Source organism: Ceratotherium simum, chromosome 22, assembly GCF_057802395.1.
Source record: "Ceratotherium simum simum isolate JZ-2026a chromosome 22, ASM5780239v1, whole genome shotgun sequence".
Lineage (NCBI taxonomy): Eukaryota > Metazoa > Chordata > Mammalia > Perissodactyla > Rhinocerotidae > Ceratotherium > Ceratotherium simum.
In genome coordinates, this window is record NC_141921.1 from 29765875 (window position 1) to 29869148 (window position 103274).

General features: G+C 55.1%; 1 protein-coding gene and 1 long non-coding RNA gene across 4 annotated transcripts; both read left to right on the forward strand.

The window, feature by feature from the left end:
• Positions 1 to 6384: 6384 nt before the first annotated feature.
• Positions 6385 to 55484, forward strand: LOC147914117 (uncharacterized). Of its 2 annotated transcripts, none has more exons than XR_015555804.1 (4): positions 6385 to 6782; positions 7016 to 7113; positions 49813 to 49990; positions 55345 to 55484. It is a non-coding gene; the product is annotated as an uncharacterized LOC147914117 (long non-coding RNA). The 2 variants fall into 2 exon arrangements; XR_015555803.1 differs by having other exon boundaries at positions 7019 to 7113.
• Positions 55485 to 55708: 224 nt separating this feature from the next.
• AHDC1 (AT-hook DNA binding motif containing 1) lies at positions 55709 to 74921 on the forward strand. 2 transcript variants are annotated; one of them, XM_014784035.2, is made up of 3 exons: positions 55709 to 55743; positions 56380 to 61299; positions 72458 to 74921. In XM_014784035.2, exon 2 carries the CDS (start codon positions 56457 to 56459, stop codon positions 61254 to 61256), a length of 4800 nt encoding a protein of 1599 aa, XP_014639521.1. In that variant the 5' UTR covers positions 55709 to 55743; positions 56380 to 56456; the 3' UTR covers positions 61257 to 61299; positions 72458 to 74921. The 2 variants fall into 2 exon arrangements, with proteins under 2 accessions (XP_014639521.1, XP_014639519.1); XM_014784033.2 differs by having other exon boundaries at positions 56383 to 61299.
• Positions 74922 to 103274: the final 28353 nt, after the last annotated feature.

The following is a 103274-nucleotide window of genomic DNA, read 5'->3' on the forward strand; positions in this document are numbered from 1 at the left end:
AGAGCAGAGGCTTGAACCAGATCCTCTGACTCCAAAGTCAGTGCTCTTAGTCTCTATAGTCTTTTCCCAGGACCAGAATATTCTTGCCTGCCTGTCGGGGCTCTGCCTGATACCTAGCCGCCCATTTAGTTTAAATGAAGGCCCAGCAGAGCCATGAACCACCTGGAGTTCACCAGGCCCTCACTGCTCCTTGGCAGAGACCAGAGCCACCTGAGCCTGGAATCTATCTACTGGTTCCCTGTGCCTCCCTCTGGTGCAGCCGAATGAAGTCTCCCTTGCACCCGCTTTTCTGTGCATCCTTCTGTTCCCTTCAGATAGAGCACAATGCAATTGATTAGGCCTCTGTTTTTTCAATTTCAATCACATCCTTGCCCTGCTTCCCTAAGATTATAGGCGGGTCACCTTGATTGTGGTTTCCACCGTTCATAAAACTCTTCAGTCGTTTATAAAACCATCTCTCGCCTCATTCACTCCCCCTCCTGGCTCTTCTCCTCCATGATGCATGGATTTTACTGGCTTAAAACTCAGAGGGCAATTTTATTTTCAAGTTCATGGTGGGGGAGGAGGACAATTGACTAATGCTGGGTGTTTCACAGGCATTATCTAATTTGATCCTCACCGGGAGGCGGTGCAGAAGTGTGATTATTCCCGTTTTACAAAAGAGGAAACAAGACTCTGAGAGGCTACAACGCTTACCCAAGGTCATGCAGCTGGATAGTAGAGTCAGGATTTGAACCCAGGTTTGTGTGACTTCAAAGTCTCATGCTTCCCACTGTGTCGCATTCCCTTATTTGATGGAGAAGCATGGGAAAGCATAAAACTAACCAAGATTCAGCCCAGGGAGGGCATGGTGCAGCTAGCGGTCTGGGGTAGCCCCATATGTGCTGAGGATTGTAATCATAAAAGAACCAAGTCATTTATTAATTTCACACACATTTACTGATGTCTCCTGTAGGCTCTTAGACTAAGAGCACCTGTCCTCTCCAGGAGGCAAAATAGTAAACAATTACAACACTTAGGGGAAAGGTCAGTCTGGAGGCCAAGGAAGACTTCTTGGAGGATATGAAAGAAAAGTCTGCCTGATGAAGCAGCCAGAGGCTGAAATCATCTCCCACTGAGGCAACAGCATGTTTAAAGGCCCAGAGGTATGGTTGAGCAAGGTGGCCAAGTCAGACAAGTGCAAATAACTATGTATGGGAGGGTTGAGGGTGCAGATGAGGCATGGAAGAAGAAGGTTGGAAGGTCAGAGGCAAGAGGTAGGAGGGTCGGAAAACCAAGAGGAATGGCCCCTGAGTTGTGGAGAAAAGTCAGAGAGGGCCGGCTCCGTGGCTTAGCGGTTAGGTGCGTGCGCTCCGCTGCTGGCGGCCCGGGTTCGGATCCCGGGCGCACACCGACACGCCGCTTCTCCGGCCATGCTGAGGCCGCGTCCCACATACAGCAACTAGAAGGATGTGCAGCTGTGACATACAGCTATCTACTGGGGCTTTGGGGGGGGGGAATAAATTAATTAAATCTTAAAAAAAAAAGAAAAGTCAGAGAGAAGAAATCTGGACGGCCCAGGACTTATTGGGTGTGAGTCTATCCTGGATCCCACTGCTCCAGTACTGAGCTGAGTGGACCCACTATCTACTCCAGCAGTTCTCTCCCAGGTACGTTATCAAAGCCTTCCTCCCACCCAACCGTCTCATCCATGACACAGACACACACACACACACACACTCACACATCCCGCAGCTTGGATGGTCCTGCAATGATAGCCATACTCTCTCTAGTGGTCACTCTGGGTACTACATCCAAAACTGCTGGAAACTTTCCTCTAGGATGGGAGGACTTAGATCCCTTCAGAACCTTCCCATCCCACAAGATGGGAGATAAAGCATAGTTCCTGCTCTCAGAGAGCTCATAGTTTAATGATGATGAGAGTGGAGGGGACAGACACAGGCAGAAAATATGGGAGAACAAGGGAGGGTCCTAACTCAATTGGGCAGGGGGAAGTCTGAAAGGCTTCTCAGTGGAGAGCTCATAGTTTAATGATGATGAGAGTGGAGGGGACAGACACAGGCAGAAAATATGGGAGAACAAGGGAGGGTCCTAACTCAATTGGGCAGGGGGAAGTCTGAAAGGCTTCTCAGTGGAGGTGTTCCTTCACCAGAGACTTGAAAAAGGAGTAAAAGTTTGCTTGATAAAGAAGCAAGAGAAGGGCATTTCAGACTTGACCGAATTAAGTAAGCTCAGAGGCAGGAAATGGGACTGTGCAGGGAGTTACAATTAGGTAGGTGTGACTGGAGTGAAAAATTTACGGGGAGTTGGTAGCTAAAGATGAAGATGGCAAGGTAGGCAAGGGTCTTGTCTGCCATGCACTCGGGCTAGGATTCTAAGCCTTGGGCCATGGGAAGCCACTGAAAGGTTTTCAGCGGGGGAGTAACAGTCAGATTCACTTTCCAGAATGAAAACTCTGGTGACCAATGCGGAAGGATGAGAAGGAAAGAGGCAGGAGAGGGACATCCCTCTTGGACACAAAGAACCACACCAGGTCACACTCACAGGAGGACACATTGAGCAGGCCTGTGAACCAGACACATAATACACATGATGACACCTACAGACATGTCTGTGGGTGAGAACCCAGGCTGAGCACCCACAGACAAATAAACACGTACTTTCAGACACAGAACTCAGGTCCCTGAGCTGAAAGGAAACCGAGGACGCACATTACCCTCAGATACAGGCTGACAGTGAGAACCACGCACACCCTGATGGACACAGGAATTCACACACACGCAGTGTGGCTGTCAAGGGCCCTACCCTGCCCCCCTCCGTCTCCTCTGGGTCCCTCACCACCTCCGGCAGGAACAAAGCTGACCTTTGCCCTCTGGCCTCTGGCCTCTCCTCCCACACCCCCTGCCCAGAGGGAGGAGCTGTTTGAAGTCTGGGCTGCAGCTGGGGTTTCCTGTTGCCTGGAGGAATGTGGGAGGACTTGCAGGGAGGGGGGAGTGGAGAGGGGCCGGCACAGGAGGAGGGATAATGGGGGCCTGGGGGCCTTAGTTCTCATTGTACCACAATGAGGGGGGCTTCCTGCTTCCATGGTCTCTTGGGCCCCAGCTCTGAGCTGTTCCCATCCAGAGGAGGGGAAAACCAAGGCTATAACGCCTCCAGTCCAATGGGCTTCTTGTTCCTGGACCTGTAGCTCAGTGGCTGAGGACAGGCCCTCAAACTCTCTCGGCCTCAGTTTCTCCTTCTGTGGACTGCGCTGAACCTCTCTCTAGCAATCCACACCTTTCCTAGGGGAGCTCCAAGAGTGGGGCCAGCCCCGGAACTTCAGGGAGGACAGCGCCTGCCCGTCCGCAAGGCTCGCTTCACTCTGCCCTTTCCATGAGCCCCAGGCGCCCAGCTCACACTGCTGTGACCTCTCAGTTATCGCCGTTACAAGGATCATGGCTCAATAACCCCTCAGCACGCCCTTGCCGGCTTTCAAAGTGCTTTCACACCCGTGTGCTCATTACATCCTCTCAGCAGCCCCGTCTGTAACGCAGGGATGGGGTGACTCCATCTTACACTCGTGGAAACTGAGAGACTCAGAGAGGTTAAGGACACACACATAAAAGCAGAATCAGGAGCAAGTCTGTCTAACTCCTATTCCACATGGCCTCCAAACCCTTAGGCCGCACAATTTGATCTCTAGGCTCTCCCCTCTATTTCCTAGGGTCTAGCTAGACCACCTTCTACTTACATTGACACAAAAGTGTTCGGAGTGAGCTGAGCCCAGAAAAGGGTGATGCAGGCTCTTCCACACCCTAGGTCCCCCTTTTCAAGTCTGCTTTCTCAGGGAACCTACCGCTACCCTGCCCAGCCTGCGGTGACCTGGACACTATTTTTAAACACTGGGTATCCCCATCTTAGACTATTGCTGCCGAAGCAGATATAGAGATTGGACACTAGGTGGCAGCAGCAGCCCACAAGAAGACTCCGAGTGCGTTTGTGTGGGGAGACCCCCACCCAACACAATTTGGAGAGATTCCAAGAGAAAGACCAGCCCCCAAATGACTGGGAAATCCTGTAATGCTTGGTTTCCAGCAATGCCCAACACCTTGGAGGCTAATAGCACCCACCCTCTCTGGGGAGGGGGCAGCTGAAGCAGCCTGGGGTGGGAGGGGCATGCTTGGAAAATTACCTCTTATTCTCGTATCACCAGTGGAGCCATGGGCCCTACTAACCTTTCCCTCTGCACCTCGTCACTTAACCTCTCCCCTCTCATGCCTTTCCCAAACTCCTCTTCTGCCCCATGTATCTGGGGCTCTCTGTCTCCTCCTGTATTAGCCCACCCAAATCCCTCTCAAAACTTGATTCAGAAGGGGGTGGGGTCTTCACGCCCTGGGGCAGAGCCTAACCTGTAAGGGTGTGTGTGTTGGGGGCTGGGGGGTGAAAGAAAGGGGAACCTGGGCCTCTCCCACCCTCCTCAATGCTAAGGTCTCTCCCTCCCATGGGGACCAGCTAGGGCAAGATGCCAAAGCCTCATCTATTTGTGATAACTTTAGACTCCAGGCTTTGGAGCTGCAAAGGGCCCCTGATGACCTTAACCACTGCTTTCATTAATATCTGACCTTACAATACTTCCCATTCAATGAATAAATTTTTGAACCCAAGGCTTGCCTGCAAGAAGCTGCTCCCAAATGGGGGCCTCTCCAGCTGGCCATGCCAGCCCCATGATGCCAGATCAATAGGTGTACTACCTAGGGCCCTAGACCTCTCCCATTGCTGCTGCCCTCCCCCCCAAAAAAAGTCCAATAGAGAGTGTCCCCCCAGATCCCCTCTTTTGCCCTCTGGGAGTTCCAGACTGTCCTAGAGAAGGGGTTTGGGAGGGGTGGAGGTGTAGGGAAGGTGGTGACAGGGAGCTGCAGTTGGCAAAATGTCACCACCTGCCTTTGTCACATGCTGGCCATCACCCTCCACGGCCAAAGGAGGAGTCAGAAACAGGTGGGCCAAGGACAAAGGCACTGTTGGAGGAACTTCAGACATGGGGCAAGACAGACAAAGCCAGCAGACATAGGGCAAAGGAATGTCAGAAGTGGGACTAGTGCAGGACCAGTCAGGGCCGGTGTTGATAGACACGGAGGACAGGACAGCAACCATGCATTATTCATCTCCGTGTCCCCTGTGAGCCCTGCATACCTCAGTTAACCTTTGTCGAACTGAAGTGCCAAGGGAGGAGACACAGACACTGGGAGAGAAGGTCAGACAGAGCCCTGGGGAGTCACAACTCCTGCCATGGCCCGAAGGTTAAGCAGTGAGCTTTGGAATCAGCCAGACCCTGGTCCAGCTGGGTTCTACTACTTCTTAATTGGGGGGCCTGGGCCTCTGCGCCCTCATCACTAAAATGGAAATGATAACAGTACCATTTCACGGGTCTTTGCAGGACTCAGGGGGCCCATGGTGTCCAGTAAATGGCTGCAGCAGCAGTTGTGCATCCTGGGCTACCTCCCCTGGCAGTGCACATTTCCATCTGTGGGGATAGGCCAGGCAGGGGGCCCAGAGCTAGGGGCTGGATAACAGATGTGACCTGAAGAGGAGGTAGGTGAAAGTGCTGAGCCCAGCCCCTGGGCCGCAGCAGGAGCTCTGAACTGTTGAAGCTGAATCTTGCTTCCTGACACCATGAAAAGGCTCAGTCGAATTCAGGAAGGGGGTGGTGTGTGTGTGTGTGTGCTATCTGTGGATTTACCCAGGACTTTTGTGCCCTGCGCCCTTGGACTTCTAGGAAAACTAGGCGAAGAGGGGGCGGGGCTAAACCCACAGCTCAGGGCATGAGTCGGGGTTACCGAGTGAGGAGGAGGCGCTGGTGGGGCTTTGAGGTTTCTGGAGCAGCCCTCCGGCCAATAAGCCCTTGCGCTTTACTCAGTAGGAAACCTTTTCAGAGAGGGAGAACGTCCCCAAATTGAGAGAGCCGGTCCTCCCCTCTCTCCTCTTCCTCTCCCATTTAATTGGGACGCCCCAGAAAGTCGCAGGCCCTTTGGCTAATCCCTTGATTCCCTATTCGACTCTGATTCCATTCTCAGACCCCGCCCCTTCGCTCCCACCCGCAACCTCCGCTCGAGCCAGAGCACCCCGCGGAGGACAAGGGACGTGGGAAACATTCTCAATCCTTGGGGAGAACCAGCACCCCTTGGTAAACGAGGACACGCCCCCGCCAGAGGAGCCCGGGCGCAGCGTCCCCGCGGGCTCCGGGCCGCGCCGTCGGAGCAATCAGCGCGGCCCCGCCCGCCCCGCGCGCTGAGCGGCCGGGGCGGGGACTACAAGTCCCGGCGTGCGGCGCGCGCGCTCCCCCCTGGGGTTCCGGATGGTGAGCGGCGAAGGTAAGGCGAGCTCGCAGAGGCAGCGGCGGCGGCGGCGGAGACGGAGAGAGGCAGGCAGGCAGGGCGAGGGCGAGAGACGGAGGGAGGGAGCGAGCGAGGCAGACCAGACAGACAGACAGGCGGGCGGGCGGGCAGAGCGAGCCACCCGCCAGGCTGCGCTCAGCCCAGCTCGCAGCGGAGAGAGCAGAAGGCAGGAGGAGGGAGGGGAGGAGGAGGAGGGAGGGAGAGAGGGAATCCAGCTACCACCACCCAAAGCCAGCGTCTGCTTTCTGTCCTCATTTCCTTTTCCCACCCAGCTCTGAGAGCAGAGAAAGGCAGAGAGAGCGAGAGATAGACACAGTCAGAGAGACAGACAGACTGCCAGAGAGAGCGGGAGGGAGGAGGGCGGAGGAGGAGGAGCAGGAGGAGGACTACGCGGGGCGCGTTCCCTCCCAGGTTTGCAATTGGGGGGGTGGGGGCGGGGGTGTCCAGGGCTGTGAGAGTGTGTGCGCGGCGGGGGGAGCGAGGGGGGCGCAGAGAGAGCGAAGGAGTGATCGAGGTGGGGGGGCGCCGCGGGAGCGGGGGGCCGTGTCCAGCAGAGTTAGCGGCGGAGAATGTGAGCCGAGGCGCGAGCCATGCTGTCAGCAACGGCGGGCGGCTCAGGGCTCCTCCACGACTCCTCTCCCCAGCAGCCAGGCGCCCGCGTCGCTGCCGCCGCCGGAAGACAGACGCCCCCCAAAACCCCTCGCCTGGCTCGGACCCACGGAGCCGGCAGCCCAGCACTCCGGTGAGTGGCGCCTCTTCCCCAGCCCTAGACCCCCGCTGGGGACCGTCCGGCCGGGCTCTTTTGTGCAGCGCACCGGGGGGGCCCCGCGCCCCCTCCGCGCGCCCCGGTCCAGTCCGCCGGACCCGGTGGCTGCGGTGCCCGCGGTGCGATCGGTCTTTGTTTCCACCGGGGCCCGCGGCTCGGCTGGGCTCGGCTCGAAGCCTGGCAAGCAGCGCCGGGAAGGGGGAGGGGGAGGTGGACGAGAAGGGGGGGCGGGGAGGGGGGGTTCTCGGGTTTCCTGGCTGCCCCGCGGCTCCCCCGGCTCGGGGGCGAGGTGCGCGCCCAGCGCTGCCGCGCGCCCCCTCCTCCTTCCCCCTCCCTCCGTCTTTGGATTTAAAACTGCAATTTGCTCTCCAGCTTGCTGAGAATGTGAGGGGAGGGGTGAAGGGGGGGACCGTGGGAGCGGAGAACAAGGCTGGATTTTAGGAACGGCACTGGGAAAGGGGGAGACTGCGGAGGGAGGAGCCCCTCCTCTCCAACCCCCAAATCCCAAGGTTCCGCTGGTGCTCCGGGATTTGAGGGGCGGGGACCTAATGACCCGGAGGGGATGTGGGGCGGAGGAGGGATTTGGGGGCAGTCGGGGCCGGAGGCGTTGGGCCGCGTGCCCAGTTACCTGGCGAACAAAGTCGGCTCACTTTTGCATAAATAAATAAATAATCGCCTATCAATGCGTTTCCTTTGGGGTTCTGATTGAATCGGCCCCCTCTTCCCCAGGGGGTGGGGTGCTGAGTGACAGCTGTCAGCCCCCTGGGCCGGTAGCTGGGGGTGAATTGCTGAATCTTCTGCTTTCTGGCTGAGGGTGCCTTCCCCTGCTGGGTCCTGGTCCCCGGGCAGAGCCAGAGGGGCAGGGGACTGGCTCTGAGTCTAGGAAATAACCTTGTTTCCTGTTCTACAGGAAAAGGGACAGCAACCCAGAGTTTGGGGGCTGGGGACGAGGACTGATGGGAGCTGGAGGGGTTCCCCAGCAGCCTGACCCCCCAGCCTCCTGCCAGGCAAAGGGGCCAGCTGAGGGAGGAAGGATGTGGGCCTTGCTGGCCGGAGGCGGGAGCTGGGGCTGTCCCTGAGGCGGGCAGCGGGCACAGAGAGGGAGGAGGGAGAGAGAGAGAGAAGCGGGGGCGGGAATTCTCTACCGCAGACCCTGGGGGCCAGGGCCAGATGTGGAGGGGTGGGGAGTCCCCCCCTCCCTCCCAGCTTGGGGGCCCTGGGGCTGGGCTGGGAGGGGCTGAGCCTGGTGCCCTCCGTTCTGCACCAGTGCCTGACTGGCAGGGCCAGCTGAATTTGGGCCCAGGCGTCACCCTGGGAGGCAGGGCTGGGCTGCACCAGCCTGGTCCCTGAGCACAAGGAGGGACCCTTGGGGGGCCTGTGCTTGTCTGGCTGGGCAGGCGTTTCCCGCCGGACCAGTTGGTGTCAGGCGGGACTTGGCCCCAGCTCCCTGGGCAGAGCTCAGGGTGTGAGGACAAGCTTTGCCTCCGGGTCAGGGTGGCCACATTTTATCCGCTGCTGCTGCTGCCGCCGGCGGGGCGGGGGCATGTGCCTGGGCCTGGACAGAGTCCTGCTAGGAGCATTTGGGGTGTTTCTATTGTTGGCTTGTTCCTGTTCCGTGTGGCCCGGTGTATATAGCTGTGTGAGCTAGGGCTGTAAGTGAAAGATTACCAGTCTGTCCAACCCCCTTACCCCCCCACCGCTTGGGGGGGCAGGCTGGGTTGTGGTGGTGAGCTGTGGGGGGACCCCCCAGGTGGCATGTGCATGCTGCTTGCCATCTCCCTCCTTTGAGCAGATGTATATTTATTTTTATAGTAATGGAAAATCAAACTGGATAGTAAGTTGAATTCATTTTTTTCTCCTGCTGTGTGAATAGTTGGAATAACCCCCAGAGACTGGTGAACTTCTTGCCCCAGAGCTCCCACCTTTCAGAGGTTGCAAAGATCAGTGAGGGCATGAGCTTGTGGGGGACCAGTGGGCACCAGTCCAAACCAGTGACTCTTGTCCCTCTTGGTCTGGCATTGGGGCAGGTACCCAAGTGGGCAAGCATTGCCCCCTCCCCAGGCATCCCCCCACATCCCAGGGTGTAGTCTGGCCTCTCAGCCACCTCCTTGGTCAGTGCCTAAGCTGTGCCCAAGCCCTCAGGGACAGTCTCCTGGTGGGCTCTCTCCCCCTGCCTGGGCTTCCAGCCCACGTGCTGATATTTATTTTCTGTAGTAAAATCCATTTTTAATGCCGTTACTTTTGAAATAATATAGAGAGAAACAAATGTGATGTGTTTAAGTTGCCCTCTGTGAGTTTTTAATGTGATCTATGGCTGAGGAGGTGATGGAAGGAGCTGTTGGGCTTGGAGAAATTTGGTGTCATAAAGCAAAAGATCTTGCTGTTTATTATGGTTGCTAGGCTGGGGGGTCTGGAAGAGGGTCGTGGGGGCAGGGAGCCCCTGCATCCACAGGTGCTGTGGATGGACAGTATAGCTTCTCAGTTTAGGGGTATGAAGATTCTAGCATTATTTTGTGTTGCTTCCCAGCCCTTGACGGGGTCTTTGGTGAGGGGGCTTGGGAGTTGGGGGGTTTTGTTCCCTCCATTCCACCTGCTTAGATCTTGATGGCAGGGAGGCTTCTGGAACCTCCTACTGAGCTAAGTGAAGGTGTACTTTGCAGAGGTTGGACTTGGATCCTAAAGGAGATTAAAGGATGGGCTCTCCACCTGATTGTTGTGGCTGTGCTGGAGGCTTGAGGGGCAAACTGTCCCTGGCAGAAGACTGTTTTTTTTTTGGGGGGGGTGCTTGCTCTGGACTGGCAGAGCCCCAGAGGGACACGGCTTGTTCTCAGATCAGCCTGGAGCATTGACTTTGAGCCACTCTCTCCTCTTGCTTCTGTTCCCCTTTGGACCAGGGCTTCCTCCAGGCAAACCTGATCTCCCTCATTTCCCCTCTTCCCCCTCTGTCCCACCCCCAGGTCAACTTCTTTTTTTTGTTTGTGGAATACAGAGCTCTGTGTCTCATGCCAGCCACCCAAGACCAGGGGGTGCCGTGCCTTTGTACCAGATGCCCAGGCCCTTCTGGTCTGGTTGAGTGAGGTCAAACAGACTCGCTATTATGGGATGGAGCCCAGTTCTGTCTCTGGGTCTCCTGGGTCTCTTGGGACAGAGCAGGGAGAGGAAGCCAGGATAGGGTGGAGCTGGGGACTGCAAGGGGGAGCAAGGGTAACATTGTTGCTAATGCCAGCAGATGGGCCCCCCCAGGGAGAGAGCTGGGGGGAGAATGGAGGAGGTGGGGAGGAGAGAGACCCAGACAGCCACATGTGAGGTGGAGAGAGGGAAGATGGTGACAGAAGCCAGTGATGAGGCGGTGAGAGAGAAAACAGGCGAAGAGAAGAGCGAGGATCACAGCCCCTGGAGGTGGGGTCCAGGGGACCAAGAAGGCTTAGGCATGTGCCACTCCTCACCCCACAAGCCCTAGCGAGCACTATGGGCCTCTCACCAAGATCAAATGCTGGGATTGTTTTTGGAGGAGAGACAAGCAAATGTCTCTGGGAAGAGGGAGGAGGACAGGTGGGGGAGAGAGAGAGGGAAAGACTCCCACAAGAGGAGGGAGAATGGGGAGACAGGGGGATTCCAGGGGTCACTTGACTAATGCTCCTGCCCCCGGGGCAGTGTCTCCCCGCTGCCTTCTCCAAATGTCTGGGAACAGAGCCGAGCTCTTCTTTGGACCTGGGGGCGGGGCCTGAGGCAGGTACAGTGCCCCACAGGTTGTGGGTGCTCTGTGCCAAGAGGCACCGGGGTTTTAAAAGTGGGAACGTTAGAGTCCAAGAGATGCCAGGGGCATCATCCAGTTGGATCCCCACCCCCCTTGTTTGACAGCAGGAAACCAAGTCTAAAGAGGGGAGCCACTTGCCCAGGGTCACAGACACTTGGCAGAGCCAGGCCTGGGACCTAGGCTCTTTTCACCCACCTCTCTGTAGTTACAGAATTGGAACAGCTGCAGGGGGCCTCCTGGGTGCTGAGCAGGGCCAGAGCCTGGGGAGAGGAGCAGGCGGGCACCCTTGTGGCCGGAGTCCCCCCAGGGGAGGGGGAGGCGCCGCTGCCGGGAGAGAGAGGGAGGGAGGGGAGAGAGGAGGGGAAACAGTGAGTCAGGCTTCCAAGAGCTGAGGATGAGAGAGCCAGAGCAGGGAGGGAGAGGGCAGGGAGGGCTGCTCAGAAGCAAGGAGAGGGAGGGGGCCCAGCCAGGGGCAAGGAGAGCTCTAGAGGGACGAAGCCAGCCTCTGGCCCTGGCCCAGCGGTAGGGCTGTGGGGAGGGTGCAGCCAATATGGACTTTGCCCATGGTAGGTCAGGAAGGAGCCAGATTCTGCCCCTGCAGAGTCCCTTTCTTTCCCTATTCCTCATTTATGATCCCACTCCAGGGTCTCAGGAGGGATGACTGTGTCTTTCCATCTCTTCCTCAGTTTCCCCATCAATTGTGGGATTTGGGCTGTGAGCTACTCTTGGAGAGGGAGTGAGGGGAACAGAACAGCCTGGGAGGGTGTTGAGGGATGCCGTCTCTAGCTGCTGGCTTTGTGCTGGGGGCACTGTTAGAACCTGCCACCGGTGCAGGATAGGGTGCAGGTCTCTGGGAGCAGGGCTGCCTGTTGAACCTTCTGAGGTGCTGGGCGGGGGAGTAGGGGTGGTGGGCCGTGAGTGCTGAGGTGCTCTGTGTGTGTGTGTCTGTGTGTGAGGTGCTGGTCTGGCGATAGTAGGTGGGCTACCTGGGGCCTCTCAGGATGGTCAGTGCCTAGACAGGGCCAAAGTCCCCACATGTCCTGAACCAACCTCCACTTGGGGAGGGGGGAAACACTTGTGTGATCCCCACCCCCCCATATCCCTATGGGTCAGAGGCTCTGGGGAAGCTGGGAGGTGGGAATGGCCCCTGTGGGAGCTGGCAAGAACTGCCTGTGCGGCCCCTCATGCCTGGAGCTGGGACCACAACTGCAGGGATCCCCAGGGACTGCCTGGAAGGGAGGAGGGAAGGAGCCCCCGCTCCCACCCAGCTGACAGGAAGCTATGGTTCCCACCCCCTCCTTCCCCCAAGGCCTGGCATCCCCCCGCCCCTCCCTCCTGAATTGCCAGCGTCTCCTCCATTGGTTAGAGGGTAAGGAAGGTGGGCACTGAGGATCCCTTTCCTGCAGGGCCTGGCTTTGGGAGGAATGGTGAAGTGGGGTAAAGTGAGGCCCCCTAGTCCCCCCCTTATGCACACATACACCAACTCAGCTGCAGTGAGGCCCTGCTTTCTATCCTCTTTCTGCTCTGGGGTCCTTGGCCTGGGAGCCCAGGGGAGGGGCCGCTTCTGCAGCTGGCTGGCCCCGAACTCCCAGCTCAGCCCAGCTGCTACTGAAGCTTCCAGAAGCTGCAGCTCTGCACCCCCTCCCCACCCCCTGAGCCAGCAGAGGCCTTTGCTGACCTGGGGGAGGGTGCCTTGGGGAGCGAGTGGGCACCCTTAGAAGGACTAGCACAGACAACCAGACAGATGGGTGGTGGAACAGATGGACAGGGACACCCACGCACAGGCAGACGGAGAGAGACGGACAGATGGACCAGGACAGGGAGAGACGGACAGACAGAGGTGCTGGCAGAGAGAGGAGTCAGAAAAATGGAAAGGCCTGGGGAGAGAGAAACAGACAGGCAGAGGCTTGGAGACAGGGAGATCCAAGAAGAGAGACAAGGTGACAGAGATGGGGAGAGAGAGTGAGAGACAGGAAGAGATAAAGAAAGGGGGAAACCCAGACAGAGAGAAAGAGAGAGGAGAGACTTGAGGCTACAAACCACAAACAGGGATTTGATGAGAATCTGGAAGGTGTTTTCTTCTGCTTCCCTCCCCAAACCCCCAGGCCAGCCAAGTCTCCATTCCTTCCACCCCCGGCTCAGTTTCCAGCTGCTAAAGAGGTCAGAGAGAAAGAGAGAGAGAGAAGCGTCCCAGAGACCCCTCCTCCCTGCTCTTTTTGTCCGGGAGGGAGTCGCTGAGAGTGGCTCTCCTAGCCCTGACCCCTACTCTCAGAAAATATCCTGTCACACTCACCGGGTGTATGTCTCCTTGGATAAATGCACCCCCAGACTCACACCTGTCCACATTGGCCTTGTCTCACAGACACTGACAAACACACACACATTTTGTCATATACAGATCTCCACCCTCACACTCATCCTGCATCTCACAAACATAACTGGTGAACGCATCCCTATGCTTCCTTAGCTACACAGGCAGTGACACACAGACCTCGTCATGGGGTCTCAGGACATGTTGACACACACTGTCACACTCTCACATGTATACAGTGGCAGTCACACCAGAGCAGAGAGGGCTCTTCTCTCTGGAGCTGAAGATCAGGGTTCCCAGGGAGCAGTGGTGTCTAGGGTGAGGCTGGTGGAGGTGGTATGCCCCCCAACTCCGACCCAGCTGGCAGGAGGCCGTCTCAGCTGGTGGGAGCCCTCTTGGGAAGTTGCAGGGCCTGGCGTGGACACACATAAATTGGCTGATGGGTTGGGTGGTATGAAAGAGCTGCGAGTTGGTGAGGGTGTGTGTGTGTGTGTGTGTTGTGCACGTACAAACATGTACATGTATGTACAGATATAAAGGATGGTGAGTGTCTGTTGTGTGTGTGAAAGAGAGACTGGTGCATGTGAGATGGGATATGGGTGTGACAGGGAGATCCACGGTGTGTGGGTGTACGTGTGATAGCTACTTGTCAGGTATGTGTGTGTGGATGCATGTATATGTGACAGGTGTGTGTGTGACTGTACCTGGTTTTGCAGAGTGTGGGACTGTGTGTAATGGGTGTACATATGTGAGGGTATAGGGCCCTGGGGGTGAGGTGAGCTGCACGTGTGTGAGGGTGCAGTTATGCAGATGTGAAAGAGTGCGGGTGTTTGTGTGTGAGTGTTGGCAGTGTGCATGTAGGAGGGGGTAGCTGCCTGTGTGAGGCTGTGAGCTTGTAGCCTGGGTTGGAGGGCTGTTTTCCAAGGCCAGGATGCTGCTTGAACGGAGGCCATCCGCACAAACGCATGCGAAGGGCTCTAAGGCTCATAGTTGGGCACTGACCCACACAGATGCACAAGGACAGACAGACCCGCCCTGGGCCTCCCTCTTCCTCTCTCCTGGCGTCAGTGGTTTTCAAAGGAGCCTCCACGAGGACTATTTGCTGTGCATTCCTCCCCCCCCTCCCCCCCACCCCCAGCCCGTGCCTCTTCAAACGCAGTGATGCCCTCCAGGCAGCTTTGCGGCCTCGACCATCTGAAGACAGATGGGTGGGCTGGGATGCGCTGCCGCCCCCCAGGGAGTGAGGAGGAGGCTTTGCTTCTCGGGCCTGGGCACAGGCTGAGACAGATGGACTGACTGTCTTGACACCCCCTGCACAGGATCTGGGGTTGGGCAGGCACCCCCCAGCAGAGGGGTTCTAGTGGGCAGCCCCCCCAGTTGGGCCCCTGAGCAAAGGCTAGGACTCTGCCCTTCATCTCCCCAGAGGGGCACCCATGCTCACCTGCAGCCCCATCACCTTTCTAGGCACAGGGACTCAACTACAGCCCCTAACACCTCCTAAATATACAACTGCCCCCCATACCCTCACAGCTCCAACACTCCTAAACACACAACTGCTTCATCTACAAACACACAGCCCCAGCATCTCCACAAACATACAACCTCTCCACATACAAACGCTTCCTGACATCCAGCTGCCCCATATACACACCTAGTCCGGACACTCCCCCTAACACAACCACCACATGCCTACCCACATGAACACACATTTACAGACCTAGTGCTTAACCAAAACCCAGATTTTTATGATCCCCAATATACCTCCAAACACCCCAGCATACACACACAGCTTCTACCACATCCTCAAACACATCAACTGTCTCTCTATCCCCAGTACCTCCTCAGGTCCACTCAGGACCCTGCTGCAGGCTCCATACACCTTCCACATGCCTTCCACAACCTCAGACTCAGAGCCCCAGGACCTCGCCACACACACACACCAGCTCTCCCTACAGCCCCAGCATTTCCTCCAGCTGCAGCCCAGTGCTTCCCCAAACACACCGATAACAGCCCCGTCCACCTTTCCAAACACTCAGCTCCCCGCCACATGCACACAGACACACTGCCTCACACCCACTCAAACAAGAACACCCCTGTAGCCACACCGCTTACCTCAAACACACAGACATAGCTTCAGTTCTGGTATATCTCTAAACAGATAATGTCCCCCACAGCTTCTCATACCTCCCCAGGCATGCACGTGCATGTGCGCACATGCACACACAGGCACACACACACATTCCCCCATAGATCCAACACCTCCTCAAACAGGCAGTCCTCTGTATGTCCCCAACAAGCTCCAGCTCCAGTACTTTCCTCAGCCATCTAAGGACCCAGAACAAGACCCCACACTTCTCCAAACACCGACCACCGGCACTCACACACAGATACAGACTCAGCTCAGTCACAGCCCTGCAGCCATTCACCCCTTGGAGCTCTGCTGCTCTTCCCTGCTCTGCCTGCGCCCCCACCTCACCCTGTCACATACCCCGCCTCAATTCATCTGCAGCCCTCACTCCCACCAGCACACATTCCAGCACACCCTCCCTCCATAGCACTCTCCATCACAGCTCCCCCACCCCACCTTGTTCTCCCGAGTCCCCCTCCCCCAGTTGCCTGCCCAGACAGCCTCAGCCTTGCACGCACACTTGCTCACTCTTGTGTTCTCTCTTTCTCAGCTGCCCAGTCCTCCCCCACTGCCCAGCGCCTCCTCTGCCTGGGGAGGCATCTCTACCCCTCTCACTGCCCCAGGCCTTTCATTCCTGGACAGTAAGGCTGTACATCTGGTTCAAAGCTGCCCCACTCAAGACCCTGTGCTCTGGGCACCCTGGCCTGGGCTTTGGGGGTTTGGGGCCTCTTTGGGGGCTCTTGGCACCTGGTCACCCTGGTCTCTCAGCCAAGAACTCTGAGTACCCAGCCCTGCCCTGGCTCTGGCAGGTATGGGGGAGCAGGGGGTGTTACCCCCAGCCTGTGCTTTCTCAGGTGCTTGCCAGATACCCCTCCTCCTTGGCTCACCTGAGAGGGACATTGGGCCTGGGGCCTCGGGGAAAATGATGGGGAAGGTGCTGGCTTGACATGCTCCCCGCCCCGCCCCCCCCAGATCCAGGCTTCAGGGCTTGGTCTCCCTGGGAGTCAGTTCCGACAGTGAAGGTTACTTTACTAGATGCATGATTTTAAACGGAATCTCCACCATCTGTTCCACCCCCTAATTACAGATGCACAGAATCCGCCTCAGAGGGCAGCATGAGGGGAGTGATTTAGAGGCTGAGCTGCTTCTGCCTGCGTTAGGGCTGGGGAGATTGGGGAGGCCTCTGGGTATTGGTCACAGCCCCCCAATCCCATCTCTTTCCCAGGGGCCCCTCATGTCTCCTCTCTTGCTAAGGGAAGGCTTGTAGAAAGGTTCCCTTGACCCCCAAGATCTGAAAGAAGAAGCAACTGCAATGCTGAGGGAGGGGTCCCTGAGACATCGCCTGTGTCCCAGGCCCTAAGTCCTGGGATGCAGGCTCCATTAGAGCCTTAAAAAATTCAGTGGATCGATCTCCTGCCTGCCTCTTGTGCCCTGGGGAGCCACAGGCGCTGGCCTGGCCCAGCTGTCTGCCCACCCCAGGGGTAGCAGGGATTGGTGAGGTGGGGGGTGGTCAGAGCAGAGGTGGGGGCAGCCAGGTTCTGGCAGCAGAGGACATGGGCAGGCATGCCAAGATCCACCAGGTGTTTGCACATTTGTGCCCATCCGCCTTGGTGCAGCTGGCATGTCTGACCCCAGCTGGAGCCATACTCTGTAGGGTTGGACCTGCCCCAGGGGCCAGAGGGGATGGGCCAGGGCCCGGGCCTCGGAGGGTTCTGAGGGACATTGGGCTATACCCTGAGGATGGGTCCACCTTTGCCCGTGGGCGCCAGGGACCTGGGCCCCAGCCGGCTTGGTGGTGGTGGCGGCAGTGGCGGTCACACTGCGGTAGACACTGGAGCATTCACTGCGGGGAAGAAGGGAGCGAGGTTGGGCTGGAGGAATTTTAAAGATTGCTGCAGGCAGGAGGGTCTCTGGAACCCCGTGGAGCGGGCAGTCATGCAGAAGTAATCCTATCGCTGCCTGCCTGGAGGAGTGGAGAGGAGAGGGGGCGGGGAGGGAAGGATGGAGCTGCTGCCCCTTTCCACCTCAGCCCCTGCCCCAGCCAGCTGTGGAGGGAGCCAGGGACCCCAAGGGCCTTCCCTGAGGAGGCACCTTGTTTTCTCCATTCCACTGTGGCATGTGCCCCCTGGAGGGGCAGCGCCGCAGCTGTTGCTCAGCCCTGAGCTCTGAGTTTTATAAATAATGCAGCTCGGAGGTGGGGGCCAACTCAGCCCCCGGTCACCTTGGGTCACTCAGTGTGGTGTCTCCAGCTGGCAGTCCTTTGGCAGATCCCCCTCCCTTCCAGCCTGCTCTTCTTCCTTTGCTGTGTGAGCTTAGGCCAGAGGCCCAGCCTCTCTGGGCTGGGCCAGGGGCAAAGGAGTGTGGAATAACCCAGAAACCCCTGTCCTATTGTCCCACCCCCAGCCCTCACAGGTTCACTGGCAGCTGGCTCAGCCAATCCAGGCTGAAGAGGAATGGCCTGCCTACAGGGGTCTCACCCATTTGGGCCCCTCCATTTTGCAGATGGAGTAACCGAGTCCAGAGAGGGAAGGATGGCCAAGGCCAGCCAGCTGATGAACCCCCTCCTTCCTGCCCCATTCTGCTGTCACTCAGGCTCTTGTCAGCCTCAGCTCAGCTAAGAGCAGGGCCTGGGGGGGGCGGGGGATGTTTGGGAAAGTGGTTGCGGCTGAGAGGTTGCCATGGCGATGCTGCAGGATGCCGAGCTGAAGTGGGGGTCCTACAGGGTCTCTGGGGCCCCCAGCTCCACACCCCTGTGGTCTTCTCCTCCCCATCTCCTGTCCCCCACCCAGATGCCTGTCAGGCGGCTCTGGTGACAGGCTGGGTGGGTGACAGGTGGTGCAGGTGATGGGCTGGGTGGGTGACGAGCTGGGTGGGTGACAGGTGGTGCGGGTGCGAGGCAGGCAGGTGACAGGCTGGGTGGTGACGGGCCCCACTGATGACTGGCAGGGGGTGTGGTTGGCGAGGATGCTGTCTCCTGGCTGGTGGCCGGTTGCAGCCCCCCACCCTCATGTGTGTGCACAGGCATAGACTCTGGGCTCAGAGCTTGGGGCTAAGATACTAATGAGCCTTATTATGGGTGGAGGGGCAGGTGCCCAGGCTCACTAATGAGAGGCCTTTAACGAATAGGGGAGACAGCTGAGGGGCTTTGAGGAATTTGGCTGGCCCTCCTGGGCTAAGGCCTTGGGGTCCCGACCTGGCTGGACGATGAGCCAGGTCGGGACCCCTCCTTCCCTTCTCCCCGCCACTTGGGTTTCTGTTAATACCACCCATAATCATGATAGCTACCATTGTTCGAGCACTTGCTACGCTGTGCCAAGCCCCTCACATGCATTTTCTCATTTCAACTCAGTGGTTGTAGGAGGGAGGCGCTGCTACCCATTTTACAGATGAGGAGTCTGAGGCTGAGAGAAGGCAAGGGACTTCATAGAACCAGTTTCTGGTATGGCTGGGATTTTAATCCAGGTCTTTCTGTCCCCAGAGCCCGTGCTCTTGACCACCCCACCAGTAAAACTCAGGTCTTGGTGCAGACCCAAACCCTCTCTCAGGGCCTCAGTTTCACTCTTCTGGAAAATGGATGCGTGGTGGAGGGGGAATCACCATAGGCTCTTCAGCTCTGACTTGGGTGGCTTCAGGGACTCCCCAGGTAACTGCCACAGCCTCACCCCATCTGGCTCAGATTCTGGGTGACACCCCTAGACTGGAGAGAGGGCAAGGCTTAGTGCTAAGGGAGCTGAGCTGAAGGGGGGACACCTGGGATAGGTCAGCCACTTCCTGCATTGTGCGGTGGGGAGGCTAAGACCTGGAGAGGAGCAGCAACCGCCCAAGGTCACACACCCTGTGAGCTGTAGGGGCCCATGGGATCCCAGGTCTCCTGGCCTGTTCAAAGGGCGGGGCCGGGTGTGGTGACAGGGCTGGGAGGCCACCTCCTCCTGGGCCCCATTCACCAGCTTAGCTTCTTTCCTGGAGGTTGTGAGCCCCCAGCTCCTGGGAGGGTACAGGGGGCTGTTAGCTGCTTCTTTGGGGCCATGCCCCCTACCCCGATCAATCTGGGTCCCTAGTGTCAGTTCAGCCCTTCCCTTTGGAACCCGTTGGGGTGAAAACTCCCTGGCAACAGCTGATGGAGGGGCCTTGACATTGGCCTGGGGCCACAGCATGACCCTGGGTGGACCAAGCTAGAGCTGGGGGGCTTGGAGGGGAATTTAAGGGAGAAGAATTAGGCTCAGAAATCTTGGAGCATCTCAGTTCTCCTCCTCCTCAACCTTAATCCCTTACCAAACCTGCCCTCCAGCTGTTTATCCAAGGCTGGGGGTTGAGGGGTCCACCTGCCCGTTCCCCTCTCCTTCCAACTGATGCTCCCCCCCCTCCTGAAATTGAACCCGCTATGGGGAAGAAAGAGTTGCAGCTACTGCTGTTGGGGAGGATTAAGACCGTGTGTGTCCAGACTACTGGATTTGTCCTCTGAGTCATAGTGGTAGGTAGGGCAGAGGGCTTCAGTGCCTTAGTTTCCCCAGCCTTGGTTTTGAAATACTCTCCTGGTGCCTGTCCGCTTAGTCAGGAAGGAACGCTAAGACCAAGAGGGATTTTGCAGCTGCAGGACACATGGCCCTGTCCTCAGAAGCCCCAATCTGAGATGAGAAGCACAGCCCTGGCCTTGGGAGCCCTCAAACCCAGAGGTGAGCTCTAGAACCCAGGCTGGGCCTGTGCTGAGGTTCAGGCGGAGAGTGGGTGGTGCTTGGTGGCTGGCCTGCGATGGCTTTCTGAAGCAAAGGCTGAGGCTGGGGGGAGGCCAGAGGATGGGTGTTGGTTTGCCTGGGGGGCTATGGAGCCATCTTTGGTTGAGGAGCGGGAGCCTGGAAGAGTCTGGCTTTCCCACAAGCCCAGGCAGTAGTAGGCTGGAGTTCTGGGGCCCTCCTAGCTCCCCAGGGAACCCGCTGCTGCCTGGCCCTGGGGACCCAGGCGTCCTGGCGGGTGAGGGCGGGTCTCCAGCAGGCGCCCTGCCAAACCCTGCAGCCTGCTCACCAGGAATCTTGTTGCTGAGAGATGGAAAATCCCAGCCGGGCCTGCAGCTCATCCCTCCCCTCCGGGAGGAGGAGGGGCCCAAAGATTCCTTCCTGCACCCCCCCTCCCATCTGGGGGCAGGGCCCTCCTCAGCAGTGGGTGGGGCTGGGGGGGCCCAGGACAGGCTTCTAAGGCTCAGTCACATGTCCTGGAGCCCAGCCCAGCCCGCAGTGGGCACCAGGGCACTCTGGAGGCAGAATGGGCCTGGTGTGGTAGAGGAGGGGTAGGGGTGGGGTCCTAAGGCCAGAAAGGGGCTTGGATGGTGGCTCGTGCCTGGCCCTGGCCCCACTGGCTCCCCCAGGGCGGAGGGTGAAGAGTTGGTTCTCTCCTTGGACAGGAAGACGAATGATCCCATTATGGGAGCGTGATTTTATTCCACGTGTCACGGAGTCTGAGATTAACTTGCTCACCAGTCTGTGACAAACCCCTCACACCCCACACACACACACACACACACACACACACACAAAGGCACAGAGACACACACATCCTTGGTCTCACAAACGCACATCCCACAGACACAGATAAGCATTTCCATACTACAACACACAGCATAAGTCACATATAGAGATACAAGCAGACACTCACACTCAGACACACTGAGACCTAGACCCATGGCCTCAAAAGCACAACATTCCCTCACTCCCACAAGGCCCCATAGACCAGCTACAAACAGGCTGTCCAAGGGGGTGCTCGCAGCCCTACTTAGACACGCACAGATCGAGGACACACTGTGCCCCACAGACACAGATACACTGAGACACACACCAACCCAGACATAGTCATGTGGAGAGGCACACACCAACAGCCACACACACGGAGACAAAGGCCCAGATCCATCCAGAGACAAAGACAGGCACAGACACACAGCCGGCAGTGCACACACAAGCATAGGCGTGCACACCTGGACACAGACAAAGACAGAGAAATGCCCAGAGGTTTTGCTGTGGACAGATGTAAAGCGCACACATCTGGGCCTCCTCCTCGACCTCCCTGCCTGGAGACATGGTAATCTGGCGCCTGTGGCTCCAGGGAGAATTCCGAGGAATCTTCTGCTCAGTCAGAGCCCCCCACCCTGGGCCCAGGGCCAGCCCTCACCTCTGGCACCGGGCCTGTGGCCAAGGCCATGGCAGCCACACCCTTAGCAGAGCCAGAGCCCTGACATCTCTTACCTTACCCATTGGACACACTCACAGGCACACCATCTCCCCCTGCACGTGCTCACACCCCCACACCCCCACACTTACAGTTTCTCACTCATGCGCCCCCTCAGGTGTCCCCTTGTTTTTGTCTTTCCAGTCACTCCCCCCACAGCAGACATGTACAACCTACAGCACGTACACACAGCATGTACACAGCCGGCCTCACTTAACATACCCACAACCTTCGTGGCATACACCTGCACCTTCTCTCACAAGGACCCACACACAAATATAGCACACAGGCTCTCCTTCACATACACCCTCGCCTTCTCACACAGACCCCCCTACACACACATACATGCTCTCTCTTACATTCTTCCTCACCTTCTCGCTCTCAGACTAATTCACAAATGCAGCACACACATATATTCCCTCACAGACATCTGCACCACTTTCTCACACACGTGCGCACACACACACTTTCAGAGCCTCCCTCACACCATCACTTTCCTTCCTCCGTCTCTCACAAACACTCCCTCTGCCAAGAGTGTAGCTCTGCTGCAGAGCATCCCTGACAGTATTTGTCACTGCGCTCCACCGTGTCCTTGGCCTTCCTGGCCTCAGTCTCTTCCCCTCCACCTCCAGCCCTGCATACTGTGGCCTTGCATCCTTTTGTCATTTCTCTGTTTAGTCAGCAGTTATATACGGAGCATTCATTTCAGACTGAGCATTGATTATGGGTTAAGCATTGGGGATACTCTGGTGACACATGTCTTTCCCTCATAGAACTCTTAATTTTGTGACCAGTTTGTTTGTTTGTTGCTTGTCTCGTCTGACTAGCTTATAAGGTAACTCTTGATCTTGGATGTTGAGGGATGTGTAGGGATTCATAAGAGGAAAAATATGGGAAGGGTGTTCCAGGCATAGGGAACAGCATATGCAAAACCTGGAAGTGAATCAAGGTATGGTATGCTGGGAAAATGGGGTGATGTTCAGAGACTAGAGGAGAAGCTGCAAAGAGAGCAGAAGCTAGATGTCACAGAGTTTAGATGCCATGCTCAGAGGTTTGGATTTTGTCTAGTGGACCACAAAGACTCATGGGAAGTCTTTAGCGACAGGACAGGGTGGGGAGAGACTGGAGGCAGAGAAGCTAGTCAAGAGGCTTGAGTAGTACAGGTAGGAGATGATGGTGATCTGACCTAGAAGAGGTGAGCGGGATGGAGAGGAGATTCATTTAGGAGCAAGGACCAGTGGGGTTCCAGTACCAGAGCCGTGTGACCTCAGGAAAGTCACACGACCTCTATGAGCTGGGTCCATCATTGTAGTAAATGCTCAATAAATGATAGTCATTATTGTCAGTTATCAGTAGGTCATGGGGGGACATCAGATGAGGAGGAGATTTACTGAGTGCTGGGTACTGTGCCGGGGGCTGGGGCCCAGAGGTGAGGTGATCTGTGGCTCCAGGAAGCTCATGTACCTGATAACCTCAGCTTACACGGCAACAGAGAAAGCCAGGCATGGGAGTGGGGGCAAAGCACCCTAGGAGGTTAAAGGAGGATGAGGCAGCACCTGTCAGGGCTCTGGGTGGCTCACAGAGGAGCTGGCATTGAGCCAGCCAGAAGTTGGTCGATTTGGGGCAGGCAGAAATGGCGGAAGGAACTTCAGGTAGAGGGAACTCTGTGAAAACCAGCCCAAGGGCAGGTCAAGGAGTCTAATCCGGCTATTGTATGGGACACAAGAAGGGGGAGTCGTGGGATGGGATTATAGAGGCGAGGCCTTGGTGGCCAGGCCGAGAGCGAGGTCAGCGTGGAGCTGAGCTGCACTCTAGAGATCTGATGTTTTGGTGGTGACATGGAATGTGCCCATTTGAGACTGTGCTCCAGGCTCTGCCGCAACGTCATTGGGTGACTGCAAACAAATGCTTGGCCCTCCTCGGCCTCAGTTTCCCCATCCGTGCCATGAGGTGATTAGTCTTGTGTAGGAGGGAATTCTGGTATCATGCTCTAGGGTGGTCTAGCCGATTTTGTTGGGTGTCTTCTGGCAGGAGATTCTGGGCCTCAGCAGTGCTTTTTTCCTGAGCATTCTGAGCAAAAGAGAGGAGTAAAGTGAGGGGTTCGCCAGAGACAGATTTTGGGTGCTCCGAATGAAGGGCTAGAAGCTCCGCATGGAAGGGAGAGGTCTTTGCCAGGATCTGACTCTAAGCCCCAGAGGGGACCCAGAAGAGAAGGCCAAGGCCTCTCTTCCTCCCTGCCCTGACCTTTGTGGTGGTAGATGTGGGCCATGTGCCCAGGAGGGCACAGTGCCCAATCCCTGGCTGAGAGGGTGTCAGGACCCTTCCTGCCCACTGAGGGGGAGCAGGGCTTGGGTTCAGGAATGTGACCCAGGGCTTGCAGTCCCCTGGGAGTAAGGAGCGGGGAGGCCAGTCTTGGGGTGGCAGAGCCGGGTAAAGCCCCATGGGTAGCTAGGTTCTGTTACTGGTATTTGGGGTTGCCAGAACTTATAGTATAAGGCAGGTTCTGGTGACCCCCATGCTGCCCTGGATCCTGGGTGCAAGGAGCCCTTTAAGCTTCTCACCTGTGAGGTAGGGCTGGTAGGGAATTAATTTCCTGTGCTATTTTAATTTTGCTGTATTTAATTTGCTGTTTATTTTAATTAATTAACGGCGGGTAATCGTCTATCGTAACTTGCTGCTGCTGGCTCCTCTTCCTTTTCGGAGAGGTGGAAGGCCAGGCCAGGTGATTGCTGAGTTAGCTGTGGGGGAGAGGGAGGGCCTTGGGGGGAAGTCCCTCTTCCCTTTTGCCCCCCCTCAACCCAGGGGTCTTCTCCACTCTCCCTGGTTCTCCTCCAAAGGGGCCCTCTCCTCCCCACTCACTTGTGGTCCCTCCTACTCCTCCCTCTTCTCACCCCGGGTCTGCTTCAGGGCCTCAGACGCAGTAACTTGGTGAAGAGAGGCCTGACATGCGGCTCCTGCCAACCCTCTAATAAACAGTATTTGAATGTCATAGGGTAGTGGTTTAAAGGACAGGGAGCTTGGCTTGCAATCTAAGTGGTGCTTAGGGGCTGTTGGGGAAACTTTTAAAATAGGGGTCAGTTTTTTTTTTTTTATAATAATTTTATATATTTATTTTTTCCCCCAAAGCCCAGTAGATAGTTGTATGTCATAGCTGCACATCCCTCTAGCTGCTGTACGTGGGACACGGCCCCAGCATGGCCAGAGAAGCGGTGCGTTGGTGCGCGTCCGGGATCCGAACCTGGGCCGCCAGCACCGGAGCACACGCACCTAACCTCTAAGCCACGGGGCCGGCCCTGGGGGTCAGTTTTTAATGGCAGCCCCCTTCGCATTGCAGTGCTCAAACAGCACATCCATCCATGCGGTCAAGCCTGTGGGACGCTAGCATGTCCAGGCACCTGGGGAGAAATCTATGGGCATGATTTCAGTTATTAGTTAATCTCTAGGACAGATCTCCAGGGTGGATTATCCCCTGTGGAGATGAGGAAGCAAAGCGAGGCTCAGAGAGGCTATGTGACTTGCCCAAGGTCACACAGCAACTAAGAGAAGCAGGGCCTGGATTCTGGCCATAATCTGTCTGGCTGCTTGGAAAAAGTTAGCAGTTGGAGGGAGGGAAGGGGAAGTGGCTTGGGGATTAGGGTAGGGGGATTAGATCTGAAGACTGATAGGGCTAGGAAATGGGGTCCTCTGGCTCTGGAGGATGTGGGGGGAGAAGGAGTGGGTCTCTGCCACAAGGGGCTTCCCAAGGTGTGAGGTCTCTGCCACCTGTTTTCCTTTCCCTGTGTGTCTTCATTGTTTGGAACTCGGGCTTGCTTTGTCACTTGCACTGTACCCTATAGGGGGCCCCTTTCAGGGCTGGATGGAACCCTACTTTTACTTATTTAATAAACACTTACATAGCATTTACCATGTCCCAGACACTCTTCTTTTTTTTTTATTTTTTTTTATTTTTTTAAAGATTTTATTTATTCAGTTTTTCCCCCCAAAGCCCCAGTAGATAGTTGTATGTCATAGGTTCACATCCTTCTAGTTGCTGTACGTGGGACTCGGCCTCGCGTTGGACGGAGAAGTGGTGCCTCGGGGCGCGCCCGGGATCCGAACCGGGGCCGCCAGCATCAGAGCGCGCGCACTTAACCGCTAAGCCACGGAGCCGGCCCTCAGACACTCTTCTAACTTTATAAATAGATATTCACGTCATCATCATAGCAGCCCTATTATTATCTTCCTTATTTTACATATCAGAAAACTGAGGCTGAGAAAGGTTAAGCCTTGTGACTTGCCCAAGGTCACACAGCCACTACCTAGTGGAGCCAGCCTTTGAACTTGGAACACTGAGATCCAGAGTCCTTCTTCTGAATCACCACACTATCCTGCCCCCTTAATGCTCTAAGTGGGAGATGGGAGCCTTGAATTCCCGGGAGATATGGTATCTTTGGGGAGCCTCTAGTCTAGATTGAAGGGGGGATACGCCCCCGCCCTTGCCAACCCTGAGTTGGATAGGACGGACATAGCCCACAAATCAAGACCCGCACTGTGGGGGAAGCAGGCAGAGTGTTGGGGTGTGCCTGGCTGGGCAGCACAGATCAGCAGTTAGGAAGCCTCTGGGGAGCAGGGCCCACGCTGCCGTAGTGCTGGCCACGGGAGGGGTACATGGAAGGGTTGGCCTCACACTGTGCCCTCAGAGAGCTTGCCGTCTGACTGACTGGAAAAAAAAGGCAGATGTGTGTGAAGTTATCGACAGTTGTCTAAGACAATGGGAGAAAACCGCACAAAACAAGATGCAGTTGAAAGAGTTTGTGCTTCGAATCTTGTGTGACCTTAGTTACTTGAAGCCGCTCTGAGCCTTGGTTTCCTCATCTGTCAAGGGGAAATAATAATTGCACTGACTCCACAGGGTTTTGTGAGGCTCAAAGGAGATAAAATATGACGGGTTTGAGCTCTGGAGCAGGGGCTCAGTGAACATCCATCTAAGGCTGCTGTCCAACCTCTGGACCAAGAAAGGGTCCCGCCCCTGGGGCTGGCGTTGGAGCAGATCGGATGGTAATGGTGAGGATGAGGAGGGCAGTGCGAGTCTCAGCTTTGGAGTCAGGCTGCTTGGGTTTAAACCCCAACCATGAAGGGTTGCTTACCCTCTCTGGGGCTTGATTTCCCTGTCTGTAAAATGAGTATAATAATAGCCCCCCCCATAGGGTGTTGTGAGGATTAAACTAGTCAATTCATTTATTCAATAAGCAATATTGAGCACCAGCTGGGTGCCAGACATATTTCCAGTCACTACAGATAATAAGCGATCAATACATTATGGTAATCTTATTATTATCATCAGTCATATTCTGGAGGGGGCACTGTTCAGGGAGGAGGAAAGGGGAGGCTGAAGCTTTAGAACAGGGATGAGCGACGTGATAAAATGCTATAGAAGTAATAGCAAGCTGATACTTATTGAGTGTTTACTATGTGCCAGGCATATTAGCTCATGAGCCAGGTGCTCTTATTAGCCCCATTTTGCAGACAGGAAACAGGTTCAGAGAGGTGTAGTGACATGCCCAAAGAAATACAGCTAGTAGGGAGTGGAGCTGGAGTTTGAGAGACTCAAAAGCCAGGCTGTTGATCACAAAGCTTTAAACCTGATGAAGAGATGGCGTGGGGTGGGAGCAGTGATCCAGCAGAGGAAGGAGGGAGAGACCTGTCCAGGAGAAGGACAGAGGTGGACAAGGCCTCCAAATTCAGAAAACAATGAAGGAGTGGACCAAGTCAGCGTATGCTCCCCCAGGGGGTTTTCCCAGCAGTAAACAACAAGGCAGGAGCTCAGGGAAGGGAGGCAGTGAAGACTGGAGGGAAGGCTTCCTGGAAGAGGTGAGTCTTGAGAAACAGGCAAAGTCGAAAGAGATAGGGAGCTAGCACATTCCAGGCAGGGCACACAGCATCAGCAAAGGCCCTGAGGTGAGAATGAGCAGTGTGGCTTGCGGCTGAGAAGTGGGAGGAAATGGCTGAGAGAGGTCAGAATGAGGGTTGGGAGGGTGGTGGCCTCAGGGGCATAGGGAGAGTGACAGCCCCAGGGAGATAGGGAAGGTGACAGATTCAAAAGGCTTGACTAATGTAGAAATAGAAATAACTCGCCACCTGGATGGGAAGTAGAACACAGTGATCAAGAGGGTGGCCTCTGGAGTCAAGTCCCAGCCAGGCTGCTTCCTACCGTATGATCAGGGCAGGGCACTTGAGGTCTCATTTTCAGAATGAGGGGCAGTGAAAGTCTCCTGAGATGGGATGACCTGTGAGAAGCGCTCAGCCCAGTGTCTGGCACATAGTAAGCCCTTGACTCATTCATTCATGTCTCAACTACCAAGTGCACACCTAGTGTCATGCACTTTTCTGGGGCACACAGCAGTGAACAGAGTAGATAAAAATCCCTGCCCATTTAGAGGGCAAAACAGACAGTTAACACAAAAATAAGTAAAGCGTATGGTTTGTTAGATGCTGATAAGCTCAAGGAGAAAAAGGAAACCAGGAAAGGGCTCGGGCAGCGCCAAGGTTGCAGGGTTGTTGCAATTTTAAATAAACTTATAAATGGAGGCTATTGTTAGTATTATTTGTATAGCAGGTTTTAGTAGAAAAAGTACCTTCCAGTTTATAGGGCATTTATCCTTCATGAGAATCCTGTGAGGTGGAGGTATTGCTGTGCCCATTTTATAGATGAGGACATTGAGGCTCAAAGAGAAGAATCTGACCCAGGAGTCATGACTCTGAGCACAGTCCTATACTGGCTGACTCCCTATGACTCCCTATGACGAGAGGAATGTTGTTCCTGCAAATCTAGAGGACAGAAGGAGAGAGAGGTTAATTGGAGAGGATATGGGCAGTGGCTAAGGTGTGTCAGTGTCCAGGGATGGAGCCGAGCTGGAGAGCAGGGGCAGAGGCCTGCTTGCTGGAGTCAGAGCTGCAGTCAGCACACCTGATCAGGGTGAGTTCAGAGAGTGGCTGGACCCAGGGGCAACCCTGAGGGCAGAACGGGGGTAACAGGCTGGGCCTGAGACACTGTGTGATTGAGGAAAGGGGCAGCATCTGTCCAGAACTGAGTGAGTGTGTGGGTGGTATGGAGACTGTGGGGACAGGGAGAGAGGAAAGGAAGATGTCAGCTTCACTGACCAGACAAGAGGGAACAGCGAGGAGGATGGCAGGGGCCAGAGCTGGCTGTGAAGGCTCTTGAATGTCAGGCTAAAGACCGTGGCCTTGATGTCATCAGCAGTAGGGAGCTATTAAAGGTTTTGGAGCAGGGACAGTGTGTCATGAGAATGAGATTTGAGGAAGATGAATCTGGCACTAGGTGGAGGAGATTCAGTGGAGGCATTTGGAGGTGGGGAGCCCACTGGGGGCTGTCATAGCTGTGCAGGCGAGAAACGATGAGGCCAGATTAGAGAGACAGCCTGGACTAGTGGAAAGAGTGGGTCCTGGGAGACGGTACTCCTGGGTGCTAGTCTTGGCTCTGCCTCACATTTTCTGAGGGACCCTGGGCTAGTCCTTTCCCCTCTGTGTGCCTCTGTTTCCCCATTTAGATTGAACTAAAGCCCCCCCCCCCTTTTTTAACCACTTGGGCGAAGGATCCATTTTGAGAAGATGATGAGAGCCATGGGCCTTCTCTTCAGAAAAATACAAAAACAAGTTTGGGTTAAAATTTTGTGAGGTTTACAAAGCTGCCAGAGTCCATCCATGGAACCAAGCTAGATGATCAGTAGTAATAAAAATAGCAGCTAGCATCAAATGCTTATCACGGGCCAGGTGCTGGGGAAAGTGATATACGTCATGATCTTGTTAAGTCCATACAAGAACCCTGTGAGGTAGATACCGTGATGATGATGATGATGATGCTGATGATGCTGATGATTTCTGTTTTACAGATGAGGAAACTGAGGAAGGCTGGAGAGGTGAGGTGACTTGCTCAAAGTCAGAGCTTTGTCTCTGAAGTCTAGGTTTGTCAGCTCCAGAGTCAAGACCTTAACCTCTAAGATTAAGGCTAGGATTCTAGGATGGAGGAATGAGATGTGGCAGGGAGAAAGGCAGATGTGGAGGATTTTCAAGGAAAGCCATGGAGAAGCAGAGCTTGGGTGAACTGTGGGAAGGGGGATAGTGGTGCCAGCTCAGCCCTGAGGTGACAGGCATCAGGTGGTTGGAGGAGAACATGCCATTTGGAGCCCCCTGGTCTAGCTTCCAGGGGTTCGTATCTGTCCCACACTGACTCCAGCTGCTGGGAAGGGGTGGAGTATGGGGCTGCTCTGTCTTCTTGGCTGATTATGTTCTGCCCCCTTGGCAGGGAAGGGCTTACCCCTGACTCTTTGACTCAGCCTCCAGTGCTGGCTCTGGAATCTACTCTCCCTCCCCCTTCCCAAGGCCATTGAGAAGGGCCAATGGGCCTTGATCTCTCTAAGGGAGTTTGGAAGTGGAGACACCCTTTCCATCCCAGAGAAGAGTCCTAGGGCTCAGCTCCTGAGATCTGAGTGGAATCTGGAACCCAAGCAGCACAGGGTACATGTTAGGCTCTGGTTTAGATCCTGGGCAGCAGTACCATCTAGCAGGAGGTGATCTAGATTAGACTAGGCCATAGTCTCAGGCTGGAATCTAGATTTATGGGGGGTTGGACTGTTGGTCATCTAGAACAGGGGTTGGCAAACTTTCTGTAAAGAGTCAGATTGTAAAAATTTTAGGCTTTGTAGACCGTTCAGTCTCTGTCATGAGTACTCAACTCTGCCATTGTACCTTGGAAGTAGTCATAGACAATGCATAAATGAATGAGCATGGCTGTGTTCCAGTCAAACTTGAATTATAAAAACAGACAGGAGGCCAGATTTGGCCTTTGAGCCATAGTTTGCCAACACTTGATCTAGAACCTCATGCCTCCTGAGGGTGTCTAGATCTTAAATCTTACTAGACAGCGATATCAGCAAACAAGGTTGGGGTGTCAGGCTAGATAACATGGGAGGTGATCTAGAGCCACACTCTTGCTGAGATTTAGATATTGGGAAATGGTGAACAAATGTACTAGACAGTGGTTTAAAGCAGATTATTAAGCCAAAACGTCTGGTTGAGCCTAGATTCACAGAAAGCTTGGGCAGGGTGATGTGGGGTGGTCAGAGTCAGACCCACACATAAGGCTGTGTTCTGGATATGGGGAAGTGGGTGAGCTAAAGCCACACAGATACTGATCTAGAGCAGGCAAAGTCTTGATCCTAAGCCAGAGCACCATATGATCTAGAACAGCACTGTCTAATAGGAATGTAATGGGAGCCACATATGTAATCTAAATTTTCCAGTAGCCACCTTAAACAAAGTAAAAAGAAATAAGTCAGGGGGCTGGCCCTGTGGCTCAGCGGTTAAGTGCATGCACTCCACTACTGGCGGCCCGGGTTCGGATCCCAGCGTGCACTGACACACCGCTTATCCAGCCATGCTGAGGCGGTGTCCCACATACAGCAACTAGAAGGATGTGCAGCTATGACATACAACTATCTACTGGGACTTTGGGGAGAAAAAGGGAAAAAAAGGAGGAGGATTGGCAATAGATGTTAGCTCAGGGCTGATCTTCCTCACACAAAAAAAAAAGAAATAAGTGAATTAATGTTAATATATCTTATCTAACCCAATATATTCAAAATATTGTTATTTCAACATATAAGCATTATAAAAATTATGAATGAGATATTTTACTTTTTTTTTCATATTTAGACTTCAAAATCTGGTGTATATTTTATACTTACAGCATATCTCAGTTCCAATTAGCCACATTCCCAGTGCTCAAGAGCTAGTTTCTACCATATTGGGCAGCACAGGTTTAGAAGCAGGCTTTTCTTTGGGACCAGCGTCAAGAAGAGTCATGAGCCAGAATGATCTGGAATAAATAGAGTTGGACACACCAGAGTTTATGCTCCTAGCAGACTTGAACTGAGTATAGACTGGCTCACCCTGGGAGAGCATCTAGCCTCTGGGTTGGGAGGTGGGGGGGTTCCCTCCCTTGGAGTCCTGACCAACTGGCCTTCAGCTCCTCCCTCCCTCATCCCAATGTCACCTCTGACTCTGGAGTCTGGTGTGGCCTGGCAGGTGGGGGTGGGGCAGGGTAGCAGCTGGACCCTGGAGGGAGCAGGAGCTCCACCCCTCCAAGCCAGCTGCTGCCAGCCTTCCTGGACTGACTCTGTGGAAACAGGGGGCCCAGAGACAGAAATAAACTGCCAGGTTTCCGGGGCGGAGTGGGGGGGCCTGCCAGCCTTTGTGCTTCCTTGCTGGGGGGTGGGAGGGCAGGAAGCAACTCCAGGCCCTGTCCCAGGCTGTTACCCCTGCAGGCCATCTCCCCTCATCCTCAGATGCCCCCACCCCCATGGCTCTAAGGTTGGGCTAAGTCGAGAATTTGGTGGATCAGTGAACCCTGGGGGCCCAGAAGTCTGGGTCTGACCCTTGGGAGCAGAAGGTAATCTCCAGGGCCCTGGACACAGCTTGGTACCCATAGGGGTAGTGCCTCTGTGCCCATTTCTAGGACCCTATCCTGGATGCCACACTAGCTGCCCCAGGGCAGGAGCTGAACAGATTCAGAGGGCTGCTGTGGGCCTTAGACTAGGAGTTGGGAGGTCTGTGTTGAATGCTCGCCTCTGCCACTAGCTGGCCAAAGGCAACTTTGGGCAACTCACACTTGGAGCCTCAGTTTCCTCCTTTATAAAAAGGGGGCAGTGTTTGTCCTGCTTGTCTCAGGGCACTATGGTTCAATGGTTAACTTAGACTCTGGAGCCAGACTTTATCTGACTCTGGCCTCTGCCATTGTGTGACCTTTTGCAAGTCACTTAACCTTCCTGAGCCTCAGTTTCCTCATCAGCAAAAAGGAGATATTACCTACTTTACGGGAACCTTATAATCAAGTGAGTTAATGCATGCTAATCATGCAAGGCAAGTGCTCAGTGTTGGCTGTTACCACCGGGGGATCACTCAGCTCAAATGGATTGTAAGTGAAAAATGCGTTATTCAAATGTAAGGGATTCTTCCCTTGGAAAGAGTCCTTTCAGACCCCCTCATTTTCTAATAAAATGGAAAAACTGAGGCCCCCAAAAGGGAAGGCGTTTTGCCCAAGGAGAGGCACACAGCAAGCAAAACTTTTATTTGGTACCCACCGTATAAAGCCAGACAGCTCATCCCCAATTTACCCCAGTTTACAGGTAAGGAAATCGAGGCCAGTGATTGGCCACTGGTGCACAGTGGCGCTATCCAGTGAGGCCCGAGTCCGCCGCTGGGGAGGGAGTGCCCCGGCCGCCTGTGCTCACCGGAGGAGGGGCGTGCAGGTAGCGGGCGCCCTGGAGCCGCAGCCCGAGCCAGGCGCGCTATTAATAATCCCGCCGCTCGGCCTCGGGCGAGAGCGCAGGTCCGGACCGCCGCCGGGCGCCTCCCGGGCCTGGGCCGGAGCCCGAGCCCGAGCCGGATCGCGGCGGCCCTCCCCTTCCCCCCCCCGCCTCGTGACCCCCCCCCACTCCGCGGGCAGCCGAGGGCCCGGGCTGGCGGGCCGGGGGCCAGGAAAAAGCCGAAAACACCGAGGCTGGGCCGCTCCCCTCCCGCTCAAAATAGCCCCCGGTCGGGGCTGCCACGCATTCCGCCGGGCCCGGGGCGCGGGAAGGGGCGGCTGGCCGGGCCCCCGCCCGGCCCGACGTGGCTGCCCGGCCGGGTTGGAAGGGGGGGCGAGGGCGGGCCGCGCGGCCGGCCGGCATGTGGCTCTCCTTCGGGGAGCCTTGGCAGCCCGGGCTGCGCGCTGCGCCGGGATGATGGAGAGCTTCTGGAATTTCCTGCAGCTGGAGAGCGCGGCCTGCCGGGGGAGCGGGCTGAGCGTGCGGCTCGGGAAGGGGCGCCTCGCAGCCCGACCCTAGGGGGCGCCTCGGCGGCGAGGGTTGTCGGGGGAGACCCCACCCGCCCCCAGACTACGGGAGAGGAGGGCGGCCCACCTCCCCTCCCCCACCGCTCTCTTCGGGTCTGGCGGGGGTCCAGTCCCGCCCCTCCCGGCATGGACGGCGGAGAGGGGCCAGGTGCAGGCAACGCCCCTCCCCCAGCCGCCTGGTTTCCCTCTCGGCCCGTCACCTCCTCCAGGAGTTAGAAGCTCCGCGGCCTCATCTGGGAGGGGGGCGGGGGTGGCCTGCCAGGTAGCTCGGGAGGCGGCGGCGGGAAAACTTGGGGGCGGACCGTTCGGGCCCGTGAACGGCTGGGCCTGTGGACCACAGCCTCCTGGTCGAGCGTGAGGCGCCTAAGGGCTTCTAGGGGGGAGGCGAGGCAGTCTTCTCCCAACAGCCCCTTACCCCCACCCCCGCAACTGCTGAGCCCGTGGGGGGCAGACGCGCCGGAAAAATTCTGGACAATTTTTCCGACGGCGGCGGCAGCTTGCTTTGGGGGCGGCTTTGCACCTTGCAGGTCCCGAAGTCCAGAAAAGGGCTGCCGGGAGGGAGGGGCTTCCTTTTACAGGAGCCCTGAGATCCGGGGGAGTAGGTAAGTGACTCCTTAGGGCTCACTCTGGGCACTGTGGGTTGGGGGAGGGAAAGAGGTCTACCCTGCCCTTTGTGGGGGAGGGGAAGGGATGCTGTCCCACAGCTTTGGTAGTTCCACTACCATTTGGTGCTCTGCAAACTGATGAACCATTTGGCAACTCAGCAGGCACCTCCCCTGGGTCCTGGGGTGGACCCCCTCTCCCCTTGCCAATGGTCCCTGTTCAGCTTCATTTCCTGCCCCAACCCAGCACACCCTCACCATGTTAAACAAAAGCAGTGGGGAGAGATGCACTTTGAATCCTTTCTCTGCCACTCACTGGCTGTGTGACCTTGAGCAAGTCCCTTCACTCCTTAGTCCCTTTCCTCATCTGAAAAATTAGATAATAGTAGGTAGGTCATGGCCTTGTTGTGGGGCTTAAAGTTGCACAACAGTTAAAGCAATTAACATAGTGTATACAGGTAGTGAGGGCAGGAAGTAAAGGGCACCTGTGTAATATACAGCCCCATTCAGAGCCCTCAGAGTATTTGAATCCCCTTCCCCACCAACAACGCTGCGAAATGTGGCTTCCCAAACTAAGTAGTGCCTCTCACTCAGGCTGGGGAGAACAGAAAGACATTGGTTTTATTGAGTGTTCATTTATTCATCAAACACATATTTAATGTTGTTGTTCTCGTCTAGCTCCAGACTGGGAGAGAGACTTCTAAATTTGTGCTGGGGACTGAAAACTAGGACTGGGCACTGCACTATGTTAAACCTGGAAGAGCCCTTACAAGTCCTTCCTGCTAGGCTAGCTCTTAGTACAGATGGAGAAACTGAGGCCCAGGGAGGGGGACGGGTCTCCTCACAATACTCCTGCTGTTCAGGTAATAGTGGGGGCAGTGGCTGGCTGAGAGCTCCCCTTCTCCTGTTCTGGTGGGGGGTGGAGGTGGGGGCAGGGGCTGGCAGAGAGCTCTGGGCCCCGGGGAAGTTGGGGCAGCCCCTGGCCTGGCTCCCTGGGGTATGGCCCAGGCAGGCTGAGAGCTGATAGAATTCTACTTCCTCTCCCTCCCGTCTCCATGCTGACCTTTCACTCCACCACAGCTCGAGTGGGTGGGAGTAGAACCCAGATACCCAGATTCAAATTCAAATGCCTATTGGCTCCCCCTCAGCCCAGGATGTTGGGCCTGGGCCTGTGTCACCCCCCCCCCCCCCCCCCAGTTCTCCCTGTTTCCTGTTGGATTGGCCTTCCTTGTGTACTGGAAGGAACTCAAGGCTCCATTTGTTGTCTGTGTGAACTTGAGCAATCTACCCTACCTCTGTGAGCCTCAATTTGCTTTTCTGCAAAATGGAGTTGAAATAAAAACTACCTAGCAGAAAACCTCTTTCATTCACATCCCAGGGGCTTCCTGGCAGAGGTCTATTTAAATAATAAAAGGCAGGGATTTCCTAGAATTTACATTCAAGGCCAGGTATGGGGAACAGAGCAAACCTTCCTTTACCTTTGGTTTGGGGAGGCAGCTCTCTGGGGCCCTGGGATAGGAAGTGGGGTGGGATGAGTATCCATCAGAACATTTTGGCAAAGTCCAGATTCAAGCAAAGTTATGTGGCCCAGATTCCAGGCTGCCAGGGGCCTGTGTCTCTGAATGCACTGCTGGGCACTTCTCATAAACTCCTCTCTAGGATTACGGACTCTCCGTCTCCCAGCTAATCCAGTCCCACCTTCCTCTACCTCAGGGAAGCCTTTCTGGGCTGACTAACCCACCCCCCCTAGTTTGTCTTCAACCCATAGAGGGCTGTTAGTGAGGGACGGTAGAAGAGAAAGAGACGGAAGCAGCACTTGGGCTGTGTGACTTTGGGCAGACTGCTTCTCCTCTCTGGGCCCTGGTTTTCTCCTGCTGAGGGGAGGAGGCTGGATTAGCGACTCCCTAAGGCACCTTCCAGCTCTGACAGGCTCCGAGCCTGTGTTGACTGATGTATCCTAGGAGATGGGAGGACACAGAACCAAGTCAGCTGGGAGATTCCTGTCGAGGTATCCCCCACTCCAGAAGGCTGGAGTGCCTCCCTTCCCAAGACACACCCTTCAGGGATACTGGCTGAAGTTGTGGGTGGAGGGGACATATCACCGGAGTGAGTAGTACTGCTGATTCCCAGGGTCCCTGTGTCAGGAGAGAGGCCTGTGCCCAAGAACAAGAGCTTGTGTCAGGCGGGGCTGTTAGACAGTGCTTGTTCTAGGGGAAGGGAATGTGTGTGTCAGTGACCAGTCAGCCTCCAGGGAATTGGGGGTGCGGTGCACGAGGCAGCTAGCTTGTGGGATGGTGTGTCCAGAAGAGCAATTGCAGGGGCAGTATATTGGGGTGTGTGCAAGACAGGGAGGCTGGGAATGGGAGGGAGAAAGAACATAGCTGAACCAGAGAACCAGGCTTTGGGTTAGGGCAGGCTGTTTGGGGAGGCTCCAGCCTTTCGGGGAAGTGATAGAAGATTCAGCACAGTCTGACACAGGGCAGTTTTGTCTGTGACTAGGTTTGTTGGCTTGTTTTATAGGTGTTGAGCTGAACTGCACTGTTCTGAATTGCAATTGTCATGTTTTCTTGGGGAGGGCGGGTCTGTGTAGGGGTGTTGTCAAAGTTTTCTGAACAGTGAGTGTCTGGCTGTTTGGGGGGTGTGTCTGTACAGGACAGTATTGTAAGGCACTAGGCAGCTGCCCCATTTGAGGTGCTATCAGATTGTACTAGGAACATCGATTCTGGCTGTTAGGAAGCCTCAGGCTATATTGGGGGGATTGCCAGGCTGTAAGAGAGGATGTTTTCAGGCTGTGATCGAATCCTGGCCATGTTTCGGGTGCCTCTCCCCCAACTCCATCTCTTATGCACTGGGAGGGAGGTCTCCTGTCTTAATCAGTCCCTCCACAGGTAGGCAGGCAGGCCGTCTCAAGCCCGTTCACACTCGAAGTAATTTTACCACGGTGCCTAAATCAGGAACAGGCGTGAATTGACCTTTTAACCCCTTCCCCGCCGCAGGATTAGACTCTGTTTCCTGTTCAATCTCCTCCAGAACCAGTTCCATCCCGCCTGGGGCCCCCCCCAAGGAGCGGATAAGCAACCCCCCATCTCTCCTCTTTCCCCGTCCCCTGTCGAGCCTTGGGGGGGCCTGAGGGCCAGGCTGGTGCAAGGTCTGGCAGGAGCTGAGGGCCCAGGCGGGAGTGATAAATATTGAAGAGGAGGGATTTCGGTGTGGGCTGGAGCAGCTGCAGTGGTTCGAGTGTCACACTATCTCTCCCCAGGTTTACTGACCCATTTCCATTCACGCGGCTGCCGGTTTCCTAGCAACAGCAACAGTCCCCCCAGAACAGGCGGAGTGTGTGTCTGCCATTAGCGACTGCCGCAACTGTGTCAAGGTTACCCCGCTCCCTGCAAACCCACCCCAGCGGGTTTGTTTTCTGCCAGCGCCTGGCACACACTGTGCCAGCCAGGGAGGGGGAGGGGAGGGGGCTAGGGGCCAGCCCAGGGGCTTGGGTGGAGGTAGGGGGCCGAGGAGGAGATGCAGTTCCCGATCCAGTGGGAGCCAACTTGGACTGAGGCCGAAGCAGCCCCCCCACTTGGCTGGTGGAATTCCTGAGCCCGAGGGGAGCAGGGGGCGGGGTTGTCCCTCAACCCTGACCCCCGAGATTCCAGAGCCTGGGGGGAGGGGTGTGGGCCGAGGGGCCTCCGGGAAGCCTGCCCGATCTGACCCCACCTGGCTTGTTCTGCTCCTGCCCTGGCTTCCTCCCACTTCTGCACAGCGCCATGCTCTTCTCAGCTCTTTGTCCCAGCCTCTGTGCCTGGCTCCCCCCCTCAGACTCCCCAGGGCAGGGTTGTATTTCTCCCATCAGACTAGGGGCTCCTGAGATTGGGGTTCATAATGCCTCCTTTCCTTCTCTCCCCTCTGCATCAGCTCATGACTGTTTTTCCAAATGTCACAGGAGATGAAATTAAACAGTTGGGGTAGCAAAGGATAATTTTTCTTAACAGGGACTAGCGGGGCAGATACCCCCATTCCACCGCCTGGGTGAAGTAGATTCTGCCTGCATTCCCCCACCTGGCAGCACTCATGTGGGAGTGGCCATTAGTAGTAGAGTACCCCTCTATTTCACTCTAAAGCCTGGCTGCAAAGGGTTAAAGCAGCTCCCCCCCCCCCTTTGCCTTGGTATGTGAGCTCCCCCAGGCTGGGAGGATGGGGGGTCTGTCATCTTATAGGCACTCCTGTGGTCAGCTCAGACCTGACCAGTCACATTCCTGCCCAGGAGGGCTGGGGCTTGAGGTGGAGGGGCAGGGGCCTGGAGGGGGCTGGGTTTGTAGGAATGGAAGGGGGGGTACCAAGAAGCTGGGGCTAGGGGTTGCTGCGAACATGGAAGTATTGTGCAATATAAACCTCAGGAAGCCTGAATCCACCTCCCAATCCTCTGAGCCTCAGTCTCCCTGTCTTTCCTCCCAGTTTGTATCCCCCCCAAACGTTCCTATGGTCCATGTAGCTATGATACAGGTACAGACCCGGTCCCAATTCTAAACAGAGAAGAGTGTGGCAGAAGTGGTTTCTGACATGCAGGGTGGCAGACAGACTTGTGGGTAGCCTCCAGCGTGACTTTCTGGTGCTTGGAGGAGGTCGGCTGGGTCAAAGGCTCTGAGATCTAGGCTACAGAGCAGGTCGTGCTAGACAGTAGAATCAGACATGGGCGGGGACCCAGGAAGCCTGGTTCTCTGCCCAGCCCTGTGCGTGACTCCTCATGGCCTCAGTCTCCCCATCTGATGGGTTTAGGCCAGTGGTCTCTAAAAGCCCTCCTGTCCTGTTAGTCACTGGCTCTGGGTGAGGGATGAGGAGTAGGGGGCAATGGTCTGGAGGGATGTGGGAAGCTGCCAGCTCAAGGGGGAGTTTGCAACGCGATCCCAGAGCGAAAATAGCTCAGGTCATTTTCAGCTGCTTGGGCGGAGGTATCTGATCCCGGCAGGGCAGGGCAGCTTGGGCAGGGGGCAGGGAGGAGCATTCTGTAAAGCGCTCTGAGAAACCGGACCCCAGGATGGGAGGGTGGGGAAAGGTTGGCACGCCCAGTTGGGCTTCCTGAGACCCGCCAGGGGGGCTCTAGAATAAAAAGATGAGGAATGCAGAGGGTTAACAGGAGGTGAGGGCTGGACTCCCGGCCCCCTTTGGGTCCTGGCCTGGATGAGGTGAAAGGTCAGCCCCAAGGAGTCCAGGCACAGCTGGGGAAAGAGTAACCTGATCCTTCTCCCTAGCCAGGCTCAGGGGATCACAGAGCCGCCTCCCCCAGGAAAGGTGCTTTGACATCCCCAGGAAGGAGTTTGTTTCAACTTGTTCTCAGTAGGGGTTGGGGGCTAGGGGAGGGTCCTGGCCCCAGCAAGTAAGGCGGTGCTTTGTCATCCTGGAGTCTGGGGAGGTGGAGGTAAGCCTGCTGGAAGGTTAGAGGTAGCCTGTTCTGGCCCTGCTCTCACTCTGTGCCTCATTTATAATGACTCTGAGGGCCAACATTGGAGGCGGGGGAGCTTAGAGTTAGGAGAGTCTCCCCCGCCCCTCCCCGACGACAAACACACTCACTGATTAGTGAGAGAAACTGCCTGACACTAGACTGTGACATTGAGATGTGTTTGGGGTGGAGAATTACACCTTGACTCTGAGATGGCTTTGCTGTCTGTGGTTGTGTGTGTGGTGGGGTGTTCAAGTGTAAGATGGCGTGATGGGAAGCAGAGATAATACTCGGAAGAACACAGGGTCTGCAAGCCTGACCTGGGTTCAGATCCTTGCTTCTGCCTTGGGCAAGCTATTTAACCTAAGCCTCAGTTTCCTCAACCACAAAATGGGACTAATGGCACTCAACATAATAGGTAATTGTAAGGATTAGCATAGAATAAATACTCAGTAAAAAGTAACCCTAATGAGCCTCATTGTGTGCCCAGGTCACATACAGTGTGGAGCCCACACTGAAGCTGGCAGTCTGACTCTAGAGCAGGCGTTGGTGACTTATAGATGGTCTGAGGGAGAGGGTAGTTAGGAGAATGTGACTGGGTCAGTGTCCCCAGGGCTGCGCATGAGGCTGTGGCAGTATCCAGGTCACTGGAGTGGGATGGGGTGAGGTGAATGTTGTTGAGTCTGTGGCAAGGGTTGGTTGGGGTGAGGTTCTTCCTAACACCGACCTCTGCAGCTGGCGACAGACCCCCACTCCCCACTCGGCTGGCTTTGTGAGCCATGTGTGGGTGTAGCTGTCCCCAGAGTGTGGCTGTAGGTATGTTTGAGAAGGCGCAGGCATCCCAAGAAAGAACAAGTCGCCTTTTGTACGAGTCCAGCCCCGGGCTGGGCTGGGTCCTCTCTAGGGGATCCCCTGTTTCCGTGCCCAGCTCCCCGCCCACGGACAGCACCCGGACCCCGCCCGCCACCTGAGGGGACAGCGAGGTGGCCTGAGCGCCCCCTCCTGGGGACCCGCCTTTCGGGCGAAGGGCGTGGGGCAGGGGTCTGGGGCAGGGGGCGTGCCTGAAGCCCTGACCCCGCCCCTTGTGGCATCACTCCAGGTACTACCAATCTCCGGGAGTCCTGCCCACTGGCGGCCCGCCCCCTTCCAGGCACTGCTCTCCTGCAGTCTGGACAGGCAGTGGGTGGAGGAGGAGGCAGGGCTGGTCTCTGGGGCGGGGAGACTGTCGAAGGCCTCGCCCTTCCTGCTCTGGGAGGGGCTGAACAGGCGACCCTGAGACCATACAGCTCAGTTCCCCTTGAAGAACCTCACAAGACCTCATCTCTCCTGGAGCACTCTACCTTTCTGCCCACCTGTCCAAATCTTGCCAAGTACCACTTTCTGCAGGAAGCCTTCCAGAACTGACCTCTTCTTCAATCTTTTTTCTGATTACCTACACCCTTTTAGTGACCCTCTGTAATAACGGGGATGCCAGTACTGTTACTAACCCCAGCTGCTGCCCACTGAACAGTTTACTGGGTACCAGGCTGCTACATGTTTTTCATGGACTATCTTACGTGATAGATCTCTGATTGCTTTCTGCCTTGTCTTGTGAGACTTTCTCACCCACTGGATTGGGAGTTCCCCTGGGCAGGGGTTCCAAACACAGCCTGGCTCAGAATAGGCACTACTGAACGTTTAGAATGGATGATGGATGAGGAGACAGGCCCGTGGAGGGAAAGTACCTTGTCAAAAGTCACACAGCCAGTAGAGCAATCAAAGCTAGAAACCAGATTTCCCGGCTCCATTCAGGGCCTTGGTTCTAGTATGTGACTACGAGTAGGGAGTTGCACAGAAAGATGCTATAGACCTTCCCTTTCCCCTCAGGAGGGCCTCTGCCCTCCCTGCTTCCCCCTCCTCCGCAAAGTTCAGGAGAACCTGAGACTATCTTCCTCTACAATCCACACATCTTGTACCAGAACCTCTGACTTCTGGGAGGAGGAGGAGGAGGAGGTGGTGGAGATGTGGGGGGAGCTGGGAGGGGTTTTGCAGGCCAAGGGGGCAGTTTGGGACCACAAGGAGTATTGGGGGCCCAGTGATTGGGGCGTACTGGTTCTGGTGACATAAGGGTTTAGCTTGCAGGTAGGAGGTTCCAAGTTGGGCGAAGAGGAGTGTTGGGAGTTAAAGCATGTGGGGGTTCAAGACAAGGGAGGCAGGGATTATGCTGGGCCAGCACCCCCACCACCACCAAGCTGGCCCGGTGGAATGCTGGGAGGCCCGGGGGATGGGGCCAGGCAGCCAAGGTGTCTCCGGTGGCACAGAAGCAGTTAAGAGCTGCCTCAGCCTGTTCCTTCAGACAATTAGTGACATCTCGCTTGACAACACCACACTGAGCCGATGCAGACCTCAGCCCCCCTCCCGGCCCCCCCACGGCCGCTTCAGCTGTTTATTCTTGGGCTTTAACAATTGGGATTCTGACTTGGAGGAGCGGGCGCCCCGCGCTGCCCTCTGACCCTCCGTCGCCTTGGCAACTGGAGCCCGGTAGGCCTGGGCTCTGCGTTAGGATTACAGATCCTGAATTCACAATCTTGCTGCTCCCCTGCAAGCAGAAGCAGCAGCAGCAGCAGCATGCGAGATCTTCAGCTAGACTGGAGGGACAGAAAAGGAGGGTCCCCAGGGGCCAGCTTGAGGCACAGGTGGGAACCTGGCATGCCCACAAGCGACCTGGAGAGTGGTACCCCCCCCCCGGCAGCCTCCATGGGGTGCAGCAGGACCCAGAGCCTTCCTCAGCCCCCAATATCTCCCATCTGCTCTCTGGAAACTTTCTTCGTGGTAGAGCCCCAAGGGCAAGAACGAGGCTTCTTCATCGCCCTGTTCTTTTCCCCAGTCAGCCCCCTACCATGCCCAGAACTCCAAGTGCCAGCAGACTGTGCCCCTGCCGTGCCCACAGCCATGGCAACAGGCCCCCCTCCCTCACCAGCTCTGCTCCTTCCTCTCCCCCCCACAGCAGCCAACTGCCCCAGCTGAAACTGGAGCCGATGCATCTGTGAGCCTCATGCCCAGACCCACATTCCATTTCTGTCCTCTGTCCCCCCCAGCTCTGGCGATGACATCTCCCCCTCCTCCTCTTCCTCCTCATGCCCCCTCCCTCCTTGCCTCTGTCTACTCCTGCTGTCCCCCCCAACACACACTCTATCACTTAGGGTCTCCCCCTTCCTCCCGCCCCGTTCTCTGTGTGTCTCACCCTCTCCGACTGTCTCTGGTGGTGTCTGGGTGTGTCAGTCCCTCTGTCTGTCTCCAGCTCCCTGTGGTGTCCTCAGTGCTCTGTGCCTTTGCGCTGTCTGTGGCAGGCTCCTTCTCCATTTCTTCCCCTCTGTGTGTGTCTTGTGCTCTCTCTCTCTCTCTTTGTCTCTGCCTCATCCTGCCTGTCTCTCTGTCTCTGTCTTTTTCTTCCTCCTCTGTCCCTCTCTTCCTGAGTCTCTTTTGCTGTTCTCCTTCCTTCAGCATTCTCTCTCTCCCTCACTCTAGCTTTCTCTCTCTCTCTCATCCTTTACCTCCTCATCTCTTTCTCTTGAAGCCTCATTCTGTCCTGTTTCTCTTGCCCCCACATTCTTCCTCTTTCTGTCTCTCTTCCTGAATCTGATTCTCTGCCTTGGTTTCTCCTTCCTCCTGTTTGACTCTTTCCCTCTAAATACACAGATTTCTTTCAAGGCTTCTTCCTCTATTTCCCACTTGGTCACTTCCCCCTGAGTCACCCCAAAGGAGTCCCCTTTCAAGTAGAGGCCAGATGTCCTGGCACCCCATTGGGCATGTGTAGTTGAATCTGAAATGGGGAGAGGAGGTTCTAAGGTCAAACAGCCTGCAGAGGGTGGGGCACCAGGAACCAAGAGTGCCAGGCCTCCCTTTCCAAGGTTTCAGAGGATGGGCTCCATCCATCTAGTCTACCTTCTATCAGCCCAGGTGGGGACAGAGGGTAGTCCCAGGGGCTGAGCTGGCCCAAGAAGCCCCCTCACTATAAGAACTCAAAGAAGAGCATGTCTAGGCCTCACTGATTCCTGGGATTTCTCTCCTCCCCTGCTGCAGTGATAGCTGTCTCAGACTGTGCCTCAGTTTCCCCCAGTGGCACTGGGGTACTACCCTTCCTCTATCTCTGACTTCTTTAAAGTACTTTTGAGTTCCTGGAGCAAAGTCAAAGTTATGAAGAACAGAGACAGTAGAGTGACTCCTGCTCCCTTGCTCACCAGTACCAGGGGGACTCGAGCGCAGAAGAATTTGTCTCAGGGCGGGGGCAGAATAAGGGTCCTGTCTCCTTAAGTATTTGGTAGAGGACAGTGCCCCACCTCCCCCCCACCAAAGACTGGCAGCCCCTGCTGTCAGGCCCGCCCTAACTCTCCCAGTCTGGGCAGTAGCCTCTAGCCCTCCTCCCCACCACCCCTGTTTAAGGAATGAGCTTGGAGTCATGGGAAACAGACCGTGGGGTGGGGGTGCCAGGCCTCCAGAGCGCAGCCCTTGCCTCTGGGTGTGATGAGGCCTGGTCAGGCAGACCGTGCTAGGACCCTGGGGTCCGGGCACTACTCACCAAGGGGCCAGGCGGGGGAGTAGGGGGTGCCTGGGGGAGGCGGGTTGCACGCAAGGCATGCTGGGCCCCCTCAGCGGGTGGGTGGGGGGAACAAAGCTGGCATCGAGGCCTCAGCTAAAATTAGCCGCTTCCTTGCGCGGGAGCGAGCATGCCTGCCAGCCGCCCAGATCGCCGCTGCCTCGGCAGGCCATCTGTCGCCACATTTTGCTCAGTCCCCCAGGGCCCCCCATCTCCAGCCACCCCCAGGGGCTAGAGGGACTCTGCTCCGAGGCTGTCCCTGGCCAGGGCTCTGGGCTCCACTGCTGTCATGCTGTGTGACCTCAGGCCAGGCCTGTCCCTCTCTGGGCTCCTGTACAACGAGAAGGCCCTGGACACTGCCATCCCGGATCCCCCAGTCCTTATAAGCACCAGGTGCTGGCACTGGTCATGGGGGCCTGGGATGCGGGCTGCCTCTCTCTCTCGGCGTTGGCCCTCTGGTCCTGCATTTGAAGGTGGGCCAGGTATGGTTTAGGGTAGAGGTCAGGTTGTATGACAGACTCCTTTCAGTTTCCTTAGTCTTCACTGGACAGTAGGGTAGCTCTGGAACCAACAACTCTCCTCCCCCACCCCCCCCCAAGAGTCCTACAGAAACAACTCCAGGTGGGAAGCCAGGAGGTGGAGGCTGATGAGTTAGCTGGTACTAACTTGCCCTGTGGCTTGGGCAAGTCTCCTGCCCTCTCTTAGTCTATTTCCCCGTCTTCCGTAAGAAGCTCCCGTTTCTTGAGCACCTGCCCACTTTATACCACATTGTCTTATGAGGCTGACAGTGTCGTCCCCGCTTTACAGGTAAGGAACCTGAGGGACAGAAAGCTGAGGTTCCTTGTGAGGAAGCGGTGGAGCCAGGGGTTGGACGGCGGGGTCCTCCTTCCCATGGCCCCCCAGTGCTCTGCTTGCTGGTCTCCAGCCTCAGCTTCTTTCTGACCCTGGCATTTCCCTGACTACTGCCCCTTCCCCCCTCCCCAAAGCCAAAGAGACTGAGCTGCTGCTCCAAGGTCACTCAGCTTGGCCTGGGAGGAGCTCAGACTTGAACCCAGGCCCCTTGGCTCCTGGCCTCCCTCACTCTGGCCAGCAGGCTGGGCCTGTTCCCTGGGTGAGTCATGCGCCTGGACTTTAGCCTCCTTGTCAGGCTCTGTGGCCTGAATTTGGAGAGGGGGCCTTTGTAAGGAAGAGGGGCTCCCGTGGCAGCAGTGGGGATGTGAAGCTCTCATCCCACTCCCTTTTCAGTCCTGGGCCCTGAGGGCATGGTGACAGCAACCCCTAACCCTCCTCCCCTCCGTGATCTCTAAGAAGTCGTGGAGGAACAGCTCCCCAGGCCTCAGCGACAGCCCTCCTTCCACCATTTATTTTGCCCCCTCCCTAGATAACAACTATATTCAATTAGAAGTGGAGTGGGGGTGGGAGCTTGGAGAGGTGGTATTTCCCGGTTGTCTGTGTGCCTGGGCCTCCGGGTGACCCAGGAGGGAGGCCATGGCACCTCCCCTCCTTGTGTCCAGGGACCAAGGTCACGCCCAGATCTCTGTGCACCTCCACCTCCTCCTGGGGCCAGTAGTGTTTGTCACTGGGGCAACGTGTGGCTGTGCCCGGCTCTAGCAGTGCTGGGGTGACATTCATGCCCTGTGAGCTGTGACGCCTCTGCAGGCAGAGGACAGCACCACCCAGGCTGGCAGTGATGGGGGTGGGCTGTCACCTGTCTGAAGCAGTCGGGGTGACATGTCATGTACCCATCCCGCAGTCTGGAGGGAGGACTCATAGGGAAGGGGCAAAGTTGTGCCCCTGGCTTATACTGTGGGGGGTGGGGTTGGTGGGGGGTCTGTACCTTCCTCACACCTGGAAGGTGTGGCTTGTCTGTGTGTGTGTGAGAGAGAGGGAGAGACAGGTTCTTTGTGCCTTTTGCATCCCATTAGTGGGTGTAGGGGTGCCTGGTTTATGTTAGTTACACAGCAATGAGGGTGACAACCTGTGTTCCTGTCTCATACTATCTGGGGATATCATGTGCCCATCTCATGCTTTGGGGGAAGTGACAGGTTATATGCTTAGCTCATCCTGTTAGGAGGGTGGTCACCGACTTGTATGCCTGTCTCTCTGTTGGGTATGTGTGAGATGTCACCATGTGCCCATCTCATGTTGTGAGGAGTGACGTGTGATTATCTCATGCTGTTGCGAGGTTGTCAGTAACTTGGGAGCTTGTCTCTCACCCTAAAGAGACAACATGTTGTCCCGTGGTATGGGGCTGCAGTTGGGAGGGCCTTCCCATGCAGACTACAGGGCCCCAAAGCTGACCAGAGGAAGCACTGGAGGCCCAGAGCACAGGCACAAATAGCGGGTGGTGGGGGGTCTCAGTCCTGCATGACCTACCTTCTGACCCAGGTGCAGACCCTTGAGACTGTTCCCCAGGAGAAAGGACCCAGTGTATTTTCAGATGGTGTGGAAAGGGCCCCTGGCTCTGGGGCAGGTGTCACTGGGGAGGTGGGGTACCAGGCAGGGTTTGCATGGGGGGCTGTGTCCCCACAGGCCCGGGGGACCCTATTCCCTGCCTCTTCTGCCCCTGAAACTGTTAAACTAATTAAGGCTGTGGAGCCGCAGGATTAATCGGGGCAGCTCGGCGCGGGCCGGGAGCTCAGGTAGTCGATTAGTGCGCCGCGGAGGATATTGGATTTCTGAACCGCAAGTCAGCACTATTCGGGCCTGTTATCTCTCCGAGGCTCGAGGCTCGAGGGTCAGGAGGCAGGAGGATCTGGGCTCACTGGCCACCCCCGCCCGGCCAGCTCCGGAGCATCCACTCCCCCTGCCCACACACTGCCATCTCCGGCCTGTCTGCCTGGCATCCCCACCCACTCCCCCTGTCCTCCTGGCCCCGCTGCCACCCACACGGCACCCTCACCCAGCCCTTCTCCCTGGCCCACCCTGGCCCTGCAGTCGTGTTCACCCTCCCTCACCCTCTGGTCCCCCTCTGTCAGGCTCGCTTCCCCAGCGCCACTCTCCCCTCTGGCTCCCTCCCTCTCCTTCCCTCCTGGCCTGATTTGCACTCTGTGCCTCCTTGACATGGCTCCTCAGCCTCTGACCAGCCTCTCTGCACCTGGGTCTCCATCTCCCTGTCCCTGTCCCCCAGTCTCTCTGTTAGCCTCTCCCATCACCACTCTCTCTGTTTTTGTGTTTGTATGTGCCTGTCTCGCACAGTTTCCGTCTGTCACTGTCTGTCTCTGTCTCTCTGTCTCTGTTTCTCTCCCTCTGTGTCTCTGTGTATCTTTCTCGCTCTCCCTCTCTCTGTCTTTTCCTCTCTCCCTCTGGCACTTAATCTCTCTCTCTCTCTCTCTTTCTCTCTCTCTGTCTTTTCCTCTCTCTCTCTTGTGTGGTCTCGGCTGGTGTCTGCAACCAGAACAAATCTCCCCCAGCCAACACCCCCTGAACAAGGAGGCCAGAGCAGCTAATGGGAAACATGTGATTCTGCCTTGCGCCTGGAGCACCGTGAAGGGAGCCTTAGTCCCAGCTCAGCCCCTGCTCCCCCCTTGCCGCATTCCCCCCACCACACTGTCCCCCGCCTCCCAGCGTCTCCCCCAGCCTGTGTGGGCACAGCAAGTTCCCCTGTCATTTGTTTTTCAGGGAGTGGGGGGAGCTGACGTTTATCAGCTGGGGAGGATCAGGTTGTGGAGGGGCTGGGAGCAGCTTTGCTCCTGAGGTCCCCCCAGCCCCCTAGGCCAGGCAGACCCCATGCAGACTCCCCCCCCCCCGCCCCCACTACCACCATATGTAGGAGAACAGGGCCAAGATGAGCTGAGCTGTGGGGGCCTGGATGAGGGGCAGCCAGTCCACCCCTGCTGGAGGGCTCTGGGGCCACCCAGATTTCCATCTTTTCTGCCCTCCTGGGCCTCTGGGGAGCTGCAGAGGTGGGGGCTCCCTGAGGGCTTGGGAGCTGCCGGGCTGCATATCTGTGCCCACCCAACCACGAGGAAAGGGGGGATGGATCAGAGGAGGGAGGCTCTGGCAGGTTGGAATTCTCCTTCTCTGCCTGTGGATAAATTGTCCCTAATCCAGGCTTGGGGAGTTGTCTGGCTCCTACAGAGAGAGAGAGAGAGAGAGAGCAGGAGATAGGGAGGGAGGAGGGAAGCAGGCATACAAACACGGTGACACAGACACACACTGTCTCACAAAGGGTCTCTCACATGCACACACACACACACATGTACTGACAAATTACACAAAGGTGCCACACAAACACTGAGGCACTGTTGTGCTGACAGGCACACCATGGCACACAGACCCTCTCACACATGTTGATACTGACACACAGCTATACTGGCACAGACATACAGTGACATGGCACACGGACCCACTGACATACACAGATACACAGTGATACACAATACACACATGTACCAGCACATACTGATCCACAGTGAAATAGACCCACAGAGATACCGTGACCAGTCATGCCATCACACCATGACCCTGAAAACCCGGAGAAAGGCAGAGGTAGGAGGGAGGCAACACTGATCCACAGTGACACCAGTGCCCGCAGTCACAGGCCTCGAGATTGGAAACCTGCAGGGACAGCAGAGGATCAGCCGCACGCCCCCACCCCACCCCCCACACACATCCAGAAAGCTCTGAGACAGGCAGAAGCCGCTTCACCTCCTGACACAGCGAGATGCAGAGAGCCAGGTAGAGTGTGTGCGCACACAGGCACACTCGTACCCGACCACAGCTGGGCACACCTTGTCTCACATAGGCACACACACCTACACCTCTGTGTCCTCACAGACGTGCAAACACAGGCTCAGCTGGATGCACACACAAAGCTGAATAGACCCAGATGCACACACCCACACGTATAACGGAAGACACTGAACCCAGGTACACATCAGCCTCACATACACACGCTCACTTGGCTGATCACAGACCACAATGAGCAAAGACAACAATACCATACATGTACACTCTTAAACACACATCTCCCACACAGACATACAGAAATATGCAGAGAAGCACACAGCAGGCTAAATAGACCCAGGAACCCACGTACAGGTGTATTTACCCAGACAGCTGAACATTCACAGACGTATATTTATACAGGCAGGATCTCTAACCCACATACAGATTCCCAGGCAACTAGAACCTGTAAGCAGTCCATGAGGCTTGATTCCCAGAGCCCCTCTGGGCTCCAGTACAGACCTCAGGGATAGACAAATGGGTAGGAAGCAGGGGGTGGTGAGAAGGGCCATGGTTATTAAAGAAAACAAGAGACATAACCAGTTGCTGATGGAGAAAGGTGAGCGCCAGCTGCATGTACTCCCTTCATGGAAATCTGCATTCACCATCACTTTGAACAACAACTCTCACCCCTGCATTATAAATAAGCTCTTAGCATTTATAGTTTCCCCAGAGTACTCCTCCCCATTCATAAGATCTCACCATTTTATAGCTGAGAAAACTGAGAGCCAGAGAAGTTAACTGACTTGCCCAAGATCACACAGTTAGTGAGGGTTGAGCCAAGGACTGTCTGACTCCCAAGGCCACCGTAGTGTGTGTGTTCACGTTCGTGTGTGCATGTACCTGCACACGCAAAGACACTGCTTCCCAGTAGGAACCTGGGGTTTCAAGAGAGAGGCTCACAACTCCCCAGTGAAATCAGTTGGAGCTGATTTCATTGTGTGCGAGAGCGGGCCCCGTCTAGGACAGCCTCCTGGTCTCAATGTCTGACTCATCCTGTGTCCATGCTTATGCCTGGGGTGTTGTGTTTCTTGCACAGATGGGAGCTTGCCTGCCTATCTACCCATCGGCCTGGACCCCAGAGCCCGCCCAGCTAAGTGCGTGCAGAGGGCCCCGGATTCGGGGCAGCTCTCAGGCCGCCGCAGAAACCACCCTGGAATCACTGGCGAAGACAGGCCTTTCCTGCTGAGCCGGGCCTCTCTGCACAGCCTGCTCAGGTAAGAGTGTACAGGGAAGTTGAGTCTATGCCTGGGCCACCCCCAGGAAGTGGGGATCAGGAGGACTTACTTCCCAGTCCTTGCAGGGATCCCCCCTCCCAGCTTAGGCCAAAAAGAGGCCCTTTATAAAATCAAAATATATTAACCCAACTTACTCAAACTCCCCATTATCCAGAAAGGGGAACTGAGGCCCGTGGATGTACAGCAAGTCCCCTGGAGTCCTGCCTCCTAGTCTGGGGTCTCTTCTCTTCTCCTTGATGACCTGAGAGAACTGGGAAGAGAAAGGGGTTGTGACAATGACCAGAACTCAGGGTAGAGGTGGAAACCAGAGTGCCTGATGTGTGTAGCTGACCCCCCCAGGACCCCTTTCTGCTGGAGTCTGTGGAAGCAGAGAGCTGGGAGGCCAAGGTGAGGTGCTGAGAGGAGCTGGGTAGCTCAGGTATGCTAGGCTGCCCTCATAGGATGGGATGGGGCTGGGGCAGGACCCCCCTTCCTACTCCTGGCCCAGATTAGCCCACCCAGGCTCAAGAGCCACAGAGGCCCACCCAGGCTCAAGAGCCACAGAGGCCAGGTGGGGCTGCCCTGCCCTTCAGAGACAACTCCCTGAACTGACACATGACGCCTCCGGGCTCCAGGAAGCTCCCTGGAGCCCAGCCTGCCTTGGGACCCACCCACCTTCCAAAAGAGCATTCCTGGGGCCTGAGGTCTGGGGGTGGGGCCTCTTGGGATTGTAAGGGTGGGAAGGTACCGCTGTGGGAGGATGCAGGGCTATGTGTACTGGACTATAAAAGTACAGGGCATCTTGTGTGCAAGCAGGTGTGTGTAGGGCTCTGTCCTTAGGTGCGCAGGGTTCTGTATACAAGAATTATAAGTGGACTGAGTTGGAGGACATTCGAGGGCTGTGTATGTGATACATTGGAGTGGTGAGTGTGCGGGATTTAGAGTATGTACTGGGTAGGTGTAGGAATACTGGAGTGTTGTGTGTGCCACACTCGATGGTATATGTGTGCAGCGTGCTGGTGTACACTGGAGAGGTGTATAGGCAAGAAGCTGAACACACCGGGGTGATATATGGGTACACTGGGACTGTGTGGTGTATGTACACAGGGATCTCTCCACGTGTCACTGGGAAAGCATGTGTTCAGGGCTCTGGGTGCACACTGGGGGTGGTGTGTGCACGTGGCTCCATTTGTGCTTTGGAGGTGGGCTGGGCAAGCCTTCGGTTGAGCTGGGCTCAGCAGTGCCCAGCCTTGTGGCCAAATCGCTGAAGTCACTTCCTTTCCAGCAGCAACTTTCCAGGAGGAGGAGTTCATCAGACCTGGGCGGGGAGGGGGTGCGGAACAAGGAGCTCTCAGGGGAAGGAGGTGGGCGGGGGTGAGAGGCTGTGGGGAGGGCCTGGTGGGGCTGGAGGAGGGGAGTCCTCCGGGAGACAGAAGGAAAGACAAGGACAGGAGTCTGGAAGGGCCAAGGGCAGGAGGGGATGGGGGCGGAGCAGGGCGGGAATCACAGTCCCTGGGTGACCTCGGAGGGAGGAAGGGAGGGCCACCGGGCAGGGTGACCCTCAGGTTCAGCCAGAGCTGGCAGTGGTGCCCGCACACCTGGCACCCAGGGCAGGGGGCTGGCAGGGGGCGGGTCTAGGGCAGACCTGCTTGCCAGGTGCCCCGCTCTGGGCAGGAAGGGGGTGGGCGAGGGCTGCACAAAGGAGCTCTCTGTGGCTGAGAGTAGGGTGGGGTGTGCTGTGCTGTGCTGTGGGGGGGCCCTGATGGCTCCAGGGGGTGGGGCGGGGCTTGCTCCCCTTGGGGGCATCAGTGGCTCTAAGGGGACACCTAGTGGTGAGGGAGGGTAGTGCATCTGGGTGACTGAGGTGGGAGGGGGTAGATTAGAAGTCAAAAATTAGAACTGGTGATTGGGACTGGGACAGTTGGAGGAGGCTGTGGGGGGATGCGGGGGAGGGGGGCTGACTCTCTAGACAGTGAAGAAGTTTGGTTTAAAGAAGCCCAACAGGGCCGGCTCTGTGGCTTAGCGGTTAAGTGCGCGCGCTCTGATGCTGGCGGCCCGGGTTCGGATCCCGGGCGCGCCCCGAGGCACCACTTCTCCGTACAACGCGAGGCCGAGTCCCACGTACAGCAACTAGAAGGATGTGAACCTATGACATACAACTATCTACTGCGGCTTTGGGGGGAAAAAAATGAATAAATAAAATCTTTAAAAAAAAAAAAAAAAAAAAAAGAAGCCCAACAAACCTAAATTCAGACTTCAGCTCTTCCGTGTCGTGGCTGTTTGTCCTTAAGGGCATAACTTAACCTCTCTGTGCCTCCATTTAAATGCCAAAGAAGTGACAGCTGCCATCATTATTTTCATCATCGTTATTTTTGTTATGATTTTGGGCAGAAGTCAGGTTGGAAGATCTTCAGGTACACTTGGGTAGGTGGGAGGGGGCTGAAGAGAAGGAGATGGAGAGGGGTGGTGTGTAGTTCCTGAAGGGGCAGGTCCTGGGAGATAAAGGCCTCAAAGGGAGGTGATGGGGGAGGTCTTGCAGCAGCAGTAATAGCCCCTTTGATGCGGTATTTTCCATTCGAGGACATCCCTGGGCCTTCAGTCCAGGCTGGGAGGGAAATGGTGTGGGGGGAGGAGTGTGCAGGCTGGAGAGAGGGTCATGAGGCCGGAAGTGAGAGCTGGGGCTGGCAGCCTGGCTCCCCTGGGGAGGCTGTGGGTGGGGGAGGGGGAGGCGGGCTGGGGAAGGGGTGGGGTGGTCACAGCCGCAGCGGGGGAGGGTGGGGCTGGGGACTCAAGGATGTGGGCTGGCGCTTCCCGGCACTGTGCACAGCAGGTTGGGGCCCCCAGCCCCCTCCCAGCCAGCTGGTGTCCCCATGGGCACGCTCAGACACACTGACCCAGAAGCAGACAGACGGACAGAGGGACCCTTTCGACTTTGTTCACAGACATGGGATAGGTGGTGCCCTTGGGAGGGGTCCAAGAAAATGGCTGCCTGGGTGTGGTGGGGAGGGGAGCCAGCTGCTTCCCTCAGATCCTGGAGGCTGCAAAAGAGAGCAGTGGACAGAGTCAGGAGGTCTGGCGGGAGGACGTGCCCAGAGGTCTTCACGGGTGGGTGGAACAGAAGCAACCACTGCAGAGGAGGTTTTTCTCTTCTGCCAAGATCACACCCTCAGGCCCAAGTGGGAGGTCTGCAGAGCAGGGAGAGTTGGTGAGCCCCACCCTCAGTGAGGGAGGGTGGTGGCTTCTGGTAGGCATCTCAAAGAGGGCATCAGGAGCCATGGGTCAACCATACTGTTGGAAATCGGACTTGGAGATTCCAGAGTCTGAGCCCCTTCCCTCCTTTGTGAGGGTGTTACCCACAGTCCTTCCTGCAAGAGCAACGGTGAGATTCTTGAAGCAGAGAGAGCCTAGCCTGGGAGGGGCCAGTCCACAGTCTACAGCCAGGCGCAGAAGAGAGCAGAACCCTGAGTGATCGAGTAGGCAGGACAATGAGGAACAGCTGAGGCCTGGGACCTGCAGAGAGGAAGGGACAATAGACAGAGGGATGTTCTGCCTGGATGAGTAACAGAAGGGCCCTCCCATGACATTTTGTGGGCTTGGGCTCTTTTCCTCTTTGGGTCTCAGCTTTCTCGTCTGTAAAATGGGAGGGACATGAGGTGACACTAGAACCGTGTACCCTCTGGGGAAGCCAATTAAAAATACAGATTCCCAGATATCCCTTCAGATCTATGAGTCAGACTCCCCTGGACTAGGGCCTGGGTATCTGGAATGTTACACGGCTCCCCCAGGCCCAGGGTTTGGAAGCCAACGGGTGAGGTGATTTTAAGGTTCCTCCCAGCTTTAAATTAGACCACAGCTCTAGAAGGAGCACTTTCAGGAGTGGCTGAGTAGAGTTGCAGGAGCTGGGAGTGGAAGGCAGCTTTGGACTTAGGACAGAATTAGGAATCCTGCCACTTAGCAGCTATGTGACTTCTGGCAAGTTACACAACCGCTCTGAGCCTGTTCCTCTGTAACATGGGGATAATAAGCCAGGCTTCCTGGGTGAGGATTCAGTGGGTCATGTACGTGGAAGTGCTTCGTAGATTGCAAATCACTGCCCACCAAAGGGGAGTGGAGGAGTGTCCCTTTCCACACTCTCCCCAAGTCAGCTCTGTGGTCTTCCTGTGGGGTGACAGCACTGGGCAGTATGGCAGCTGGTGAGAGTCTACATGTGTCTGTGGGCGTGGCCTTGGGGATCAGGTCAGGGCCAAACACTAGTCAGTGATCAGGGTCTGGCTTTAAGATCCTCACAGTGGTCAGGACCCATTTAGCTCCTGCGCCCCGAAATCCCAGCTCCTGGGGATCAGCCAGGGCCCCAAGTCCCCAGGCTCCCTTGGGAGTCAGATTTGCCTAGATCTAAATCCCAGCTCTGCCCTGACCAGCTCAGGGAGTCAGTCGGTAAATATTTATGTAGCATCCATAGCCCAGGCCCTGGGGTCAGGGGATACAGCAGTAAACAAGACAAACGCAGTCCCTGCCCCTGAAGAGCCCACACTCAGGCGGGAGACACACTGAATAGCCAGTCATACTAGTAATTGATTGCAGTCGTGATAAATACTGTGAAGGTGAAATAGAGAGAGCTCTGAGCGTGTGTAGCAGGGGCCGGACCGAGGCCAGAGGTAGGATGGGGGGTCAGAGAGGGCCTTTCTGATAAAGGTGGGAGAGGGTTCAGAGAATGTCCCTTTCCACATTCTTGTCTTTCTCTCACCCTCCGCATCCTTCTTGGGTCCCACTTTTGTGCCTAAAGAGGAAAGAGAGAGCCTCATGTGAAAAGGCGGGGCTTATTGCTCTGAATGCCTCCCATTCATTCTTTCATTCATTAGTTCAGTAAATATTTTTTGAAGCACACTTGTGGGCCACATGCTGATCAGGGTGTTAGGAGATACACACAGAAATGAACAGGACAGAACCCCTTGCCTCCATGGTGCTTGCCACCTTCCAGTGGATGGTTTCCTCATCTGTAAGAATGGGAATCTCGGGTCTACAGGGGGGTTAGATGAGATAATCCACATAATGTGCTCAGCCCAGTGTTTGGCAACAGAGAAAGTGTGCCCAAAGTATGAGCTTTTATTGTTGTCGATTTCCCGGTGTGATTGTTAAACCTCTGACCTCAGGCACTTGTCACTTTTTCTTTGCAGCTCTTATCCCACTAATAATTAAATCACTTATGATTATCTGATCACTGTTTGTCTATGCAGTCCTTGTGCAAAGTAGGCTCTCCATAAATAATGAGTATTTGAATGAATGATGTTACTTCATCTCTTAGCCTCCATTTCTTCTTGTGCAAAATGGGGTTATTAATAGCCCCTACCTCACAGGATTGGTATGAAGAATTAAATGAAACGATGCCTGGACAGCTTCCAGCCCAGTGCCTGACGCGCAGTAGGTGCTCACTAAACCTGAGCTGCGATGGTCCTTTCCAGGCGCTGTCCACACCCCGAGGCCTGGGCTCAGGCCGAAGTTGCTCCACAGCACCCCCCAGCTGACAGCCAGCGACTGGCAGAGCCCCCAGGCACGGGGGCCCTCTCTCTACCAGGTCAGCAGGGTGTGTGCACTGCAGGGAGCAGCAAGGGAGCTGGGGTGGTATGTGGAGGAGACTGGGCCAGTGGGCAGGTGGGTAGTGTTTGGGCTGTGGCCACCAGACTGTTCAGATCTCCTGTTGCCTGTCTTTGCCCACAGAGGTCTCCAGTGTGACAGCCCAGGCGGCAGAGCCGAGGGTGAGTGTCTGGGGTTCTCCTGGAGCCCTGGGGTGGGGGCAAGAAGGAAGAGGCCATGCCGGGCCGGCCCCGTGGCTTAGTGGCTAAGTGCGCGCACTCCATTGCTGGCGGCCCGGGTTTGGATCCCGGGCGCGCACCGACGCACTGCTTCTCCGGCCATGCTGAGGCCGCGTCCCACATACAGCAACTAGAAGGATGTGCAACTATGACATACAACTATCTACTGGGGCTTTGCTGGGGGGGATTAAATAAAAAATAAAATTATTAAAAAAAAAAAAAGAAGAGGCCATGCCCTCGATAGGACTTCCTGGCCTTCTGGCAGGGGCCTGACCCTCTCCTTAAGTTTGATCTAGTGTGGTCACCCCACCCTTCTGATAGGCTTCCCTCTCAAAGGCAGATGTCCTGTTCTCCCTGAGCCCATAGCCAGGGTCTAGAAGTGGGTGAGCTGTCAATAAGTGGAACTGGGGCCCGTGAGGGGTTCAAGGTGCATGTGGTGGTTTGGGCAAGATTGGGGGTCAACAAGGGGATTGGGCTTGGGGAGGGGACTTAGGGAGGGGTGTGGTGGCTCACTGAGGATATAGAAAGCTGATGAGGACTTGGATCTTCAGTGAGGGACCTCCTGCCTGTCCTGCTCAGCAGGTCCTGGTCCCGGCTTCTCGCACCCTCATGTCAGCCCCGGCCCCGCCCGGCGGCCCGCGGAGGACAAGGTCAGGATGCGTGTGAAGCCCCAGGGCCTGGTGGTGACTTCCAGTGCCGTGTGCAGCTCTCCTGACTACCTCCGGGAGCCCAAGTACTACCCCGGCGGCCCCCCCACCCCCCGGCCCTTGCTTCCCACCCGGCCCCCTGCCAGCCCGCCCGACAAGGCCTTTGCCCACACCTTCTCCGAGAACCCGCGCCCACCCCCACGCCGGGACCCCAGCACCCGGCGCCCACCAGTCCTTGCCAAGGGGGACGACCCGCTGCCCCCGAGGGCGGCTCGGCCCATCTCACAGGCCCGCTGCCCTACACCCGCGGGAGACGCCAGCAGCTCCCGACGTCGCTGGGACAACGGGCGGGTGAACCTGCATCCAGTGGTGCAGCTGATTGACATCATGAAGGATCTGACGCGGCTCTCCCAGGACCTCCAGCACAGCGGTGTGCACCTGGACTGCGGTGGGCTCCGGCTCAGCCGCCCGCCCGCCCCACCGCCTGGTGACCTTCAGTATAGCTTCTTCTCCTCACCCAGCCTGGCCAACAGCATCCGCAGCCCTGAGGAGCGGGCCACTCCCCATGCCAAGTCCGAACGGCCCAGCCACCCCCTCTACGAACCTGAGACTGAGCCTAGAGACAGCCCCCAGCCCGGCCAAGGCCATAGTCCCAGCGCCACAGCTGCGGCCACTGGTCTGCCCCCGGAGCCTGAGCCCGACGGCCCTGATTACTCAGAACTGGCTGATGCCGACATCCTTAGTGAGCTGGCCTCCCTTACTTGCCCCGAGGCCCAGCTGCTGGAGGCCCAGGCCCTTGAGCCACCATCGCCTGAGCCAGAGCCTCAACTCCTGGACCCCCAGCCCCGCTTCCTGGACCCGCAGGCACTAGAGCCACTCGGGGAAGCTTTGGAGCTGCCGCCCCTGCAACCTCTTGCTGACCCTCTGGGGCTGCCAGGCCTGGCTCTACAGGCCCTGGATACCCTGCCCGACTCCCTGGAGTCACAGCTGCTTGACCCTCAGGCGCTTGACCCCCTGCCCAAGTTGCTTGATGTCCCTGGCCACCGCCTGGAGCCCCAGCAGCCCCTGGGGCCCTGCCCACTGGCCGAGCCCTTGCGCCTGGATTTGTGCTCACCCCACGGCCCCCCTGGGCCTGAGGGTCACCCCAAGTACGCCTTACGGCGCACTGATAGGCCAAAGATCCTGTGTCGCCGGCGGAAAGCTGGACGGGGGCGCAAGGCAGATGCTGGGCCCGAGGGCCGCCTGCTGCCCCTGCCTATGCCCACAGGGCTGGTGGCTGCCCTGGCTGAGCCCCCGCCACCACCACCTCCGCCACCTCCTGCCCTGCCAGGCCCAGGTCCAGTCCCAGAGCTGGAGCTGGAATCTTCCCAGACTCCGGTGGTCACTACCCGCAAAGGCAAGTGCCGGGGCGTGCGGCGCATGGTGGTGAAGATGGCCAAGATCCCTGTATCACTGGGGAGGCGGAACAAGACCACGTACAAGGTGTCGTCCTTGAGCAGCAGCCTAAGTGTGGAGGGGAAGGAACTGGGCCTGCGTGTATCGGCAGAGCCCACCCCACTGCTAAAGATGAAGAACAATGGACGCAACGTGGTGGTGGTCTTCCCACCCGGCGAGATGCCCATTATTCTCAAGCGTAAGCGTGGCCGCCCTCCTAAGAACCTGCTGCTGGGTCCTGGCAAGCCCAAGGAGCCAGCAGTGGTGGCAGCCGAGGCAGCCACCGTGACAGCAGCCACCATGGCCATGCCGGAGGTGAAGAAACGGCGGCGGCGGAAGCAGAAGCTGGCATCTCCCCAGCCATCCTACGCAGCAGACGCCAACGACAGCAAAGCCGAGTACTCAGACGTCCTCGCCAAGCTAGCCTTCCTGAACCGCCAGAGCCAGTGCGCCGGGCGGTGCTCACCGCCCCGCTGCTGGACACCCAGTGAGCCCGAGTCAGTGCACCAGGCTCCTGACACCCAGAGCATCTCGCACTTCCTGCATCGTGTGCAGGGCTTCCGAAGGCGTGGTGGCAAAGCAGGCGGTTTTGGTGGCCGGGGTGGGGGCCATGCAGCCAAGGCAGCCCGTTGCTCCTTCAGTGACTTCTTTGAGGGCATTGGCAAGAAAAAGAAGGTGGTAGCAGTGGCACCTGCTGGGGTTGGGGGCCCCGGCCTCACCGAGTTGGGGCATCCACGCAAACGGGGCCGGGGGGAGGTGGACGCCGTGACTGGGAAGCCCAAGCGCAAGAGGCGGTCCCGGAAGAACGGGACTCTGTTCCCAGAGCAGGTGCCCAGTGGCCCAGGCTTTGGGGAGGCAGGTGCTGAGTGGTCTGGGGACAAAGGTGGTGGCTGGGCCCCTCACCATGGGCACCCAGGTGGGCAAACTGGCCGAAACTGTGGGTTCCAGGGGACCGAGGCCCGGGCCTTTGCCTCCACTGGGCTAGAGAGTGGGGCTTCAGGCCGAGGCAGCTACTACAGCACGGGCGTGCCTGCAGGCCAGACCGAGCTCAGCCAGGAGCGCCAGAACCTCTTCACTGGCTATTTTCGCTCACTGCTGGATTCGGATGACTCCTCCGACCTCTTGGACTTTGCCCTCTCAGCCTCTCGCCCTGAGTCCCGGAAGGCATCGGGCACCTATGCAGGACCCCCCACCAGTGCCCTACCTGCCCAGCGGGGCCTGGCCACCTTCCCCAGCCGGGGAGCCAAGGCCAGCCCAGTGGCAGTGGGCAGCAGTGGGACTGGGGCAGACCCCTCCTTCCAGCCTGTCCTGCCCGCTCGCCAGACCTTCCCACCAGGCCGTGCAGCAAGCTATGGGATAACCCCAAACACTTCAGATTGCCGGGCAGCTGAGACCTTCCCGAAGCTGGCTCCCCCACCTTCAGCTGTGGCCCGCTCACCTACCACCCACCCACCCACCAACACCTACCCCCCCCAGTATGGCGGCTATGGGGCTGGACAAAGCGTATTCGCGCCAGCTAAGCCCTTTACAGGCCAGGACTGTGCTAATAGCAAGGACTGCAGCTTCGCCTATGGCAGTGGCAACAGCCTGCCTGCCTCGCCCAGCAGTGCCCACAGCGCTGGCTATGCCCCACCACCTACTGGTGGCCCCTGCCTGCCACCAAGCAAGGCGTCCTTCTTCAACAGCTCTGAGGGGGCCACCTTCTCTGGTTCAGCCCCCACACCCCTGCGCTGTGACAGCCGGGCCAGCACCGTCTCGCCCGGTGGCTACATGGTGCCCAAGGGCACCACAGCCTCTGCCACCTCTGCTGCCTCTGCCGCCTCTTCCTCCTCCTCCTCCTTCCAGCCCTCGCCTGAGAACTGTCGGCAGTTTGTGGGGGCTTCTCAGTGGCCTTTCCGGCAGGGCTACGGAGGCCTGGACTGGGCCTCAGAGGCCTTCAGTCAGCTCTACAATCCCGGTTTTGACTGCCACGTCAGCGAGCCCAACGTGATCCTGGACATCTCCAACTATACACCACAGAAGGTGAAGCAGCAGACAGCCGTGTCTGAGACCTTCTCTGAGTCGTCCTCCGACAGCACCCAGTTCAATCAGCCAGTTGGCGGTGGTTTCCGGCGTGCCAACAGCGAGGCCTCGAGCAGTGAGGGCCAGTCGAGCCTGTCCAGCTTGGAGAAACTGATGATGGACTGGAACGAGGCATCCTCCGCCCCCGGCTACAACTGGAACCAGAGCGTCCTCTTCCAGAGCAGCTCCAAGCCAGGCCGTGGACGGCGGAAGAAGGTGGACCTGTTCGAGGCCTCTCATCTGGGCTTCCCATCATCCGCCTCGGCTACTGCCTCAGGCTACCCATCCAAACGGAGCACTGGGCCCCGGCAGCCACGGGGTGGACGGGGCGGCGGGGCCTGCTCAGCCAAGAAGGAGCGGGGCGGTGCGGCAGCCAAAGCCAAGTTCATCCCCAAGCCACAGCCGGTCAACCCGCTGTTCCAGGACAGCCCAGACCTTGGCCTGGACTACTATAGCGGAGACAGCAGCATGTCACCACTGCCCTCACAGTCTAGGGCTTTCAGTGTGGGCGAGCGAGACCCCTGTGACTTCATGGGACCCTACTCCATGAACCCATCCACGCCATCCGACGGCACCTTCGGCCAAGGTTTCCACTGCGACTCGCCCAGCCTAGGTGCCCCTGAACTGGACAGCAAGCATTTCCCGCCACTGGCCCACCCGCCCACCGTGTTTGATGCTGGCCTGCAGAAGGCATACTCACCCACTTGCTCACCCACACTGGGCTTCAAGGAAGAGCTGCGGCCGCCGCCCACAAAGCTGGCTGCCTGTGACCCCCTCAAGCATGGGCTCCAGGGGGCCAGCCTGGGCCACGCGGCTGCAGCCCAGGCACACCTGAGCTGCCGGGACCTGCCGCTGGGCCAGCCCCACTACGACTCTCCCAGCTGCAAGGGCACAGCATATTGGTACCCGCCAGGCTCAGCTGCCCGCAGCCCACCCTACGAAGGCAAGGTGGGTACAGGGCTGCTGGCTGACTTCCTGGGCAGGACGGAGGTCGCGTGCCTCAGTGCCCCACACCTGGCTAGCCCACCGGCCACGCCCAAGGCCGATAAGGAGCCATTGGAGATGGCCCGGCCACCTGGCCCACCTCGTGGCCCCACTGCAGCCACTGCTGGCTATGGCTGCCCGCTCCTTAGTGACTTGACCCTGTCCCCCGTGCCGAGGGACTCGCTGCTGCCCCTGCAGGATACTGCCTACAGGTATCCAGGCTTTATGCCACAAGCGCATCCTGGCCTGGGTGGGGGCCCCAAGAGCGGCTTCCTGGGGCCCATGGCGGAACCTCACCCTGAGGACACATTCACCGTCACCTCCCTGTAGTGCCAACTGAAGTGCCGACTGGACCTCGAGGTTTTGTTCCTGGGTGAGTCTGGGGATGTGGGTGCAGTGGGCAGAGGCCTGGAGGTGGGAGGGATGAGAACATTAAAGCTTGGGCAAGGGGAAAAGGTATAGTGATGAGCAGGAAGGATGTAAGGACAAGACTGGGGACCCGACAACAGGAGTTGGGATTCAGGAACGAGTCTGGGGTTAGATGTTGGGAACAGTCTTAGGAAGGAGATGGATTGCTTGGGTGGGGAGACGAGCATGGGGCTTGGACATTCAGGGGGCCCTATTACTGAAATGGCTGAAGAACCATAGATTGGATAGGGCCATCTAGTTTGGTTCATCAAGCGTTTATTTCCCTCATCCATGCTAGGTCTTGGGCAGGCACCACCTGGGTCCCAGGAAAGACTCGTTACTTTACCTCTTGTGAGGGAAGCATTCACATCACCGTGCCTGAGACAAGTAAAGGGAGAAGCAGGTTGGGTAATTATCCACTGGGGCCCATCCAGGGTACTGACTCCACCGGCTTCTGGGTTTCCCTAGGAGCTTCATTTAATCCAAGATGCAGTCTGGGCAGGGCCAGGCAGAGGGTGGCCGGTATGTCTTGGCCACACAATCTGCAAGGGTACCCCCAGGGTACCCCCAAAGGCTATTTTTCAACATCTTTGGCCTGAGGTAGGCTCAGAGTGGTCAGGGGCACGTGGGGTAGGGATCCAGAGTAGCGAGGGGTGCTGGGATCCCACTGTACCTGGGAACCTGCAGCTGGTGAGTCTGTCCTCAGGCAAGATGTTTCCTGCCTAGCAAAAGCCAGTCCTTTTCCTGAAGCCAAATGCTTTTCCAAGAGTTCAGTTAAATATTGCTAGATATTTAGATATTATTTTTATTAGGCACTGTGATCTCATTAGTTGGAGTCACAGTTTTAGTGTTATTCTCAAGGTTTTGTGTTCAAGAAAAGGAAAATAAAAGGGAGAAAATGCCCCCAAAATGGTAAAAGGAGACAGGGTTGGAGGAGTCATTTTCTTGACGAACAACCTGCTCCGGAAATATGGCCACAGCTGGCCCATCAGATCCCACTTTTGGACAACAGACCTGTCACAAAATTGGCCCAGATGTGGTGGGTGGCAGTGGAGTGGGCCGGGGGCCTGGCTGAGCCTGTCACCCTCCACCTCTGCTGCCACTGCAGCCTCCTGGGAGTGCTCTTCCTGGAGAAGGAATATCAGGGCTCCTGGAAAGCCCCGTCCCTGCTCTGGGAAGGCCATTCAAGGCCAGGGTGACTCAGGGTCCTGAAGTCGTGTCAGTGGAAACTTATTACCCCTCTCTGCGTGACCTCAGCTCCCTTGGTGCCTGAAGGTGGCAAAGGGCAACACATCGGAGTCAGGAGGCCTGAGGGAGGACCATTCCCCAGTTGGCCATCAACTTGCTACACGCCCTTGACCAAGCTTTTGCCCCCTACTCCCTCCCGCCTCTGTTTCCCCATCTGTTCAAGGAAATTGACTTTGATAATATTTTAGGCTCTTGCAACTCTGTATGGCATAGACAATGGACCCAACTTTTTTTTTTTTTTGGCAGCATATTTTCCCTCCTAATGAAGCCAGGCCAAGATTAAAATGGCCTTCCATTCCCCATGCGTCTCATTGCAAGCAGCAGAGCCGTAGATCTGAGACAGACCAGGGAGAAGCTGCTTAGAGTTTAAAATGTCAAACTCTTGATCCTTCTCACTCGAGGGGAGATGTCTCATGGATAATCCAGAAATGTGAAATAATCCAAAAGCCTTTCCTCCCAGGCTCTGGGTGGGTAAATAAACCGGTGTGGGGGCTGGGTGTTTGGGCAGGTCACAGCTCAGTGAGATACATAATGGACCCACCCAGTGAGGCCTGAACACAGGAGGAACTGGGATGCCATCCAGCCCCACATTCTGGCCCCGCTCCCCACTCAGAGCTGGGAGTTGACAGCACTATCCTCAAACCGATACATTTGGTTGTTCCAGAGACATCTGTCCAGCACCCACTATATGCCAGGCATTGGGGGCACCGTAGTGGACACCACAGATGAGGTCCTAGTCCTCAGGGGGCTTCCAGTTTAGAGAGAAAGACAGTAAACAGAATGACACAGAGCATTTGATAATTATCACCATAGAAAGGACTGTGCAAGAGAAGAAAAGCTGGGAGGCCATGAGAGCCTGTAGCAAGCTGACCAGATCCTGAAGCCAATGCCAAAAAAAGAGGGGGACGTCAGCCAGACAGGGAGTGGGAAGAGCATTCTGGGCAGAGAGAACAGCAGCGAGTAAAGCCCTGAGGCAGGCAGGAGCTCAGCTCTGAGGAGTTGATAAGAAGACAGTAACACTGAGTGAGGGGCAAGGCAGGCAGGGCCAGATCGTGCAGGGCATTGGGAGGTTTGAACTTTATTCCAAGACAAATGGGGAACCATTGAGGAGTTCTCAGCTGGAATGCCATGTGTCACAGTAGAGCAAGGCAGGTGTTTCAGGAAGGAGACCAGCTGTAGGAGTCCAAGCAAGCATTGATGGTGGCGTGGACCCAGGCGGTGGTAGGCTGTCTTCCTTCTTTATCTAAGATGGCACACACCAGCTCCCTCCCTCACCTGGGACAACCCTCCGTGCCAGGGACTGATGGGAATCATTGTGAGAGTGAGGAAGAGTTGGAAGTATAGAGAGGAGAACGGTGAGGAAGAAGAGTTATGAGAGGGAGGGTGGGGGCCAGCCTGGTGGCACAGTGGTTAAGTTCGCGTGCTCTGCTTTGGTGGCCTGAGGTTTGCAGGTTCGAATTCCAGGTACAGATCGACGCACTGCTCATCAAGCCATGCTATAGCAGGCGTCCCACATACAAAATGGAGACAGATGGGCACAGATGTTAGCTCAGAGCCAGTCTTCCTCAGCAAAAAGAGGAAGATTGGCAATAGATGTTAGCTCAGGCCAATCTTCCTCACCAAAAAAAAAAAAGAGAGAGAGAGGGAGGGTCACTGTCAACAGAGGGCTTACACAGAGAGGACAGTGACATGCTCATTCACCAACAGGCCATGAGCACTTTGGACATCAGGCACTGGAGAAGCAGTCATTCAGCTCGACCTCACATCTTGAGCCCCTCCATGCCCGTCCCAGTGCCAGGCACAGGGGAGACAGAGACATGGCCCCAGTCCTCGGAGTTCAGCATCCACCCCGGGAAGCTAAAACAAGTACACAAAGAACCTGAAAACACCTGGTGGGAAGTGGCAGGTGCCCAGAGGCAGGGAGAAACAAAGCTTGTGCACCAGGAGGGTGTGCGTTGGGGTCGGAAGTCATCTCCCTACCCCATTGGTGAGAAAAGGGACACGTATTTGTCCTGGGCCCTTTGCGCAACACTGCCTCACTGGCCCTTCCCAGCCTCCCCCTTCCCCCATCAGGGAGTTGAGGAAACAGGTGCAGCTGTGAACCTTGCCCAGGGGATCCACAGTTAGTAAATGGTGGAGCCAAGATTCGAGCCCAGCACTGGCCCCCCCGAGCCTGGTACTCTGCCATACTGCTCTTCCACCTAGCACCCCTGATTCCCCATCCACAAGATGACATATTGGTCGGATGCTCCCTACAACTCTTTCTGGGTCTGACATTTTAAATGGATTTTGAGGGTCTGTGGAAGAAGTTGCATTTGAGTTTGACCTTGAAGAATAGGTGAGATTTGGACACGTGGAGACTGGGCATTCCAGGCGGAGGGAACTGTGGGCAAGGGCAGGTCACACCCCAGTGTGAATTAGAGGAGGAAAGCTCAGGGGAGCCAGAGTGGGGAATGCAGGACCTGGCTGGTCTGAGAACTGAGCTGATGGGACAGAGAGGGAAGGGGCGGGGGCCAGAGGGCACTTGGGCCCAGGCAGACCTCTTCTCTAGTCCCTCAGATAGAAAGCAGAGCCAGACAGACTGGCTCCGCATCGGGCCCCTATGGCTGAAGATCTGCCCTACCAGACTCTGGGGACAGGGTAGGAGGATAGGAAGGACCCTCCAGGGTGTTTAGGAATCTCGAGTCCCCTTCTCCTCCCTATTCCCCCTCCGGCCTGGCCCTGAGGCCGAGAGAAATGTCACAGGTCCTCCAAGGTTACACCAGCTGGGGCCTGACCAGAGCAGGAAGCAGTTTCCAAGGCCACCGTCCAGCCAGGGTCAGCAGGCATGCCCAGACCTGGGCCAGGCCCGGCTGCTCTGGGCTTTGTCTCTCTGTGTCTTGAAACCTCAAGAGGTCACTTGCTCTTGCCTCTGGCTCTAAGCAAGAGGCCCTCACATCAGGGGTCAGCCAGTCCTGCCCTGCCTCTTCCCACTCTCTGAGGCTGTCCTCCCTCCAGTCCTATCTCTTGCCTCTCCTGCAGCCATTTTCAGGCCAGGCCTTCTTGTTCTGAACCCTCATTTCCTAGAAATATAATCTCTGCGTGAGCATGCCCTTTCACGCTCCTCTGTTCCCGTCTCCCACATCCCTGTGGACCCAGAAGAACCCAGGGGACGGTTCACCCTCCTGAAACTGTAGGTTGGTGGCGAGGAGCATGCCTGTGGGTGCAGACAGGCCTCTGTGTGGAGCTCAATTCCATCCCTTAGCAGCTGTGTGACCTGGTGAGTCACATCACCTCGCTGTCTCTTGTGAGAATTAAATGACATTACCTATAAAGCACTTAGCCCAGTCACTGGCACATAGTAAGCACGTAATCGGTGGTTGGTAAATGAGAGGATGCATACCTCTTCACACTGAATTCTGGGGCCTCTGACGCTTTCTTCCTTGCTCAGGACTCCATAGCCAGCCCTCCTTCACCTGCTCTCCCTGCTTCCCTCCTGGGAAGGATCTTGTATTCTAGCGTAGGTCTGGGGCCTTTGGCAGGAGGCTGTGAAATACCACCTAGTTCTTTGCCTTAGCAACTGGGCTGAGCACTCCCTGGGGGCCCAGAGACAAGGTAAGTCACAAGCCCTACTCCAAGGGGCCTGAAGCCTGAAGGGCAACGGGACCCCGACTCCTAAATGACAAGTCAGCTAGAAACCCTGTTCACAGTTATCCACACCAATCCTCTTGGTACAGATAATCTGAAAAAGATTTCCTTATATCTTTGTAATACGTCATGATTTTTCCCCTGGCAGATTTGCCATCTTTGTCATCGTAACTTTTGCTGCCATCGTGCCCACTGTTTGTGCTGGAGGGCAGGGGAAAATAGGTTAATTCTGTGTTCAATGCACATGAACCAGCCACCTGCCCTGGGCCAGGCATTGCATCTGGTGCTGAGGGTACCACTGAACAAGACAAGCAGTGTCCTGTCCTTATAGAGTTGGCAGCCTATAACAGGTGTTCATTAAGGGCATCACTCTCTAGGGAAGATACTGAAACGCTCCCACCAGAAATACCAGGGACCACCCTCTTGAACCATGAGCAGGGCAGGCAGCAAGAGCTTCCTGGAGGCAGGAAATGGGTCTTGAACAAATTGGAGGCTTGAGAAGCTGGAGCCCTAGCTCAGTTACCAGGGCTTCCAGGTCTCTGCCCCAATAGTTGCCCCCCTTCCCTGAGTCCGTTCTCCCGACTGTGGCCGCCCAAGTGCTTATTCTTCAGCATTTGGGGATGCATGGTGTGTGGAGCCCCCAAAATATTTACTGGATGAATTAATTGAAACACATCTGCTCCCATGACTCCATTGCTTAACAACTTTGGATTGCATCCTCCCCTCTTCAGCCTCCTTGCCTACAAAATCAAGGCCCAGCTTCCTACCCTGGTATTCAGGTATTCAAGGCTTCTTTTTGAGCCCTGACCTCCTTCTCACACCCCCTCCCTTTCCAGCCCTAGACTGTGGACTCAGGAATCAGGAGGGAGCTTTCCGGGGGCCCTTTCCCCAGTGTGCCCTGAGCCCTTGCTCTAGCTGCTCTGGCCTGGGTGTCCTTTCCTACCCACCATCCGTCTCCCACCTGTCAGTTCCTATCTTTCACTCAGACATCGCCTCCTCCAAGAAGCGTTCTAGGATCCTTCCCAGGCGCAATTAATCTCCAGCCCTTTATGCGTCCATGACAGCCCTTCCTGGGAATGTCCTCCTCACCACGCCGTCAGCTCCTTTAGGCCGGTTACTCATCTCTGTGCACTGTCCCCGTCTCCCTCCTCAGTGTCTCATCATGGCTGGGACGTTTCAGGGGTCAGGGTTTTTTTTTTTTTTTCCTGGCGTCAAAGAAGAGCATGTGGACTACGGAGAATTGTGAGAGGAAGAGTTAAGCATTGGGGAGCGGGGATGATTAGATTTCTCTCACCCCCACTATCATCAGATATGCTCCTAAAAATGGGGCAGGGGAGGTGTATGTAAATAAACCCATTCAGACTCTCCGGGCTAACTGGGCTTTTGGCCTTCTCCAAGTACAACCCCTCCCAGTTTACAGAGAGGGCGAAGGACTTGCCCAAAGACACACAGCCACCCAAGCAGGGAAGCACAGACTAGTAGAGCCAGGAAGGGCCCTTGGGGATCACCCAGTTCCACTGTTCCTGCCCTTTCCTCAGCCTCCACTTTATTTTTTTTTTTTTGTGAGGAAGATCGGCCCTGAGCTAACATCTGCCAATCCTCCTCTTTTTTTTTTTTTTTTTTTTTTTTGCTGGGGAAGACTGGCCCTGGGCTAACATCCACGCCCATCTTCCTCCACTTTATATGGGATGCCACCACAGCATGGCCTGACAAGGGGTGTGTCGGTGTGCACCCGGGATCCGAACCAGCGAACCCTGGGCCACCTTGGCAGAGCGTGCGCACTTAACTGCTGGAGCCACTGGGCTGGCCCCCCTCAGCCTCCACTTTAGTCACACGCCCAAAACATACCCATCGGTGGCACCTGACTTGACGCAGCCATCTCTGACCAGGAGGATGGAGAGTGTGTGGGTGTTGGGGGGCGTGTATAGCCTCCTCCTACGACAGGTAAGGAGTGCGAGGCTCTGAGAGGTGGGAGACATGCACAAGGTCACACAAGCTTGGTGGGCAACGATGGATGTGAACCCCCTTTGGTCCCACTAGCACCCCCTCTATGCCCAGCAATGGAGGAGGTGGGGGAAGATTCCTAAGGAGGGAATGACTGGCAGAGCTGGGGTTTAAGGAATGCCTCTGGTCACTGGTGGACACAGGTTTTGAAAAACTCTGGAGTGGGGAGGAGAGCCACACAGACACACGCACACACACACACCCACAGCCTGCCCATCCCCAACTGGAAGCTTCATCCCTCAGTGTACCCCAGATCCAGCCTACCTGAGAGTATCTCCATCTGTCATGGGTGGTCTGGGCCTCAGAGAAGCAGTGTTCTCTCCACATTGAAGGGACTTGCAGGCCTGACTTTGCCTGAAGATATTGGAGGGGGCGAATCAGCATCTGGGGAGCTGTGGTTTGCCTCTGACCCCTTGTCTTTGGTACACTATCTCAGTGCCCAAAGAGCTCTCCCATTACCTGTTCAAATCCCCTTATTTTACATAGAAACTGAAGCCCAGAGAAGGAAAGCACTTGCTTTAGGCCACACAGCAAATAGGTCTGTCAGTTCTCATGCACTCTCTTTGCCTTCTGCTCCACTGCCTTGTTTGACTGGAGGGCAGAGGCTGGAAGGTGGGAGTTAGACCTTAGCTCATGGCCTGGCAATTAGTGGGTGTGAATATATGTCTGCTGGTTGCTTAAATGAATGCAGGAATGTGTGTGCTCCTTTTGTGGGGAGAACATGTCTCTCTGGACAACCTGATTTATACATGATCTACAGCACTTTGAATCCCTGCTCAGGTATCCCTCAGTGCCCCCAGTGCCAGCCCCCACTGACAGGCGCAGTCCGCTTAATGCCCGAGCACCTCAGACGGGAAAACTGCTAGAGATCAAGGACTCAGTGGAACGTGGCTCTGCAGTCAGTCATTATGGAGGCACTAAAAGGTTAAGTCTCATGAACAATGGCTGGTGTCCTGGGGCGCCAGGCACATGCTGGCATTGGGGATACAGAGGTACCGCACACAGGTCTCTGCCCTGGAGGAGCATGGAAGGGAATGACAAGTGCACTGGTAGCTATGGTAACAGGGTGGTCTAAGGAGGCGTCCCGGAGGTGTGTAAGACCTGAGCTGGACCTTGACACGCTGATTGGACTTAGACCGGTCTTTGCTTTGTTATTCAGTCAGCACGCGTTCTTGACCCCAGCGTGTGCTGGGCACCATGCTCGGCAGTGAGTTGAAGAGCCACGGTCCCTCCCGCCAAGGCTGAGTGAGAGGGGGCTCCCTGAGCCCCCTAGGGCTTCCCTTGGCACAGCCCCCACCTCTCTGCATGGTAATTGCCTGGTTTGGGTTCTGCTTTGCTTCCTTTTCTGCTCTGTGAGCCCCTCAAGGGCAGGGACCAGATCTGTCTTGGTCCCTGCCTTGTCTCCAGTGCCCAGCACTGGGCCCCCCGGCAGGTCAGCATCAGTTCTGTTTCACAGAGAGTTGAACCTAGTGAGGTCAGGGTTCTACAGGGCCCCAGCATGCTCCCTTCTCCCTAGCTCAGGAATCTCTGGTCTTGACTCTCTCCCCATCCCCCAGCCCCCACCATCCCCCAGATTCTGGCCAAGTCATGAAAGCTGGGGAGGGTGGTGGGAGGAGGAAGGTGAGACAGCTATGGCTTAGCAGAGGGTGAGAAATCCTCCCTGCTGCCTGGCCGCCGGCACCACGGGAATGGTTCTGGCAGGAGCTGCCTGCTGGGCTGAGATCACCATGGAGACCTGGCTTGGAGAGGGTCATTGGCAGTGGCTAAGGGCTGGAGGGGGCGGGGGCGGCAGAGATTTGTGCAGAGACTCCCAGCCTGCCCTGAGGCCTTTAGGGGTAGCAGGGGAGGCTGGGGTTTGGTACAATCGGCTTGCTAAGTGGTTTGGGGCAGCCCGTCCTAAATCTCCCCCTCACTTGTCACCCCAACACACCATACCTGTCACCCCAACAGAGGTTTCTTAGCTTGGCAGCTGCTCTTCAACTGCAATAAAGCTGTCCTACAGATAGATGCCCCCAGCCCTCCAGCTGAACCTGTCCCCCCGGATACAATAGTCCTGGCCCTTGATAGATACCCCGCTTATCTCTACAGCTGTTCCTGTTGATCACCCTAACTGTGGAGAACTGAATCCATCCCAGCAGCACCCCTTACCCCAAGAGCTGCTTTTCTGCCAATCACCCCACTTGTAATACAGCTGTCACCCTAACAAGCACACCTCTTAGCCCTACGGCTAATATTCCATCCTCCCCTCACCTGCAGGAGACCTGACAGCTTAACAAAGATGCAGCTCCTCCCCACCCCCTCGTGCCTCTGCCTGCCACCTGGGCTGAGATGCTGGGATGGAGTGCTGCCCCTGCCTTACAGGAGCCCACCTGGTTCCCCTGGCTCTTGAGGGAGTCCTGGCAAGTCCAGCCTTAGGACAAAAGTCTTCCCCAGGGCTGACTGCCCAGCAGACAGCAGCCAAGGCTGAGCAGAATTTAAATGTGGCCCTGTTGGGAAGAGAAGCCAAGAAAGAGGACAAGGGAGGAAAAGGCTTTCATTTCTGTCGCTGCCTGGTTCCTGCGGGGGTGGGGAAGGACCTGCTGAGGAGTCTTAGAAGGTGGTTTCAGCACCCCTACCCCTGTCCCTTAATTCTGAAGGGATGGTCTCACGCCAGGAGTGGGAGAAGTGAATTTTAGGGCTCTTAAGAACAGGGGGGCCGGCCCCGTGGCGTAGCGGTTAAGTGCGCGCTCTCCGCTACTGGCGGCCCGAGTTCGGATCCCGGGCGCGCACCGACACATCACTTGTCCAGCCGTGCTGAGGCCGCATCCCACATACAGCAACTAGAAGAATGTGCAACTATGACATACAACTATCTACTGGGACTTTGGGGAGAAAAAGTGGAAAAAGAAAAAAAAAAAAAGAGGACGATTGGCAGTAGATGTTAGCTCAGGGCCGGTCTCCCTCACCAAAAAAAAGAGAAGAGAACAAGGACCGGCCCCGTGGCATAGTGGTTAGGTGCACGCGCTCCACTGCTGGCGGCCTGGTTCAGATCCTGGGCGCGCACCGACGCACCACTTGTCAGGCCATGCTGTGGCAGTGTCCCATATAAAGTGGAGGAAGATGGGCACGGATGTTAGCTCAGGGCCAGTCTTCCTCGGCAAGAAGAGGAGGATTGGCATGGATGTCAGCTCAGAGCTGATCTTCCTCACAAAAAAAAAAAAAAGAGAGAACAGACCTCCAAAAGGGCCAGGCTAATGACTGGAAGTCTTAAGAATGACCAAGCCCATCCCTGTCCCTCTGGGCACCTTACTGCTCACCCCAGCAAAGCTGGGGGTCTGGATAGGGGAGTCAGGGCCCTGCAAACATGATTAGGACTGTCTAGGGAAAGGGGGTACTTCAGGACTTGGGAGTTTCTGATCTTCAGGAAGGCAAGGGGTGCAGCCCAACACAGATGGTATTGTGTTGGGCAGTTTCTCTATTCTTTTATTCAGACGGACTTCCTCATCATCTCACCTCTCGAAGGAACAGACTGGCATTGGTGGGGACTCGAGGGAGGGTTGGATTTAGAAGAAATTAAAGCAGTGCTTCACACCTGTGCTGTGCTAAGGCCTTTCTTCTCCATTATGTCATTCCTCAGAACAGCCCAGGTTGGAGGAATTTCTCAACTCATTGTTACGTGAGGAAACTGAGACCTGGAGAGCCCAGGCCCCAGGAAAATAATAACAACGAGTAATTAGTATCATTGATTATTCATTTATGTACCAGGCTTACTCTGCCTTAAACCGCTGAATCCTCCCAACAAACCTATGGGATAGTTCTGTTATCTCCATTTTACAGATGAGTAAAGTAAAAAAGTAAAATCTCGTAGAGATTCACCGGCTTGCCCAAGGTCATAGAGCTATTAAATGGTGGCGCTGGCATTTGAACTCAGCTGTGTCTGACTCGAGAGCCCAAGTTCTTGACAAATTGCACTGCCTGAAACCCCGACTCCTTACCCTATATGTTCTTTTACCTCTCAATGTTGTGGGCCTTGAACACACACCTATTTTACAGATGGGGAAACTGAGCTCAGAGAAGGCCAGAAGCAGTCCAGAGTCTCATGAGGGGCTATTTGGAGTTTTCTGGGAGAAGGAACAATGCGGTTAGCTTCTCCCAGAATCCTGATGGGAACTGGGTGGGGGTCCGGCTTTTAGCCTCCCTGTTCTCAGAGCTCAGTGTCTGTGCCTGTTGCTGACTTCTGCCTCTTCTCTTCTGTTTCTTTGTAGCTTTCAGAAAACCAACGCCAAGACCCCTCCCAGCGTCCACATCGTCCTCTGGCAGGAGCGCCTGCCCCTCTGCCTCTCGTCCCCCTCCCCCTGCACCCTCTGCGGCCCCATCTCCCCCCACCCCCCCTTGCCCATCTCCTCCACGCAGAAGCCGAAGGTGAGCCCTTTCTGCACAAAACCAGCAATTGTAAATACTTTTTAAAAATGTACAAAAGTTAAAAACAAAACACAGTTTTAGAAAAAGACAAAAAAAGAGAGAGAGAGAGAGAGCGTGTGCAAGAGGTTGCAAGCGGGGCCCCAAGGTGTCCAGAGCCCCTGCAAGTATGCACTGAGAAATTTATCTACAGGTCGTTTGACAAAAATGAACAATATCCTATTTATTGTATATACTGTTTTATTATAAATCGTGGATTGTATATTGCATTCTGTAAACCTGCTGTGGTCCCGTGGTGTGCAAATTCGCATGGTGGGGGGCGGGGGAGAAGAACCTCTTGCGGGAGCTTTTTTTTTCTTTCTTATTTTTCACTCTTTTGGGTTTTCTCTTCTGTTGTTGTTGTTGTTTTCTGTTGGCAGGACACACCCAAAGATCCAAGTTTGTATTAAAAAGAAATGAAAAAAAAGCAAAAAAAAAAAAAACAAAACAAAACAAAAAAACCTCGTGTCTTGTGAAAGGGGGTGAGTGAGGGTGGCTGGAATGGAAGGAGCATATCTGAATTTTGTCACCAGCCACTGGTTCCCCAGAGGAGCTGAAATACACACGTGTCCCCTTCCTCTGAGATCTGAGTCACCTTTGCATCTGGGCTCCCCCCACTTACACCCTAGGCCCTGGGTCCCCCCTGCCTCTGGGCTCCCCAGTCTGCCCCATAGGGCTTCCTGGCCCATGTTCCATGCGTTCTGTCCCAGGTCCAGGGATTCTGCCTTTTAGGTCTTATTTTGCCCTAGGTCCTGGGTCTCCCCTGGTTCTGAGACCTCTATTCTGTCCCAAGTCCCAGGTCTCCCTGCCCCTGGATCACACATTCTTTCCAAAGTGCATGGATGCCTGCCTCCAGGACCCTTATACTCCCCCAAGTCCTAGGTTTCCTCTCCCTAAGGACCCCCATTATGAGTCAGGTCTTGGGTCTTCCCTGCTTCTAGACCCCCTCATTCTATCTTAGGTCCCAGGTCCCTGACTCTTGCCCCTTCATTTGTCCTGTCTCCCTAGCCTTTGGGCCCCATAGTTCTACTCTAGTTCACAGACACCTTCTCTGAGACACTCATTCCATCCTAAGGCCTAAGACCCGTGTGGGACACCCCCCTTTCCCACAAGGACTGGAGTACCCCCTGTCTGTGTGTCTCCCATTTGCTCCAGGGCCTGGATCGCCTCTGTCTCCAGGCCCCCCATTTTGCCCCAACACACCTGCATCTGCCTATGCAAACTGCCAGTAACTCCAATATTTCTGGCTTCCCCTTTCTTTCACTCTGAACCCCAAATGCTGGGTTTGTGTTTCCTGTTAGCTTTTGTAAACTTTAGAAAAAGAAAACTCCTAATCCTGTGCCTAATTCTGATGGATGGACCTGGAAGGGCTGAGCTATTTCCTACTCCCTGACCTTGGGAAGTTCTTGGCTGCCATTGACCAAGTAATGCCCACTTTGGGCTGCCTGACCTTTAGCAAGCAGCTGTTCCCATAGACCCATTTTATGTTAAAGCTCTGCCCAGTGTGGCTTCTCTGTGTCCCTCCCTGCTGAAGCTCAGGGAGACAGCTCCACGTGGCCTGCCCTCCCTGACCCAACCAGCAAGGCCCAGCCTTGGGAGAGTCAGAGGAAGCCTCCATCTGAGGGAGAGATAGACCCCTGCCTTCTGGGCACCCCTGTCCAAAAGAGGAGGCTGGAGGATCAGACAGTCCCTAACAGTCCCTAGAACTGCAGCATCTGTGCTGGATGTGCAGGTTCATCCACCTACCAGGCCCCCTCCAATGCAGCCCAAGACCAGATGAAGACACTCCCTGCCCTCCTGCATGGTGGGGCAAAGGCATCAACCCTGTGCTCAAGCCAGATTCCCTGTGGCACTGCAAGTGGGGCCAGGGAGCAGTATGACTCCGGAGAGTTTCCCAGAGGAGAAAACATTTACAGAGCCAAGGCTGGAGTGCTAGGCAGAAAAATGAGGGGTTCCCAGAGGAGGAAAGAGCTTGTGCAGAGGTCTGGTGTACAAGAGGGTAACAGGGTGGAAGCCACACGTAGCGAGGTCTGTTTGGAGTAGACGCTATGTATTTTTGGAGAGGGGAGAGGGCTTTGGCAAGGTCTCTCTGGGGCAGGGTGGAGGCTGGTTGGAGGCGGTGGGTGGCATGAAGGAACCAGTGGGGGATGCCCAGAGAAGCTTGTTTGCAGCCCCAAGAATCGCCTGCAGGGAGAAAATGAGTATCTTCAGCGGCTGCTGAGGAAGCAGAAGAGACAGGGAGGCTATCCAGGTGGGGCCCGGTGAGGGGGCTGAGGGCTCAGTGGGGATGGGGTGCAGAGGAAGTTTCCGTGAGGGAAGGGGGCAGTGGGGGGATTATTCAGTGGAAAGGATTAGGGCTCTACACGAGAAGGGTCTGGAGGTGGAGAGGAAGGGCAGTGAAGGGTTGTGTGCCTAGGAATTGGTGGGGGGGGGCCATGAAGGAAATGGGGCTTTAGGGAGGTGATTATAGCCCAGCAAGGGGGCTCATTAACTTGAAGAGGGCTTTATAGGAGGGATGGGGATTCACTGCAAAGAGGGGCACCAGAAGAGGGGTGAGGACCCAGAGAAGGCCTTGTGGTTTCCGGGATGGGAGGGAGGCATGGTGAGGAGAACTGGGGCTCCTTGAAAGGTGAAGGGAGGGCTCATGGAGAGTGGGAGCTCAGGGAGGCGAGGGGTCTCAGCCTAGGGTTCTGTGGCTGAGTAAGGGGTGAGGAGGGCCGAGGGGTATTTTGAAGAGCAGACTCAGAAGAGATCTGCCAGGGCCAAGGGCCCAGCCTTTGGGATGGAAGGTTCTCTGGGCCCTAGGGCCTCTTGGGGGAAGGACAGCAGAGCCCCTGCCCAGGTGGGTGGGGCAGGGATGGGGGCCACCCTATTTTGATCTGTTCTTTTCAGAAATCAGGGCTTTACCACAGCCACAGTTCCACACCTGATCCCAGAATGCATCAAGGCAACGTGGCTCCTAGATAAGTGGGCTTTGCCACTATTTATTAAACAGTTCCCTGAGGTATTGATTCCTCAAAAGAATCCTTGAGGTAGTGAAAGATATTCACCTCATTTACAGATAAGACAGGTTCAGAGACATGGAGTAAGTGACTTGTCCAAGAACACATGGGAAGTGGCAGGAGTAGGTTGGTCCAGAGTCTGCCTCTGTGCCCTTGCTTGTTCATAATAACTTAAAGGGAAAAAAATCCTGCTTATAAAATTCATCCAAAAATTAATCCATTCTATAATAAATTTTTTAAAAGAAATAAAAAAAGGAAATAATTACATAACCGTTCTAAACACTTTACATATATATGTATAAACTCATTCTGCCTCGACAACTATCCTATGAGGCTTTATTGTAACAATTATTACGCCCATTTTACAGAAAACTCAAGTGCAGAGAGGTAATTTACAAAGCCCATTCAATGAGTATATAGTGACACCAGGGTTCAAACCCAAGCAGTCTTGTCTAAGAGTCTGCTTCATTGTACTGTTAAAAGGGAAAACCCACTCTACCCTCATCCGTGGTAATAACCCCCATGTCAACATTTTCAAGTCCATTCATCTAGATCAGTGGTTCTCAACCCAGAGATTCTAATTTTATTGGTCTGGGCAGGGCCTGGGCACCATCGGGATTTTTAAAAGCCCCCCAGGTGGTTCTGATGTGCAGCCAAAGTTGAGAACCTCTAATCTAGCTATTGTGCAGCACATTTGCACACACGCAGTCACCTTTGTGCACACAGCTGTATTTAATGTGTTGTCCTAGGTGTGGTTAAGATGCCTTCTTGTGTGTACACTGTGGTAGCCATTAGTGTTTTTCGCTCTGAGTGGCTGTAAATTACTATGGGTTCTCTCAGTGACTGTTATAGACACTGTGTGAACACATTCATTCAATAAATATTTCTTAAGCACCTACAAAATTCCAGGCACTGTCTCAGGCACCTGGGGATACAAGAGTGACAAGACAGATGGAATCCCTGCCTTTGAGTGTATAGTCTGATAGAACTGACAAATTTGGTCTTAGGTCTTTCCCTGTGGGTGATGGGTTTGAAACCCCTTGGGGTTTGCTGAGGGGTGAATGGCTGGCTGGACAAGCTTAGGAAGGTGAGACTTGCTGGTTGGCTGTGTGCATGGTGGATCCTCTGGCCCTATGTCCAGATGAGTTTGAGAGAGGGAGACCCAGGGCATGTTTCTGGGTTTGAATGAGTGTGCTTGGCTGTGTGGCATGTGTGTAAAGGTGTGCATGATCTGGGCCTGTGAAAATGTGGGCAACAGTGTGTGTAGGGGGGAGGGCTGTGTGCAAGGTAGGCACTAGCCCAGAACATCATACATATGGTCATGCACACACACACACACACAGCCAGCTGCTGTGAGGAGGAGGCTGCGTTCCAGTCCCAGGGCACAGACTCCCAGGGCCAGGAGAATTCTGCTTTGGGTATGTGGAGGAGGCACAGCTGGGGCTGGAAATTCTAGAGTGGGAGGAAGGGAGGGAGGGAGAGGGAGGGCAGCTGGGGAGCCACATCCTTGATCTCTGGTCTGTTTCAGTAGTTCCGGACTTGGTGCTCTGGGTCTCTGTGTGACTCTGGGTCTCCCTCTCTCTAATGTCCGGATCTTGGGATCTTGGCATCTGTTTCTCTCCTCTGGGCCTTGGGCTCTGAGGCTGATCACATGACTCTGGGTTGCCACCTCTCCAACCTACTTGGCTCTCTGTGTCCCCTTCCAAGTCTCTGTCTCTGCCTCCATGTCTGCCTCTGTCTTCGTGTCCTTCCTTGTCCTTGCCAGGTGGGAGGAGGGTGCCCAGTGCTCAGGGAGCAGGTGTCAGCTCACTCAGGCAGCAGGGAATGAAGCCGAGGAGGGCACAGAGCCAGCAGCCCCTGGACACACAGCCACACTCCAGGAACACATTCAGGGCGCTCACAGGAACATACATGACATAAATGAAGAGATGGGTTCTCAGGGACATTCTTGGGGCCATACACACGGGTATACAATTCAACACACAGCTGCGCCCAGAAACACAAGGATGCCAGACAGAGGGGCACATGCAGTACCAAGGGATCACACACACACACTGACAAATACTCATCCAGGCATACCTGGGGCATTCTTCCAGAGGAAAACCCAGGGCCTTGGGCACACAAGGGACACAAACTTACACACAGCTTCAGGCACATACAGACACACAATCACACACTCAGATATACAAAAGCACAGGTACACTCAGTTACACCGTGGCAATCACACTCAGAGCCACATACATTCAGGAATAAGGAGGCAAATGAGCACAGACAAATACCCTCAAGGACAACCAGAGACAGAAGCACAACAGGCACACTGAGGGACACGCACAGGCACAGGCAGAACATTCTCAGGTACCCGCCCCTCCTCGGGGCTCACTCTGGAGCACCTGTGGGCGGCGGGAGGCAAGGGGCCAGGGCGGCCCCAGCGCACCTGGTGCCCACGGCTCGCCCCCAGGCGCCCCGAGTGTGCGTGCCTGTGCGTGCGTGCCCGCCGGTGCGCGCCGCCACCTGTGGGAGGAGAGGTGCGCACTGCGCCCGGGGCTGCCCGGTTGGCGCGGCGCGGGGGGAGCGGTTGCCATGGCACGCCGAGCGCGGCCGCATACTAATGGGGTGGCCACGGGCGCTGCCCCCCTGCCGGCCTGGCTCCCTCCTCCCACTCCTTCCTCCAGTTCCTCTGAAGTCCCCCGGCCCGCGGCCTGGCCCGCGCACCCCACTCAGAGGGCCTGCGCCCCTTGCCTCGGGGCCTGGAGGGCGGTCGGGAGGCCCGGGGCTGCAGGACCCTCGCCACCCCCACTGTCCCAGAGAAGGCCTTCCACGCCAGGGAAAGGCGGCGCTGGGGCCGGGCGGGGATGAGGGGCTGGGGCTCGGCGGGGGCGGCCTGGCCTGGGCACGGACACCAAACGGGCACCGCAGCTGGGAGCGCAGGTGCTGCCGTAGAAATGGGGGTGGTAACCTGGGGGCGGGGGATGGTGGTAATTAAGGGGGAACTTAACCCTTTTGTTGCCAGAGGGTCCTCCAGTCTGTTTTCCCGAGGCTTGGCTGGGGAGGAGGAGGGGACTTGACCAGTTGCTAGTACAGTCCACTAGCTCTCCCTTCATCTGCTTCCAGCACCTCTCCAGTTCTGGTTTGACCTACGGAGGAGGAGGGCAGCAGTTACCCTCACTCCACTTCTGCCCTAATCTGACTGGTGAGGTGGGGGTGTGAAGATGCACTGAGGACTGGGGGCAGGGGGGGGCCGGACACCGGAAGGGTTAACACCTCCCAATACCCTGATCCCAGTCCCAGAGCCCCCCTTTCACGCAGCCTTGACCCCCTACCCCCTCAGCCCGGGTGTTTTAATTGGCATGGAGGGGCGTGGCGGTACCCTGGGGTTGGGGGAGCCAGCAGAGGGTTTTCAGGTAGAGGCAGTGGGAGGGAGAACTAATGGCGGGGGGAGCCAGGCGGTTGCCTAGCAACCCCACAGCTGTCTGTTGACCTAGAAGAAGCTGCGCCGTCTTGACACAGCTGGTGTTTACATGTAACCGAGGCTCTGGCTTACCGCTTGCTTGGAGGAAAGCTGAGGCAGGGCTCTTGTGGCAGCCCGGCCCCGGCCCCCGGCTGTGGTGGGCTCTGTGCCTGCCTGCCCTCTTTGCTTCAGCTCCCACCTCCGGTCCAGCAGGAGAGAGAGTGGGAGGGCAGATCTCAGAGCTGGAAGCTTGGGGGCTGAGGAAAGTTGATGTACACACACGCTCACACACAACCTGAGGCTTTCAACATGGAAATGGTGAGAGACTGAGAAAGGGCTGGGGGAAGGTGGTGCCCAGTTTGTGCACAGATTTCAACCCACACAGAGAACACCAACATTTCCAGGGACACATGGACATACGGAGACCCACAATATCAAACTGACATAGACACACACACCCAGGCACGGGGATGCCCACTGACATAATGACATCCAGGCAGACAGACAAACGAACACCCAGAAACACGATATTCAAGCGATTGAAATCCTGACACACAGAAACACCCACAGACCTCTTGATACAGAGGACAAACAGGCACTGACCATCTGACAGAAACATACACGCAAACACACTGACACACAGAAACCCCCACGTGTTAACACCAGCAACTCTCACAAGAACACGGTTCATTCCAGCTAGAATTTGCAGGTCTGCATTATGAAAGGGAGAAACCGGGACCCGCATATGGAGTCTCCCACATGCACACAGAGAAACACACAACTCCCCAAACTTTTATTGATTGCCCATAATGCTCAAGGCCAGGTAGTTGCTGACACCACTGACAAGGCAGGGACACACCCAGGAGCCCAACATGTGAAGAGGCACAGGTCCCTGAAGGACCACAGGCCCTGACATGTCCTACCCGCACCCACACAAATACCCGTAGCACAAATGCATGCCGGCCTAGGGTGTGGGCAGAGCTGAGACTCCTCTGCCCACAAACCCTGAGTAGCAGCAGATATGCCTTGGGGTCAGAGGGCCCTAGTGGCCCCGGTTCCAGCATCAGATGAACCCACATGGCCTGGGCTGCACCCCTGACCCTCAGCTCTAGGGAGGAAACAGCACCAACTCTTTCCCTGGGAGCCCCCAGACTGAGGGGAAAGATACAGCCCATCCCCAGGAGCCCCATGTCTGAAGCTCTGTCCTCTGGAGTGCCTGGACTGACATAAGAGGCATTGTGCTGCCCACACGAGCCCCAGTCTGATGGAGGCCATATCTCCCTCCCAGGCACCACAGACAGAGACACAAATACACACACTAGCATGTGGCAGCTCCTGGGGGTTCTCAAGGGCTTCCCGGCAGAGGTGAGCCTGGTGCCTGGCTTTGGAGACCAAGAGGAAGCGGGGAGGGAGTGTGCTGAGGAGGGCCTCCCTTTCTTACCCCATACTCCGCCCCTCATCCAGCAGTTCCTCCTCCCCCCAGGGCCCAAAGGGCCTGCTGGGGCCCCACAGCCCCATCAGCCCAAGCAGTGAGCAGGAGGAGGAGAGTGGATATTTTTAGCTTCTCTGCCACTGACATTTCGCAGCAGGCGACCTGGGGTGAAGCTGAGTGAGTGCTGAAGGCTGGGAGAAGCCGACAGCGCCTTCCCGCCCCCGTGCACATGCACACACAACTGTGCACGCACACAGCCTCGTCCCCCAACACTCCCAATGCTCACATAAGTGGCACAGCTTCAGATACACAGTCACACACCTAGACACACACACGCACCTGTGCACATACTTGGTTCACATGCCGCTTATGCCTAAAACCTCACACACCTGGACACACGCAAAATGTATCCATTCACACACTCAGACACACACAATTCATACACATAACACACTTCCCACACCTAGCCAAGCATGAACACACTCATTTATCATTCATTCAAGAAATGTGAGTCAGTGCCTACTGTGTGTTGGGTGCTATTCTAAACACTAGGGACACCATGAGCCAAACAGACAAAAATTTCAGCCCTCATCAAGTTTACATTCTGGTAGGGAAGATCAACAATAAACAAAAAATAAATATACTATTGCTTCAAGAACAACACATATAACCCAATCCCCCAAAATATACAACCACACATGTGAACTGCTCCCTAACATTCTCTGCCCCACGAATACACAGAACTGCGCACGCAACCTATAGTCAAGACTCGTACAGAAGATTCCACCATGTACCTCAAAACAATCAGATGTGTGTACACAGCTGCACACATAGGCAGTTAGACACTACACATGTACTCATACAATTCAAACACATGATACACACACCCACTGTACATAGCTATACAATTTACCTACATACATACACAAAATATAGCCTCCACAAGAGCAGGTTCACACAGTCACACACACACACACACCTGTTCCCTCAGGGTGAAATTTCTCTCTCTGCCTATCACAGACACACACATACACACATTCCTGCAATCCTCCCCGCCTCCCAATGAAGTCCAAGCCTGTTGGCTCACAGGTGTATACACAGGGCCCTAGCACACTCACAACTTTGCGTACACACTCAACTCCCATGCTCCAAAGAGGACACTCACCCTGAGTCAATTCATACCCAGGTTTACACCCACAGCCCCCTCCTTCCTTTTTTTCTGAGCTGAGTGTGGTCACTGCACACCACACCTGCACCCAGAAAGCTGCCCCCAAGATTCCAACCCTGATGCCCCAGGGTTTGAGGGTTGAGTCCGGGCCTTAGAGAAACCCTGGAGTCCCCATCCCAGCCCCCAAGGAGCAGGACGCCCTCTAAGCTCAGTTTGCCCCAGGTGCCCAGGCTGGAGGAGGAGGCAAAGGAGAGTCCATGCTTCTCAGATCCTCCCAGCCTCCTCCCTTCGCTCTCCTCCTCCTGTTTCCTCTCTTCCTGAGTTCCTTTCCTTCTATCTCTCCATCTCCCCATGCTACCTACCCAGTAAGCCCTTGGCCCGCAACCAAACTCTCTTCTCCTCCAGATTATGCTGCCCTAAAGGGTATTGGAGCCCTTGTGACAAACAGCCAGACTAACAAGTAGACAGACACATCACTTGGGACCAAAAAAAAACACAAAAAGCAAGAGGTCATTGTCATATCCTGAAGACTGGGGAGGGAGAGACCTAAATGGACCAAGGGAGGGATAGGACTGACTGGCCCACTGGCCAGTTTGCACAGCAGACACAGCAGGGAGAAGCAGCCCTGGTTTCCAGTCCTGGCTCTGCTGTGTTACCCTGGATCAGTTGCTGCCCCTCTCTGGGTCTCTCTTCTGCTTCTGTACAAAGAGGGTGTTGCAGGGAGTGATTTCTGAGGCAATGAGATTCTCAAAGATATTGAAGCAGTTGTCTAAACAGGGGGAAGGCCTGGGAGCCTTGGGAGTCTGGTTAGAGCAATCAGAGCCCCCTCCCGACAAGCTCCCCCCACCACCCCTGCACCCTCCTCCTCCTTCTAGGCCTGGGTTCTAGTCGAGATTGAAGCACAAGAGGCCAACAGCACCCCCTGCCCCCAACACATATAAACACGTGTGCTCCCTGAAGCATTAGCCACGTCCTTTGCCCTCTCTGGACCTTTGGCATCCAGGCTTGTGTATTTGGGGGCTCACATTCGGGCTCTGTGCCGGTGAGCCAGTCTATGTGTGCACTGTCTGTCTGTCTGTCTGGTTGCCAGCAGCCTTCAGGCGCCAGGAGGGGAGGCAGCAGTCAGGGAAGTGGGGGTGGGGAAGGAGGTAGCGTTGACAAGTTCCAATGTCTGGCTTTCCCTCCTGGAAACCCCAAGCTGAGGCTGGCCCCCCCTCCCTTCCTGTCTCTCTCGCTCAAGCACGTCCCTTCTAAGAGCCCCTCTCTGCAGACACCCCCAGTGGAACCAAGCCCAGATTTGCTGCCAAGAAGGCCGACATTTCTTAGACTTGCCACGTTAAAGGGGCCTGCACAGGCACGCACTCAAATCCCCCCTCCGTATCCTCCTCCTGTGCACATTCAGATGATCCGAAACACACAAAGACACGGTTGGACACAGCAGCCACCTGTGCACACAGGAGGTAGTGCATGGAGCGCATCTGACCCCGGGCTCACAGACAAGTACAAACACAGCCATGTACGCCCCCCTTCCTACACTCAGCTTACCACATACTCAGAAGCACACACAGTTTCCAGCACACAGTGCTCACAGACACGCACAAACGTAGTCACACGCAGGGCCTTGCTGTGCAGAGAAACAAGTGAAAACCCATAGCATATTGTCTGCCTGCACAGCACAACCACCGCCATCACCACCACCACCGCCACCGCTGCCGCCGCCGCCGCCACTGCCCTGTGCGGGTGCAACCACAGGAACACAACGCCTGTGCCGCCTGTTCCCTTGTACACAAAGCCAAACATATATAGTCACACACGGTGATCCCCTGCACCCCCATAGATAACTAAACTTACAAAGTCCACTGGGCACAGAGACACTATGTGCTCACGCCCTGGACATTTGGACTAGCCCACACAGTTATACAGTATCTTCCTGGGCAGGGAGACATGCATAAAATCACAGCTGCACACACAATCACAGCCGAGCTCAAACTCACAATTATGTCGTTATCGTCTTGTACACAACAACAAATTCACAGGGGCCCCCAACACACCCAGACACGACATACACAAACTCAGGCACACGTACTGACCCTTTAGGGCACACACAGATTCCTTGTCACTAACAGTCGGTTTCCATGTGCACACACTGCTAGACACAGCATCTCTCTGAACAGGCATGTGTTCAAACCTCAGGACACACACAGCTTCCCCTTGTGCCTACACAAACACACAGTGGCCCCCTGTGTATGCACAAACCAGCACAAACTCACACACACAGCATCACCTGTGCACACTGAGGCAAACACAGACTCACAAATCGCCCCCGACAGGCTCTTCCCTGCACACATAAGTGTGCACACCCCCCACAGACAGACCCAGCTGTCTGAACCTCACACAGAGATGCTCCAGCCCCCTGGCCCCTAACCCCAGCCTCCTGCCTTCCTCCTTTGGCTAGGGAGGGTGGGGAAGGGCTGGGAAGGTTAGGGGCCGGCTCAGCCCTTGTTCCCTCCCTCCACCTGCTGGCTCGCTCCCTCCTGTCTGGCAGAGTCAGCCAGCCCAGCCTGGGCTCCGGCAGCCCTGGCTGTTCTGGGCAAACTCTCGACGGGTTTGTCTCGGCTGATGCCGCATCAGCAGCAGCAGCAGCAGTAGGGGCGAGAAGGCTGCGGGCGGCTGCCAACGTGGCAGACGGCGGGCAGGGCGGCAGGAAGGAAGCTGGGCCCATTCTGCGCCCACTCACTGAGGGAGACAAAACCAAGGGGGCTGGATGAGCAAGCGAGGCAGCTGGGCAGGGGACCTCGTGCCCAGCCTGGGCTCTGGGCCCACATTGGCCCCAGACTCACTGGGTGACCTTGGGCAACTTGCTCCCCCTCTCTGGTCCTGTTTCCTCCTTCAGCAAGTAAACAGTCTGGAAAGGACGCTTCTTCCAGCTCTAAAACCTTCTATCCAATTCAGTGCAGAGAACTCATAGGAGGGAGACGTGGGTCCACTCTGTGGCCTGGGGCTAGTCCCTTCCCCTCTTTGAGACTTAGCCTTTCAGTCCAACAGTGAAAATTCCTCACCTCTGTACAGCTGTCACCACTGACAAAATGTTTTCATTCTACAGAAGTAGCACCATTTTACAGATAAGAAAACTAAGGTTCAGATAGGTCAAATGATGTACCCAAGGTTACCCAGCAAGTGAGTGGCAGAGCTGGGACAGGAGTTCAGGGCTTCTGATTTAGTCTCTAAAATCAATGTGGACTCTCTCATCTTCTAGTCATCCCATCCCATGCCCCCTCTGGTATCTCGACTGTCCCTCTGAGGACCCCCCAGCCCCTAGCCTGGGCCCCACCAGAGCCACCTGGTTCTGCCCTGGGGAGTCAGAGTGCAAAGGCCAGACAGGCCTCCCACTAGCATTCCAGCTGCCACTGGGAACACAGCTGTCAGCAGGGCCGAGAGAGCCAAACGCTGCCTCCCAAGCAGGCCCACATAATTGGTACATTGTCAGTTCAAAAACAGAGCTGCTGTGGGATCTTGGGCAAGCCTCAGTCCTCTCTGGGCCTTGGTTTCTTCATCTGGCTGCAGTGGATTGGACTAGACGATTTCCAAGGGCCCTTTCAACTTGGACAGCTGCCTAGGGAGTAACCAAAAAGAAACATGATGAGGGGAGGCAGTTGTACCAACGCCCCTGGCCGGCCCTGGGTGTGCCTCAGGTGTCTGGAACAGGGGAATCTGGCTCCTGCCTCACCCGTAGGCTGGGGTCACATCTGGGCCCTCTCTGAGGTCCCACTCAGAAAGTTTTGGCAGGATGGATGAATGGACAGACAGATGGACAAACAAAGGTATGAAGGAGAGAAGGGAAGAGAGGCCCTCAACCAGTGCTCTAGGGCCTAAAGCCCCGTGAGGAGGAAGGAGGACAAAAGGCAGAGGGAGGCTCTCCTGGACCCACCTCCTTTGTTTATTTGACAAACCTCTCCTGATGCTCCCTCTGCCCTGCCCTACAGGGCAGGCTGTGGGGAGGACAAATGTGGGACAGACAGTTACCGGAGGGTGTTGAATGCTGTGGGATCAGCCCTGGGGACTATGGAGGAGGCACCCAGCTCACCTGTGGGGGTGAGGAGAGGCCTCTGAGAGGAGGAGTCACAAGTATTGAGCTCAGGCTTCTAGAATAAGTCAGAGTAAGCCTGGTGAAGTATGCATGCTTGAATGTGTGTCTCCGTCTGCAGGTGCAATTACTATCCCATTTTACAGATCGGTAAATCAATACTCAGAGGTAGAGAGACAGAGCCAGGCTTTATACCCAGGTCTGCCTGACTGCAAAGCCAGTGTTTTTTGTGCTATGCCATGCTGCCTCCCGAAGGAGTGAATTGCTAATGGTGGCATTTCAGATTTCAGATGTAGTGACAGCGAACTAGGGAAAAAGTTCTGGACAGATGGTTCCCAATTGGGTCCCTGCCTCAGGCTAGCAGAGCAGAGGGTTGTCAGGGCAGGCGAAGCGCCCTCCCCTCTATTCCTCTTGTGTGTGGGATGCAGGCAGGTTCCCCCCACACTCTTCTCACCATCCCCCTCCAGCCCTTTGGCCCTGCCTGGGTGAGCTCAGCTTCCCAGCAGCCCTGTGGAGGAGTCAGCCAGGGCAGAGGCTGCCTCTGCCCTCTCACTGCTTGGCAGTGCCAAGGGAGGCGGGGCCACGGAGGGGTGGGGGAGCCTCCCAGCCACCAGACCTCCAGTCCTGTCCCCCAACTCAGGCGCCCCTGGGGTTTGCTGCAGAGGCCCAGGCTGGGACAGGTGGTGCAGGGCTGGGACACGCTGGTCAGGCCCATCCCCATTGCTGCAGCCTTGTTGAGCTGCCATTAACAAGTGGCCGGAGGTTGCCGTGTCTCCATGGAGACCAGACAGTCAGTGCGGCTCCGGGGTGAGGGCCGTGATTAGTGAGTGTCAGCTTTGCCAGCCCTGCTCTTCCCACCGCCTGCCGCTGGGCTTGGAGACAACAGGCCTGGGCGGGGGTGGGGAAGGACAGGGAGGGGGCTCAAGGCCCCTGCAGGCAGGGGGGCTCCCAAGCTCGGCCCCAGATGCTGTATCTTTATCTCCCCCAGTGGCTCCTGACTTACCTCCCCAATCCATCTTCCACACAGCCCCCAGGGTGTGCTTTCTAACACAAGCTGAATTCTGACACTGCCTTCCTTAAGAACTTTCCATGGCTCCCCATTCCTTGGAGGCTAAGTGTCCAATTCCTTTCATGGCATTCAAGGCCTTCATTCATTCGTTCGTTCATTCATTCATTCATTTACTTGTTCATACAACAAATCTTTTTTTCAGCACCTACTATGCGTGAGGGAACCTGCCAGGTGCATGTGGTCAATAAAACAAAAAGATCCTTGCCCTCGTGGAACTTCCGATCTAGTGAGGAAGACATGCTATAAACAAAATACAGATCAATAGATACACGATTAAAGTCATTTTTTTTTTTATTTTTTAAAAACAGGCTTTTTTTTTTTAATTTTGTATTTATTTATTTTTCCCCCAAAGCCCCAGTAGATAGTTGTATGTCATAGCTGCACATCCTTCCAGTTGCTGTATGTGGAACGCGGCCTCAGCATGGCCGGAGAAGCGGTGCGTCGGTGCACGCCCAGGATCCGAACCCGGGCCGCCAGCAGCGGAGCGCGCGCACCCAACTGCCAAGCCATGGGGCCGGCCCAAGATTGCAGTCATGACATGAGGGCTGGGAAGGAAATGGGGAGGGTGTGTTGGTAGAGAATGATTTGTAGGGAGTCAGCTGACCTAGGGTGGACGGTGTGGCTTCTCTGAGGAGGCAACATTTTGACAGACTCACAGACACTGACGGGGACCCACTGGGGAGACAGGGAGCAAGAGCATTCCAGGGAACAGCCTGCGCCAGGGCCCCAACCTCCTGCCCTGGCCTGCTCCTCCCTCCCCACCTCCACCCCCATCCATGTTTCCTATCTTGGTTAAAGGCACCAGGGCTTATCCGAGGGAGAAACCTCTGAGTGATCACCAACTCTTTCTTTTCCCCTGGTGCTCACCTCTCATCAGTCGTGTGTCCTGTCAATTCTCTCCCTGTCTTTTCTCCTCTCATTGCCACTGCATACCCCATCATTTTCACTCCGACTATCACACCTGCCCCCATCCATTCACTCACTGGTTCATTCATTCATCTGATCATGGATTGAGCGCCCCCTATGTGCTGGGTACTCTGCTGGGTCTTACGGACACAGCAGTAAGCCGGACCACACAGTCCCCGCCCTCGGCCAGAGTCCAGTCCGGGAGACGGCAAGTCCACAAGTCCCCAGGAGGAGTAGGAGCTGATCTAGACCTGATCTAGACCTGGGGTGCCAAGAAGAGCTTCCAGGAAAAAGTGTGGCTCAACTGAGACCTGAAGGAAGACAAGGAATTAGCCGAACAAAGGGAGGGGGAAGATATCCCATGCAGAGGGAAGAGCATGTGGACAGGCGGGAAGTAAGAGAGGTCAGAACCTGCTCTGCAGGCTGGTGGGGGGCCACTGGGGGACTTTAACCCACAGGGGCTCCTGCTCTGATCTGCTCCCCGACATCCAGTCTCTCCCCTTCTGGTTCACTCTTCACACTACAGTTAGCATCATGTTTCTAAAATAAGCACAATGATGTCCCTTCCCAGCTCTTAAAGTCCTGCTCTAGTCCCCAGTCTTTTAAAGTCCAAACTCGGCAGTGAGAGGCCCTTGAAGCGGCCTTTCCAGCCTCATTTCCCATCACTCCTCCCAGCTGACTCTGCTGAGCCACACCCAAACAGGTCATATCCTTCCACAGCTCTGGGCCTTCGTCCATGTAGTACATTCCTCCTGGAATGCCCTCACCTACCTCTCCAGGTGAATTCTTCATCCTACAGGTCCCAACACAGACTTCCCCTCCTCCAAGAAGCCTCTCTTGACCCCTGTTCCTCAAGAAAAATGCGTTTCTCCTCTGTGCCCCCATAACACTTAGTGACAGATAGTTAATATTCATTGAATGCTTCTTTCTCTCTTAGACTTCATATAAGCATTTCATGTTCATGATTTTAATTAATCCTCATGGCTGTCTTGTAGTATCTTATCATCATCTCCATTTTACTCATGTGAAACTGAGGCTCAGAAAGGTTAAGTGACTGGCCCAGTTTCCAAAGGTGATAAGTGACAGAGCTGGGACTCGAACCCAGGCAGTTGGTTGCCACAGCTCATATGCTTAGTCCCTGATCTACCTTATCCTATAATAGTGTTTTCTAGCTGTGTATCTGCCACCTCTACCAGACTAGCAGCACTTGGAGGGCAGCGTCCTAGTCTGATTCATTCAAGGTCCCCAGGGCACAGCATATGCTTCCACACACAGGAGGGTTGTGCAAATGTGTGTAGAATTAATATATAACTTTAGCTAGAATGCTATTAGAGGGTTGTGAGACGGGCTCACAGAGATGTTTCTGAGGGTAAATTAAACCCCTCTATCCTGAGTGGGTCTGGTCATCATCTTGAGACAGACACCATGCCCAGTCAGCACCTACTCCTGGCCCAGCCCCAACAGGGATCTGCTGGTGACCTTGGGATTCCCTTCCCTTGGCTAGCAGCCCCTTTGGAATCAGACAGGTATAGCTGTGTAACCCCAAGCAAGTGACTTTACCTCTCTGAGTCTCATTTTTTTCATCTTCAAAATGGGTTCAATAGTGCTTGCTTTTAAGAATTGTTGTGAAGATAATGAATGGCAGCCATTATTACTATTTCCCAGTGTCTGCTCTGTGCTGTACTGGGCTTTGTCATTTATTCTTACTTTGGCCCTCAGGCCCGGGTAACCAGGGAGGCAGGAGCCGCCGCATTTCAGAGGGCCCTCTCTAGTCCTCCTCCACTGGGCCCTTCCCCAAGGAGTGAGAAGTCAGAGAGGCCAAGAGGCCATGCCCATCTGGAGCCCACCTCCACCTCCTTCTAGACCACCTCTGGGTACCCAGATCCTAGAATCCCTTGAGCTAGCTTCCAGGACCTGGATGGGCCCTTGCCGAGTCCAAACCCCACTGCCAGGGTAGATTCCTAGTCCTAAGGGGGGACCCAGGGGCAGCTGTTTGCTGGGGACAGGTGAACAGAGCTTGAACATGCAGATGGTGGGCAAGGAGGGGATGAGAAAGGAAAAAGGCCTCTGGTGTACTCTTATTTGGGACCAGCTTGCCCTTCCTAATCTCCACAAATGCCCTGAAAGGCAGGAACTATTAGCACCTTTTTAGAGATAAAGAAACTGAGGCTCAAGCCAGCCATGGTGGCCTAGTGGTTAAGCATTCCAGGTGTGGACCTACACCACTCATCTGTCAGCGGGCATGCTATGGTGGCGGCTCACATACAAAAAGAGGAAGATTGGCAGTGGATGTTAGCTCAGGGCAAATCTTCCTCAGCAAAAAAAAAAAGAAAGAAAGAAACTGAGGCTCAGACTAGACAGTGACTCCAAGGCCTGTTCATTTTACTGCCTCTGAGGTGTAGTGCTTTATATCTAAACACTTTCCATAGATTATCTCATTTAATCCTCACAACAACCCTATGACATAAGTAATACCATCATCCCACTTTACAGATATGAAACTGAGGCACAGAAGGTTAAGAGACTTGCCTAAGGTCACACAGCTCATAAGTGGCAGAGCTAGGTGTTGAACCTTGAGAGTTAAGTTCTTAACTCTAGGCTGTGCTGGCTATTACCATTATCATAGTTAGAACTCAGATCCTTAACTTGGCTAGCAACCGCTCTGCCTCGTCATCTGCCCTGGGGAATGGGATACAGTAAAGGTGCTCTGAGTGCCCCCTGGTTGTAAAGCCAGGAAGAGACAGAAATGTGATCCAAGCTGAAGGGAGGGCCATGTGGAAGGAGCTGGGGGACTGGAGCATGACTCTGCTCCTCACCCTCCATCCTGCAGCCCCAGGATAGCCGGGCAGGGCCCTGGGGGCTACTCAGAGAGAGGCCCCTCTGGCATGAGCTCACAACTATGCCCTCCTTCCCAGCCTGTGGCCTGAGAAGATGGCGCTTTCCTAGGGCGGAGGCCGAGGCAGCAGCCCCCACCCTCCCTTCCCCTTCAAGGCCCAGCTGTGGGGCGGCTGCCCAAGCTCCCGCCAGCCCCGCCTCTCCTTCTCCCTGGCCAAGTTACTGCTCTGTGGTCACCTGGACCCAATTTCCTCCTTCCTGCCTCCTCCCATCTCTGGGAAGCGCCCCCAGGCTACCCTGCCAATTTCCAAAGGCTTCTCCCCCAGGAAGCCCTCTCTGTATTCCCCCCACCCCCGGGTCTCCTACCCCTACTTGGAACACTCCAGCTCCTCTCCCTTCAGCCCCACACGAAGAGAATCACTTAGACCATCAGCCCATTTTCCATTTGTTTCCTGGCTGAACACTGGGTCCCTCTGGCCAGACTGTGAGTTCCCTTCCCCAGGGCGGTTATCACGTTGCCTGCTTCCCTCTCCCCTCGCGGTGCCTGGCAGGAGGGAGGAGCCCAGAGCCAGACTTGCCCGTGTTCCAGGAACTGAACCTTGGTGCTCAGAGGCCTAGAGCCAGCATCACTGTTCTTCAAGCTTGTGAGGTCAACCTACCCCTCATTTTAGGTGAAGAAACCCAGGAGGCCCATGGAGGGGAAGGGACTTGCCCGAGGTCTCCCAGAGGCCAGGCCAGGACTCAAACCCAGTTCTTCTGACTCTCAGGTCCAGGCTTCTGATGTTCTACCTGGATCCAGTTTCTTTCTTTCTTTTTTTTTTTTTTGTGAGGAAGATCAACCCTGAGCTAACATCCATGCCAATCCTCCTCTTTTTGCTGAGGAAGACTGGCCCTGAGCTAACATCTATTCCCAATCCTCCTCCTTTTTTTCCCCTTTTTCTCCCCAAAGCCCCAGTAGATAGTTGTATGTCATAGTTGCACATCCTTCTAGTTGCTGTATGTAGGACGCCGCCTCAGCACGGCCAGAGAAGCGGTGCGTCAGTGCGCTCCCGGAATCCGAACCCGGGCCGCCAGTAGTGGAGCGCGCATACTTAACTGCTAAGCCACAGGGCCGGCCCTGGATCCAGTTTCTAATTCTCCCTGAAAATTCTCATTTTCAGTCAGGAGGCCAAAATATTTCCTGACAATGTATTGTCAGAACCTGGGGGGTTAATTCTGCCCCAAATGCCATATCTGGAAAAGTCCCAAAGTGATTATTAGTCCAATCTCCCTCCATCTACCCCCATTTCATAAACAAGCAAACTGAGACCCAGAAAGAAGAAGGGACCTCCTCAACTGAGCTGGGGCTAAAGCTGAGATGGGATTCCCTGTTGGCGTTCTTTGAAGAAGAATTAAGCATCACCAACTAATTCATTCAATCAATGAAGATTTTTTTTGAAAGCCTAATAATGCCAGGCTCTGTGCTGGGTGCTGAGAATATAAGAGGAAAAAAGTCATCATTGGAAGGGGTACGAGGGGGCTCCTGGGTACAGGAGATGTTCTTCATCAAAATGTTCTGCATCTTGATCTGGATACCAGTTACACGGGTTTGTTCAGTTTGTGAAAATTCATCAAGCTATACATTTTCATATGTGCACTTTTCTGAATGTATATTTCAGGAAAAAGTTTTTTAAAAAGATAGTCACAAGCACTGAGCTCACAGAGCTACAGTACAATAGACAAGATAAGACATTAAACAACTAATTACACAAATCATTGTTTAATTACATTTGTGACAAGTGCTACAATAAAGTAGAGGGTGCTATGGGATGTGAAGTAGGAGGACCTGATATAGGCTGGGAGTAGTCAAGGAAGGCTTCTCAAAGGAGGTGAGGTAAAAGTTGAACCGTAAATAATGAGTAGGAATTAAGAGTGGGAACAATTCTCAACCCCTACCTCATGCCGCACAAAAATTAATTCAAGATGAATCACAGACCTAAATATGAAAGCTAACAATATAAAGCTTCTAGAAGAAAATATATGGGAATATCTGCAAGATCTTGGGATAGGCAAAGATTTCTTAGGCATCAAAAGCACTAAACATAAAACAAAATTATCAGGGGATGGGTTAAGGCATTCAAGACAGAGAAAACAGAATGTGTAAAGGCCCAGAGGAAAGAAGGGGCAGAGTGTGTTGGAAAAACTGAGAAGAGGCCAGAAGAAGCGAAGGCAGGGGGAGAGCAAAGTGAGAGAAAGTCCAAGAGGATGCAGGGGCCAGACCACCCAGGGCTTTATGGTTGGGTTAGGAGTTGGGAGTTTATCCTGAGGGTACTAGGCAGTCAGAGAAGTGGGTTTTTTTTGGAGGGTGGGGAGTAGTGGCAGGAGCAGCAACTGAAGCAACACTTGGGGATAATGTGAGCTGCACCTGGGTTTGCAAAATCAAGTGCTACCTTCTTTGATGTGCCCAGAATTGCAAAATGTTGCCTAACAGAAAGGAGAATGAAGGGAAACACTCCCCTTTCTCCCTCCTCAGCAACCAAACAAGGCCAGGCTTGGATTCTGCTTCCTTGCAAATCGAAATGTAGTTTTACAACTTCAAAAGTCACTTAATCCAGGTGCCAGGGTGAGGCGGGGCGTTGCAGGCGGGGACTTGGGCTGTGAGGCCCTGTCCTGCCAGGCCCAGCCCTGGTCTTAGAGGAACCAGAGTCTGCCAGCTCCCGCCCACGCCACAGCCCCTGCTATAGCCCTGCATCACCCCTGCTCAGCACCTGGACCTCCGCACCTCCTCTCCTCTCTCTCCCTCCCTGGGAAGACTGAAGACTCCCGCCCAGGAGCTGGAAGAAAGAGCCCAGAGGTCAGGAGTTTCCACCCACTCCCACACATACCTGCACCAGAGCTGGAGTGGGAGCCAGGCAACCAGGTCCCAGCAGAGTCCAGCTGTCCCATCACTCAGGCCTCTTCCCTGCAAGGTGCTCAAGAAGGGCACTGAAAGTGGTGACTCCATTCAGTTCAACCAACATTTACTGAGCACCTGCTGTATGCCAGGCACTGTGCTAGAGTTAAGAAGGGTATTGTTCCTGCTCTCTGGAACTCTCGGGGTAATGAGGGAAAGAAGGCAACAACATTGCAAGTGCTTTATAGAGGTGCAAAGTGCAAGCAAGGATAGAAAGTGAGACTGAATTCACTTGGGGAACAGAGTCTGGACATCAAGACAATTCCCTCTAAGAGGTGACATTTAAGCTGGGCCATAAAGAATAAGTAAGAGTGACAGTAAGAAATGCTCTTTGTGGCAGAGGAAAGTATAAGAATTATAGTGACTACTGGGAGTGTCAGGTACTGTGCTCAGCACCTTATGTATTCATTTAATCTTTACAGTGACTCTATGAAGTAGGTATTATAATTATGCTCATTTTCCAGGTGTGGTAACTGAGGCTTCGAGAGGGGAACTGATTTGTTTTCAACTCCCACAGCTGGTAAGTGGCAGAACCGAGACTTAAACCCCGGTCTGTCTGCTTCCATGCTCTTACCTTCTACTACATAGAGTAGCTTGGGCAAAGGACCTGTGGAGGAGAGTGGCAGGAGGTGAGGCTGGAGGGGTGGAGGCAGGGGTTGCATGGCAGAAGGCTTGGTGAGGAGTGTGGGCTTTATCCAGAGAGCAACGGGGAGCCATGGAAGGTTCATTAGTGAGGGAGGAGGTAAAGAGGGATGGCACCCACAATTAGCTTTCCTTTTTTAAAGGCCCACTTTGAAGGAGGAGAAATTAGAGACAGAAATCTGTGCAGGAGTTGCTGCAAAAACCTAAGAAAAAGATGGGGATTGAGGCATAGAGAAGAGGGGGTGACTTGGGGAGACACCAAGCAGATCCTGGGGACTGACTGGCTCTGACAGATGAAGTAGAAGGAGGAGTCATCCTGGGAACAAGGAAGTCCCAGGTTTTTGGCCTCTGTGGTCCAGAAGAAAGCCCAGTATTTGGTCTTTAAAAATATACTGGCCACCCCTCCCCCTACCATGGCTCAGCTCCACACATGGCACCTACAAAACTCATTCCTGGAAGGTGCTTTATTCTTCTCCAGATACTTATGTGTATTCATCACCTGTTTTTGTGTTCATTCACCCAGCATATATAGAGCACCTACTGTATGCCAGATGTTCTGGGAGCAGGGGATAGGCAGGGAACAAGCTGAACCTGCCTCGTTAGTGGGGTAATCGTTACAGCCTGGGGTCTGGATTTGAATCCTGGTTCTGCAACTTCTTTGTGCAGAGTCCTGACTCAGCCTCCAACTTGCTGTGACTTCAGGTAAGTTCTTGAACCTCTCATTGTCTCAGTTTTCTCATCTGTAAGATGGAGCAACTCATAGTACCTGCTGCAGCGATTAGATGGGTTAATACATGTGAAGTCTCTGGCACCGGGTAAGCATTTAGTGGCAGCTGTTATTATTACAGAGTTCACATTTTAGTGGGGAGACAGATCCAATTACACAATTAATTATTTAATTACAACGGTGATAAATACCCTGAAGGAGCAGCACAGTCCAGAGGTGAGGGAAGGCTCCCCAGGGCAGGGATGGTCCCGCTGAGCTGAGCCGAGTGAGCTGGGGCTGGCCAGATAAAGCAGGAGGGAGGGAGGGGCATGTGAGGCAGAGGGTAGATAAGTAGGCAGACCCTCAGGCAGAAGGAGGTACTGAGAGGTCTGTATTTCTGTAATTTTACCTCACTGGAGCCTCAAAACAGCGCTGAGAAGTAGGTCAGGCAGATACTCTGCTCCCATTTCCCAGAAAGGGCACTAAGGCCTGGAGAGGAACAGAAACTTAGCTGGTCAGTGACCAAGCCTCCTGGGTGATGCTCTGCCCCCATGGATCCAGGGAGCTGCAGGGGACCGGCCTGAGAAGAGGCCTTTGTCCCTTTGCCTGCTGGGGCGGGAGCAGCAGGAGCTGAGACTGCAGCTGGCCACCAGCAGCTGTGGCGGCCAGAGCTGCATTCCTTCCCCTGCCAGCAGAGCAAGTCCAGGCTCATGGCAGGGGCCCGGAACGTTCTTTTTGTCTCAAAAAAAAAAAAAAAAGTGCTTTAGTCAACATTAAGTCGTGACTTCAAACAGAGAGAGCTCCCAACTCTCCTCCCTAGCCCTGGGTTTCTCCAACTCCCCAGGGTAAGCCCCCAGTCAGCCAAGTTTCCGGGAAAGGCAATGAGGCCTGGACTTAGAGTCCAAAGACTTTGTGGTGGTAAGCCCTGGCTCAGCCTCCAACTTGCTGTGTGACCTCAGGCAGGTCACCAGCCCTCTCTGGGCCTGAGTGTCCTCTGCAAAACAGGGAAGGCAGAGTTGGATGACATCAGGTGGGGTGGGGAGCCCAGCAACCGGCTCCAGCCAGCTGCAACAGCTTTGCTGCCCTTCATGTTTGAGGCACTGGGGCCTTGGGGGTCCGGAAGCTGGGGACAGGCAGCCTTTCATCTCTGCTGGCCCAGGGTCGCTGCAGGTTGGCAGGCCCCACATCCCGAGATCGCATTTCAGGCTGGAAGGGGCCTTCCTGTGACCTCAGCCAGCCAGCCCTGCCCCTGCCCCCTCCTCCCCATTCTCACCAGAGGGAAGCAGGCAGCATCCCGCCCAAGGTCACTGGCCAGCAAGTGGCTGTCCTTCGGCCTGCCCTTCCCTCCCACCCGAGCCAGCCCCCACTGGCCTCCCACTGCAAAGCCTCAGGTCTCCTGGGCCATTAGGAATCTGCCAGGCGAGGCGTGGTCTTTTTCCTCTCTCTTGTTTCTTGGCTTGTTTTCCCGGTTCTCCAACAGCCGCCTCCTGCAAGAGCCTCCGGGTGCGTGTACAGGAACATTTTTCTTTAAAAAAAAAAGAGAGAGAAATGCAGCCACAGTTTGGGTAAAAAAGCAACCAGCTCCTTAATCCTTCCCTGTAACCTCTGGCTCCTCAGCCGGGTTGGCTCCAGCCACTGCTGGGAAGGAAGGCCCTGCTGGGGTGAGGGGCCTGGGCTTGTCTCCCACCCGCCCCTCCTCACCCGCCTGCCTCTGTCCTCCTTCAGGATTTGATCTGACTTCTGGAGCCAGGAGGAGACAAGCTGCAGGGCTGAGAAAGGCTGGGGGTGCTGAAGGGGTTGGCTAGGGCTTCTCCCCCTCTGCCTACTTGGCCACCTTCTAAGGAGGTTACAAGATCAGGAATTTTCACCCCTAACCTATTGCCTCCACTCCCGCCTTCATTCCTTTATTCTTCTGTCTTATGAATCATTGGTCTCTCCCTGCAAGTTTCCTGAGTGCCATCTCCCATCTCACACTTTCTCATCCAGCACACGGCTTGGCTTTCTTTTTGTGCAAGTCAAACTCTTTCACACTCCAAACCTTTATCCATTCAGACCCCTCTGCAGGGGTGGCACTCCATGTTCCTGCCATGTCTGACTCTGTCTGCAGAACCCTTAATTATCTGTTGCAGCCCCAGTGCCTGGGTAGGTGCTTGAAACATACTAGGTACCTGGTGTCTCTTGAATGAATGAATTCAAGCCATAAACAGGTCTCTAGAAATATTCAGAGTGATCTTGCAAAAGGGACATTTGCCTATGGCACATCCCCTTTAAAACCCTCTGTGCCTCCCCAGCACCCTCAGAATGCAGTCCCCATCTCCACCCCCACCTCTTCCCAGTCGCCAGCCCTCATCAAAGGATTTCTTCTCCTGCATCCTGCCATCTTTTCTCCTGCCTCTGGGCCTTTGCATGTGCAATTCCCCCTGCCTGCCACACCCTTCTCCACCTCTCACCTGGCTGACTCCCTCTGGCCTGTCTCCTGTCAGATTACCCAAGGAGCAAGCATGTGTTTAGTGCACCAGCAAAGCAGGGGCACTAAAAACATTATTTTTAAAAAATAATTTGAGGGCCGGTGCCATGGCTTAGCGGTTAAGTGCGTGCGCTCCGCTGCTGGCAGCCCGGGTTCGGATCCTGGCGTGCACCGATGCATCGCTTCGCCGGCCATGCTGAGGCCGCGTCCCACATACAGCAACTGGAAGGATGTGCAGCTATGACATACAACTATCTACTGGGGCTTTGGGGGGAAAAATAAATAAATAAATAAAATTATAAAAAATAATTTGATGTTTCATAATTTAAAAAAATATTTAGTGTTTCCAGAGAACATCAGAACTTTATTGGCCTTCCTGACTCTTATTTTATAGTTAGTATTATTTGCATATTGAATTTATATAGGGCTGGGGTGGTGGTAGGTGACATAATCTGGCTCTGATCTTTGAGCCTCAGCCTAGACATCAACTACTCCTCCAGGAAAACTTCACTGATCCCTCGACAGGTTTAGGTCTCTTTTTGGTAGTCCCAAGGCCTCTCTGGATTTTTCTTTAATATCAATATTTTTTCTTTAACTGCTGCTTTCCATCCCCCCATGCCAAGTCTGTAAGCTCCCTGAGGGCCCAGTTAATATCTCCTCTATACCTGCAGCACCCAGTACAGGGATTGGCATAGAACTGACTCCAGACATGTTACACTCTAGCCTTTATTTGTTCAGTCTCCTTGGCAAAGTCTGCACTACACATGATATTTTATGTCCCCACTTCATAATTCTGTCTGAGGAACTCCTACTCACCCTTCAAGACCCCACTTGAATGACCCCTCCTCTGTAAATCTGCCCCAACCCCCCAGTTAGGTTCTATGCTTCAGTGAGCACACAGCTTCTGCTGCAATTGATGTCTCCCTCTTTCACTGTAATTTTTATGTATGTGACTTCTCCCTCAACAGAATGAGAGCCACTTGAGGGCAGAGACTGTGTGGATTGATCCCTGGGTCCCTAGTGCCCTGCATAGGCCTGGCCAGAGCAGACAGCACTCTATCCTCATTAAATGAATAGACTGGGAGATGTCACAAAGGAGGGAAAATTCAGGCAGGATTTTGAAGATTGGCAGAGAGAGAATAACATGTACTTACTGAGGACATCGAGTGAGTACAGATAAAAACAAATAATAATAACAATAATCATGACAACTATCCTGGAGCACACCACAGTGCTGTGGGTAAGAACAGAGATGAAGCTCTGCTTCTGACTGGCTGTGTGACCTTGGGCAAGTTATAGAATCTCTCTGTGCCTCAGTTTCCTCATCTATAAAATGGGGGTATCATCATCAAGAATTACACAGGATGGGCCGGCCCTGTGGCTTGGTGGTTAAGTGCACGTGCTGCGATGCTGGTGGCCCGGGTTCGGATCCCGGGTGCGCATCGAGGCACCACTTCTCCGTTCATCCTGAGGCCGAGTCCCACATACAGCAACTAGAAGGATGTGCAGCTACGACACACAACTATCCACTGGGGCTTTGGGGGGAAAAATAAAATAAATAAAATCTTTAAAAAAAAAAAAAAAAGAATTACACAGGCTAATATAGGCCATGTGCTGAGCACTGTGCCAGGCACACGGGGCACTGTATGGGTTTGCTCTCATTGTTATCATCCCCAGTGCTGAGCACTTTCATCATCAGGCATCTTGCTTAGTCCTTACAGCAGCCTGAGAGGCAGGGATTGTGGCCTTTTACAAAGAAATGAGGTGAAAGCAGCCAAACAGCTTTCTAAGGTCACTCACTGGGTAAGTGGCAGGAATGAGATTTGAACCCAGGTCTCTCTGGCCTGCCACCTACCCGTGTTCCTTGATTGTGCCACCTGCCTGCAGGAGGAGGGGGAGGAAGAGAAGATGGCACAGTGGGAAGGCAGGGAGCCTTCACTGAGCTGGGGCCTCGGGAGCAGAGCAGCAGGCTTTTTTCTAGAGCTTTCATTTCCGTCTGCCTCTTCTGAGCAGGTGAAAAACCCCACAGAGGGCCCTTCACTGAGTCCTCCCCCTCTCCCTCCCCCTCCCAGCGCTGCGTCGTCCCCCACACTGGGAGGGGGAGGTCAGGCTTGCAGCGTGGGGGATGCAGGGGAGGGGAGTGAGGAGGTGGGGGAGCATCATTCCAGATCCTTTCCCTCCAGCACCCCCCTCCTCTTCCCCATCAAGGCGCTCCGGGAGGAGAGAGCATTCCAGGTGGAAGGAATGAAATGCAAAGGCTGTGGATTAAGGATGTGGAGGCGGGGAAAGCCTGCGAGCTTGGCTGGAACCGAGGTTCGGGGCCCCCTGGGATTGCTCAGTGGAGAAGAACTTGTTTGACGAGGATGGAGAGAGAGAGAGGGAGGGAGGGAGGGAGGGAGAGGGGGAGAGAGATATGCAGTGGACCCAGCAAGAGCTGAAGATGCCAGAGTAGGGTAGTGGCTGGAGATAATTCTGGGCTCTGAGCACAGTGCTCTCTCTCCACCCTCTTCCCCTCAGATAGGGGTGGCGTGGAAGGGTCAGGGTGATTCTTCTTGGTCCCTCTGCTTTGTTTTTCCCCCTAGCATCCCTCAGCAGACTGCGCTCTGCCAGTTCCATACCAGGCACTGGCTCATGTCTTTTTATACATTCTTTTATTATGTTCTCTCTCCAGCTCAACAAGATCAGTATGATGCACTCCATTCTATAGATGAAAAAACTGAGGCTCAGCCAGGTTATATAACGTGCCCAAGGTCACACAGACATAAAAGGCAGATCTGGGACTCAAACCCAGGACTGTTTCCAGAGATGGCAATTTGCCTGCTATACTGGTTCAGGCTGGTTTCCCAGAGTGCTTGCTATCCCCATAGCAACAATGAGAGGAACTCTTGTGCTGACAGCACTTTATAGTTTATGCAGGCCTTATTTTTTCTGCTCCTCACAACAGCCCTGTAGGCAGAGCTGTTATCATCCCTATTTTATAGATAAGGAAACTGAGGCTCAGAGAGGGGCGTGACTTGGCTGAGATTACAGAGCCATGAAGTGGCAAAGTTGGGACTCAGAGCCAGTTCTAAGGGACTCTAAATGTCTTTTTGCTTCCCGTTGCAGAGGAAGAGTATCTGCTCCCTGCTCTTATCAGCCTTAGGGGACAGGGAACAGGCAAGGGTTATTTTTTAGAATTGGTAGGAAAGGAATGGAGGCTTGGCCCTCAGAACCTGGGGACTTGCTCCAGGCAGTGAAGAATTCATTGCTCCACACGATAACTCTAACTCCCTGGGAAGAAGGAGGGCTTGCCCTCAAGAGCAGCAAGCCCTCCCGAATTCCGAATTTTCCGAATTCGGTCCGAGTTCCCAGGTTGGGTTTAAATTCCAGCCTTGCTGCTTCCTGACTGGGTGGCCTTGGGCAAGTCACTGAACCTCTTTGTGCTTCTTTTATCTCATTTGTAAAATGATGATGATAACAGAACCTAACTTATAGGATTGCTATGAGGATTTATGAGTTAATGCATGTAAAGCACTTAGCACAGGGCTGGCACAGAGTAAATGCTCAATGTTAGTGCTTATTGGTTAATATCAATTTACTTACTATTAAAATGCACAGCAGCACCCCCTCTGAAAGCAACTTGTCTATCTCCATTGCCTAAAAGGAGAAACTAAGGCTCCTGTTGCCAAACAACCTTCAAGCAAAGCCCCAGAATCTTACCTAGTATAGGTAGTATACTGATATCAATAATTATTATTAAGGGCCGGCCCCGTGGCTTAGCGGTTGGGTGCGCGCGCTCTGCTGCTGGCGGCCCGGGTTCGGATCCCGGGTGCGCACCGACGCACCGCTTCTCCGGCCATGCTGAGGCCGTGTCCCACATACAGCAACTAGAAGGAAATGCAGCTATGACATACAACTATCTACTGGGGCTTTGGGGGAAAATAAATAAATAAAATTATTTAAAAAAATAATAATTATTATTAAAATTAACATCCAACAACTGCTTCCTATGTGCCAATCACTGTGCTAAGTCCTTCACATTTATTATCTCACTTAATCTTCACAGCTCTGGGAAATAGAAACAACTATGATTCCCATTTTGCAGATAAGGAAACTGAGGTTCAGAGAGATGAAGTCACCTGCCCAAGGTCACACTGCTAGGAAGTGGTAAACTGTGATTTGAACCCAGGCTGCCTGACTCCAGTCTTCTCTGACAATTAAAGTCAGATGACAACTCGCCCAGTGCATAGACGCTTACATCAGCTCTCTCCCTAACGCATCCGCTGGATCTGCTGCCTCAGGCTCCCCTCCCTCCATGCTGGGAAGGCCAAGCACTGTTTATGGAGCGCCTTCTATGTGCCAGAACGCTTTATACTTTTTAACACATTTCAACATTGAATCTTCACTGCCACTTTATGCCCCTTTCCCCATTTCTCAGAAGAGTGGCTGAGGCACAGAGAGGTGTGGGGACTGCTCAAGGTCACACAGTCCAAGGTGAGATGGCAGAGCCAAGATTGAAACCCAGGTGGGTTGGCCACAAAGCTTGCGTTCTTTCAAGAACTATCAGAAAAGCAGAGACCCTTGGAGACCAGCCCACTCTCAAAGCCAGTTTCCCTCCCCTGTAAAACCTCATTTGTTTAGGCCCTGTGTGAGAGTGCGTGCGTGCAGGCATGCATGCATGAGAGCTCTACCCTTCCTCCCCATCGCCGTTATCCCCATTGGCCTAGATGCCTTCCACACCCTTTCTCTTGGCCTGCAACACTTCTCCCAACCACCTGCTGCCTAGTTAACCCCCATTCATCAACTCACCCAAGACATCAACTCTTTAGGAAGCCTCCTCTGACCCCACCCCATCCCCTGACATTCACTCTCATAAACACATTGTACTTTGCCTTCTTGTTCCTTATCACAGTTTCTAACTGTATTTTGATTCGTCTGATCATTTGTTTAACGACTCACTTCCTCACCAAACTCTAAGCTCCATGAGGGTCTGAGTCTGTTTTGCTTACCATTGTAGCTGCACCACTGGCCGGCTGCCCTACACATGATTGGTGCTTAATTTTTTATTGAATGAATGAATCCATGAATGAATAAATAGCTTCCAGGCACTTTACACACATGACTCATTAATTCCACAATTAACTCATTGAATCCTCACAACTGCCCTGTCCTCCCCATTTTAGAGAAGACGTGGGTAGGTGAGGCTCAGCTAGAAAGTGGTGGAGCCTGGATTCCACCTCAGGTCAGTCTGACCCCAAAGCCACTGACCTCTGCATAGCACCTGCTGCCTCCCAGCACCCAATGGCCACAGTCAGGATTTAAATAGTCACTGGTTGTCAGACCACACATCCCAATTTGAGCCTGGAGGTCACTGACTCAGCTGGCAACTGGGGCCTCGTTGGCACCACCCACTTGGTGCTCTCTGCCCTTCTAAAGTCTTAGGCTGCTCCCCCTCCCACTCTCTTCTTGGCTTCCTTCCTTTCCAGAGGGAAAGGGACTAGGAATTACAGCCAAGGCAGCCCTTCTGGGAAAAACAATCCTGCAGTGAAAAGAGCCCTGTTCCGAGAGCAGAGAAACCTGGATTTAAGTCCTGGCATGGAGGCTGCCCCTCTGAGGGCCCACAGTAGCGTCACTGTCCCTCTCGGAGCTTGTGTGTCCTCATTTGGGATTCTGTCTGGGTTGCTGACCCACCTGCCATCCCTTACTCACTTCCCAATTCCTAGGACCTCAGAAACAGCTCGGACACACCTCTAGGGTCACTTTTCCCTGGAACCTTGGTGATTAACAATAGCTAGGGGGTTGCTGTGTCTATGTCTCTGGTGACCACATAGATGGGGGACTGGTCTGGCACCCTCAAGACCCTCCCTGGAATGCTAAGGGGTTGGGGGAGCAAAGTCTTTCTCAGGGGACACCAAGCCTGGAAGGGAGAAATACAGGAATGGAAGCCAAAAGAT

What these genes read in the sequence shown, in the direction of transcription:
- AHDC1 (XM_014784035.2), top strand. Translation starts at nt 56,457, where the DNA reads ATGCGTGTGAAGCCCCAGGGCCTGGTGGTGACTTCCAGTGCCGTGTGC.